General features: G+C 41.2%; 1 protein-coding gene across 1 annotated transcript; it reads left to right on the top strand.

Annotated features, from left to right (window-relative positions):
- The first annotated feature begins 60,925 nt into the window (after window positions 1–60,925).
- BCHE (butyrylcholinesterase) lies at window positions 60,926–106,473 on the top strand. Its single transcript, XM_066325695.1, has 4 exons — window positions 60,926–61,004; window positions 81,595–83,116; window positions 98,871–99,037; window positions 106,232–106,473. Exons 2-4 carry the CDS (start codon window positions 81,600–81,602, stop codon window positions 106,351–106,353), a joined length of 1,806 nt encoding a protein of 601 aa, XP_066181792.1. The 5' UTR covers window positions 60,926–61,004; window positions 81,595–81,599; the 3' UTR covers window positions 106,354–106,473.
- The last annotated feature ends 37,706 nt before the right edge of the window (window positions 106,474–144,179 follow it).

Genomic DNA, 144,179 nt, shown 5'->3' with positions numbered 1-144,179 from the left:
GAAACTCTTTTCCTTAGATAGAATAATTTCCTTGGGTGTGGAAATGCATTCCTACACTCTCCAGCCCGGCCTGGACCTTTGTTACAGAACCATCTACACTGGACATTCCTCTTTTGGAATATAAAGAGGCACTCAGAATAAAATAATTTGAACCAGACTTTATTTTGCCTGGCTGTGGAGATCTGGCTCTACCTCCTAATGATGTCACATGGCGCTGCAAAAGCAACAAATCACAAAGGAAACCTTGGTTTCTTCTGCCCCCAACGTGTGAATTCCATTTCCTGGCACCTTTTCCCTCACAGAGACACTGAGATTTTTCTGATGGCATTGAATTAATGCTCAAATAGATTTAATAATGGTGCTTTTCACTGATAAATTTAATTATCTCTTTACATATTAATCTTAATAATGGCCGCATGAAGAAAAGGAAGAGAGGGAAGAGGATGATGAGAGGCAGCTCAGGATGGTGCAGGAGCTTGGGATTAGACTGATAGAGCAGCATTTACATCTTTTATTTTTTCTTTTTAAGAAAAATGTGACTTAACTCTAGAAATCTGGACTCTTCTCATGTTTTTATGTTGGGAACAGCACCTTCCATTGGGTTAAGCAATAAAGGTAGAAGCAAAATTCCATGGAAACAAGTAAACTGGAGGGATCTAGTCCATGAGGAATTACAGATTCCCCGACACAATAAAAAACAAGACCATGAACAAATATGGAAAAAAACACAAGGTAAAAATCAAATGTGGAAAGAAAGAACCCCGTAGAAAATAAAAATGGAAGGGATTTAATTGTCTTAATTGGGAAAACTTGTGATAAACAGTGATAAATATAACACTCATCATGATTACTGTGAGTAATGCCTGAAAACCAGAAAAATTGCTAAAAACATCTGACAGGTGACATCAAATCCATTGGAGAGATACCATTTCCTTAATCAAATAGAGGAAAAATAAAGCAAAACAGTGAATTTATGTTCCAGGCCTGAGCCCTGAGACATTCTCATGCAGTTATAAATAGGCTCCCTAAATAGGATGGTTTGTGGGACTCGTAATTCCAGTTGACATGAAGGACCGTGGAAGAGCAGGAGGAAAAAGCTGTCTGTGTGCTGCTTGTTAGGGTAACAGCTTGTGACTGCTCTCAGGAACAATTCTCCTAAAGACCCCGTGTCCCTCATCATAGGGAGCACTCAGAGGGTCTGGGGCACTTTGGGCAGTGCCATCTCTCCTTACACACATTGGGGAGTAAATATCAATCCTCTGTCACCACAAACTTCAGGGGAAAGGGTCCAAGAGTGAGGATGGAATAACACTGCAGACAGTGTGAGGTGATTTTAAAAAGCAAGCAAATAAAAATAAATAAATAAAAAAGTCATTCAAACTTGTTTTATAAAGCTTGTTCTTCAAAATGGTAGAAATTAGGTGCTATAACTTGCTCTTGAGGGAAGATAAAGATTTTATTATGGGCTGTGCCGACACTGAACTGAGCAAATCCTCCCTGACTCCATTAGCACAACAACCCAAATTAATAATTAGCTTTGGCTAATACCAGATAGTTACACAGATTTGGGTTGTCTGGGTGCACGGGCCGAGCCCTGTGGGAGCACATCCCACACCTAAGTATGGCAGATAAACATTCCCAAAGAAATGGAGCACTCTGTACCTTTATTTAATAGATTAGTGAAGCTGTAACGTCCTTCAGCATCTACAATTTATATCTGTAGGTGGATGCGTTCCTTACACTGATTTATAGGAACAAAGCACTTGTCACTATGGATTTATAGAGCTCTTTCCTAATTTTAGTCTGTGTTTACATATTCCCCAGCCATGCAGCTTGCAGGGGCTGCTGTAGCTCACAAATTGAATAAATAGGAGAATTATGGTATTAAGAATCACGGAGTTTTACTTTTGATTCACGACATATTTTAATTGCAGTTGTTTTTCTGTGGAAATTCTGCTGCAGGGAAGAGAGTGATGGGGAAGCCCAGGAAAAATCCAGGCTGTTAATTTTAGCTCTACATACATTCATAACCATGAAAGCATTAAGTAAATCTACTTTATTAATAAACCAACAATTATATGTGTAGTTCTACATATTTAAAAAAAAAAAAAAACAACTTTCAGAAAAATTCAGAACTTACTATTATTTAAAAACATGGAAAGGAACATGTAGGAGCTTTAGCTCAAGAGGCCAGGAAAGCTGAGGAATTGATGCGCTGGCACTTGGTGCATCATCTCTGGGATCAGCTGTGCCTGGCCCTGGGGAAAAAGTGGGAAGTGGGATAGAGGTCAGGAGATAATGTGGGGCTGATTGAGAAGAAGAGAAGCCAGAAGAAAAGCAGATGTTGCTGAGGAGAGGTGCTGGAGGAGCAGAGGTGGAGGGATGGAGCATCCTCTGCTCTGAGGTTCTAACAGAAGGTTAATGGAGATAAAGCTTTGCACTGAGACAGGCCTGTGAGGGAAAACATGGATTTATTATGGTTCTGAAAAGCCACTAGAGGATGAAAACACAGCTCCACCTATTTCTTCAGAGCCCAGAGTTTTGTATCTTTCCATATTTCTTACAAACCCTCCCTCAAACCTCTGTTTTCTTTCTCTATCCCTTTATTTGCTGTGGGCATGGCCAAGCTGCTCCTTCTGATTCACTTGCTACTAATTTTCAGGGAGCTGAAAACCAAAAACTGATAAAGAAGTTCTTCATAATGACCAGCTTGACCATCTGAGGATTTTTTTTAAGATAAATTCAGTTGTGTTATTTGGATGAGCTTTGAGTGGGCAGTTACAAGTGGGTGTAGCTAATCAGAGTTTAACAAGCACTTGATGCATCCCATGGAAATTCACTGGAACATCTAACCCAAATTAGCACAGGGCTAACCTGGCTCCTAAAAACAGCCTAAATTGGGCACTGGAATTGGGCTGTGCTGGGAGATGTCCCAGGAGACTGGAGTTTAAACTTGGGGATTTCATGACTTGTCTAGGCAGTGGGAGTAAATGTCAGCTAGTCGAATTTCCAACTTGATATTAAAATAGAGAACTCCTGCCTCCAAAGCAGGGAATTAATGTGAGAGAGAGCCAGGGAGATCAGACACATGGATAGAAAACAAAATCACCTCTTCTGATAGAACCAATCTACAGGAATGGGTGGAAGGAATCTGAGACAGCAGTGCCACGAGTGGGGCTCAGAGAAACCAAATCCACAAAGTGGTTTGGAAAAATAATGTTCCAATAGTCCCCCAAAGTCCTTGTTTACCGCAGACACGAGAGAAGTGGAAAAAGTATTTTGTCTCTAGAGCATCAGCCTCAGCTGCATCCTGATTTTCTCCTTGTAACAAATTAAAAAAGGAGAGGTTTTGAGGGTGTCCAGAGAAGGCAGAGCTCAGGAAAAAAAGAAGATATGAAAAACCTGGAAAACCAAAAGGAGGAAAGTTTCTTCCTCTACATATTCTTTGTATAGAAGCCCACAGGTGAGGTTGAAATCTGGATTTCAGGTGCTGGCCATGCACAACCCTTGCTCAAGTATGTACCACATCCCCTGGCCATTGAAGAGAAGAAATAATTCACATTTTTGCCTCCCTTTGACTACACTGATTGCCGAGTACTCTTGGTTATGTATAGAAACCATTTGAGGGAGTAGGGAAACAGATTATGCATGTTTTTCTCTACTATACACTTTCTTCAACTGCTGAAATCAACTTTTGTTTTCCTTATCAGCAAGGATCCTCCTGCCTATAATGGCAGCAAGAGAAATAGAAGAAATGGAAAAAGATTAGAAATAGGAAAAGATTAGAAATAGAAAAATCTTATGAAAACACTTGGAAAGTTACTTGCTGATTCATGTGCCAACAACTGGTGTCTGAAATGGAGCTAATTAACATTCTCATTATGATAATCGCCTTCAACATTTCCCTTTATTTTCCCGGGCTCTTCCCTTAACTGTCTGTCTCTGAGATAAGAAAATTATTATCAGTGTATCAGCCCAGATACATTTCAGGGGATGAATGGCAAGAATTAATTCGGCTCTATCTGAGGAGAGCACAATTAGGAAGCCTTCATGATGAGACTAAATCTCCAGATTATTGGATCAGATATCCTCATTTCAGCCTGCTCTGAAAGCCCAACACTCCATTCACCTCCCCAAATGCACTTGGAAATTATCACCACTGTGAGCGAGGGAGAGGAGGAGAAGCACCTGGTCTGGCACAAAGCGATCACTGCATGGTCATAAAAGGGTTTTTTTGCAAAGTTGAAATGTGGGGGTTTTTTTTCCCTTTTGTGATTGTTAATTTTACTGGGTCCGTGAAGTAATTTTTAATGCTTTATTTTAGTATTGGTATCTTTTGGGACTTCTCTTTCACCCCTCTTTTTTTACCCTTATTTTCTCTGCTGTTTGGGCTTGTGATAACATCCTGATAACTCAGATTTCAGTGTTGCTTTGTACCCTGCTTGGACTTCATAGACCAGATCTCTTTTTATTCCTACTTAATGCAACTTGATAAAAAAACCTGCCCTTTCTGGCCTGTAAAATTTACCAATATTTGAAGTTTAGTAGATTATAATATAATAATGTTACATATAATATAATAATCTCTGAAAATGTTTCCTTGGGAATTGGTGGTGTGTTAATGATGTAACAGTTCTTCTAGACATGAGATTTTTTTTATTCTTTAATGTCATATGAGCTAAGAACCATTACAATTTAAGAAATAAGGCACCAGACAATTTCCAGTCTTCTGAACCTGCTCTTTCCAGAGATTAGTGGGAGCCAGAACATTCCAGAATTGGCACAGCCAGGCGTGCTGGTGCTCCATAAACCAACATTGGTTCCACCATCATTGATCTTCCACTTTCCATAAATTTCTTTTGATGCCCTAAACCCTGAGAAAGGATAAAAACCCCCTTTCCATGTGTCCTTTTCCTGTGGTGCTCTCCCCAAGCCAAGGATCTTCTGAATGCCCATGGCAGCAAAGATTTCTCCTGCTGCCTGCATGAACTTTATTCCCTCCCCTATTTTCTTGTGCAAACTCTACAGGATGCATGCTTTGATTTTCAAATTCCCAGATCTCTTTTTCTCCTGGGTTTGTTTTTTCTTTCTTTCTTTTTTTAGGGTGACAATCTTCATTTGTCCTCCCTTTCCTAAAAAAAAAAAATAAAATACAAAAATAAAATAAAATAAAATAAAAATTAAAACCAAAAGGGAATAAAGACTCCAGCTGGCTGCCCACAAGTTGGGAGGAAAGTCAGATGAAGCTGCTTTGAGAGGTGTGTTCTCCACCAGTGGAGCTGCTCCTGCTGTCACAGGGAAGATTACAGAGCACTGATTTGTGTAGGGGAAGAAATACCTTCCACAGCGCTGCTTAGGAGTGTCTTAAAACAAAAGCTCCACACTCGAGGGCAATGAATAGTTGTTTTCATCTCAATTTTGTTTTATGCTCTCCTTTGATCTAACATGAAAATCATTACAATTTATGAGATAAGGCAGCAGACAAGACCCCGAGGAGTTCTTTGTTATGTAACGCTCCATCCAATTCATTATTTCGTGCCTCTCTCCCTCAAACAGCTTTCTGAAAGATCAAGTTAGTCAAAGCTACCGTGGGTTTTTTAGCTTTGCTAAAATCCACCATATTACACGCTCAGTGAGTTTCCACAGCTTTTGTTCGAGTCACTGACAGCACCTGTCATTTGCCTTTTTTATGTCTTAAAAGCTGCTGGTGGCAGCATAATCAAAGATGTTGAGTTAAAAAAAATATATATCCTGGAGCAGTGGCCCAAAAAAAAAGTCTGCTTGTATTTTAGCAAAGACTCTGCGTGTCATAACCTGGAGTTTTATGTTTGGTTTTTTGGTGGTTTTATTGTTTTTCCTTCTGTGTGTCAACACTTTATAGCACAATCTGGTATCTGGGTGAGTTAGTAGAAGCGTTGTTTGAGTACAAAACAGAAATAAACTTTTATCTTTTGGGTTTTTTTTAAAAAAATGAGGAAAAATAATTGCTTTACCAATTGAGTATTGTAGCCAGAAAAAGAGGCAGCCATGTCTTTCCAGCCTTTGGCAAAATTCTGGTGTTCAAGGGCTGTTACTTGAATCTAAACTCTCAATAAAAGTTGTAAAAGTGCCATGGTTAAAGTCCCAGTGCTTCCTCTACAGTAGGAAATCACAGCTCCCATGTCCCTGCATTTTCATCTAGGAAAACAAATTTTTCACTTCTTTGACCTTCTATCCTGTACAGAAAAATGAGCGATTCTTTTTGATTTCTTTTTTTTTTTTAAGGAAAAAAAGCTCGATATTTCATTCCTAAACTTTTACTTTATGGCTCCCTTTGTACAAATGGGGGCACCTTACACTTCTGGGGGAGGACTGGGAAATTTTAACTTGGATTTTGGCCCTAACTGCTGGTTCCCTTCCAAAGGAAATGCTTTGGAGAGGGAATATTCTCTGAAGGAGCAGAGGCTGGAGTTAATGACTTGTCACATTCCGAGTGCTCCCGAGCAGGAAATGCTGGATTTGTTAGAGCCCCAAAAGCCTGTTCTTTCCTCTGGTAACACCATTAAGTCACCTGTCAGACATGCAGTGTACCATGGGAGACTCCAGGCTCCTTTTAGCTGGAATTGATGCACTTTTAAGAAATAAATCTTTGATAATATAATAGTTTCATGTACTGCAGCCAAGGCCATGCAGTTGGCTGTACATCTTCTGTGAGCAGCAGCCTCTGGTAATTAAATGTCAGGTATTCTGAAGCTATGAATGTTTTTTTCCCCCTCTCTCATTTGTCACTAGATCTTTGGACAGGAACGTTCTTTGTGTTTTTATAAGCAAAGTAGATTTTATGACGGGATTTTGCAGGGAGATTTATCGTTTTCACTCAAAGGATTACTTTAATTCTTCTGACTGGCCCAGGTGCAATTATGAGATGCCAAAATTAAAGCTCTGCAGGATTCTGTGGGACTGGTTTCCTCTTCTGGGACTTTCTCATCCGACCCCATCAAATGCTGTAATAGAGACAGAACTTTCTCCCTCAAGAATTGAGAGGTAATAATGGAATTTTTCAATTGCTGGAATGGTTTGGGTTGAAATGTGCCTTAAAGCTCATCCCATTCCACCCCCTTCCACTGTCCCAGGCTGCTCCAAGCCCAGCATGGCCTTGGACACTTCCAGGGATGGGGCAGCCACAATTTCTCCTCCAATTTACAGGGTTTTATTTTAAGTTCAGCTGTGTTGGAAGGTGTGAACAGAGCACAGCCCTGGTTCTCAGCACATCAGAAGATTCCCCCTCCCTGGGCAGTGAATAAACTCTGTGTATTCCAAACCCAGTCTGGACCTCCACCCATGGAGGTACTGAAGGTTTTATTTCTGGCCTTATTTACGTGGCTGGAGCCAGGAGAAAGCTCAAAACCCCAAACTCCATTCTTATCCAAAGAATTCCTCCACTCAGCCATTTGGGAAACACAGAAATTCAGGGATGCAGAGAATAATAAACCTAATGGGGTATATAAAACAGTATTTTTCAGTTTATTCCAACATGTTTTGATCTGCAGGGGAGCAGGTAACTTTGCAGCAAATTCATCACTGGCGTTATGTTTTTCCTGTAGGTTTGGAGAGGTTTAAAAATTCCTTTTTAAGCCAGTCTCATCAAAGTCGAGCCTACTGGGGCTGGGGGGAGATGTCTGCCCATCTCAATGACATTCTTGGAGATGTTAATTTTTGCCACTTTAAGCAGCACTCAGAATTTGTGAATCTTTTGCAACATTCATAAGGGACTATAGAACATTTCTAGGAAAAAAAAAAGAATTGAAAGTAGGTTAGACTTGAAAGTTGTACAATATTCACAAAGGCTCTGAAAAGATGCAAGCACCTGCACATTCCTAAACTGGCAGGAAATATGAGGGTTTTGTCCTGTTTAACAGAGTTGGTTTGAAAATAACTTGGGTCACGTTAAATGTGAGTAAAAATACGGGCAAGAATAAAAATGCTTTCGGTATCTCATTAAAAACAAAGCCAGAAATAGATTTTATTCATAATCTCCTTAGACTTTTATTATTTTTTTTTTGTAGCTGGTGTTAGGTTTCAATGATTTTCTGTAAAAGATTCATGTAGAAATCTCAATAGGATAAGTTGTGCTTATAAGGACAATTTCCAGGACTTTGTTGTTTCCAGGTTTGTTTTCCCTAGAATGGAGAGAAAAACAGAGAAATAGGAAAAAAACCTAAATTTATTTTAAATTAAGAACCGTAGTTCTACTTTTCTGAGCCTTACTCTTCTTATTTCATGGTAAATACTTTCAAAGACAAACAGTGGGATCTCAGCATTATTTAGGATTATCAGAAATGCTTAAATTTAGCCTAATCCCTTTGACGTAGTGAAAGGTTTATCAATGGCAATATTAAGAAAAAATTTAGTAGGAGGGTTGAGAGATTTTTGAAGATGGTAACTCATGGGATTTTAATAAATGCATTATTTTCTATGCCAAATTTAAATAATCTACCCAATTCCATAAAGAAATATTTGATGATAAAGCAACATCATATGAAAACCTTTGAAATGTCTTTGAGCAATTGCAACCAAGCTGATACTGGGAGTGAAAACCAAAGAGATGGAAATGCAAAGTGCTCATTAAAAAAAAAAAAAAAATAATAATAAAAAAAAAATAAAATCCAGTTCATTTCTATACCTGCATTTCTTCTCTTTAATTTCACAGGTAGGAACCCTCTAAGGAGAACCATTAAATATGAACAAGAATAAAGAAAGAAGAAGTTAATAAGAAACAATTCTGAACTTGAAAAATGTCAATCTTTTTCCACCATCCCTATTTATAAACCTGCTGAACTGCAGCTCCTCATTCCCACATGCAAGGAAGGTTTGCTGGAGGTGGATTTTTCCTTCCCTTGGATGAGAGTGGAGCTCTCGGAGCACAAGTTTCCCTACTCCTCCTCCTGAGGAGTGAGAAGAAGCACCACTTTGCCCTGAGATAAGTTCTTACATCTTCAGAACAGTGAATAATTGATGAAAAGCCCCATCCTCAACTCGCAGAGGGAGCACGATTGTGTGAAGGGAAGGAACTCCTGGGTTTAAGGCACCAAAGAGGAAGGGAAATAAATCAATATAAATCGTGGAAGTTCCCCTGTACAGACCAGGCTGTCCTGTAGGGAAAGGAGCCCCAGCCCAGGCTAAAGTACAGTCCTGGCGAGGCCTGAAGTTTTATCTTCCCTGTATTTCATATTCTGTGGTGCCCAGGGGTGCAGCTCTGAGCTCACAGTCACAGTCACAAACAAGGGTGGCTGAAGGACACAAAATGGTCACCAAATGGACAAACAGTCACGAGGTCTCACACTTTTGTAAGTTTTGGTCCATTTGCATCTCGGGGTTGAATTGTCCCATTCCAGCTCCAGGCTGTGAGGTCCCATCCTTCTTGTCCCTCCCTCCAGCCCACCCTTGTTTGTGCTTTGGGGCGGAAAGTTGTCCTTGGTGTGCAGCAGGAGAAGGATTTGTTTTGTGTCCCTGCTGTGTGCAGAGCTGAGTGACACTGACTGTGAGCTCAGAGCTGAGCCCTGGGCACCACAGAACATGGAATACAGGGAAGATAAAACTTCAGGCATCAAAGGTGAACCCTCGGACAGACCTTGAGACCCTGTCCTTGTCCCCCTGCTGCTGTTTGACTTGGAAACAGCAACACTCCACTCCAGTGGAGTTCATCTTATTCCCTTATTCCCCGAAGATAACTCCGTCCCGCTGGAGTAAAGGTGTAGTTCAGCTACAAGGAGTTGTAAACTCAGCCTGAGAGTGGGAGAACAAAATTCCACCCCTCCATGTGGCAGCACGAGGACCACGGCTCAGGGGAATGAGACATCACAGGTATTTCCAGTGTTCAGTGGAAGTTTCTCCCTGTAGACCAATGACTCCAAGCAGAGAAATTCTCACAGTGATCCTTCCCTGGCACCAGCCAGACCATTTGAATCGTGTTGCCTTCCACCATATGCTCCCTCAGTAGAAAAATAAAGGGAAATATTTAAAGCATTATGCTTAAAGCCCGAGATGTTCCCTCCTTAATTTGGCAGTTTGCAAAACATGGCATTTGTGAGAATCTGGCACCACAACTGTGGGAGCATCTCCATCAATACAAGAGTGGAAAACAAACTCCCTGGCAGCAGCAGGCACAGCTGTGGGTACCCACTCCCTCCCTCTGCTTCCTACCAGGGAGTGCTTTTTTTAGCCTAAACTGTTTGTGTGATTAGAGGGGGGGGAAAAATGTGAGATTAGCAATGTCTCATAAAAAGAAAAGACCTTTAAATGCAGTTCAGGCAAAATAATTCCTCACAAACTTGGCTGTCGCTCTTCAAAAAAAAAAATCAGCCATTTGCCATCTGGAAATAACTTACAGTAATGACAAAGGAGTTAAATGTATTAAAAAAAAAAATGTTTCTGCATGAAAAATTATTCTTTGTTCTTTGGCTTCTTCCACCTCCTGCTCAGAGTCTGGACCCTGCAGAGGAGTTTAGTGCCACTTGATTCTGGTTTTGGATGTTTTGGGTATTCACCTGAGCTTCCCAGACCATCACTCCAGGTCTTTAAGGGAGAGTAAATTAAAAGCAGCACAACTGAAATAAGATTAGGTTGCTTATGGCTGCACAAGCAGTTTCTGTGCATTGGGCTGCTAATTATAATGTTTCCTTTAATGCCATTTATTTGCATATCTTTGGGTGTATTATAGAGCTTTGCAAATTCTTAGCAGGCATTTGGAAACCATTATCCATTATTACTTCCTTAAAATCATAGCACTTAAATCGGGTCACCCAGCTGTTCAGCATCTGATAACAAGATTAGAGGGATTGATTGTGTTCTCTGCAAGGCTGCAAATACCTATTAATCTAGGAGCCTTTGGAAGTTCATCAAAATGATATTTTTCTTCTGAGAACGTTATAAACAGTTGAAAATACATCCATAATTTGCAATGGGTATTTTAGGCTCTAAGGTACATTATTCTTTTTGAATACTAATCTTTTTTAGCTCTCGCTGTAATTATTATAACTTCACGCAGTGGATAGTTAATGCTTCAAGTTTCTGCTATTTAGTATGGTGGAGCTGTCCCCGTTTTCATTAATTCCATCAATCAAACTTAACTCTCCTCCACCTCTAAGAAGTAATTATAATTATTTTTGTGACCATATATATGCTAATGAAAGAAGTATTTCATGACATTTTAATTAATTCTCAAAATGCTTATGGACTCAACGCTGACATTGTCTTGGAATGAGTGGTGCAGGGAAAAAAAAGTCAAATTATAAAGTTATGGCTAATTGGAATAAAGCAGGAAATTCTGGCAAACAGGATCAGAGCCATCCTGATAATTCATTTACTTTTTAATTCTCTTTTATGTAATTATAAATTAAATTTTTTTTGCTTTGAGTGTAAATCTACAATTTTGAAAATTTGACACATGGATTTTTAGGTTTTGGGCGTTTACTTTTTCACATCTTCTCTCTCCTTGATATTTTCTTTGTTTTTTAAATTTGTTGGTGCACTCTGGCACCCAACCTGTCTTCATTGTAAGAAAACAAGGAAACTCCGGAAATGACAAAATGGTTTTATACAAATAGAAACGAATTTACTAATTAGTTATAGAAATAATTCTGACTTTCAAAGGTGTCTTAAGGCACTTCAATGTCCAGAGCAGAACTTGCTTTAGTCACTTAAAAATGCGTTTGAAAACCAGCTGGATATTTTGAATAACAAAAAGAGTGGAAAGAATGTTTCCAGATTTTTTATTTAGGTTTGAATTCCTTTGCTTCACCTCTGAATCTCAGCCAGAAGCAAAGAATAAAATAAATGTGGTTTGATATTTTAGAATCATAAGTGACCCTCTGCTGGCACAGGAGTCATTTGTGATGGTGTTGGACAGGTATTTATTGAGAAATTGGGTTTTTGGAGGGCTGCAGAGAGGTGGAGGGGGAAGGCATGTTCTGAGGTTTGCTGCTCTGTGCTCAAGTGGAAATGCCCAAATAGAAAAAAAATCCCTGCCCATGGTGTGGATGTTGGAATTGCTGATCTCTGCATCCATTCAACCCAAAGCATTCTGAGATTTAGAAAATCAGACAAAAGCAAATCTGCACCTTCAATCCCCTTTTGATTGACCTCCCAAAGGAGCTGCCCCAGCCTGGGAAGTGCCTCCAGACCTCCCAGTCCCCCTTTGATGGCTCCAGGTGATGCCCACGGACCTGCTGATTGAGCCAGTCCTTGCCCCAGGTTAGATTTAAACCCTTCAGATCCTCCTCCTTTTTCCCTCCTAGGCCTGACCTCCCGTTTTCTGCTCTGAATTCCTGCAGCCTCCTCTGACACATCAGTGAGGCAGCCGAGAAAAATCTCAGCCCCGAGCCCAGGAGAAACTTCAGAGTCCGGGGGATTTGTCAAATATTTGCTTTGTAACAGCAAACAAGGGCGAGCATTAAAGACGTGAAATCCGCGCCAGCGGTTTTCCCCGGCGAGGGATCCTGCAGAACCAACAATGTCATTTCTTTTTGCACTCATCATTAGCAGCCCCTGTGTCAGCACACGTTGCTGAGTTCCCTTGGCTGCCAGGGCAGCGTCGAGGGCAAACACTGCGAGCTCAGCCATTTCTGGGACACTGCACTTCTTGTTCTTCTGCATGAAAAACCCGAAAATATAGTGTAAGTTGTAAGTTGTTAGAGTTTGGAGTGATGCCTGGGGAAGGCTGACTTGGAACAGAGACTGGATAGAGCCAGGGAATAAAGTAGGTCTTTATTGGATGGTCTTTAAGATACACCTTGGGCAGGACAAGAGCCTGGCCAGGGCTACACCCAAGGGGGACCCAAAATGGTCACAAAATAAACCCAAAATGGTCATTAAATGGTCACAAAATGAACCCAAAATGGACCCAAAATGGTCACAAAATTGTCACAAAATGGGCACAAAATGGACAAACCGTCATGAGGTCTCACACTTTTATAAGTTTTGGTCCATTTGCATTTTGGAGTTTAATTGTCCCATTCCAGCTCCAGGCTGTGAGGTCCCATCCTTCTTGTCCCTCCCTCCAGCCCACCCTTGTTTGTGCTTTGGGGCTGAAAGTTGTCCTTGGTGTGCAGCAGGAGAAGGATTTGTTTTGTGTCCCTGCTGTGTGCAGAGCTGAGTGACACTGACTGTGAGCTCAGAGCTGCACCCCTGGGCACCACAGAACCTGGAATACATGGAAGATAAAACTTCAGGCATCAGAGGAAGGCAGGAAAAAATCCAGATGTTTATTGTGGCAGGGCAGCTAAACGGGGTGGAATTCCTGCCTGGCAGCGGTGGCACATCTGATGGAACCCAGATTTTGTGTCTGTGCCAAGTCTTCTCCCTTCCTGTGCAGTTCCAGCTCCTTTTCCTCATCACCCCTCTCAGCACTGATGGCCCTGCCTGCAGAAATCAAAATTTTGCCATTCCAGCCTCTGGGATCCAGAGGCTGCCAGGCCTAAGGAGATTCAGCAGCTGCTGCATCAGATGAAACATCTTTATAATTCCCAGGAGGGGCAAATGTGATGGGCTGGTTTTTTGCTCAGGTGTGTGAGATGAGCTTTCCATGAGCTGTTTTTGGTGTCTAAGTGGAAATGCTGCAGATTGGACCTCACCTTGGTTGTTTATTTCCCTTCCATCCTGTTTAAATTAATTCCTAATCTCTCCCCCTTCACACGATTTTGAGCTGAAAGCAGCCCTGGACCCTTTTCCATGGGTGGTTTGCTGGGTCACTGGAATGATGAGAGCATCTCTTGGAAATTCTGCACACTTGCCTGGAGGCTGAGATGAGTTCCATCATCCTGGATCTTGATCTTGAGGGTGTTTTGTTGTCAATAATTATTTCTAACCTAATGAAATTCCTGTAGGGAGAGTTAATTTAAAAAGTTTCCAGTTAATGCCCAGACACAGACTGCTATATCCCATTCCAGCTCTTTCTCTGGGGTATTCAGGATATGTTGTTTCAGGAAAATTCTGGAGAAAAAGCAAAATAAATTGGTGGAAGTTTATAGATTCTATGCACCACAACTTACTTTTGAGTGGTTTTTTTTGGGGGGTGTTTTTTATTTGGTTGTATTGTGTTTTTTGGAGGCTTTTTTGTGTGTGGGTGGGGTTTTTTGTTTGTTTGGTTGGTTGGTTTTTTGTGGGTTTTTTATTTTTTTTGGGGGGGGGTTGTGGGGTTTTTTGTTGTTTGTTTTTTGTGGGCATTTTTTTTTTTAATTTGATTTCATCAAAGCATTGGGCAATCTTTGAGTTATATTTAATTTCTGTGCTTTTCACAAACCTCCCCAATTTTCTTAAATTCTCTGTAAAAGCCATTGGGAAACTCAGCTGGATTAAACAGCTCCAATGGCCACACAGAACAAATTTCCTTGAATTCAGCTGCTTAAACCACCCCAAACTCTGGGAATCCTGGATCAGCCAGGAATTTCCCTTGGTGGCACCACAAAGAGAAGCAGTGTCACCAGAGCTAATGTAATAATAATAAATATTATTATTAATAATAATATTATTGACAGTAATAAAAATAACAATAACAATAATAATATTGATAATTTCATCTAACTTTCTGTACTAAACCATTTTATTTTTTAAGGACAATTAATTTTGTGCGGCTGAATAGTTTATATATATATATTTTTAATCATAAACATTCGTATTCCTCTAGTTCTCAGGAGCTGCTCTTTTTATTAAAAGGACCAGAAAAAAAGCTTTTATTGAGTGAATCTTGGTAGGGGTTTTTATGAGGGTAGTAGAAAAAAAAATCAACAGCAGTTTTTCAGGTGAATATTTTGTGTGGGACTGCCCCTCGTGGCATGGTTTGTGTTTGAGCAGAGGACAAATTTCCAGTTTGATCCAGAATTGTGTCAAATCCTATGATTCTGACAATGCAGACACTGAAAAGTCACCTGAGTGAAGAAATAACTGGTCATATATCATATTTCTGTATAAATAACCTCATTAAAAAAACCCCCAAAACCCACAAAACACATGCTCCTTTTGTGACAACAGTGATCTAAAGCACGTTACATTTCAAGCTCTTTGATTTCTGCAAAATCCGTGGTATTAAAAATGTAAATGAAAGTTTTATGTGGAATGAAATCAATTCTAGGAGCTACCTGAAAATCAAATTGCACGTGGAAGTGATTGAGACTTTGGAAAATAAGAGGGTCTCGTGCAGGGAGATGATATTTAATGGCTCATGGAAGCTCAGTTCACACCTTGAGGAATGATGTGAAGGTCTAAATGGAAATCCAAATCTGAACCAACGGCACACAGAGCACACCAAGCAGTGCCTCAACACCACTTTGGAAACTTATTAGGAAATACAAAGGTTAAGCAGGTCCAATAAATAACATCGAAGTGATAGCAGAGGAATTGATGCCAAAGCTGCAGGGATATGTGCATGGGATTGTAATGACATTTCTGAGAATTTCAGCGCAGGTGGCAAATGCTGTTGTTGGACTCAGTGAGCTGCAGAAAACTGCTCAGACTCAGACAACAATTAGAAAAACCTAAAATTCTGTGTTCAAATGAGTTCAGCTGTCAATAAATTGAGATTTTTCTGTCACTTTTCGATTCCTCAGGCAGTCAAATGGTGAAAATTTTGCTTTGGAAGGTGTCTCAGAGCTGATTGCTTTGACCCAACCCTTGGGCTGTGTTCTGTTGGAGGTGAGGTTTTCAACTTGAGTTCAGAGCTCTGGTGGAAGAACTTTTATGTGTCTGTGTTTTTCTATCCCTTCCCCTTCTCCACCCACCCACCCCGTGGCTTTACAACACCAATCCCATGCCAGGAGAGGTAAATGTCAGGGCAAAACAGAGTTATTCTTAATTTCATCCCTGATCCTGCATTCCCAGTGCATGAAGCAAATTTATGCTTGAATTTGTGCCAGACCTCACTGCTAAAATGTGTTTTTCTTTCTGCTTGCTTTGCCCAGTTCCCCGTAATATTGTGGGTGAAAAAACCCCTTATTTTTCTTTGTGATATTTTCTAGATAATGTTTTGTAGATAAATATTTTCTATTTTCTCTCACATTGCTTTGTTCTTTTTAATAAAGAAAAAACTGTCGCTGAAACTATTTCCAGAGGAAGGGACTGTTGATATTCAGCAGAAGAGCTTTCTAAAAATAGCTTTTCTTGGCTGCTTATAAATCTTTATCATCACTAAACTCCAGTAATCAAATAACAACAGTTAAAACAGATCAAGAAAAAAAAATAAAAATAAAAGAATGGCTCTCCAGCAACCTTGGAAGCTTTAATGATCTGGTAAAAGACCAAACAAATAGACATAATTATCATAAAAAAGCTATTACATAGCTCATCTCATTGGAATTGTTTATGGGGTAAAAATTAAAGCATTTGAAGGCAGCAGAGGTTTCCTTTCAGACACTGTCCCTTCCTGCTGGGCTCAGTGAAGCCATCCAGCCTCTTTCCCTGAGAAGGCTTTGGGTAATGAAACCCATCCTGTTCTCTTACCAGAGGGGAAAAAAAAATAAAATCTCAGTTTAGTGATTTCTTGTCTCTGTTTCTGTACCAGCTGACAACAATCATCAGCTGGTGTCCATCTGGTTCCCCAGATATTCCTCCCTGGCACCCTTAAACCTCTTAAAGCTTTGGGTAAGAAAGTTGCTTAAAATTTATGTAGGAATAATGTAATCTCAGTTCCCTGTTTTCAGTGAAATAAAACAGTCCTGGGTGGAAAAAAACCCTAATTTATGAAGTAATTAGTTTTGATTTAACTTTCTGTGTCTTAGGGAAGACTTTGCTTTTGGAATCTCTGCTGCCTCTTGGAGTGGAGTTAAAGCTTTTCCTTTAAATTCACCCTTTAAGTATTCCTGTTCTTCCCATAAGGAGCAAAATATCTTTTTAAATATCGATTTTTACTCTAATACACTCCAAGATTAACTAATTTCCCTTTTCCCAATACTGAGATGCAAGAAGTTCCGTTCACAGGGCAGAGGTAACTTCTAATGAGTGAATATTTAAGGTTTTTTTTAATGGTTTTGCCAAATGTTTCAAGGTTTGTTCCTCTTGTTTGGGTTTCAAGTGGGTTTTGATTTTCTTTTTTTCTTTTTTTTTTTTTTCAATATAAACCTTTAAAGCTGAGAACTCTGTACTCAATATTTATCCCTGCTGTCTCAGAGACACTTTAAGGACAGATTTCTTTCTGCCCATGATTGATTTGCCCCATAAATCAGTCCCCACACAAAACTCACAAGGAACAAGTGACAGGCCAGGAAGAAATGAACTGAAGCTGAGAATTTCCTTCCTTGCTTGGATTTCTCCCTCTCTAATTCCAGTTTTAACCATTTTTATGCCTCCTTCTAGACTGAAACTTCATTTTAAGTCCTAACTGACCTTGGACAGGGGGTGAACAAACTTAAAAAATAAAGGGAAAACAAAATCCATGCAATCCTTGGGAGACCCTGGTGCTTTTTATTGCCTCTGGGTGGAACCCTGGCATAAATAAAAATATCCTGGCTGCAGCGTTTTATGCAGAATTTATTGTGAAGAAAACCCTAGGTGGATACACTAATGAAGTAACATTTGCTGCTACTAAATTTAGGTGGGGGGAAAAAATAAATCAATAATTGCTGCATTGCATCAGTGAATTAAAGAGTACTGAAGAAAAAAGAGCTCCTGTTGGAGGGTGAGTGGTGACAATACAAACAGACATTGCAGGAGAAATCAGCTGGAGGCTGAGAAAAACTGCTGGAGCCCGGGGCACTGAGAATTCCAGCCTTTCTGTGCTCACAGGCACTGACCCCTGAGCAAACACTGCATTGACCTGAGGCCATGGAAAAGGCTCCCAAAATTGAGTGACAGCCCTGGGATTGTGGGTGTGGGGTTTGGATAGAAGTGTGGGATACCACAGGGTGGGAAACTCAGAGTTTAAGGGTTTAGAATACAGTAATATAGATATAAAGCAAGATGGGGGTTTTAGGGCAGAGGCTGAGTCCTTTTTCACCTTCTTCTCCATGGCTCTGGATGGGATTTTGTAATTGGGTAGAAAAATCCTCATTGAGGACCATGGGTGGTTGGTTATTGGGTTAAAAGTAAAAATAATTTAGGTGTCATTTCTTAATTGGACAGTTTATCCTTGCAAGGCCTTATAGTGAGAGATTTGGCTCCATTTTTTAGTTTATTAGCTGGAAGTGCTGTAGAAGAACTCAGGGTTTGTGAGACTGTAACAGAGATAAGAATTAATAAACATCTGAGTCCGAACACAAACTACTGTCTCGAGCATTTAATCCTGACTCTGGCAAAAAAGAAGATAAACTGCAGCAAAATAAAATCTAAAAATTTCTTTCACACGTCGCAAGACTGTCACCAACTCTCAGGGAGGCACAGGTGGGTCTTCCTTTTCCCATTTGTGCCCAAAGACCCCTGGGGACCAGGTTTCCATTTGCACCACGGCACAGGTGGATGATTTCCCTGGTGGAGAATCCGCAATCTAAACAGACAAGATGAGGTCGGGTGGTTTCCAGACCACAAGTGGCAGCAGATCTCCCTGCCTGGGCTGTGGGATTGCAGCTTGTCAGGCTCTCCAGGGGAATGAGCAGGGCTTGGCTGGAGAGAAGCAGGAAAGGTGAGAAAGGGCCCAGGGAGAGTGGCAGGGGGAGAGGAGAGGGAGATGAGGCGTGGGATGAGGCGAGGATGTTCTTTCTCACTTCTGGTGGGGCGGCTTGAAAATGAGCATGAACAGAGATGGGGAAGGTGAGAGATTTCCTTGGAATCTCTTCCCATCCCAGTGATGACAAACGGGGTTGGCAGCAGCAGCCATGGCTGCCTGGAAGAGAAGGAGGTAGATTTTGGTGAAATGTGATGAAAGCAGAAGGGAACGAAACGGCCACATTGGGAAATCAACAATTTGCTCTGTTTAATCTTTGTGTCTCCCCACAGCCATACATTTTATCTTCATATCCTTGTCTCCTGGGCTAATTCACTGCCTTGGTGATGCCTCGGGGAAGGCAGACATGAAACAGAGACTGGGCAGAGCTGGAGAATAAAGTAGAGATTTATTGAAAGGCCTTTAAGATCCACCTTGGGCAGGACAAGAGCCTGGCCAGGGCTACACCCAAGGGGGACCCAAAATGGTCCCAAGATGAACCCAAAATGGATCCAAAATGGTCACAAAATGGATGCCAGGTCATGAGGCCTGACATTTTTATAAGTTTTGGTCCATTTGAATATTGGGGTTTTAATTGTCCAATTTCAGCTTCAGGTTGTGAGGTCCCATCCTTCTTGAGAGGTTTGAACTGGTCTAAACACTGAATCAAATTCCTTAAAAATGTGAACTGTGGAAGCTAAAAGTTCCAAAATTGTCTCTTGGGTGGGTAATCCTCATGTGCTCAGCTGAGCATCTGGTTAGTAACTTTTCTTATCAGTGAAAATATAATTTTCTTGAAGTTAAAGGAGTTTTGCAGTCATTTCCCAGGGACTGGTGTTCCATCATTTCACCCCGGAGATGTTCCTGGTTTGCATAAAATATGACAGCAACTCTCTTATCTTCAGGACGTGGCAAGAAGAGAGCTGGTGATTATGGAAGATAAATATGGGCAGTCCTGATTAGTGAAAATGATTGATAAACGGGGTGGGCAATGGGAACAAATGTGAGACATGAAACGGCAGAAACAAATGTTCAGGTTTGGAGTTCTGTCCTCAGAAAGTCCCTGCCTGTCAAATAGGCGGAAATAAACGATGAGAAATTTGGCATTTGATATTTCCAGTGACAGGGGTGACATTCGTGAGATGGATGTTGGAAAGTCACTGCCCACAGCGGGTTTGTCCAGCCTGTGCAGCTCTCCAGGGGCGGGAGCTGAACTCAGATGTGGTTTGGAGGCTGCAGAAAAGGAATTTTCTGCTCTCTGGGGCAGGCTGGAGCCTGGGCTGGTCACACCCTGGAGCACAGGGTTTGTCACACACACGGCCTGAGAGCCCCTGGTCTCCCTTGGGAACAGCCAGACAAAACAGGTCCAGGGAGCTGGATGTTTATCCCAGAACCTTAATGGTTTAAAGTCAGCAATTGATCTGGATCTATCTCTTTTGTCCAAATCAGTGACCAAGTTCCCACAGATTCTCACAGAGCTGCATTTCATCCACACACTCCTGGTACCTTTTCCTCCTGTGCTGGAGCTGAGCTTTGGAAAATGAATTGAATGTTTATCTCACATCTTTAATGGCTTATAGTTGACCTGGATCTGTTTCTCTTGACACCAGTGACCAAATTCCCACGGGTTCTCACAGAGCTGCATTTCATCCACACGCTCCCTGTGCCTTTTCCTCCTGTGCTTGAGCTCTGTTTTAGAAAATGAATCAATATTTCGTTTTTTTTTCCCCTTCAAGTTTTTCTTTTCTTAGTTGACATGGCACCAATATGAAGAGAAGCTGACTCTTGGTGGCCTCATGGCCCATCTCATCAGGTTAATAATTTTTATTCCTAATTTCTCGTGTTTTTTTAGTCTACACCTGGCTATTTTTTGTTGTGTGCAGAGTAAAAGCTTTGTTTATTTGAGTCAGAGAGTCCCTAAGGTTGGAGAAGACATCTGAGATCAACAAGTCCACCCATTAACCCAGCACTGCAGGTCCACCACTAAACCCTGTTCCTAAGCACCACATCTACATGGGGAGTTCATTTAGGCCTTTGAATTTGGAAACTAATGAGCCAAAATAATATAATCCCTTATTATAGGTGTTCTTTTTCTCTCATTATTTTATGGAAGAAAAATAACCAAAAGGTCAGAAAAATTCCCCGTGTCCTAAGCTGATGTTGGATGGTTTATTTTTTTTTTTGAGTTATAATATTTAAATGTCAAGCATCCACAGGAGAAATAAATTATTCATTATAATCAGAAAAATGTAATTTTAAAAAAATCATTTATTGGTGACTAAGCAGCATGTTCAGCGAGAATGTTTCTTCTTTTGTACAATAGCTGTGTACTTTGAGATAATGTTCTAATTAACCTAATTGCAGCTATTGTATTGAACTGTAGGTTGAGATCCAAAGTGTCATGGCAACATGGAGAAAAGCTCTGCAAGCCTCTGCTTTCTCAGTAAAGTCTCAAAAATAGCTCTTTATTTTAGGAAATAAGGAGGTAAATCTTCTTAACAAGATAAAGCTTGAACCAAGAAAGAATTTTCCCCTTTACACTTGATGGTAAAGCATAAATTAAGGATTTCTGCTTCAATTTAATTAGCATAAGCCATCGTAATAATGTATCCCATAAGTGTTTGCTTTTCCTGTCTGGAGCAAACCTCCAGTTCTCAAGAGATTTACTGTAAATCATTGAATATTAATTTCTTGGATTTTATTGAAGAACATTTTACACAGTCGGCTTAGGAGAGAGAACAATCATTTTCTCTCCTTTGCAGGAAAGATCTTATTTAATACAGTGATATTAACTAAAAGGGACTCCATGAAATGCTGCTCCAGTTTTACGATCTTGCTAAAAAACTCTGGAGACTTCTGGGAGTGGGAATTTCAGAAAATAGGAAGAGGATGTTTCAGCTGTGTCTGACTCAAATGCCTGACGATATTAAGTCTCTCTGTTCCCCGCAGCTCATGTGATCTTTCATTTCATTAACACTTGTAATGCTAATTAGCAAACTGCTCCTCGGTTTAATTCATAGAAATATACGATTCCATACAGGCTGAGTAATGATTGCACAAGTGCCATAAATTCAGAAGAGAGCTTGGTATGAATAAAGATCATAGTTCGGGGATAATAAATTTTATAAGTTTAAAACATAATGGATTAGAGTCTATTTGCACTCTGCTGCACTGGTAATATCATCAAAACAAAGGTTTTTACTGCATGTGCTATTTCCCATAAATTAAAAATCTTGCCTAATATCTACTGCTCGTTCTCCACATCTGGGGTTTTATTTGGGTTTTGAGGGGGGCTATTTTCTGTTTGTTTGAGGTTTTATTTGCTCATTTGCTCATTTGTTTGTTTTCTCCCAGGGGAGCAAAGTTCATCCTCACTGGTCTCCATTTCCACTGGCTCCTCGTGTCTGGGCTTTCTGGAGAGCTCAGAATAACGTCCCACCAAACTAAAACTTCACCAGCTTCTCTAGAGCCTGCCATTAACTGCTTTGGGAAACAAATATTTACGAGCTCCATTTGGTTCCCATGTGTTTTCCTGGGAAATTGGGCAGCTGGGAGAGACCTTTTGCCAAGACCACTTGTGCTCTCCAGAGCCCTGGTGGGACACTGGGGCCTGACCTGAACTGACCACTGGAATTTTCTGCTTCCAAACATCCCTTTCCCACGTATTCCACTTCCCAGTGCAGCTAGCATTCTTCTTTTCACAGAGAAAAGCCTCCAGGAAAATACCTCCTTAACCCAGTTTGCTTTGGGTGGTTGGAAAATAAATAGAAATGTGAAAATCTGGATTTTTTTCCTTTCCCTCTTCTAAAATCCAGCCCAAATAGCAACTTATGAGGGTATATAACATTTATTGGCTTCCAAGGAAACACAAAATTATAAAAATAAGAGGGATTTTCCCCTGGAATTCCAGAAATATCCTTAATTCCATATGCAGGAAGAGACGATTCCTCTTATTGTGGTAGATTTTGATAAAATAAAAGCCAAATATTTACCCTGACGTGTTACAACAATTATTCACGACACATTTGCCAAGCTTTCGGTGATGGCATTTCACATCCAGCTGTTTGGTTTGTGGACACAAGTGGCTGGAGACCCGAATTTCCATCTCTGCCATCGGCGAGCACAATCGCAACTTTTTCCTGAGGAATTTTGTGGCCATCAACTTTTCAATTTGCCAAGGAAAGCTGGTGAGGAGGCGAAGGCAGCTGAAATACGAGTGCAGAAGTGGTGACCAAAGCAGCACTGTCTGCTCCACTGCACTTAATTTCCTTTGTGAGACTTTAGGCACTTAAAGTAAATCCCAAACCGAAATTCGCCGCTTCTGCCCGGCTGCTGGAAAAGCTGGAACACTGGTTCTGCCTTTTATGAGCTCCAATATAAATCTCAACGAGTCCTCCATGAATAAAATGAATTGCAGTCTCCAAAGTTCTCTCTTTTTGCTTTAAATTGAACCGGTACCTATTTCTAAACTTTTTTTTATGATTATTATTATTTTTTTCCTCCCGTGCCTAAGTGAAAATGTTTTCTCTAAATAGTTTTAAGTGCTTTAAAGAATATGTAATTTTATACTTCCTAAGCCCCTTTTCTGTCAGAACATAAGAGTTCCACAGAGATTAAGGATTCAATTTAAAAGTAATCAAATACTCATTTTTCCTATGAATATTTAGACCAGTGACTTGCCAGAACTCACACCTGAATCTGTCAGATCCTGCGGGGGTTTTTCCATAATTTTCCCTCCATCTCTGCTCATTCACAGAGTGTTTTTTTTTTCAAGGTCTGAGTGCCCAGTATAATCCAGTATAATCCAGTATAAACACACAAGCAGAACCAAAGGTTTCAAGAGCAACAAGAAAACCAATCCCAGCCCTCTGCAGGCCTCGAAGGCAAACGTGAATTCCAAAAGTCAGGAATTTCAGCATTTTCTGTCTGGAAAAGGCTCCCGAGGCTTCAAACGAAGTTTTATTGATGAGCTGTTGCTGCAATTTGTCACCTATGGTGTCCCTGAGCCACCTTCAGCTTGTTCGGCTTTACAGCTGGAGACTTTTCTTTGTTTCTTGCTGGGACACGTTCAGCAAGTAACAAAAAACCCAAAATGTTAACTGGGCGAAATTTGAAATTTATTTATTTAATGCAATGAAAGATTTTTTTTCTTCCTTCCTTTCTTCCTTTCCTTTCTTTTCTTTCTTTCTTTCTTTCTTTCTTTCTTTCTTTCTTTCTTTCTTTCTTTCTTTCTTTCTTTCTTTCTTTCTTTCTTTCTTTCTTTCTTTCTTTCTTTCTTTCTTTCTTTCTTTCTTTCTTTCTTTCTTTCTTTCTTTCCTTTCTTTCTTCCTTTCTTCCTTTCTTCCTTTCTTCCTTCCTTTCTTTCCTTTTCTTTCTCTCTTTCTCTCTCTTTCTCTCTCTTTCTCTTTTTCTCTTTCTCTCTTTCTCTCTTTCTTTTCCTCACTTCTTTTTTACCTTTTCCTCAGTTCCTCTGCTGGTCTGAGGTGTTCATTGTCTGCAGCTGCTGGGGGCTCTTGTCTCCCTAACAAACGTCAAGAGCTATCCTGCTAATTCTCCTCCTGCGTGTCAGCCCTCCTCATTTCTTGACACCTTTTCCACGGACACTTCCCCCTGAGCTGTCACCTTATTTATTTCTTCCTCTCTCTTGCCTTGAGGAACATAATAAACATGAAGACAGTGCAGAAGGTTTCTCACTTTTGTTTCAATGTCCTTAACCTGCTTGGTAGAATTGTCTTGAATTTTGTCTGGCCAAAGCAGATATCAATCTATCGTTTTTTTTTTTTTTTTTTTTTTTTTTTTTTTTTTTTTTTTTTTTTTTTTTTTTTTTTTTTTTTTTTTAAGCTGTTTTTTAAAATATCCATGTAGTATTATAACAATTGGATAAAACTATTATTCTATTTTAGCGTAGTTTGGTTTATTTAATGTTATTTTCCAGGGTTATTTCAGACCATCCAATCTGCTCTCTAAATAGCACAACCAACATTTTTGGCTCAATGCTGGAGATCTAAACCTGATCTTTCCCCAAAATGCCTGGTGTTATCTTAGAGAATTCAAGGAACGAAATACCTTTAAGACCCCCAAACTAACCAGAAACCAACAAATGCTGCTGTTGAGATTGCAAACCTATAAATCCTTCTCTTCCTAAAATATTTTAAGTTTCTTCTGGAGTTCTGCAGAGATATTTTTGTTAGACTTTCCCGCCAGATTTATATTAAGATGAACACCATTTCTCTTTCTAGATCTCATCCTGTAATGATTCCTACTGCTCTGACAAATTCTGCTGCTGTTTTTAATCTTTTCCACAGCTCAGTTCTCTCTTGGAGGAAAAGTTCTCTGCCCTGTTGCTCTCTTGCTCACCCACCTTTCTTTAAATAAACGTTTGCTCTGCACTTCCTCCTGCTTTGTGACTGCGGTGGTTATTGTGAGAGTAATACTCTCAAAGCAAGAAAATAAAAATTAATTCATGCTCAAGTTTCTTCAAAGGTCAGGAAGGATCCAAGGAAAGCTGATGGGAGCTGGGGGTGTAATTTATCTGTCTTGAAAATCCTGGCCACAGGCAATATTATTATTATTGTCTATTAAGGTGCAGGAACATGAGTCAGATCCTTTCCACCACACAGGAAGATTTCTTTTGACCACAGTAAAAAAGGCAACCAGTAAACGAAAAAAAAAGTCCCCAGAAGTATCTCAAACCTTATCTTGGCATGTATGAGTCAGAGACAACAAAAGCTCTGAAAATAGAACACAATTTGTAGCAGATGAGAAATAATTCAGGTTAATGGAACATCAGGAAAACAAAAAGGAGTGAGGTATGGACTTCGTAATGCTGGAATAGATGTTACTTTGGAAAGAAATAAAATTTATATACTGCAAGGAAGAGTTGTGAGTACAATTAGGAGAGGAAGGCAGTGGGAAGAACAAAGAGAGAATGGTTTAAGGAAAATACAAAATACGAGGAAGCATGAAAAAAAATGTCCAGCTGTCTTCTATGCAGGTGTACAGTGATTTATTGTATGTCCTAACCTCCTCCTTTAGTACCAGAAGTGCTGCCAAATCTTCTGAAATATAATTAATTATTCACTTAAAATATCACCTTTTTAAAAGATGTTTCTTTGCACATACATTGATATCCATTTGTAGTATGTTTGCACACAGGTATTTTTGCTGTAAGTTTTTAATATTTAATGATTCTTTCAAGAAGTGCTTGTTGCTGTTTCCCTCAATCAAAGATCCCACCAGGATTTAATTCCTTGTCATATTTGTGTGGCTTTGCATGCCACACAATGAGGAAATGGCCTCAAGTTCCACCAGGGGAGGTTTAGATAAAATATTAGGAAAAATTTCTTCATGGAAAGCATTGGAACAGGTGTCCAAGGAAGCTTTGGAGTCCTAGGCCTGGAGATGTTTGAGTGGACTGAGGAATTGTTTTAGTGGTTGATCAATCCAATTACCAATAACAGAATGAGGCACCTGAGAGGCATTCCACGAGTTTTTTATTTTATTATCAGTCTCCGTGAAGGCAGAATCATTAAAGATGGTAAAACTCACCCAACATAACAACAAATGCCAAAATTCTCTTTGTTCCAAGGCCTTTCAAAAGTTTTTCCAGCCAATAGGCTGATGCTAAAAGCTTACAAACATCTATTTAAGCCAATCAATAAATACTACACACACACCTTACAGCCTACAATAGTTGCTTGGTCTGTATTTTTTCACAGATCAGAAACTTCCAATGCTCCAGATATTTCAAGGCCTAAAATTCAGCTCTGTTCCAAATCTCCATCCATGGAAGCTCATTGCAAGGCAGTGAAAGTGCTCTGCTTTTTCAGTTCCCACAAGTGCTGGACACCGTGGTGGTGGTTTGTGCTTGGACCTGATCTAAAAGGTTTTTCCAGCCCTGATTATTCTGTCGTTGGGTTTGAGGGTGCTGGTGAGGACACGGCAGCAGTGCCAGGGGCTTTCTCTGTGTTTTTGTGAATTTTTTGTGGATCCATGGGGTGAATGAGTGATTTGATCCCTTTGGTATCAGCTTTGCCGCCCCTCTGAATTTGTGCTGCAGCCTCCAGAACTCTCAGGGCGCCTTGAAGCTGCCCATTATCCAAACTCACCCCTGCAGCACTTCCCCTGCACCATTAATTCAGGTTTCTCACAAAGGTGCTGAGCAGGTGGGGTTTCCTTTTTTCCCCTCCCATAAAAGAAATAAATTGTCTCATGAAAATGTATTTTCACTCCTCGTGGAAAAACAGCTTGATGTTGTAAAATTCTACTGCAAGGGCTGGGGAGGCTCTGCAAAGTCTCTGTCCCTGGTGGAAGTATGGGAGAAATCAAACTGCTGAGCATTACAGCTCAGCTTCAGAGAGGGAATTCATGCTTCTGCTTACAGATGAAGTTGTCCTAAACTGAGATCCAAGATTCAAAGCCTATTCCCCAGTGAAGCATCTTGCCCACACCTGCTGTCTTAAGAATTAAATGGAATTCTGGCTTATAGAAAAAAAAAATAAATCAAAAAACAAATAGAATTTTTCCATTTGCTTGAAAAACTTCTCCATGGTGGCTGTAGAAAAATATACATTTATAATTATAATGGAATAACATTGCTTACGTACAGCTGGGTTTATATTTCATATTCAAGGAAGCACAACCTGTTTCAGTTCCAAGCAAGAGTCTTGCTGATTACATTTATCCAGCAAAAAAATTCAAAGGGAAAATCAGCATTTGCATCTTTCTCCCCAAAATAGTACCTGAGCGTGCCTGACCAGCCTAGAAAAAAGGTTTCAAAGTTAAAAAACCCTTCAAGGACATCCAGAAATGGACTTGGTGTCATTAAAGTGTTTGTGTGGTTTTTCCAGCTGATTCACAGTCACTGTAATTCAAAGGCAGTCGTTCTGTGAAAGTTCAGCAGTAAAAGATTTCCTCCTCCAAGACTCTGAAAGGTTTTTTGTTCTGGTGCATTCCCAAAAAAAAAAAAAAGACTCCGTGGAAATCTGAGGTTTTAGTTAAAGAAATGACAACAACAAAAATCCAACCACAAGACCAAACATAGACACAAAAAAAAACCCCAAACACAATTTAACAAAAAAAGAATAAAAACCTTTTCTTTGTATTTATATATTGCAAAAGGTCAGCTACCCCTATTCAGCCAGATAATTCAATCAGATTTTGGATTCTGCATCTGTTTTACTTACCTATCCATATATCAATATTTAGAATGGCTTCTGTTTGGGGGAAAAAGAAAATGAGCCCCAAAACTGAGGTGAACTTTAATTACTTCAGCAGAGCTGCCAAGGACAGTATTAAAACACTGTTAGAAATGTGCCCTTATCCATTTTAACTTGCCCAAAACAGAATTCTGTGGGGAAATTTCAAGGCATTTCTCTGATTTTCCAGCAGTGGGTGAATTACCCCATCCCCTCAGACTCACAAGGAAGCTTTGCCCTGCGAGTTTTAGGTGCAGCTCTGTCACATTTGCAAAATTAATTGGACACAATCTTCCACATACAGAGGATTTCCTGCCTTTTAAACCGCTGGGGAAGGTGAGAAGCAGCCTGTCTATAGGAATATGAAGGGCTGAAACACACAATTAGGAGAGGTGTCTAAAATTTTAATTGAACAATGGCACGCTGTCACCAGCAGCCCTGAGATGCCATTTGCTATAAACCATGTCAGGAGGGAAAACAGGTGTGAGCTGACGTGTGGAGTGCCTGAGATCTCCGTGCTGCTGATGGATGTTCCTTCAGGAGGAAAGCAGCTGACGGGAACATGAACTCCAGAGGTGATTACCCTGTAATTAAATGGAACTGCTGAAGGGTCAGGGTGACAAAAGGTGGGGCAGGACCTGTGGAAATAGGAGCAAATACAGGCTTGGTGACTCTGCTGAAGGAGTTTGGGTTTAATAACTGTGGTGGCTGCTGGTCTCTCGTCCAGATTTGTGTTTTCTTGGAGGCAAAGCCCATTCCTGTTTCCTCCACATTTTCCCCCTCATGGTGTCACATCCCTTGGGAATTCGGGAGGACTTTGGCAATGCTTCTCCTAAAAAACCCTCTCTATCCCCACACCTCCAGCAGGATTTTCTCTGGGAGCAGACACACCTTTTTTCCAGGCTATCAGAATTTCCAGCTGAATTTCCAGTTCAACAGACCCCACTTTATTTCAGAAGATCTCTCTCTGGTTTATTTTAGTGCAGCCAAGGCAGCCAACCAAGTGCTGACCTCCCAACCCAGGATCCCAGGATCAAGAGAATTTCTTCTCTCCCACACCCTTCAACTTGCATGAGTTTAATTTCAAACAAATCTGAACACTGTTACATTTATATACTTATTTTGTATCTATATTTATATATTTATATAAAATTTATATATTTAGATATAAATTATTTATTTATATATATATATTATATATGATTTTTTAACAAAAAACCTATTATACAAACAAAAAAAATCCATCCACTTGAAATTCTTCAAGGTTTGAACATGAGATATTGAATATTTCCTCCTGTTATATTAAGAGATAACAGCAAATGGAATTTGCTGAATAACTTTAAATAACATTCTTAGTTAAAAAAAAAATAGCATTTCTTCATCAAGCACATTTACTATTGTTTACCAGCTCACAGAGTTAATTTTAATAAGCTGAAAGCAAGTAATACTAATAGTAAATAGTTTCCCCCAAATTCTGGATTGAATGCAGCAGACCTTCACTAATTCACATTTTGCTAATCCTCACTCCTCCTAAGCACACAAGAACCTCTCCCTTCACCTCCTGCCTCTTTGCAAAGATTTAATGTCATAATGTTTCAGGGGCTTCTTAGACTGGTGCAATCTTATTCTTTACACAGCATAAATAATTAAACAAGACCCTCTTTTGAAAATTAAATGAGCCCTGGTTTCTGAACTGGGCACTTTCATTAGAAATTGTGCATGGAGCTGATCCTCTCTCCCAGGGAATTCGATGTTCACTGACCTCTGGCTCTGAGGCCTCAGAATTAAAAGCCAGCACACAAAATATGGACAGAAGGGTTCTTATTATTCCCATTATTCCCATTTTCTGGGAAGCCAAAGGTCCCCATTTTTGGGTGAAGGTGTGTCCAGTTTGGGTTCTGCTGCTCTCCAGTCAACCCTGGGGCTGTTCTCACCAAGAACCCCTTTTGGAAACCTCAGTTTATCAGAACCAGATTTATAAATACCGATTTATCACTTTTCCCTTTGCTCTTCCCATTGCCAGCCCATCACTCAGCAGAGCCCACAGCCAAGGCTGATGTGGGGAATATCTCCAATTGTGATTTCCTGCCCTTTTAGATAATTCGCTAAAATTTGGTATTTTTTCTTGTCTGACAAATTACTTTTCCAGGCATATTTAAAAAAAAATATTAAAAAATAAATCTACACTCTAACCAAGTCCTTTTCCCATGGCAGCACACGGGCAGGGAGGATGTTCAGTTATGAAGGGCAAGCTGGAAAATCTAAATGCACGGCTTGTTTTAAACCACACAGAGTAATATTTGTTTCCAGTTACCTGAATAAACCTCTGTGTAATCCCCTGGTGATGACAGTCAGAATTTCTCAGCTCTCAGCTTTCAGTGTTAACACACAGAAATCCTGATCAGCCACACAGACACCTGGAGGGGCAGATCCAAACAACAGGCCAGACTTGGGAAAGCTGTTTGTGGGGAAATAAATAAACTGTGCCGCCTTCTGCCCTCCCTGTGGCCACCTGGGATCCCTTGGGAAGGCTGAGCTGGAACAGAGACTGGGCAGAGCTGGAGAATAAAGTAGAGATTTATTAAAAGGCCTTTAAGGTACACCTGGGGCAGGACAAGAGCCTGACCAGGGCTACGCCCAAGGTGGACCCAAAATGGTCACAAAATGGTCATAAAATGGTCATAAAGTGGACATCCAGTCATCCAGATGTGAGGTCTCACACTTCTATAAGTTTTGGTCCATTTGCATTCTGGGGTTGAATTGTCCCATTCCAGCTCCAGGCTGTGAGGTCCCATCCTTCTTGTCCCTCCTCCAGCCCACCCTTGTTTGTGCTTTGGGGCTGAAAGTTGTCCTTGGTGTGCAGCAGGAGAAGGATTTGTTTTGTGTCCCTGCTGTGTGCAGAGCTGAGTGACACTGACTGTGAGCTCAGAGCTGCACCCCTGGGCACCACAGAACCTGAAATACAGGAGAGATAAAACTTAAGGCAACAATAAGTAATGTATATAAATATTACTGAATATTTTTAAAATATTAAGTACTGTATTTATTTTTAACATAATAATTAAAAAAATAAATACAGTATTTACACCTGTAAAATAAAAACATCTGTCCTAAAGGTGGGGAATATCTCACAGCCAATACTCACCAGTACCCAGGACTGGACATTACTGATTATTGAAGGTGTGAATCTACTTCTGCTGTGCAGACAAAACTCCAAATTAATTCAGTTTGGATTACATGCGTGTAATTACAGTGGCTTGGCCTCTCTGTGCATGTGTTAGCTGCAAACAAATGAGATATGTTTGATGTTTCACATTGCACCGCGGATAAAAGATCTGTAGCAAATAGCAAACCCATTGCTTTGATCCCACGTTGAAACACAGGGATGTAGATTAAGGTCTAAATCCAATTCTCAGGCTCGAGGAAACTTTTCTGATCATAGCACTGGCTGAGGGAAGGGTTCATATCTTGGGGTTTTTAATTAATTAAAAAAAGAGGAGGGAGAAGGATCTATTTTTTCTTGTCTTAAGTAATTACTTTCTAGCATGGTGGTCAGCAGTGCAGATTCAGAGACAAAAACAACCTCACAACACTCAAACACGGGGGCTGCTGCATTTGGAGAAGAAAAAAAAAAATCACCCTTCTCCTGTTCTTTATTACAGAGGGTGGATTGAATTTAATCAGTCAAACACTGACACATTTCAAATCTAACAGAACAAAAATCCAGACTGAGGCTTTATTAACCGTTTGGATGGAATTTTTGATCTTCACAGCAATTGCTGCACACCTCAGAGGGCAGAGAGTGTGAGGAAAATCAGTTTATAAAAAGTATAGACACTCCAGCAAATTGGAAGAGCACTGATAGGAAAAAAAAAAAAAATCCCAAACCAGCCCTGAAATCCTATTACTTCTCTCTTTTTTTTTTTCTTTTTTAATGAAAATGAGATTAGGCTTGAGAGGGCATAAATTTACACTTATTGAGAAGTGGGTAAACTTGATAAAGAGCCAAAAGGTATCAGAACAAGGTTGCTGGACCACCTTAGAGTTTCAGAAATATTATCTAAGTTAAATGTATAAAACAATTAGAGAATGAACATTTTTATTATCTCCAGTTCATTTCAGTACAAGCTACCAAAACACATCCAAAACAGAATAACATAATTACTCTGGGAGATCAATGGAAACTTTCTCCATTTGAGAGCTGATTGTTTTAGCCTTCTGGATAGCCAAATTAAACTCGAGAAACAGATCAGCAAAGTAGATGTTTTTAGATTTAAAGATACCCGGGGAAAGGGAGGAAGTGCTAAAGAAATTAGCAACAGATTTTGTTTCAAGACTAAAGGCTGGAAAGGTGACTCAGGTGAAGGTGTCTCATCACGTTTTTCCAAGGCTCCAATTTATTCTCTTGTAGATTCTCTTTTTCACTCTCCATTCCTAGAAATTACACTTCATCATTCATACTACCTGAAGAAGCAAGAAGTATCAATAGAGTGAAATAATAATGATTTTTCTTGTCTGGGCTCTTTATGTATGTGAAAATCTGACATTTCAGCTATTAAGATGAATTATCATCATCATAAAAGCATCATACACATGAAAATTAGATTTATTCAACAGTTTATGTCAAGACTAATGGCAGAGGAAAGTGTTTATGTGTGAACATCACAAAAAGCTGAACCAAAGGCTGAATTCTCTTCAGGGAGGTCTGGGGCTGTGGGGGCAAATTCCTGCAAAAATGAGAAAAATCCTTCAGTTCCCTCAGGGCTTGGGGAGCTCTTGGTAAAATCAGAGTGGTTTGGGTTGGAAGGGACATTAAAGGTCACCCAGTGTCACCCCTGCCATGGCAGGGACACCTTCTACTCAAAGTTCCAATGTCCAACCTGGCCTTGGGTACTGCCAGGGATCCAGGGGCAGCTCTGGGAATTCTGGCCCAGCCCCTCCCCAGGGAATAATTCCTTCCCAAAATCTGATCTTTCATCTTTCTTTCTCCTTTTTTTAGTCTTATACCCCATTCAGCCTTCTGGAAAGTTCTTCACCCTGTTCTTCCCTCACTCAACATTCCTCAAAAAGAAGCAAAAGGAGTGGGGGAACATTGGGCTAAAATTGCTCATTAAAGTGATTTTAATTATTGTTATTTCTGAGTTGTCTTCAGAGTCTCACATCCAGCTGTCCCAGAAGGTTAAGAAGTGAATTCCCATAAACAAAACCAGATCTGTAGGAATCAGAGTCACACTGTGAGGAATTCTGGCAAACAATATAAACAATAAAGACAAGACAATAAATATGTGCTTATATGAGCACATTGCAGCATTTTAGGATCTTCCCTACACCACATTTTCATTTCCTAGAGAACTCCTGTCACAGCAGGTCAATTCTCCAAAGGACCAAGTGGGAACAAGCACAATACCAATTTTTCTAAAATAAAAATCCAACATACAGCCGATGCAAACACGACTTTAGGACTGAGCATAAAGTACTTTTTATTTTATGGAACAGAATAAAAATTCTATTTTTATAGAATAAAAAGCAGGAATATTTGTTCAGTCTTCTCCAGGAATATTTTATGATAGCAAAGGATCTACTGCTTTTTTTTTTTTTTTTTTTTTTTTTTTTTTTTTTTTTTTTTTCCCTTACAAATTGCTCGGTTGTTCCCTCACTCATTTACAGCCACATTTAATTTTTTTTTTCAGTCGTTTGCTCACCAAAGCCACAAAAATATTTTCTCTTTGCAGGGCCATGTCAGCCCTTGTTTATCCCTCCTGATACTTAATTTTGGGGTAAACCTGCAAATCTCTAATTGAAAAAGTCAAAACGCATGATTAATTACAAACCAAGAGTATTTTGAAAGCAGGAAAGAAAATAAACAACTGTGTAAAGTGAACAGATGGGATTACAAACTGAATTGCCATAATTAGCATTGTGAGGCCGATAATGAGTTATTAGAATAACAATACATGTCTAATATTAATATGAGATAACACAAATGTGGTTACAGGGACAGAAGGATGAAGTAAACTTGGAAGGGTTTGGTGAGGATAACTGGAGATGGACTTCCTGCTAATATTTAGATCTGGCTTGTCAGATTCTTGTGCAGATAAATTCTGGGGTTTTTTGTGAACAGAATCCAGATTTCCCAGGTTCTAAAGCAGAAAACGCCTTACCAATGATTTATTGAAAACTTTCTGATGATCTGTACAATTTCTTAGAGGTCTAAACTCTTCTGTCTAACAATACATTAATTATTTGCTGAGTCTAAACCTGGCTTTAGGAGGAGGTTTGGAATCTAAAAACTGACTACAGATATGAAGCAGGAGATGTTGGAAATATGTGTATATTGAAAACTAGGTAACAGTCTTCTAAAAAAGACTGTTAGCAAGTGGAATGGCCTTTAAATGTTGAAAAGGGCATTGATCTCCTTAATTCCCAATAAGAACAGTGCAAATGAGGGTGTTTATATGATAAATAAATCTGTCTATGGGGTAAATCAGTGTTTTTCAGCAGTTCTAATAAATGACAATTTATGAGAGTTGGTTATGATGAGTTGCCAGGTTACACAAAGCAAAAACTAAGCCTAGACCATGACCATGGAGATATTTAATAGAAAACTGGAGTCAGTGTTATTTTATTCTGTTAACTTCACGCAGTTTTACTTGGATTGGAGAAAGAGGAAATCTTAATGAAACAATTGTACAGTTACTTCCATTTAATGGTTGTTTTACAGTCAAATATACATTAAGAAGAAAAATGTTAATTGCTGATGTGCTGAATATACTGTACAGGCAGCATTTAATTACAAAAAGATATCATTTTGAACGACTGCTATTTTCCCTCTCTTCCCCAAATGAACCCACCGACAGAATAATCCAGGGTGTAAGCAAAACTGAAGTTCAAAGATCTAATTTCTAATTCAGGGAAGCATTAAACATATGCTTAACTTTGACCAAATGTGTAAAGCCATTAACTCCAGGCCCATAAAGAAGTGCTTAAAGTTAAATGGGTACTTAGGTTATTATTCACACAGGGTTGCCTTCTTGAATCTTACTCCCCTACCAGTATTAGCACTCTCTTTAGCAGCTGGTCCCATTAATTACCAAAAAAACAAATCCCCAAAAAACCTGTTACTGACCATTAAAATGCAGCATGACCTGATTTGCATATCTACATATGGGTTTCATACTACATTCTATTTATACTCCTCTTATTTATTTTTTTTTTTGCCTGTATTGAACATGAGCACAGTAAAGCAAGGGTTGGTTGCCTTTTAAAATTGTGAGTTGTGTTTTTGGGGTCTCCAAGGAAGAAGTTGGGGCAGGAATCTGAAATAGTCTAATCCAGAGTAAAAATTCTCTTTTTTTTTTTTTTTTCTTTCCCCCATAGATTCAAAATAAGGGAAATCCAGCCTTAAAACAATAATTTTCAGTCCTAAAAACTTCTTGACTGCCGTGGATTGGGGAGAACAATGGTAAATCTAAATTTCACACAGAAAAGACATAGAATAACTCTTGTGGTTGTTAATAAATGGGCTTCTAACCTAAACCAGCCCTGAAAGAACAGAGCAGAAAATATTCTTGCTGCTTTCACTTTTTTCTTTACTAGGTGAAACAGATGATGGTTTATTTGAGTTAATTGTTTTCTCTCTAAACATCTCAAAATCAGACCTTGGATCTTATTTTTGCCGTATTTTGATTTCTCCTACACCACGCACCAAAATCTTCTCCTTGACTTTGCCTTGTTTCACACAAATCCAGAGTCAATTCCAGCTTATCAGCAGCAGACACACCAGGTCTTGTCGGGGGAAACTGAAAAATCAAGATAAAGTGTAACAATTTTAGCCAGTTTTGAGACATGCAGCTATTTTTATCAAGTCCACTCCAGTGGTATTAAATTATTCTTCGGCACTGAGGAATTTCAATTAAAAATTCCCCGCAGAGATATTAATTATGGGCTGCTCTTCAGGTTTTTTTAAATCCAAATGGCTCTACAGCCAAAGTATTTCCTGACACCAAATATTCATGTGCCCTCTCTCCTTGAGAAAACGAGGATATTGCCTGGAATTCCGTGGATTTCATGTTCTCTGTGGTGGCCACAGTTACTGCTTCAGTCTGTTCTAAGGGAATATGTAAGCAAAAGATGGACAGGAGGAGTTGAAATGTAAAATTTCCTGTTGAGTTCTGCATTCCAAACACTCCCCTCCTGGGGTTTATTAATGTAGAACCACAAATCCCCCAAACCCACGTTAAAAGCCCGTGGAGATGAGATTTCCCTGATTTTCCCAGCTTTGGTTTCCAGCTGGCCAGGGCCTCGCTCCCTCTTTTCCTCATTCTAGGGAGAGCAAATTCCCAGCAAGGACTGAGTTCTCAGTCACAGCCAGTGCACTGAGAGTTACCAAAACCAATTCTACATTCCATAGAATGAAATTCCTGTAAAACAAGTGGTTTTTTGAAGGAAAAAGTGCCCCCCCACCTCTCTACAAAGCTTCAGTAAATCTGGGCAAGTTCTCAAATCAAAACATCAGGTGATGGCACACAAATAAATTTCTGTCCTTTGCCTTTCTTATTCCTATGAAATCTGTGGTCAAGGCTGAAATCTGATGCAATACTCAATTATAATTTTTTTTGTACAAGAATAAATACTTGCTTGAAGTCCAGGAAAATCTGCATATTGAGCCCAGGATAATCCTCTTGGATGCCTGGCAAACCCGCTCAAATTCAAGTCTCTCCTTCATTTTGGAAAGGACTTTTGGAAAGATTAGGGGAAAAAAAATCACATTTTGCCTCAAACAGATCTTGGTATGGATTGTCTCATTATCTGGAAATACACCCAGCACTTCAACCCTCCCGTGAAGTGTTTGGTGCTATTCATTTCCACTGAAGTCTTTATTAGAGCCAACATTTAAGCTTCTAACAGAATTGGCTTTAACTGGAATTTATTGGCCATTCTTCCCCCGCACAAACACTTTTTAATTTAAAAGAACATGTTTCTTACAGCGAGGTTTCAGTCCAGCTGCTTTTTTGCGTTTTTTTTTACTCCATGAAAACCCTTTGAAATTATGTTGTACTTCTTATTTAGGAAGTTATTCATGTGAGGAATGGCAGCAAGTCTAAGTCCATAATCCTGAATAAAAGGTTAACTTTTGCAACAAATTGTCGAGTGGTTGTTTGTCTGGTTTTGCTTTCCCAAAGCAACACCCAGAGATATATTTACTTTGAATATTCTTTACCCCTGAGAGATTACTTCTCCCTTGGAAGTTTTATTTAAATGGGAGTGAGACGGGAATATTTGGGAGGCTTCACATATTCCTGAGACATTTCTCTTGCAGGTTGCAGATGATTCACAGCAAAGAAATCTTTTGATGCCTTGCCAGAATACAAAATGCCAGGTCCTTGCCAATGAAAGGAGCTCCACTTCCTTCAGCTCACATTTGGAGCAGCAGTTGGGCTGAAATTTTGCTTTTGTAGATATGGCTCACCCAACTGTCTTCGTTTGGAGCAGCCTTTGCTCAAAGAACACAAACAGCAGCTGAAAGACCTGACACTGGGCAGGGAAAACTCTGGAATTGCAGAAATATGTGTAGGGAAAGAGGCTGCTGATGTCTGAGTTCAGTGCATGAGTGAGGTGCATATTTATTTCTATAAATAGAGCGTAATGGGAATACTTTATACAGAGCCTTAGATCAAAAACTGCTTTTCTTCAGTGAAGTTTGCTTTTAAATGCTGCTTTTTGGGAGATGGAATATTTTCCTGGCATGCATTGTAACACTTCTGTGATACAGATTTTATGTGATCCAGATGCTAAAACCCTGATTTAAGTATTATTACATTTATTATTAATGTACACTCTCAGTTGCTGCCTGACAACGTAACATTAACTCATGAATAAAGTATCCTGCCAAGATACCACCAAAATTATAAATAATTCCTAGGTGATAAGAGCTGAACAATTACTACCAAATAATGCCATCATTAAGCATGGATTTTGGTCCTAACAGACAGCATCAAATTAAATATTTCCCAGCTAAAGCATAAGGCATGCAAATATTCCAATTACAGATGAAAGGCAAGCCATGAATCCCTTCAAATCTCAACAGCAAAGGGCTCCCAATGCTTTTAATAAACAAATGATTTTTACCTGGAGGAATTGAAGATTAAATCTGATCTAGAACTGTGAAATAAATAACACAAGCATCTCATGGCTGCTCAAAGGATAAGGACTTTGTTGCCTGGGAAGGATTAACAGCAGGGAGTCATTTTGATGATGAGAATTAAAGTTTATATATTCAAACTGGAAAAGTGTAAATTAACACTAAATTTCCTTTTTTTTTTTTTTTTTCCTCAGTGACAAAACTTTTTGTGGCCAGTACAATGGGATGTGTCTGTATTTTCCCTGCAGTCTGAAGGGAAGGTGTGTTCAAATCTGTCTGGGTGTGGATATATCTTCCATCCATCTCCTCAATGTCTTCTCCTCAGCAGAAAGAAGGATGAGGAATATTCAGCTTTAACAGCTTGGATTTCTTCAGAAATGATCCTGTTGAGACGAACTTCCTCCAGCTCAGTATTTATCTACATATTTTCCTATTGAGCTGCCTTTTTTTATCTTTTTTTTTTTTTTTTTTTTTTCCCTCCCTCTGTGACTTTTGGCTAAAAAGTAATTGCTGGATTTTCTCATCAGGAGGGTGGGTGTTCCTCAGAAAGGAGACAAGTGCCTCTCTGCAGGACACCAGCAGCACTGCCAGCTTTATCTGCAGCCTGGAATGTTTCCATTTCCTTCTCTGTCACTGCATATCTGCCTTTGCAGCCTGAAGTTTTCCCTCTCAAATCAATTCCCAGATATAAGAGACAAAATCCTTTTGCAGTACATGCCAACAAACACCTTGAATTTCTCTACTGTGAGGAGAAATAATCAAATTAGAGTTTTGCTAGGACATTAACTCAAGCTAGGAAGTGTAATATGTTCACCTCAGTGCTGCAAAAATCCAAATTTATTTCAGTTGTTTTGGTAGACATGGGTACAAGACTGGCAGGTTAATGCTCAAAGAATAGGACAATGCTCATTTCTCCAGAAAATTTTCAGAATTAGTTCCTGTGAGTGATGTGCAGGGAGAACTCCATTGTCAGGAATGCACCAGAGAATAACTTTTAGTCATTCCCAGTTATTTTTTTGATAAAATAATAATAAAAAAAGGATAAAAATTTGCTTTTCATGCATCAGTGTTTCTATATTTAGTGCTGGAAAGGGTAAAAGGGAGAGGAAAAAAAAAATCCTGGTAGGGAGCTGTGGGCAGTTTCCTGCCTGGTTAAATGGACATTGTTGTGGAGAGATTTATTTGGGAGATATTCCATCATTTTTGCCAAGTTGCTCTTTCCATTGGCTTGTCTGAAGCTCAGGACCTCACTCCAGGCTCTTCAGAGAACCAGAAGTGTTCAGAGCAAAACCCAACATCCCCTGAGCTGTTTCCCTGCCTAAATCCTGATACCAGAATTAGCTCATGCCAAGCTTTAATCATTTATGTTTCCAGGCATTTAAAATTAGCTCACGTGAACCTGGAGATAAATTTGGCCGCAAGAACTGCAAAAGGAGGAATAATTGAGGGTGAAATCCTCAGCAGTGGAGCACCTGATGGCTCTGTGGGCGAAATAAAGGTGAATTTACAGCGTGGGAAGCCAAAGGCCACGGGAATTTGGGGAATTTCGGCTGTGTCATAAATAATGGGGGATGGACAAAGTGCTGGGTGTGGTTTATGAATATGCAAATGAGCCTTTGGGATGCAGGGAGAGTCAGGGACAGGGCTGTGAACATGCAGCAGCTGAACTTTACCCCTGTACGGGAGCTGGTGGCTCAGCATTTTTATTTTGGTTTTTGTTTCTATTTTTATTTTTATTTTATTTTAAATCTTTCTTACACTTGTATCGATTTATATATTTTTAAAATATTTTTTAACTTTTATTTTCTTTAAAATCATATTTATATTTTTTATTTATTTTCTTTATTTCTTTATTTCTATTTTTTATTTTTATTTTAATTTTCTTTTAAATCTTACTTATATTTATATTTATTTATGTATTTAAAATTATTTTCCTTTTTCTTTTTAAAATTTTATTATCTTTTAAATAATATTTATATATTATTGTTATAGTTATATATATATTTTTTTTTTTAATTTATTTTTCTAAAATACACCAAAACACGAGGGACCTGAAAGACCTGATGGATCCATAAGGTCATGAAACCCAGAAAATCAGACAAGACCCTTCATTTTTAACCTTTAAACTTCAGTGAGTGAATCTTTGTTTAGTCATTTAAGCCAAATCTTCCCATCTCCAAGCCTGTTTCAAGGGAAATGAAACGTTCAGAGTTCCTAACAATTTTGCCAATCCCGAGACAGATATGGATTACTTAATATTTTTATATTGTAAAAACCTTCCACTTCGATATAAACCTGGCTCCAACTTCACTTTAGACATTGATTCAGTCAGCATGGATTTAAAAATTGAATAAATGAACTATTGTCTTTAATGAGTAACAGCTACTGTAAAAATAAGGTATAAAATATGTCATCTTACGCTTTGCACTAATTAATTAGTGTGTGATTATGTCTAGAATTTACCTAAAATAATCAGGATTTAGGAGATATTGATATTGGTTTTGATTTAGCCTTCATATTTGCTTATTTTTTACCAATATTTCCTTATTTTAAGGCAATGTTTAAAATTTCTGTGTTGAGGAAAGTGCCTCAACACAGAAAAAAAGTCTGTTGGCCATCAAACAGGAAAAAAAACCCTCAAAACCTGGGAACTTTGATTTCCTGGAATAAATTACAGTTATGTGTAACACTTATATATGTTTATTATGGAAATTACCTCCAAAAATACCTATTGCAGCACGAGCTAATGATGATGCAGTTTAAATTTCAGCATTTCTTTCTCCCCTTATCCTTTTTTTAATTTTTTTTTTTTTCTCAGTGAATCCTCATTGCCTAGATAAGCAGCCCGTCACTGTTGCTGAGACTTCTTTTCTGTAAGGTAATACAGGTGATGAGCCAGAATTATCAGCTCAAATTAATTCTATTAGGAATACACCGGTTTGCCTTGTTCTAAAGCAGCAATTTATCACATTTGAGTATAATGCATTGATAAATCTCCCAGCCCTGACAAAACAGCTTCCCGGGATTTATTCCTCCGTGTTCCAACAGACCAATTTATATTTCCCACACATCCTGGGGTTCAGAGAAATACGCTGGGGCTGATGTGGGATGGCAGACACTGAAGTCTGAGGGAGCTCGGAGCATAATTAAGAGATAATAGTGCTATCTGCCTGTTTTATGAGGCACTAACACAGCCCTGAGTGAATAAACCACAGAATAAACTCACTCCAGGCAGGGAAGTGGAGCCCTGCCAGGAGCCTGGCTACAACAGCACCATTACATCAGCCTGCTATCAGGGTTTAATTAAAGAAAATTGGGTGGGTGCTGCTGCCAAGGGTACGGAAAATAACGCCCATGGTTCAGGGATGGGGAGGTCTCGATGGGGTCACTCCATCCCAGGAGCTCCTTCTGGAGTGAGCTCCTGCTCCACACATCCCTGGGGATCTCAGGGGATGTCTGAGGCGCCAAAAGCCACTGAAAATGAGAAAATTCACCAATAGTGGCAGAGCAGAGGGATGCTGATGTTATCCCCAGAGCTGCTGTCGCTCCTCAGTCTTAGAACCGAGGGATTAAGGGGAAAAAAAAAACAACCCAACTAAATAAGTTATAAAGCAAGAAGCTGATATTGAGGTGCTTGGTCCAGCGTGATGGCTGTGATCATTATCACACTTTTCTCCACAAAGGACAGATGGAAAAAAATTGGGAAGATGTGCTGCCCACACCCTGGAAATGGTTGGGGAGTTCTCCGTGAAGGCAGGAGCCGGGTGAGCACCAGCCTGGTTCCTGAGACAAATCTCCCTGACATTCAGCCCTGACAGCTCTGCCCATGTTTCCAGAGAAAGGTGCTAATTTAATCTAAATATTTGGATGCAGGTGCCTACTTCCACCAGCAGCTGGATGGAGGCCACTAATTTTGTTTGCTTAGGTGACCAAAGAGGCATCAAACTGTCACAGCCTTGGTCCAAATCCAGCTTTTTGAGGGATGATCCAGAGAGGAAGGGCTGGGGGGTTTGGTGGTTGATCCCCTGCTCTACCTCACCTCCATGGGAAGTGCCCAGGAAGGCAGAATGGAGCAGGCAGAGTGCACCTATTCCTTTGGAAGGTTAAAGGAGCTGAGGAAAATGCTGCTCCTGCCACAGCCACCAGCTCAGATCTCCACTTGCAGCAAAAACTCACAAGGCAGAGGCACCAAAAGCCTTTGCATCACATCAACCAAAAAACGCTGCAGAAATTAAGATTGTGGCATCAAACAAAAAACCCAATAACGTTCAACGAGACAATGTGGGGAAATGAAATTTAAATAAAATAAGAATGGAACAAGAATAAACTTACATTTCTTTGTGACTACTTCAGAAGCCCAGGCTACACATTCTGCTTTGAAGCTCCAAAGCTGTGAAACATATTTGCAAGGGGAACACAGAATTAGCAATCAACACAACTGATTAACACAATCAGTTGAGGCGTTTTGGGACAAAACCCAGCATTTTTGGACTGAACACTTAATGTGAAACTCCTCTTTTGAGATGTTAATTAAAAACCGAACAATTTCCTAACTAGTCCTGTTAAATACTTTTCTCATTGGGCTCCAGCAAACTTAGTAGAGAAATGCACTCACCATCGTTTGAATTTCTGTGTGCTGCAGATACTTTTCAGTAAATCTGGCCTGATTTTGGTACTCAGGAAGGTCTAATTTTATCCAAGGTATAAAATTAGGAGGAAGATTTGTTCAAGGTAGAGTAAAAGTGAAAATCATGACAGGTTTCACCATAAAGAACATTTTGCTCAATGGGTGAAGAGTGCCAGGAAGGAGGTGGATGTTGCTGTTCTGGCAGTCTCTGATCTGCTCATAATTCTGATTTTCATGCCTGGGTTTTATTCACTGCCCACACTGTGACACAACAGCTCCGTGTGGCTCAGCACTATCCCATATTCCCAAAAACTCCACACTAACACACATGGCAAAAAAAACCCAGAGAGGGACCTGCATTGTCAATAGCTGTCTTCTTTCACATGAATTTTCAAGCAGAATATTTGCATTAAATGGAATTTATGTAGCACATGATAAGAATGTGATATTAATGGAGAAGGAACGTACTGAAACATCAAGCAACAATAGCCAATCCTTAACAAAATGTGTTTTTTTGAAGGTGTGCTGCAGATAGATGGATTGATCCAGCTGGGAATTCCCTCGTGTTTGTATTACAGAATAAACACTCTGGTGGCTGATGCCAGGCTGCCTTCAGCAGCGCACTCAAAGGAATTTGTAACACAGACCCATTTCCTAATTCCCACCACTTTTCCACTTGTGGTTCCATCACCCTCTTGGCACAGAGAATCAACTGATCTAATGAAAAGATGAAAGAACAGTTGCTCTGTTTTATAAAATGATTTTATGGCTTCTCAATAGGGAAAACGAGAGATCAAAGGCCACGATTATTTTATTTTTAAGTTTTTTGCTGGTGTTTTTTTTTTTTTTTTTTTCCCCCATATAGGAATTAAATCATCTACCAGTAAAATGGAACCTCTTGCTGGCAATCTTTCCTCTGCCTTGCCCTCCAAATATTTTAAGATAGAACTGTGAAAACCAAAGTAAATATAACCACCCTCTTCTTGCAGTCCAGAGTTCTTGTCATTTCCAAATATAGGTTCAGATTTCTCTTCTGCCCTTGAGGAGCTGGGCTGTTTCATCCTGGCCTTTTGAGCTGAGCTAATCAGTACTTTTTGTCAATGTTTTTATGTCCAATTTTCTGCATTTTCTTTTCTCTGCTTAATTGGAACCAAAATAGTTTGGGTGGCTGAACTGAATGGAAATGATTTTTGTCCATTCAGCACAATCCTGCTCAGTCCTTCCACACTAAATGAGAGATGTTAGAGTTCATCCTTCCACTTCTCTCTTTCTTGGCCAAGAAAATCTTCTTCATTTTATAGCTTCCCAAAAGATTTTTTCTTTTTTTTTTTTTTTTTTTTTTTTTTTTTTTTTTTTTGCTTAGCTGCTGCTTCGAGGTGATATTTGCAATCTAGGGGCTGCTAGAACAAGCAAGGATGTAAATATTGTCCTGCTGGTGAGCACTGATTCATTGAAATGGAAATGATTTGTGCAAGAGCATCGTGTCTTGGCCATTATTTGTGTCAGAAACAAGGAGCAAAAGTAATTTAAAAGCAAGTGCTCTGCATTGCTTTGTTTTACAATGTCTTTTTCTCATTAAACTTATTTATATTCTGTGTAACCTTTCCAATGAACAGAATGTAAGAGTGCAATACAAGAGACAACACACACACAGCTTTAACCTTATCAGCTTCACAGAACCAAAACAATTTCCTCCACGGAAGGGGATGGGGTGGGGTTTGATATTCCCTCTTTTTAGCCTTTTTAGGAAAAAAAAAACAAACCCAAACCAGAATTAAAATCACTTTGATATCTCAGATCTGAAACTTAAAACACTTAACAAGCTTTAAAATAATGCTCCAAAACTGTATTCCTCCCAGGCTGAGCTTTCACACCTGAGCAGCTACAGGATGTGAACAATTCCTCAGTGACTTGTCTCATTGAATCAATTCTGAATTGATTATTTCTCAATTAGTTGTATCATTGAGTTAGTTTTGACTGCATCATCCCTCAATGATTTGTGTCACTGAATCAATTCTGAATTGATTATTTCTTGATGATTTTTGTCACTGAATCAATTCTGAATGGACCATCCCTTGATGATTTGTGTCATTGAATCAATTCTGAATTGATTATTTCTCAATGGTTTGTGTCACTGGATCAATTCTGAATTGATTATTTCTTGATGGTTTGTGTCACTGAATCAATTCTGAATTGAATATTTCTCAATTATTTGTGTCACCTAATCAATTCTGAGTCGATAACCCCCCAGTGATTTGTGTCCTTGAATCAATTTTGTATCAATCTGATAAATAACTGGATTTCTCACTGGGATCTGTGGGATGTAGCTGCTGAATCCCAGCTGCACCAGGGCTCCTGTGCATCCTCACTTGCTGTTTCTCTTTAAGGCCTGGACATTTTGGAATTTACCAACTCCTCTGTGTGTTCCTGGCATTTCCCTGTGACCAAACCTGCCTGAACAAAACCCAGTGCAGAGTGTAGAACCAAGATTAATTGTCCCTCTATTGGACTGGTAACAAAAGCAGACAATACAATGCTGTGCTGACATGAAGGTGACAAACAGAAGCCAGGAGAGCGTGTGAACAAATTCAGCTTTCAGCTGCTAAGGCCCAGCAGAGAAATTTCTAGAGGTGGTTGAAGAAGAGCCCTTGAAGGGTGCTGCTGTGCTGGTGCTGGGCTCTGGCAGTCAGGAGAGCTCTGTGCTCTCCAGTCACCACAGAGCTGCTGCTCTTGGCTTTGCCCAGAGCCTCGGGTCCTCCTGCAGGGCTGGAGCTCCATCCTGGTGGGGAGGCACTCCCTGAACTCCTGAGGAACCCTCCCAGGGGCTTTCCCAGCCCAGCAGGGTGAGGAAGGGCTGGGCAAGGCAACCCCTGGCTCTAAAACAACAGCTCTGCTGGAGCCAGGCAGGTTTCTGTGGGTGTCAACTCAACTTCTGTTGGACTTTGGAGCAATGTGGGAAATGGATTTGTAGCCTGCACAAAGCCTGGCAGAAGGCTCACAGAGCATGCATTTGTGTGCGAAATTTGAGATAAAAAATGCTGACTTGGAAATGCCATGGAATAGGAGAGACGTTGTTGAGAGAGAGATGGAACTGGAAACAAGTTTCCAGTGATGGCTGCTCACAAGGATGTGCAGGGCAGGTGTCAGCTCCTCGAGTGGCAGGTGGCACTTTTGGTGTGTCAGCATCATCAGTGAGCAGAGGAGCTTCCAAAGTGAAAATGTGGGCAGGGGAGTCACTCTGCAAAATCAGCTCTGCCTCAAAAACACCCGTGCTGGGAAGAGGTTCTGTGTCTGAGGAGCCCACAGGGCAGGAGAGAGGGGAAAGTCAGGTTCTCCTGCAGCTGCTGCTGGGCACCATCCAATCTATCTGCAGCACACCTTCAAAAAAAGCACATTTCGTTAAGAATTGACTATTGTTGCTTGATGTTTCAATAGGTTCCTTATCCATTAATATCACATTTCTATTATCTGCTGCATGAATGCCACTTAATGCAATATTCTGCTTGAAAATTCGTGTGAGGGACCTAAAAGAAGACTAAAAGAAGTAATTGATAACACAGGTCCCTCTCTGCTTTTTCACCACGTATGTTAGTGTAAAATTTTTGGGAATATGAGATAGTTCCCAGCCACAGGAGCTGCTCTGCCAGGTCACCTTGGCCTGCCTCTTGGCTGAGGTTAATTGGGATGGAACTGGCAGCACCATACCATCCCCAGAGCATCTCTGAGAGCTCTGCCTCCCTCTGCCTCCTCCCCAGGGAGCAAACAGTCCGATGTGTTTAACTCCTGCCCTGGAACGAAGTTAAAAATGGCCTGGAAATGAATGTTATTAATGATCACTGCGGAAGCAGAAGCACAAACTTCAGCAGATTCAGAGAGACCTGTGAAGAGCAGCGGGGATAATCTTATTTCCCATTCCTTTTCTATTAGAGGTGGCTTGGCAAAAGCTCCGCTCCAGGTGCTGATTTGGTGCGAGTCTCTCAGGTCTCTTTGTTGTAAATGTGATCTCTTTAGAGCATGGAGGATAAGATTCAGCAGGAGATGAAAACACATGTTCCAGCAAGCTGCAGCTTCACCCTTTGGCCATTCTGCTCCTCTGCCCTTGGCCCCACACAACAAAGCCAAGAAAGATCTTAAAAACAGGGGAAGGAAACAAACAAGCAAATAAAAAAAAAAAAAAAAAAAGAGCTGGTTTTGTTTACATTAAAATTCATGAGCACATGGTTTGGCCTTTAATCTGCAAAAGTCACAGTATTTGCTCAAAAGGACAGTCCCTCACAGACGGACCAGGCCAGTTTAAAAAATTCAGCAGTTCCAAGACAAGCTTTGCCTTTTTTTTTGGTGTGAGGAAGAGGCAAAGGGGAGGTGTGTTTGTCCAACTCTCCCCTTTCTTTTCTCTCTTCCCATTTCCTCAGCCTGTTTTCTTTTCTCTCTCCAACACTATAAACCAGTTTTTCTGGGAAAAAAAAAAAAAAATTGTCAAGAAGGTGTGTGGCAATGATGCTGATGATATTTTCATGTTCATCTTTGTGCATTACTTCCATCACATAGAATATTCTCAGCTTTTTCTGCAGGCTCATTTAATTCCTAATTTGTCTTTCAGAAGGAAAAACCTACAAATATTAAAAATAAAAATAATAATAATAAAAAAAAAATAGAAAACTGTGCCTAAAATCGTTATATTTTTCTTGAGGCTGCCGGTAAGATAGACAAGATGAAATGTCAGATGAATAATTCCATACTTCAAAGGACAGTAAATCATTTGCAGGGGTTAGGAAGCGATGCCACGTTCTTTCTTGTACTTTGTGGGGAAAATATGAGATTTTTCTGGGAGCACAGGAAGCATTTTCCCGTGTTTGGGGAGCAAGGGAAAGTGGGGAATGACCTCCCAGGGATCCAGGACATGCCATGGCAGTTTTAAAGGCAGAAACCAGCCTCATTTCCAAATCCACACTTTTATAACCCCACGTTTTTGATGTCAGGAAAGGAAGGGCTCTGCTGCACCTAGGAGAGGGTGGTCACCACCTCCCAAAACAGCAGCACCCCAGTGTTGGGTTTCACATCCCAAACAATTGTCTGGATGGTGGGAAATGGCTGAACTGATGCGATCCCAGCCCTGCACCCCCAACGCTGTTTTACACCACAATGACACGGACTCCGAGATTCAGAAGTTTGAAAGTGACTCCTTTATTTTTGGGGTGTGTCTCCCTTTTATACTATTTCACACAGGTCAATCTGATTGGTGACACAAAGACAAACCTCTCCACTCCCATTGGTCAGAGCAGAGGGACATCAAGAAGAAATCCCTCCGAGGGAAAGGAATGAATAACAAAGCCACAGCTACAAAAACATTTCTCCTGTTTACAGAAAATTCCCTGGGTAAGGAATTTCAGAAAACCAGAACACCTCAGGCATGGAACCAGGGCTACACATCCTCAGGACACTCCCAGGGCAGGGCCAAGGCCTTTTATTTCCCTGGCATTTTGGCAGCCTTAATGATCAAACAATATTCCAAACTGAGCCCGTGCCTTGCAATAACTGAGCAGAGCTCCTGGGATAGCTCTGGGAATCTTCAGTGTGAACAAAAAAGAGTCCTGCAGTTTCCTCATTTAATTAAATTTAAATCTATGGGGGCTGGCAGTGCGTGGCTCAGGCTTATGATTTTTTTTGGGAATTTTTTTGAGTTGTTCTTTGCAGCTTAATATGATTGTGAAGTAGTTTTTAATCAACAGACAGTCTCAACTGGAAGCGGAGCTGACACCTCGTTACCTTTAGAGGGGGATTTTTATTAATTGCAGCACTAAGTACAGAGGAAATATCTGCGATGACATGTAGTAAAAACCACCCAAAGGTAGCACAGGGTTCGAAAACATTTCAGCATTTCCTCTTATGGGTTGTACTTGCGGTTGTCTGGAATTTTTTATGGGAAGGGCTCACTTTCATCTGGTTTTTATTGCTGCAACCCAAATTATTAAGGAGCATTTTCTCCACGAGGCTGAAACTTGGGAGTATTTTAGAAACATCTGCTTTCTAAAACACCTCAGATGCTTGTGAGTTGAAGGGAAACTGCTTTCAGTGATGTTTTATGGAGAAATACCATTTCTCTGGGGTGGAACGAGTTGTAAACATAGATAAAGATATAGATACGAATATAGAGATAAAGAAAAAAAAAAAACCTGCACCACACGAGTTGGTAAATTTCCTAAAACCAATTTCTGCCGAATTATTCCTGAACTGTTGTGCTGGGCTGTCCCTGACCAGGAGCTTGGCACAGGGAATGAGATTATTCACGTGGCATTAACACAACATCACTCAGGAATGGTGCTAATTGCTACATCCAGGACCTTTTAAATTCAGCTTTTCTGAGCATGACATGGGATCTTTTCACGTAATGAAACAGCTCCTTTTTGACCTAGGGAAACCCTCACAAAATATCTCCCGGATACAAATTTGCCTCTGTAAGAAGATTTTCAAAGTGTGTACAGAGGTGCTGGTTAGGAATCCAGACAAGGTGACAACACCTCTGGGAGCTCATTGTCACTTCTGTGCTGTCCGCTCTCTGTGCTGTCCCCTCTCTCATATCTTGTTCACTAATTTCTCCTGGCCACAGAGCCACGGAATGGTTTGGGATGGAAGGGAAATTAAAACCCCTTTCACTATCCCAAGTTGCTCCAAGCCCTGTCCACCTTGGCCTTGGACATTTCCAAGGGATGGAGCAGCCACAGCTTCTCTGGGAATTCTATTCCAGGGCCTCCCCACCTTCCCAGGGAACAATTTCTCCTTTATAACCCACCTAACCCTGACCTCCATTGAAGCTGTTCCCCCTTTTCGTGTCCCTCCTTGGACTCCCTTGTCCAAAGTCCCTCAATTTTTTGGGCAAAATAAAGATTTTGCCAACCCAAACCACTGCAGTGAGCGGCAAAAACCAAAGCAAGAGGCTCTTGCTGGCGCTCCTGCTCCTGTGAAAGGCACGGAAAGTTCCTGATGGTAACAAAAACTGGTGAAGGTGGGAGGGTGAAGAACCACCACAGGGAACAGGAGCAAAGGGTGGCAAAAACTGAGAGGAGCAGAAGGAAATGGAGAAGTGGAAAATTGTGGCTGCTGGCAGGAGAGGTGCTGGAGGAACAGGCAGAAAGGAGAGGGAGAAGAGAAGGAGCCGCGCTCTGCTCTAAAGAGAGACACCTACAAAAAGAAAAAAAATCATAATAAAAATATCTGTAGAGACAGCAGGCGTAACAAAGCTTCCCAAAACTACAGAAAAGGCTAATTAGAGGCAGCTGGAGAAGGAAACAGACTTTTACCCCCTGCAACACCTCTAAGAACCAGGTGACTCCTTGGTGAGTTTTGGTGCTTGTTTAACAAAGAGTCGTGAGCTGTCTCCTGATCCACATCACCCCTCACAGCAGCAGGGCACAGCCCCCCACTTCAGCTTCCTAAAATGTTAAATTATCGGAAAAAAACCAATGTCCTTCCCTCTCCCCGGCCTCCTGTCAGTTGTTTAGTTGTTCCTCTAAAAAAAAAAAAAAAAAATCAGATTAATTAAGTCAATAATTCCTCAAAATGGTTTATTATTTTAAAATATAGAAGATTTTTTTTCACTTTGTTCTTCCTGTTCCTCCTGGGAGCTGCAGCATTCAATGGGGAGCAGGGATCCGGTTATAAACCAGATAAAAAAAATATAAAAAAGATAAAATGAGGGATTACACTTTTTCTCCCATATCCTGGTTGTGCTCAGAGCCTTTTCAGTGGAGGCCTCGTGGCTGCTCATCAGGAGGTTTTGCTGAGAGACAGAAACATCCAATTTCTTGTTCCTTGTGTGTCCAACCTCCCTGGGCTGGCTGTGTTTGGGCAGCTCTGCTGAAGATCCCTGGGTCAGGAAATTGTTCTCTGCGTGTGGGAAGAAGAACATGGATTTTTATGTTGAAAAAACCCTCTCAAAGTTGTTTCTTTTTTTGCTGGAGGGACAATCCCAAACTTGTGCTGTGGATGCTTAAAGAGATGTGTCACAGCCAGGGTGCCTCAAGGGCAGCACCCAGAATTAGATTGTGGAATAAAAGCTGGTTTTTCCCCCCATCTGCTTAGGAATAACCACCTGGTTTTAAAAAATCTTCAATCAATGGCAATCAATACACTAAAAATCAAGGATCAGAGCATATTTATTCAATATTTAATGACTGTATTACGGAGCAATGAGAGCTGGATCAATTGAAGGTGGCAGGAAACAGTGGGAAAAAAGTAGAATCTTCTGTTGTAACGAGCAAAATCTTCCCTTCTAAGAGCAAAAACCCCCTGTGATGTGATTTAGAATCCTGTGAGTGACTTTCCAGGCTAAGGAATGCCTGAACTGAGTGGTTTTGTGTGGGATGCTGCTGCTCTTTCCATACACATTTTCTATTTCTGGCATAATACATAAATCAATGTCACAACAGAAAGGGAAAATGATGCGCACTTAAAGCAAAACATCAAATTACCTCTTTATGGGCTATCTGCCTCTCAGATATTATTTAGAAAGCACAAAATAAAATAGCAGAGCTGTTTTGGAGCTGCCTCCAGCACAGGAAGGGAGGAGACAGATTTCAGAGAGATGAAATCTCTGCACTCACAGGTGTTGAACAAACACGTCTGAGCATCACCTTTGTGCCTTCTGCTGTCAGAGAAATGCAGAATTCCTCTCCCTTGGACAACAGAGGACAAATCTGCTCCAGGATTTGCTTCCCACTCTGCAGAGAGAGCAGGAAATATTTTACCTCCAGCTGGAGTCTGGTGAGAGGGACAATTTGCTTTGCTTCCTGTTCCCTGACTTTGCTGTGGTTTCCTGGGACACCTCACAAGGAAGAACTTGGAAATCATCATTTGGTAGCTGGAATATGAGTTTTAATAAATTGCCTGAATGTCTGGGAATTCTTACTGTGATAGGGAAAAAGTGATAAGAACTGTTGTTTAATGAATAGAAATTCCTACATTTGTAATATTCACCTAATCTCTGGTGGACTTTTTTTTTTTTTTTTTTACACTTTAATAAAACATATAAATAAATAAAAGTCATGCACAACAAGCTTTGTATAAAACACCTGTCTTGTGCTGAGTGTGGCTTGATGGAAGGTTCCCTGGGGAGGATTTTTACTGCAAATGGAACCTTCTTTTCTTTCTGTCCATTTTACCCACCCAAAAGAGCCAAGAGGAGATGAGAGAACAGATTTGATACTTGATCAGCACAGAGATATGAGGACATTTATCCACAGGGAAAGCTCCACCAAAGAGAAAGGGTCACTCTACTATTACCTGTTATTATCTTATTTATTGTAAGATAAGAGTAGGAAATGCAGTTTGTTCTGTGGGAACATTTTTTTCTACAATGCACTCAATATCAAGTGGAAAGAGACCAAAAACCCAGCACCAAAAGCTGCTGCAGGACACCATTTCTGGGATATTTTTTACCAAAATTTTTAAGCCTAAGGTACCAATGTTTGCAGTTCTACCCTGACGCTTTTGGGAAAGATTAATAAACTGAGCATGCTGCCCATAATTCACTTTTTTTAAATTATTATTTTTAATGTCATTAGAAATAAATGGGCTTTGTAAAGAGTTTCAGTAAAATATAGCACTGTTAGCCTTAGGAAAGTTATTTTGGGAAAAAAAAAAACAAAACAAAACAAAACATAATAGGATATTTAAATATAGAAAAAAAATCGCTTGATGAGATCTGTCTCTTTCCTTACTGTAAGAAATACGATTTTTTGAAAGGTGGTGTATTTAGAGCCTGATGTGTGGGTATCTCACCTCCTCACCCTTTCTCCCCTGCGTGCCCTTATCTTTTGAGAGGATGATAAAAGCTTCACCTGCCACAGCTCCATCCTCTTTAAGCCCAGCCTTGAGGTTTAATCCATTGTAGGCCTAGTTCATAAAAAGGGTTTTACCTCTCTCTTTCCTAAAAGGGAGTCCAAGACATAATCCAATTATCAACAGTACATGGCTGTTATACCTGAAGACTTTCAGTTTTGTTGGGAATCATTTTTGAATGTTGTTAATATCAGGGACAACCAAGTTGCCTATGAAGGAAAATAGGATTTATTAAATAATAGGATTTTAAAACTGTCTCTCAAAAAAAAAAAAAAAAAAGCGATTTTTGCCGTCTCTTCTGATGTAGAAACATTGATAGAAATGTCTTTCAATTTCATTTCTTCAGCAGAAAACAGCAATAAAGAAAACTGCTGCTTTTCCTATTACAACAAATTCAAGGTCTCATGAATCAGTTTGAAATAAATAAATTAAAAAATCCTACACCCAGGCACTAAACCCAAATAAGAACATGCTGTGCTGTTATCAAAACTCGCTGTAATCCAGTGCCAATTAAACCTCAATATCTGTGTTCATTTCAGAAACAAGGAAAAGTTGTGTCCCTTTGCTTATTGGTGCTTGTCCAGGTTCCTTCTGCTGGAAGTGAATTTGCAATTACTGTGAGTTTTGGAGCAGTCTGGGGGAAGGTGCAGAGGCAGATCTGAACCTCTCTGTAAATTCTTTTTTTCCAGGTGCAGCGTCTGTTGCTAAGCTCTAAACACACAACAGAATTTTGAGGTTAAGGCTTTCTCATCCATGGCAAGGCTTAATTTGTTTTCATGTTCCAGAACCTCTCCTATTATTTCGAACACCAGGTGATTGCATTGCTAATCTTGCTGTTGACAAGTGGCCCTTCCTCCCCTTGGGGAAGGAAAAAAATTCTTCTTGCAAGGAGCCCACCCAAACTTCTCAAAGATGGGAGCAGCGCTGCTCCTTCTGCTTGTAAATAAATAAATGGATGAATAAATCAGAACAGCAGGGCCTTAAAATTAAATAAATAAACAATGGGACCTTAAAATGAATTGATAGATAGATAGATAGATCTATCTATAGATAGATAGATAGATAGATAGAGCACTAGAGCCTTAAATAATAAATAAATAAATAAATAAATAAATAAAGCAGGGCCTTAAATTAAATAAATAAATGTAGAAGTGGGACCTTAAAATAAATAAATCGATAAATAGATAGATAGCTAGATAAATTGATGGATAGATAGATAGATAGATAGATAGATAAAGCACTAGGGCCTTAAATAATAAATAAATGAATAAATAAATAAAGCAGCAGGGCCTTAAAATAAATAAATAAATATAGCAGTGGGACCTTAAAATTAATAAATAGATAAATAAATAGATAGATAGATAAAGCACTAGGGCCTCAAATAAGAAAGAAAGAAAGAAAGAAAAGAAAAGAAAGAAAGAAAGAAAGAAAGAAAGAAAGAAAGCAAGCAGTAAGATCTTAAAATAAAGAAATAATAAGTAAATAAATAAATAAAGCACAAGGACCTTGAGGTAAATAAATAAATAGAGAAAGTAAGTAATGGGACCTTAAAATAAATAAAGCAGTAGGGCTTAAAATAAATAAACAAAAACCAATTTGTCTTGCAGTTATTCTAAGCTGTTCTGAGAAGTGCTGGACACCCTCAGAAGTTGATACACCTTCATGAGCCTTATTACAGGCTGGCCTCATCTAAGATTGCATCACCTCCTCAGTCTCACAACCCCAAACCCACCAGGCAAATCCATCACCTGGTGTCACCTGGTGTCACCTGGTGTCACCTGTCCGTGGAGGATGAGGCAAAGCCACCCCCAGTCTCTCCTGGGTGGCACCTGGAGGGAGCAGCACCTGGGTGACACCACCCCTGACCCCCCATGAAAGTTTAATAAAAGTGTAATTTTCTCCCCATTATTGCCTGTGGAACATTGTGTCCTCGTAAAGGACTGCAGCCCCAGCAGGTCCAGCCCAGTCAACCAATTTATTTTATAAATTAAAAACAGCAAATTTATAAATTTGATTATAACGATGCAAAACTTTGGGATGGCTCTGAGAGTTTGGTGGCTGTTTCAAGGAAAATTCAGTGATTTCAAGACCTTTAACACATTAAAAACCATTTAAAAGGAGTGCAGGTTACCAGCACTGCAGGTAAAGCAAGGCAGGAAAACCTTCCCAACTCGCTGAGCAGGAGCACGTTTAGAGAAATCTGGGAGTCTCTGCGTGGTAATTTTTGCTCCAGCAGCCACTGCACAGAAACAGCTTTTGTATCCAATTTACAAACATGAATGTTCTGTCCTTACCCTAGAGCTTAAAGACAATTTACAGAAGTAGGGCACTATGAAGTATTGCCACAATAAACAGTTGTTTTACTTCCCTTTTACAGCAAAAATTAGGGGAACACTGCAACTGTTGTCAAGCCTTAAAATATGTTTGCAATAAAATAGAAGCCATTGGCTTTCTTTAATTTCAATGAGTTTCTTCATTATTCAAAAGCCCCTTTAAATCTTTCATAGATTCAAATCTGGTTTTTTTTTAAGAAGAAATACATAATGCTTCAGTAATTAATCTAAGTGTCTGCCTACTAAAAAATGGGGCATTGATGGCCCTCCTGTATTGTTCTCATGGAGGGAGAAAGCATTTTAATTTTTCAAAATTTGCTTATTGGTTCCTTTCTGTTGGCAGGAGTTCGAATATATTATAAAATGCTTTTCTGGTAATACTCTTCCAGAATTAATGAAGGAACACCTTATAACTGGTTACCATGAATTAATTAGAAATTCGTGCCCGTGGCTGGAGATTTACTTGGAGATGAAAGAAAGTTCATAGAAAATTGTTGTTTATTTAACCACGTAAAAGTTCCTTAGTAAAGACTGAGGATACAGTGAGTCAACAAATTAATAAATTATAAAAATATAACACAGAACAAATTATTTTTATAAAAAATAATGAATTATTTGTATATTTTCAATGAATGAAAGGAATTAACTTGATGTTAAATAATATTGAAATACTACATGGAGTAGCTCTAAAATAGTCAGGCTTGGCTATTTTAATTAATAAGAAGCAGCACTTCAGTGCATGATTTGCCCCTCTGAAAACAGCAGAAACAGAGGATTAATGTCCAACAATGAGGCTGTGTAAATTCAGATCTCTGGACCCTTTGAGGAAGATTTCCTGGATTTCAGGAGCCTGGGTTTGGTAGTTTGGGCACACCACAGACACCAGGGGATGGCTGCAGCAGCAGGAAGATTTCTCTCATTGGCATAAAAATCACTGAGAGGAATTACAACTTCATCTGCTGCTTCTGGTATGATAAAGGATGGACAGAAGGTGCTTTCTGGCTGTGTGAATTAAAATAATGGAGAGAACTGGGAATCTGGGAGAGGATTTAGGCAGAAAAGCCTGGTCCAGCTCACCCCAGAGTGAAGGAGAGAGAAGCATTTTCATGCTCTGCAGACCCTGAGCTGGGTGGACTTTGGGCAAACAGACACTTCCAGTCCCCCTTTGACAAGCACAATTCCAAAGTGATCCAGACATGGAAGAGTTGTTGATGTCTTTGTATGAGGAATTAGCTTTAAATAGAGGGAGGGAGGGAAAAAAATGCCAAGTAAGATCAAACCAGAAGAAATCTCAGTATGGGAGTTGATAGATATTTGGATTTTAGTAAAGCATTTGATGCTGTCTCATGAAATCTTAATTGAAAAATTAATTCAAGTCAGCTTGGCTGCAGACAATGGTGTGTGGGTTGAATATTGGCTAAAGCACAAGTGGGAAAAAATGCTGATAAACAGCTGGGAACAAGATGGGTGGAAATGTCCACTGGGGTAACATGCACTGATTGTTAGTCTGAGTTTACTTTATATCTTCATGGATGGCTTAGAAAAAAAGATATCATCAAGATCATAATTAAATGCACAGATTATGCTCATCCTAAAAGGTTTGAAATATCAAAAAGGAGAGTGAAATAAAAAAAAAGGATTGATAGGAAACATGGATAAAACCTGGCCATAACAGATTCATCAAGGGAACAAAATTATTTTTACTGTAAACACAAAACCAGCACGAACCAGAGTAACTCAAAAAGTGAGCAATAGTTTATGTTTTAGGAAATGGAACAGTGGCAATGGATAAGAGAGAGAGCAGGAGGATGCTACAGGAATTATAAAAAGCAAAATGCAAGTTCAGGATGCAGTGCCCTTTGCATCCGGTGGAAGTGCAGCCATAGACTTCAAAGGATTTTGGGCAAAGCCGTCCCAGAGCAGGGATTATCTGCAACCTTGTTCTGGCCACTCCATGCAGCAGCAACAAGAGATGCTCTCCCAGAAAGATGTTAAATTGGCAGCAAATCAGAGAAGAGACAGAATAAAAAATGAAAGGGTTTTGTGAGAGCTGAAGTGGGAAGAAAAATGAAGGGAATTAAGCAGTTATAATTTGGCCAAATAAGGAATAAGCAGGAACACAATAACAGCTTTCAAATGTCTGAGGACATAAGCTTGTATAAAGGATAATAATTATTCACTCTGTTACATGGCAGAAGGAGTTTAACAGGTGAAGGGAATGTATTATGAGGGAAGAAAGACATTTGATGTAAATATCAGGAAATGCTGCATATTAAACTGTTGAATAATAGAGGAGATGGAAGTCCTGTGGTCTGGGATTTCTGAAACTCCGGCTGAATGCCAGCCATTGAAATGCAGAGAGGAATCTTTTCAATTCCCCAGGACACCAGGAAATGCATCTGCCTTGAAAAGATCAGGATCTTCTCCCAGCCTCTTCCTGTGCAAGCTCCGTGTGCTTTAAAGCCCACACCAGGAGATGCAGAAATATCAGAGGAGAAATTGTTCTTAATAAGCAATAAACACTCCTCATATCTCCTGACTGTGCAATCTGCTCCCCTCCCTGTCTGGCTGAGATCACAGCCTTTTCTCAAATGGGGTACTCCAGTCAGGATCTTCAAACTGCTTTGGTCTGCTCAGGAAAAAAAATAATAATAAAAAAAGGCTTTTCTGGGGTGGGAAATGAGGATATTTGGAGCAAAGATAATAAATCCCAAAGATTTATTAGTAGAGGAGATTTTTTTACCTCAATTTGTCTCAGAATACTCTTTTTTTTCTGCTAGAAATACTGTCTAGAGGTGGTATCAAACTTCTTTTATGGAGTTTTTCTTCTCTGGCCTTGTTTTTTTCCTTGGGTCTTTAGATTGTAAAATTACTAACTCTAAAGATCATTAGTAAATTTGTTTGTTTGCATGTGCCCACTCATTCACATGGCAATAAGTTTGATTAAAAATATTGATCAAAGAGAAAAAGATAAAAATCTGACTTTTATTCCATCACACAGTCCATGATAGGGGAGGGAGTTATTTCCATCCAGCAATTCCTGCCTTTTTCCACCCCCAGCATTTTGGTTCCCAGCTCTCCATAGAACGTGGGAAGCAAAGAGAAATTTTCAGATGATAAATCAGGAAGGGTTTTGGGGTTTTTTTCCCTTTCAGTGTGAAAAAAGGCAATTTTGAAAACAGCTAAATATCTGTAAACATGGGAAGTGCCAGCTCTTACTTGGTGTAAATGATCCCAAGTTTATTCATTTTGATTTGAGCAGGACTGTTCAAATCTGTTTCCCAGATCTGATCTGGGGGAGGATCCACACCCTGGGATAGTTCAGTGTGTGATAAATTACAGGATTTCACTCACTTTAATGTGTTAATGATCAATAATGAGCTTAGGCAACATTAAATCAGTTTTCAGACCTCAGACACTGCTATAGTCTATGGTAGAACACATTAAAAAATTCTTCTTGGTGTCTTGATTTGATACTAATGCACAAGGAATTGTGGAGTAGGGAAATTCTAGGGAAGGTTTTCCATGTCTTAGTGCACATCAATATATTTTATTATAGCAAAACACGTTTTGTACATCTGCAATGCCATAAATCTACGCCTGGAAAATCAACACGTCCTGCAGTGCAGGAATCAGAGATGAGAAGCTGAATGTTCAGTGCTGCAGGAAAGGCAAGGACACGACACCTGAAGGCAAAAAAAAGCAGGACAGGAAGGGACAAAAGCCGGGAAGAGGTGGCATCTGTCCACAGAGCATTGCTGAGACCTTTGTTGGAGCAACCTGTTTAATTTCCAGGCTGATCCTGAAAACAGGAAATCTTCTGAGAAAAGAAGGCAGGATGCCTGTATTTATATTATTTTAAAGGTATTTTATGGAGAGACAGTTCTGAAGCTGAATGTATTTGGCTTATGTGAGTGTGGTTTAGGGGATGACTTCTTTGAAGTCAGGGAAGCACTGAGGTGAGAAATCATGTGATAATAATCATGTAATGATAAGTTATTAAAAGCAATAACTCTTCTGGTCCTTACACAAGCCCTGAGAGCAGCTCTGGCATCAACGGAGCCCCACAGTTTTGGGAGTCAGAGCTCATGGCAGGGCTCTGGGCTGATTTATCATCAATAAACTCAGCCACTGCCCTGAGCTGCACTTGCCCGAAAAGACACTCAAGATCAGTTCAGACTCAAATTAAATTCAGTCTTGGATATATGCACAAATTATAAATACCTGGAAATAAACAGATTAAGGATTAAGGCTGTTTAAATAAAGAATTATCTCAAAATTAAAAGGGAAAACAATCCATAAACCATGGACTGTAAAATGGCCTGACATTCTTGAAAACCAAGATTCTCTCTTTCTACACACTTGTATTGTGAACCTTTAAAAGCATGAATGTGTTTTATTCCTTGCCAGGTTTGTTCCTCTACTTGGAAAACATTTATTCTGCTTCTTGTTTACACTGAATTTAGAATTAATGTGGCTGTTCTGGTTGAGCAAAAACAACCTTGACTTGTATGAGGCATCATTTAATCATGCCAAGATATCTTGTGTAAAAACATAACACGAGCAGAGTTCTCAGAATTAAGCTGGTTAATAATTACTACATAAACAGGTCAAGGATCAAGAGAGACAGTAAATTCTTGTGAAGTGTGTGTAGATTGTGTTTCCAAATTGCAATACGGAAAGGCAGAGCTGTCTTAATGCGCACAGAAGAAGTCAGATATCCAGAGGTGAAATATCGTGGTCTCAGGGATCATTTTTCACACACTAATAATCAAAATAAAAATGCCAGTAGTTGCTCATATAAAATAATGCACTGTTGGCATTAGTGAAGTGTTCCTGAGGTGCAATAATATTTGCTGAAAAACGGCGTGGTCCAAGCCACATTTAGTTATATGCTGTAGAAATCAACAGAAATCACAACTGAGAGACTCCAGTCCAGTTTCCTGAGGAGTTTTCCAACCTCAAACTCATTTCCCTGGCCCAGCTTTCCCCCAGACCTGCTCCCATCACCTTCCTCCAGGATTTCCACAGGGGACACTTCTCTGGGGTGCTTTTAGCTCTTTTATCTCCTCCAGCCTGGCTTTGAAGGTTTCCTGAGGTTCATCCCTCTCTTCAACTTTGAGCCATGATCACCTTTGAACCTTTAAAGACCTTTAATGTTTCATTTCATGGGATCAAGGGCAGGATTACAGCAGCTCCTTAGGCTGGGGTTGGTTTTGTGAGCAGCTGGAGCCAGCCAAGGGTTGTGTCCTGCTGAACTTCCCTGGCTTATTCTGGATGAAGCCAAAATTCAGGACTGAAATAAACACCTCAGGCTCGAGGTTTTGCAATGCAGGTGGTGAATACACATGGATCTGGGAGTGCAGTCAGGTGGGAACGTGAGAGTGACAGCTGCAGATCTGATGAGAACTGAACAGAGGAGTTTCTTCAACTGGAATTGTTTTTGAGACATTTTCTTCCCGGAGGTTTTAAATTTAATTAATTTTCTCACAGAAAATAGTATTTAAAAAAAACAACAACCAAAAACAAACAAACAAATAAATAAAATAAATTTAAAAAAAACACCAAAAAACCAAAACCACCCAAAACAATTGTTTCCTTTCTCACCAGAAAACGGGAAGTGGAAAATAAAGTAGTTCAATGCTCCAGCAGCTCCCTGAGCAGAACCAGCCCTTTCTCCCTGAGCTGATGTCCCACACTTGAACAGCTCAGCAATGCCAGGCATGAAAACTGAAGAACTGAGTTATTCTAGGTGTTAAGGCTTCTTTATTTCTAATAAAAGCAATGTGGAATCTAAATTCCACTCAAATGACAAGCCACCCCATGAACTGAAACTTCATGTGGCTTTATTAAACAATTACATCGACGTGTGTGTACTTTTTTGGGACCTTGGAAAGGATTTCAAAACAAATACAAAACCCTGGTTCTATCAACAACTATTTAAAAAAAATATTTGATAACAGGGAAGGGTCTCAGCAAAGTGGGAAAAGCAGAGATGTGTAAACACAGCTGAGCAGGAACGTGTGTGTGTCTCACTGACTCGTTTGCCAAAGTGTCATTACCTCAGCACATTATCTACAGATAAAATATAGCACACCCTTGCAGTCATGTGGCGTCGCTGGCTGCTTAACCTCCTGCTGATCTGACAGGTTAGCCAGCAATTCTGGGCAGAAATAATTTGGCTACTTTGGTGATCAGCTCTTGACCCAGGAAAACTCTTTTATTCAAGGAAAGGAGCAGCCGGATGGGAAAACCAGCTCTCAAGGTTGGTGGGTTTTTTTGCTTCCTTTTCAGATCCAAGAGTGCTGATGTGATCAGACAGGCAGGTTGGGGTGAAGAAACAAAATAATCCTGCTGTTCTCCCTAAATTTCTGGGTGAATTTGGTGCCACCTGCACAGCTCTGGCGTTTCAGTGGGCAGAGAGGAGCAGCACAGCTGCAGGTGCTCCAGTGTCACTGTGGTGCCCTTTAGTCCTGAACTCTGCCCTGTCCTCTCGCTGGTGCCACGAGGATTGTGACTGGCACCAGACCAGAGCTGGGAACCCAGGGAACAAAGCTCCTTCTCCCAGGTCTGTGCAGGTGTGTTACAGACACCAGAAACAGAGCTCTCCCTTCTGAGCTCATCCCCTGCTCCCCCAGCACTGGTGGCCAGAGGGTTGGTGCTCCAGGAGTGTTTTCCTTTGTGGGAGCAGCAAACTCAGACTCTGAGATTTGCCATCACTTCCAAGCTGCTCCTCTGCTGCTGGGGAGGCTCTGAGATTTCAGGGCTGGGGAAGATCTTTGGGGTCCCTTGGTCACAGCTCAGCAAAACCCTGCTGATACTGATGGCTCAGGATTTGAGCTTTTGTATTTCCCACCCATTTGTGCTCCTGCAGCCCTTTAGTGTGTGCCCCCACACCCCACACACAGTGTCAGCTGCTGCTCCCCCACTTTGGGCAGACACAACAATTCCTCTCCAGGCCTGGCAATCACGGACCCCTCACTGCCTCAGGGCCCAGGGATGGGAACAAAAGGGAGTTTTGAGGGGGAAAACTTGGGCTCAGTGACTTCATTAGCTGGAGCTGTAATTGGGAGATGAACCCCCAATGTGCCAATGGCCCCAGCTGATCCAAGTGTGCAAACCCGTGACCCGGGGTCCATTTTGGGTGTATTCCCTGGGGGCTTTGTCTGCCCTAAATGTACCTGGAGGCCCTTCCATAAACAGAACTGCTTTTCATTCTCCTAAGTTTATCTAGCTTCTTTTTTTTAGGTAGCCCTGATAGAAGGTATCAACACCCCAGGGGTTTTGCAGCTACAAATTCCAATTATTAATGTAACCTCTCTGACTGCCCTGAGGAGTGGCTCTTTCTTCTTCTCCAGCTTCCTCAGGACACAGAAACTGTGCTCAGTTTTTCCCTTATCCCTTCCCCTTTCTCTCCCAGCTGACCCAAGGGCACCTGCAGCAGCCAGGGCTGGCACAATTAATTAAGTTAATCATTACCTGGGGCAGCAGCAGGGTCCATGCGGCAGGTAACCAGCTGATTAACACCTGGGATCCTGCAGTGCTGCTTGGTGAAATCTTTGCCTTCTTCCTCCTATGGCATTAATCCCATTTTACAGGTTTGTGCTCAGGTCTTTGGATCCTGGAGAAGCCAGGCTGCTCCAGAGCCCCTCACCGTCTCCATCTCTGCATAAACACTTTTCCATAGTGTTTCAATAGCAGCAAATCATTGCATTTCTAAGAATTCTGAAAAATAAAGTTCTCAGGCTTTCCCAGCTGTAAAACCCTCAGAAAACTTTCTGTTCCCTTTCCTGCAGTCGGGTTTCTCTGGCAGAAGTGCGGCTGTTAGACAGCAATTTTCTTTCCATGTTTTTAAAGTGGCTGATTTTAATTTGGATGTGTTTTCCCCTTCCAAATCCTCTCAGTCAATATGGAATTACATAAAGCAGCTTTTTGAAGAGAAATTGTATCTGGAGAGGTTTCCACTGTGTGTGTGTATTTTACACAAGTTATTTATTTTTTTGTGTGTTGGTGGCACTGTCATTTTTGCTGACCTGTGCTCCATCAGCCTGACCTCAAAGAAATAAAATGAAAATAATGATGTAATATTTTTGATCCTTCCACATCAAGAGTGATGTTCTCAAATAAGGACAGGGTGGACAAAGTTCACTTGGATGATGGGGGGAAAAGTAATTTTTTTTCTTATTCCCAAAAAGTTGAAAATACGTTGGAGTAGCTTAGAAATGTGTTTCCTTCATGTAAGTGTAACCTAAAGGAAGCGCATAAATTGTAAAATTCATAATAAAAAGAGATTTGTGTAGATTTATCTGGAAAGGGCAGTAAAGTTTCCGATCATGAGTGACTGTAAAATGCTCTTCCATAAGGGATCATCAAAACTTCCCAACTGTTGATCTTGAACAGAAGGTGAATTCTTTGCATGTGCTACACAAAACCTGAAATCAAATACAATTATTGACTTCAGTTCTCCATTATTCCCCAAAGGGCAAAAGTGCTGTGGAAGTTGGAAAGCTCTCAAACACATTTTTGGAAAAATGAGGTGTTTTAGGTGTCCTCCACCAGGCAGCATCATTTATAATGCAAATGAAAATATTCTAGAGTCCCACTTATCAGTGCAGGTTGGCTTAGGGCAGCTGATTTTCTGAGATCATTACTGCATCAAGCTGACAATGGAAATTAAATATTCAGCTTTGTTTTCTGCCAGTTCCTCCTGCTGTGGTGCCTATGGAATAACACCTCCAAGAGAACTTCTTGGCTGGACTGACCATCAATCAATTTATGTTCTGAATAGTGAGAATTCACTGTAGTTAGGATTTTTATCTTGCTTTATGTGCCCAGGATATTTGAGAGTCAGGTTTTTCTGACCACTGTGCCCATGGCAGAGCCTTTCAGCTTCTGGAACATTGCACGGCTCCAATGGTGAAATAAGAGCAGAGACTTGTGTAAAACTGCTTTTACACTTTGCAGAGCTCTTGCTGCTCTGAAGATATTCCTGTCTGCTCCTTCAGAATGTTTTCCATATTTTCTGTCTCGTGACTGAAACAATTCAAAACCAAGAGGATGTGCAATAACACCAGACATTTATTTGGGTTTTATCTTTTTTGCCATGAAACGCATTAACCATTTTGGGGTGGTTTTGAAGAATAGGCAGACACTTTTTACTGAGTTGTTTAATTTTTTTGAACAGTCAAACACCCACCTCTGAATCCATTAGTATCTCTACTGGTAGACTCATAAATCTTCATCTGGATGAAAGTTCTTCCACTGTTTTTTTTCCAGCTGGCTCCATTTGCTGGCTTATTTCCATGCTGAACATCTGCACACGTGCGTGGTATCACTTAAACCTTCAAGAGAAAGTTTACTTTGGCTTTAAAGAATCTTTTGGATGCCATTCATTCCCACATAACAGCAACATTTTCCACAGCACCAGCACGGTTCCCAATTTTCTTTTTTTTTTTTTCATACATACACAAAGGAGAGGAAAAAAAAAAAAAAAAGTTTTATCTACCTTGCAGAGCTTCAGACTGGCAGGAGGTTTAAAAGAGAAAAAAAAGTCTGTGTGCTGATTTATGAGAAATCACAAGTGATACAGATTCCCCCCTTGGGATATTTCTAATGAAGTGAGTGGAAGCAGGTTGAGATTGAGCTCCCTGCTCGTGTGCCCTGCCTGTCTTGTGGGTGCTGTTACAATTTGAGGCACAGCAGCTCGGGAGCCTGAGCTAAAGCAAGCACAAGGATTTATTGCAGCAGAGAAGTGCAGAATATTTGCCGAGTAAGCCAGGACTTCTTGCATTATGCCAGGGATTTAAAGGGACCAAAAAAAAAATCCGTCCCAGCAGCAAATCTCGGGGCACTCCACATTAACCTCTCTGTGTGTCAAGAATTAGATCTTTTTTTTCTTCTCCTTTGTTTTCCCTATCTCAGCAATGCCTTTTAATCCGTGGAAGAAATTTACCTTTTACCCTGCAGTTTTCAAATTTCCCTAATAAGCTTTGGGGATGGATTGGGTCAAAAGCCTTCTAAAACCACCACTGGATGATCTCCTTCAGATTGCTTTAATCCTGTGGACCTTCCTGATGGCACTCAACAGATCTGTGGGGCAAGACTTTAAATGAGTCCAAAGGGATTTCCCCATCTTTCCCCACTTTGTAGAAATTCTGGCAGGGTTTAATATTCACATTTGTCTGCTCATCTGAGATTCTGAACTGGACACAGCAGGAGCTGCTTGTCGGTAATTTGGACAGGAGGAAATTTGAGAATGTACAACATATAATTACCCTCTCTGTGAAAGGACAGATTCACACCTCGTGAAACAGGCATACAGGAGCGGGCTCTGAAGTGCTGCTGGGAATTTTTAGGAGCTAAAAATCTGGTTGTATCCTTCAGGAGGCTATTTTAGGAGAGAAAACCACTGTGCAGGATGTAATCTGCTACTGAAGTTGTGCTCTGCAAGGCAGGACAGCCCCAACTCCCACCTGGGAGCTGAATAACCTGAGTTGTGTTCCTTGTGTTCTAACAACTCCTGATCTGCTGTATTCCCACCGAGGTGCATGAAAGGAAAGGATCCATCCTCCTCCTTCTTTTCAAGCTGAGCTAAAAGCTTTTTTATCCTTGGAGTGCTTTAAGGGAAGGTGGGAGACTGTGGGTGTTGCACCAGTTGAGGAGTAAAGCACACCACGTGGAAAAGCTCCTCAGCACCAGGGAAAAAGTTCAAGGGTAGCTGGGTAAGAATCTTTAAATCTTTGGGAATATTAAGAGGAGAAGGAACAATCAGGTGCTTAGTGATGTGAATTCAACTAAATCATCTCCAAATGTGACTCACAGTTATTTGTTCCAAATCTAAAGGTTTGGGGTCCTGGTTTGGGTTTCTGTGGTGGGATGGTCCCATCTGTCACAAACCCACAAAACCCACTCTCTATAACCTCCTGAAAGGTGGTTGGAAAGTTGTAGACAGTTGGGGTTGGGCTCTTTCTCCAGGCAGCACTGACAGAACCAGAGGACACAGCCTCAGGCTGCACCGAGGGAAATGTAGGTTGGATATTAGGAAGAAGTTTTTTACGAAAAGAGTGATAAAGGACTGGAATGATCTGCATGAGGAGGTGGTGGAGTTACCATCCCTGGATTTGTTTAAGGAAAGACTGGATGTGGCACTGGGGCCATGGTTTAGTGAGGTGTTAAGGTTGGGCTGGACTCGATCTTGCAGGTCTCTTCCAACCTGATAATTCTGTCATTCTGTGAACTGGTTTTATCCAATGTACCTGCATTTCTGAGGGAAATAATCAGGATCCAGCCTTGAACCTTTGCCAGGTTTGCTTTTTTTTCCCCTTTATCACATGGGAGGCTGGCAGGTGGTGGGTTCAAAAGCAAACCAAAAGGAAGTTTTCTCACGGCTCATGGCATTTTTCACTAAGGCAATGGATCTGGCGCCAGATGTTCTGGACTCTGAATGTTTACAAGGTTGCAAAAAGTGCTCAGATGAGTTCAAGGAAGAAAACCCTCTGGGTGGCAATAGGAGACAAAAAACATCACCTCTTGCTGAGATGCAGGTTTTTGTTGGCCAGAAAGCTTTACTTGTGTAATTCTGTGCTTGGTCTGCTCTTCAACTTTACCTCTGCAAACTTCCCCAGCATTTGGAGAGAGTCCAAAGGAGGCATCGGGATGAGCAGAGATGGAGCAGCTCTGCTGGGAGGAAAGGCTGGAGAATTTGGAATGTTCAGCCTGGAAATGAGAAGGCTCTGAGGAGACTTTATGTGACCTTTCAGTCACAGAGGAGGGACTAAAATAAGGGCAGAGAGGGAATTTTCATAAGGATGTGGAGTGACAGGGCAAGGGGAATGGCTTCAAAGGCAAGGGGAATGGCTTCAAACTGAGAGAGAGGAGGCTTAGATGGGATATTGAGTAAGAATTGTTCCCTGTGAGGATGGTGAGGCCCTGGCACAGGGTGCCCAGAGAAGCTGTGGCTGCCCCTGGATCCCTGGCAGTGCCCAAGGCCAGGCTGGACATTGGGGCTTGGAGCACCTGGGACAGTGGGAGGTGTCCCTGCCCATGGCAGGGGTGGCACTGGATGATCTTTAAGGTCCCTCCCAACCCAAACCATCCTGGGATTTTATAATTTGATGATTTGCCTTTGTTCAGATTCTGCATGACCATTCTTGAATATTCTTTATTTGACAAAAGTTGTTACTACTCCTGTGCAGTTAACACATCTCTTTAGTCAGATGGAGTAGGAAAGTAACTCTGGGTTACTCTACTGTCTGAGGTGCTCAGTCCTGTAGAAACAAATCTGCCCAGTTTAGCTGTGGTTAACTTAGAAAACATGCAATGGAAAAACTGAAAAGATTGATTTTGTTTAGAAGTTTGCAAGAAAAATATAGAGGTTGAGTATAAACTATCAAAAAACCCTGCCAGTTTTTGGGTGAGGTATGCAGTGTTTACATCCTAAGGCTATGCTGATGGCTGATTTATTTTTAATTACCTTATTTTTATTGTTTCTTTTTCATTATTTTTATACTTTTAATTTTACTGTTTATTTTTGTTCTTTTTCCTACCTGAACTTCGTGGCCAGCAAACACTGCTGGTGGCTTTCAAAGCCAGCCAAAACCCGGGGAAAAAAAACACTGAGCTGTATAATCACGAGCGAAAATGAGTCTGAGAGAACTGGTTTTCCAGGATTTCAGGGTCTTCCCAGAGAAACTGCAGCCAGGAGCCGAGCACAGCTCTGTGGTGTGATGTGCATTGCTTAAGGGCAACAGCACAACCTGGTGGTTTGTGGTTATTCCACATTCCCAATGCACCGAGATCCGCACAGGAATTTCCCTTCCTCACAACTCGGCTCTCTGCCTGCACAGAACTGAAGCCTGTTCTCATTAATTCATTTGTAAGATTTCATTTTACCCGAGGTTTTCAGAATAAATAGAAAACAGCAGGCTGCAAGGGCATATGCAAAAAGGATGAAGTAACAGGTCCTTCCCAACATCCCTGATTCTGAAACCTCAAGGTGCTGGATATGTCTGAATTTTGCTTTCAAGATAATAACTAGAGGGATATAACTGAGAAAAAAAACCACCTCTTGCAACATGTACTATGCAAAATTTGGGGAAAAAAAAAACCCACAGAAAAGTACAAAAGGGAAGTGTGAGCAGAAAAAAATTGTAATTTTGCCTTGCTTTTTCTATTATGACAAAGTCAAGCAAAGTCTATAATGCATTTACATAGACTGAATATTCAGACAGCAATGATGATATTTATTCCCTTTCTTGTGTGTCTTCAGGGTAAGTGACGCTGGTCAGAGTGTAACTTCTGAGGTGGCAGTGAGATGAAACGGGTGGCAAAAGTGCTCAGAGAGGATCCTCAAATAAAATTAATTAAGTTTTCTGTTTTGCTGGGTTGTGAAGCACAGGCTGTGTGATTGCAAGCAATGCAGATGTGGGTGCTGAACAAAACATCCTACAAACTACATATTCAGTTGATTTTCTGATCATTTAGGATGGGACAAAAGCCACTGAGTGTGACAAGAGAGGGGGTTCCAGTCCAGTGTTGGTGCTGCTCCTGACACTGGGCAAGGCTTTTTCATGGAATAAAAGAATTATAGAATGGTCTGGCTTTGAAGGCACCTTCAATTTCAGCCAGTTCCACCTCTGCCATGGGCAGGGACACCTTCCACCATCCCAGGTTGCTCCAAACCCCATCCAGCCTGGCCTTGGACACTTCCAGGGACTGGGAGTCCACAACCTGTCTGGGTTTTTCATCTAAACGAGAGACTGCTCAGTCTTGCTTAACTCATACAAAAACCCTTTGATTTCAGCGGTGTGGCTTTGGAGCTGAGAGCAAAGGGATTTTCAAAGCCACTGGAGGACTTAAGTGCTTTGGGGCAAAAGGCTCATTATTTTTATGCAGTGACTATGCCTGTAGGATTTTCTCCCCAGGGGAATGCTGAGGTGTCTCATTGCTTCCTCTTTGTCCTTTAGCCCGGTGCATGGCTGAGGAATGACTCACAATCACTCTCAAGACAGCACTGGAGTCCAGTGGAGGGATGACTCATGCATTTAAACAGAATCTTAAGCTTTCTCTTAAGTTTCATTTATCTTACTGTAGCCCAATGTACACGAATTCCGCTGAAATCCTTAAAATACTTATTATTCTGCTTTGCTGTATTACAGAAGAAACACATTGTTACATAAATAGGACAAAATATTCTGAACACCTGAATAGAGGGAGGATATTTCTGAGCACTCTGAATACTCTGAGTGCAGCGAGGATATTTCTGAAAAATTGTACAAAGAGCTTTGGAGAAGCGCAGAATGGAGGGAAGAAGATGAAAGAAGGAAGGAAGGAGAGAAGGAAAAGAAAGAGGAAGAGGAAGAGGATAAGGAAGAGGAAGAGATTGTCTTCTCTTCCCTGAGTGCTGAGTTAGAGGACAAAATGATCAAAGACCAAAATGCTGCTGTTCACAGCCTTTCCCTGTATCCCACTGAGGCACAGGGAGGTGCTGCAGTCCCTGGATCCCTCTGGAGCAGCCCTGGGAAGGATGTTGAGCTGTGCCTCAGTTAACCATAACCATGGACAGAGACCAAACCCCTGAGATGGAAGCTGTCCCAGCTTCCCACACATCTCACTTCAGCCTGGAGAAACCAGAGTGTTTTTCAACTCTCTAAAAATCCTTGGCGAGCGCAGGGATGTCAGGTCTCCTTGCCTGACGTGCTTTGATCACTCTCCAATCATTACCCATCAGTTCAGACACTGATCTGTGCTTTGCTCAGGAGCAGGAGGCAGTGCTGATGCCTGGATGGAGAAGCTCAGATCAGGTGGGTTGAGCTGACATCTCCTCCTGGCGTGGGTGCTGGGGGATGCCTGGGGCAGCACTGACAGGGTTAATTCTCTCCTCTCCTTCCCCTGCTGTTTGACAAAGTTATTCCGTATTTTCATGTCAGCACAAAGGATTTGATAGCAATAATTCAATGGACTACCAGGGACATCTTCCCATCACGGAATTACTGAGGTTGGAAAATCCCTTCAAGATTCTCGAGTCCAACCATTCCCTCGGCACTGCCAAGGCCACCACTAAACCCTGTCCCCAAGTGCCACACCCACACATTTTTGGAACATTTCCAGGGCTGGTTCCATTGCCTTTCACCCTTTCAGTGAGGAAATCTTCCCTGCCATCCAGTCAAACCTCCCCTGGGGCCAAGAACCACCTGGGTGTGACCTCCTTTCAGGTACTTGTGGAGAGCAAAGTGTTGACAAATGAGTGCCAAACACCCACTCACAAAACCATCCCAGTTTCTGAAAGAAAATTCTCCTTTTTCCATGCTAAATTGAGGGATAATGGGGAGGGTCTGCGCTGTGTTTGCCCCCAAAGTGAAAGCTGCTGGCAGTACACACAGATGGTGAATCACGTTTTACCCAGAGGAGTAAAAATTCTGGAGTAAAAATTCGCTGTGTTCCCATATTTGTCCACCAAATTGTGTTCTCGCTGCTGTAAATTTTGTATTAAATTATTTAGGTCAGCTTAAATTTGGAAAGCAACAAAACGAGCACCATTTTTTTTTGCCTCATTTACATGTCTGCGGTTGTTGTAGCAGGGTTTGCTTCCTAAATTAAAGTGATGCAAGCAGTCTGCCATGGAAATGAGCGGCAATTTTTTTTTTTTTTTGGTTATATTTTTGAAAAGCTGGTTGTAACTCTCAGTCATTAACCCAAGAATAGGTGGAGAATAAAAATTCAGGTTTCTTCTGGTATGCACTGGGTTTGAAGTTTGATAATTTTCCTGTGAATGAGGAGAATTTTGAGTCTTCGTTTAATGGTTTAAGCGTATCAATATCAATGATCCTGTGATTAAGGCCTGCCTAATGGCAGATATTGTCAGGATCCAGAGGATCACGTTAAAGCCATTAATAGCTCCATGCTGTGTCCTGACGTGATGCAGACCAGCAGCTGCCCTGTGGAGAAACACTCCAGGCATGGTGTCAAAGGGACACAGCGCTAATAACTGGGGTGGGATGGGTTTGTTTCATCCTGATGGTGCCAGAGCCCTTCCTGTGCCTTTGGAAAGGCTCCTCCTCAAGGCCTGCCCTCATCCCAACCCTTGTTTTCGCTGCTGCTGAGATTTCAGCTCCTGCCAAAAACCCCAGACCCTATTTCTGCCCTAGGCAAACCTCTCTCTGTTCCTTGGTGCTTCCCAACGTTTCCAAAACATTTCCACACAGGTCCATCAGCTCCTCCTGCCTGGCATTCCTGTGGGAATATCCTTGGATGTGCTGGCAAAAGTTGCTTTGTGGGTTTCCCTCGGTGGGTCCCACCTTTCTGTTCCCACTTGTCATAAATGGAAAGGTTTTTATCTTTCTATCTTCCTTGCAGGAATCCAGCCACGGGGTGACCCAGCGCAGCTTTCCAAGCAAAAGGTTCTGGTGGTGTTAGCACTGCAGGCCTCCTGTTTTCTATTTATCTATTTATATAATTTTTTTTAAAATCTGTAAATTTTCTCCCACTCTGGAGAACCTCTGTGCTGATCCCAAAGACTGAATCCCCATTTTTCATGCACCAAATGCTCAGCACAAACTAAATTCCCCCTGCCCAGGAACCCATGGCAACACCAGTCCCAACACTTGCTGAAAATCATTTGCATGGTGGCACTCTGGGATCACCTAAGCCCAGGAGGACAATGATTTGGGAAGCATAAAAAGAGCTGGATCCATTCACTTACATTCCCTTTGGTCAAACATCTTGTTTCCTGTCTGTTCTGGTTTAATTATCCAAGCAATGTCTGATATATTTTACTCCTTTCCCATCTTCTCTGGAATAGCTTCCAGGTTTTTCTATAAAACACTCGGATTCAGGCCCTTTCCTATCTCATGCACCAATACCTAATTTTTGTACAGATTTTTATTGATTGCTTTTCTTGGTGTTATTTTATTTTGCTGTTTTACCGCTGCCGTTAACATTTACTAGAGGAATCATTTTACACTGTGCATGGAAAGACATCACTGCAGATATTTTGGCAACACGAACAGTGACTAAAATTTGGGGAGGGGGGTGTGGGATAAAAGGAGGAGGAGGACGAGAGGGAAGGCAGCATAGGAGGGTGAGCAAATTGCTTTTCCTTTTTCAGTGGTTAAATCCTAACCGCTGCTAAACGCCCTTTCAGTGGGGAGGGCAGCCCATTTGTGATACAGGTACAAATGGGCTCAATCAGAGAACCAACCCCACAGGCACTTCCAATTCTTCCCGTGACATTCAACACCTCTGATGTTTTCGGCAGCTGGTGATGGGATTTACTCTCTTATTTCTTTTTTTTTTTTCTTTTTCTTCATTTTGCCGCGAACACGAAAATTAAAATCACTTGAATGTTTTCACCGAGCAAGTCCTCGCCGTCGTGCTCTGTTCCTCCAGGGGCACTGGGAAATAGACTGAGAGTCTTTGCCAGCCTTAATGATGCTGTGATCCTGTTTTATGGAAGCTGTGTTCCCGCAGGAGAGGCGAGGGAAGGCAATCCGTGTTAAACTCACCCACCCGCCCACCTGTGGACTTTCTCCAGCTTTCTCCAAAGCTTTCTCCAGCTTTGGCAAAAACTGTGATGGCACAGGGGTTTGTGCCATGAGGTTCCATCTGTGCTTTCCCAATCCATTTCCAGACAGAATCCTCACTGCAGCCTTCACTGGGATTGATTATTGTGCACACGAGATTCACAGCTGTGCTGGTGGCTCCAGCAAGAAGCACGGGCTGCTCCTGGATGTGCTGATCCCAAGTGGTTTTCCTTCCCCAGGGGGTGGCTGCCAGCTAAGGAGCCCAGGAATATTCTGCATTACATCTGTAGTGATTTCTAGAAACTGCAGCCTTTGAATCCCAAGGGCTGATTCCTGTTTACAGTTAGAACAGATGGAAATGATGCTTTTATTTAAGATTGCCATCAAAAGGTCCTTATTTTTGGTGCTATATTGAGAGAAAAATCTAGAAAAGTGCAGCTATAAAAGTGGAGTATTTAAAACAAACCAAAAAGGATGGTGTTGTCCTGAAGTTCTGGGTGTCTGAGTGCAATCCAGTCTTTTCTCATGGTCTTGGGCACATCTTTCAATTTCCCAGGCTCCTTGGTCTGACAACTTAAACAGAAAGTCTTTCAGGCCCTGGGCTCTCTTCATGCATTTTGTACTGAACCTGCCTCCAGGCAAAAGGGAGGAAATGAGCAGAGAATCAGAGCATTCCTGTATCCACAAAAGCTCCTCTCCCCAGCCGAGGTCTGCGAGCTCTGCCGGGTTCTCCAGCTCTGCACTGAATTTTCCTTTCCTGCTTCGACCTCTTGCAACTCCTGCTAAGGGAAAGGTCACCTAAAGACCATTTCTGGAGTTAAAATGCTCTGACACCATAGAGGACAAGGGGTTGGAAACGTTGGTGTTTCAGTTTGTTTGCAGTTTCCATTGTGCAAATGAAAGTGGGAAGAACGAAAGAGAAGTTTATGGGGTGTGTGAACCATTGAGGATATCCATAGGGCAGGATGATCGTGACCAGAATATACTGTTATTAAATTGATGAGAGACAATTTTAACTCCTCCATAATAAAATATTTCTTAATAGCTCTACAGGGATAAGCTTTGGAATCAATGTGGCCTCAATATTTGGATTTTTACCCTCAAAATCCATAGGTTACTGGCAGAAATCTGTGCAACCTAACTTAGAATTTAATTGGTTTTTTTCTTGCAAGCTAAACACCAGGCTGCAATAATGATGTGCAAGTCATATTGAGTACACATTAATATTTTTTTATTTTCTTAATTGAACCTTATCCCTATATGAGACAATATACCAAATTATGTATACCACAAGGAGCTAAGGATATGTGAACATTCAAATTAATAATAATAATAATAATAATAATAATAATGTCTTTATCTTTTCATTTGCTGTATTTTCTCAGTGGTTCTGATTTCTCCAAGACACTTGTACAAGCACAGACCGTAATGGTGCTAATAAAGAAGAAATTATACTGATCTATAATTAGAGTAATAAGGAGAAAGGTACAGCAGATCATAATTGAGCCAATAAGGGGAAAATACAATCATGTTTAATGGCTTACATGACTGTTAGTGTCTTCTGTATACTTAATAAATTCGCACCCACTTTCGTGGTGTGTATCTGAAACACCTTTCCTGATATTATCAAATTACAATTCAGATCTATTGTTGGGCACTTCTGCTGGTCTTGGAAGTCCCTCTGGGGCAAAGCCTTTTGGAATAATCAGAATAACAGCAGAATTTCAGATGGGTTTGACCATCAGCTACCATCATCTCTAGCAGCATTTCATCGCTGTCCAGGTTTATTTAGGGTGTCCCTGCTTTAAATCCATGGATATACAGGTGGGCAGTCTCATAACAAGGGTGAGATTTGGAAAAAGAAACACAGAAATGGTCAAACCCTTCGGGGTCACTGTGTCTGGGCATGAAAAGATGCTCTGCAAGCAGGGTATGCTCTCAGGACAAGGCAATGATTTATTTCCTAATATTCACAGTAGAAGAACGTGGCTGCAAACCCCAGAGCTGAGCATCAGTAATTCCCTGCTGCTGCTGCTGGGCTCCCACCTTCTTTGGGCTTTTTTTTTTTTTACCTGAAAATTTCACAGCTCGCAGCTTTGATGTGTTTCCCTGCGAGTCCTTGAGCTGCTAAGTGTCCCCTTCTCAGCAATCTTCCCCCTGTCTGCAGCTTGACCTTTTGGAGCTTGCAGAGCTGGAGTTTACTTGTTTCTCTCACAGCTTTTTCTCACGACGTGGTGGTTTGCTCAGAGGTTCAAGCCGAGGTCACGCAGATGCTCAGCGTGGAAATCCAGCCAGGGATCACAGAGAGAGCTGAGCCCTCCCAGGGGAGTTGATCAAGGCTGAAGTTTAAAATACCCTCCTCACATCTTCACAGAAATGACATCAAATATAGTTTGGATAGAATTTGCCTATTGGTTTCCCTCTCTGCCATTAAAAATAAAATCAGGATGTTTCCTACTTTTACTGTGAGGTGTAAACATTTCCTCAGACGTGCCCCCTCTTGGGGGGTGACATCCTTTACTTTGAGGTGACACCTGCACAGGTTTTCAGCCCAGTTTTCCTGGCAGGAGCCCAGGTGCTGGATTTGAGCTGTGGGTGGCTTGGAAGGGCAGAACCAAAACTGGTGAATTGGACTCTTCATGTGCCAAAAGCCCCGTGCTAGAGCCAAGGGGAACCAGCTTGGCAGCAAGATGTCAACAGCCTCTTGTTGTCTTTTATCTTCTTTTTGCCAGAGTCAGGATTAAATGCTTGAGACAGTATTTCTTGTTTGGACTAGGATGTTTATTAATTCTTATCTATTTTACAGACTTATAAGCTGTGAATTCTACAGCACTTCTAGCTAATAAACTAAAAATGGAGCTGTCTCTATGTCTCTACAAGGCCTTCTAAGGATAAACTGTCCAATTAACTAATGACACCTCAATTATTTTTACTTTTAACCCAATAACCAACCACCTGTGGCCCAAAATGCAGATTTTTCTATCTAATTACAAAATCTCACTCAGACTCATGGAGAAGAAGGTGAACAAGAAGGACTAAGACTCTGCCCTAAAACCCCCATCTTGCTTTATATCTATATTACTATATTCTAAACCCTTAAACTCTGAGTTTCCCACCCTGTGATATCCCACACTTCTATCCAAACCCCACACCCACAATCCCAGGGCTGTCACTCAATTTTGGGAGCCTTTTCCACGGCCTCAGGTCAGTACAGTGTTTGCTCAGGGGTCAGAGCCTGTGAGCACAGAAAGGCTGAAATTCTCAGGCTTCCAACAGTCATCCCCCGATTTTTTACCAGGGCAAAACCTGGGGACACACCAAGGGCCAGCACTGATTGGTTTTGTCAAGGAGACCCTTAGCAGCTCCTCTTCAAAAAATCATTTCCATTGGTGTCTTCTTCCCTCCTCACTAAATGTCAATCGACACAAAACCAATGTCCCTATGCCAATGTGACACTGATTGATTTCACTTGTACACATGAAATAACAAAAAGACACTTTTATATATTGTGAAAATATTTTTAAAGATTTTTAAGAGCCTTGCCCTAAATAAAAAAAAAATTACATAACCTTATAAAACCTCATTAGATAGATGGATAGAGATATTTAAAAAGAGAAAGGCAAATCCCATAAAATAAGAGCATAAATACGTATATGTACGTAGGTGTATAGCATATATATATATATATATACATAAATATATATATATATATATATGTAAAAAGTATTTCACCCACTGGTTTGCACCTCCTTTTCTTCCCCTCTCCTATAGGGCCACTGAGAAAACGATGACTCTCCACACAATTACAGAGGGCATAAAATGTATTTAATCTCTAATTTTCGCACAGGTATTTTTAGCAAGCTAAGTAATAACTAAAAGAAGTGTTTCCTCTCACGGCACACAGTTGTGAAACTTTAATTTATATGTTAATTTTTTTAATTAAAGGGGGAAAAATGTAGAATTTGGCTTAGTTTTCTTTAAAAGTACAGCATAATAGTCTAACATTAGGCTGAAGGACAATAGTGGAGAGGTCTGACAGTTACCTGAAGACATCCAGGTAACCCCAAGGCTGAACTTGGAGTTTCCTGGCGCCTTGGAAACAGCCTGAGACAGTGGATTCACTTATGCCAGGGTCACCTTGTCAAAAAACTCCACATTTTGCATTAAGAAAAGCAGTGCCTGGGAGCAGGAGCTGCTCTGGGTGCCTCGGGCTCTCTGAAGAGGAGCAGGGAGGGGAAGGCACAGCCCTGACAGCAAATGAAGGAGAAAACGGACAACGTTTGAAAATAGATGAAGCAGCTTTTTTACTTCTTTGAGTCTCCTGCTGCTTCTCTGCTGCTTAAGGCAAAGAGGTTGAGAGCACAAGCATGGTCATAAGCGTCTGAAATTCGCTCTAAAGTGGCCTCTAACAAGATTTGGGGTGATGATTCATCCCTCTGATGTCACAGAAATGAAGGGAGTGTGTGTCACCTGGACGCGTCCCCAAATGGGCTGAGGAGGCAGCAGAGAAAGGCAGCAAATGCTGAAACACTGAGAACTGCCTCAGTTTGTGTAGCACCATTTAGTGTTTCCTGCACTTGAAAGGTTTTGATCAGCAAGAGCTGTCACCAGAAATAATTCTGAATGAATCCTATTTTATTATGAAATATTTCTGTTACACTGCTGCGTGAACAATCTCAGTTAAGAATTCTGAAATCCCACTGTATTGGACATTTCTGTGCTGAAATTTTTGGGATTTTTCGTAGAATTATGGAATCCTCAAAAGGCCTGGGTTGAAGGGATCCTAAAAATCAGCCAGTTCCAACCCCTGTCATGGTGGTTTAGGTTTAGAGTGGGACATATTTTCTCCAGTGAACATATCCAAACAAAGTACTCGTGGAAGGTCTGATCTTAAAGGATGTGGTAAAATTATCAGGAGAAATAAAATAATCCTGCTTTCTTGAACTTTATTCTGTTAAAACACTAATTCCCATGCTGGCTTTAAAAACCCCACTTGTAATCTCCATATTAAGGTCTATAAACTTCATCCTTAACTTTTTATTTCTGCTTTATTCCTGTTCTATGCATTGCCAAATATTGCTTTTGTGTAATTGAAAAAGAGCTGTACTTTGATTATTAAACAGGGAAGGTAATTGTGTTCGGCTCTAAAGGGGGAAGTAAATGTGGACAGCAGGAAAAAAAAAAAAAAAAGCTTAAATTGTGAGAAAATTGCCTTTTTTTTTTTTTTTTCAGAGCAGAGCTAGAGAGCAGATGCTGCTGGGGGACAGCAGTTCCAGCTCCAAGGGGTGCCTTTCTGATTCCATGGGGTGGGTCAGGGAAGGGGGTTTGACAAGAGAGTTTGTAGGAGTGGAATATGGGATTTTTTTTTTTTCTCCATCCCTCTGTTTTCATCAGTACCCTGCAGAATTTTTTCGCTTTAATGCTGTGTTGTAGGACATGTCCCTCAGCTGTGGTTCAGCTTTGCACCTGCACTGTGGAATTCTGGTGGGAGCAATGCTCAGGAGTCCCAGGAAAAAGGAGGATATCAGGTGTGCTCAGCACCACGGGTGATTTCCAGTTTGAAACTTCAGAAAAGAGAGCAAGCAGCATGTGACACCACACTGGTCCCATTTTTAACCCTAAAATCAGAAGGGGACAATGCAGATCTGTGCCATGGCCTGGATGGGCAGGAGCCAAGGGATGCAGCTGGTGCTTTGCCAGTTGTTGACATGTCCAGGCAGGGCACATTCCTGTTTTATCTGCCACAGCTGCTAAAAACAAAAATAAATACTTATTTACAATGAAAAATCTGAGGTTTTGGCACAGAAAAAAAAAAATTGCAGGTGAGAGAGTGCTTTAAGCAAGAAGAAAGAGAGGCTTGAATTATTACATTCGTATTTCTACTGCTATAAAATGGATGGCCCACGCACGGAACAAACCCCCGTGTTCCCTGTGGCTGGTTTTGCCCAGCTTGGGGCTGTCCCTGGAGCATTTCCACGGCTGCTCTGGGAGCAGATGTGGGATGGGAGCCTGCAGATCAAGCGGCTGCTGCCAACTCTCGCGAGCTCCATGTCAGAAAGAGTTGATTATAATGTCAGCGCCGGCCAATTTACGGGCTTAAAGCAGCAGCTGCACCGCTGCATTTCCCCCAAGGGATCCCGAGATCCCCCACTCTTCAAAAAAAAAAAACCAAAACCAACCCAAACTTTGTAGTTCCTTATAACAGAAGCAGGGTAAGTGATTCTCTCTTTGTACGTCTCTTTGCCTGCCAGGATAATTTACCGTTGGGCTTGATTTACGCGGGGATTGGGATCTCTGGGATTTCTCTGCTCTGCCCATTTGTTGCTCTCCGGGGGAAGCTGCCTCTTGCTCTGCAAATGGAACGAGTGAGCAGCGTGTGTAGCAGACCTTGGCATTATTCAAGGGATCCTGGGCTAAGTAAATTAAGCTGGAGCTAGAAATCACTTATTAATTCAACCATCTTTCTTATTTAAATGGCGATCATGTAGTCCGGTGTATAGATTTCTTTTTTGGGTTATGTAGTCTGGTATATATAGGTTTTTTTCCTTTTTTTTTTTTTTTTTTTTTTTTTGGCTGGGTAAAGATTTGCAAAGGGGGGAGGAAACAGGCATTGAAATGAATAGTGTTCCCTCGCTGAATAAGAATGCAAAAGTAGAGTCTGTTCAACTTTTTTTTTTTTTTTTTTTTTTTTTTTCTGGGGGAAACTCCAACAGCAGCAGCAGCTTTTTAAGATGTGCAAACACGCTGCGTGATATAACTCTGCTGGGTGGGTGTTGATGAGCTAAAGCAATCTTCTGACCCTTTTTACTCCCATTGTAATAATCAAGTGATGTTTGTTTTGCTCGGTGTGATTTACGTTGCTGGGTTCGGTTTAAAACAGCATTAAAATCCTTATTAAATGTAATATTTGCCAGGCATTCAAGGTGTAATAATAATCCTCTGCCACTTGCTACTTTTGTTAATATTAGCAGAGTGACCTGAGAGTAGATGAGTCCTCTCATTCAGTAGCACAAAACTCCTGTGTTTTTCAGGCTTGATCCAACTTTTTCTTTGAAATGCCAGACCTAATTTAAAAAGTACAGAACTGAATTTTTTGGTTTTTTTTTTTTCACTAATATTATGTTCTAATACTATTGCCTCTATATTTTTAAATGCTACATTGTTTAGCTCCCCTCTCTTTTTAATTAACAGGAAAGTTCAGGAGGGGAATACATTTTAATTACTATTTAGATGGATTAATCTTGAGGAACTTTAAAGCCTCCTGCTTTTTTTAGCATCATTTTCTCTTCGTAATGACAATATTTTTAATATCCTGTTATTTCCGGCTTGTGGTTTGGTCATGATCAAATTCAGTGAAGTAACAGTATCACAACAACAGACTTAGAGAAATAACTTCTCCCATCTCATAAAGTTACTGGGTGCCTCAAAACCCTCTTCCATCCCTTCTCTATCATTATTCTTCCCCCAGCTCTGGTGTCTTTTCAGGATTTTGGGTTTGGTTTTGCAGAGGGGCAGAGAGAAGCCCTGGGATGCTCAGCACTAATGAATTTTTAAGCGCAGATTTACAGAGCAAACCAAATCATTCTTCTCACCTCTCCTTCCATGGTCCCTCTTAAATCTTCTTGAGAAAGTTTTAAAATGAAACGTGATGTGTTAAAAAATAATCCCAAGTCTTTGTTGGTTTAGCAGGCTGGAAATATTCAGCAAACTGGGTGAGTTATGCCCAGTTCTCCCAAAGACAGTGGGATTTATGATTTGAATGTTTCAGCAAACAGGCTCTTGTTTTGGTCTCTGTGGAGGTTTAGGTTGGATATCAGAAAAGGTTCTTCCCCCAGAGGATGCTCACACTGCCCAGGCTCCCCAGGGAATAGGCACAACCCTGAGGCTGCCAGAGCTCCAGGAGGGTTTGGACAGCACTCCAGGGATGCCCAGGGTGGGATTGTTGGGGAGTCTGCAGAGACAGGAGCTGGGCTGGATGATCCTGGAGGGGCCTTTCCAACCCAGAATATTCCCTGATTCCATGCCTGGCACAGAGAGAGGGGTGCCAAGAGCCAGTGAATGTGTGACCGAGCCTCCTGCTCGTGCCAGGGTGAGCTGTGCTGACCCAAACTCCTCAGGAGCTGCTGGACCCTGCAAGATGACAAATCACACTTCTAATATTTAACAAAAAAACAGGACAATTGCAGATTTCTCACAGTGAAGCTGAAGACTTGGTGGAGTGTACGACCAACTCTGAAGTCTATTGCCTGCCTTCCCCACCTCATCTATTTTATTTTAACAGAACAACCAGAGCATAAATGTTTATGTTTTCTAAAGTTTATCTATTTTCTGTCTGTTTAGATGAATGCTAAAAATATTGTCCCTGAAGATTCCTCCCTGCTCCTTTGATGCTGTCTCAAAGTTAGGAACCCCTTTGCACAAAATCTTCCCATCCTCCCCTTTGCTGCATTTTCTTTCCAAGAACAGGCAAACAAGCAAGAGGAGCTCAAATTAGGCCACAGCTGTATTTTCCAGAGAAATTATCCTCATTCCTTTTAAGGACATGAGAGTGCTCCTCATTAACAAAGAATGGCCTGTTTAAAGGCACAGGACAGAGCACAGAATGTGTGACAGGGAAACAGGCAAAAAAAATGAAAAAAAAAAAAAAAGAGAGAGCTTTGTTGAGCATTTTCAGATACGTAAACCATAGAAATGGATTTATGCAAACAGGCTTTTTTGTGAATTTTCAGTTTCAAGGGGATGGTGCTGAGGTTTTATTGTAAAAGGTTGGGGTTAATGAGATTATTAGGGTGCTTAAGTGTGATACATAATCAACATTTATATACTTAGCTTTAAGGTAATACTGATTATCACTTGGAAAATTCTCAGGAAGGAAAGAGCAGACTATACCCAAATTATTAGGCAGTATCCTCATATATTCAAAAATCCTTGACGTTTTAGCATTTTAACATAAATTCTAAATAGTAGTGCTTCATATGACTCTGCTGGTTGTAATCTTGGTTAAGATGCTCTAGAAAAACAAGATCTTAGAAGGAATTATTCATATAGGGTGAGTGGGTAAATTATCTGCGGTGGTCAGAGCTTGCTTGTATGATTTCATCCCTCCTGGTTTGTCTTCCTCAGTACTACAGTTCCTGGCCAGAGAATATTTCTGAAGTCCTGACCAAATACTAAATACTGAACACAATCTTTGCAACACAAATAACCAACAAGTTAAAAACTTCTGCGCTTTGTGTAACAGCACCTGGGATGACCTACACCCTTATTTAACAGACCGTTTTAGTACTAATACATTGCAACACTAATTCTGAATTTATTTTTCACCCTCTGCTCCAGGCATCATGATTTGGACAAATGGTCTAAGTCTCTCTGCCAGATTCCTGATGGGGTTTCTTCTCCTCTCCATGTTCACCAGGAAGGTGGTACCTGAAGAGAACATCATTGCAACCAAGAATGGCAAAGTCAGAGGGACCAGCCTGCAGGTGCTGGGGGGGACAGTCACAGCCTTCCTGGGAATCCCTTACGGGCAGCCCCCTGTCGGGAGGCTGCGGTTCCAAAAGCCAGAACCTCGGGAGAAATGGGCAGATGTTTGGGATGCCACCAAACACGCCAACTCCTGCTACCAGCCCATAGACACAACTTACCCAGGGTTTGCTGGGTCAGAGATGTGGAACCCAAAAACCAACCTAAGTGAGGACTGCTTGTACCTGAACGTGTGGATTCCTTCTCCCAAGCCCAAGAATGCCACTGTCATGGTGTGGATTTATGGTGGTGGTTTCGAGTCTGGATCCACTGCCCTGCCTGTCTACGATGGGAAGTTTCTGGCCAGGGTGGAAAGAGTGGTCGTTGTTTCCATGAACTACAGAACTGGTGCACTGGGATTTCTGTCTTTGCCAGGAAACCAGAAAGCTCCTGGAAATGCAGGTTTGTTTGATCAAAGATTGGCACTTCAGTGGGTCCAGGAGAACATAGCAGCCTTTGGAGGCAATCCCAAAAGCGTGACTCTGTTTGGAGAGAGTGCTGGCTCGGCCTCTGTCACCTATCACCTCCTTTCTCCTGAGAGCCACCCTTTATTCACCAGGGCCATCCTGCAGAGTGGGTCTGCAAATGCCCCCTGGGCTGCAATTCCATCTTCCGAGGCCAGGAACAGAGCAGTGGCTTTGGCCAGACAGCTCCAGTGTCCCACCAGCAACGAGTCAGAGCTCATTCTCTGCCTCCAAGACAAGGACCCAAAGGAAATACTAGAAAACGAAAATGTTGTTGTTCCATATGGTTCTCTTTTACAAGTATTTTTCTGTCCGAGTGTGGATGGCGATTTTCTGGCGGACATGCCAGAAGTGTTGATGGAGAATGGTCACTTCAAACAGACCCAGATCCTGGCGGGTGTTAACAAAGATGAAGGGCTCTCATTCCTGGCATACGGAGTCCCTGGCCTCGACAAGGACAGCGATGGCTTGATCAATAAAACCCAGTTTGAGGCAGCTTTAACCCTGGCCTTCCCAGGAGTGAGCAAACTTGCATTGGAATCTATCATCTTCCAGTACACAGACTGGGAAAACTTGGGAAAGCCGGAGCACTACCGGGACGCCATCGATGACGTTATTGGGGACTACAACATCATCTGTCCTGCTCTGGAATTCACCACCAGCTTCGCCCAGCTGGGGCACCAGGTGTTCTTTTATTTCTTTGAGCATCGCTCCTCCAAGCTGCCCTGGCCGGAGTGGATGGGGGTCCTGCATGGCTACGAGATCGAGTTTGTGTTCGGGCTGCCCCTGGAGAGGAGAGTGAATTACACCAAAGCTGAGGAGCTCCTGAGCCGCTCCATGATGAGATACTGGGCGACTTTTGCCAAAACTGGGTAAGTTTACTCTGGAGGGTTGGTTGGTTGGCTGGTTGGTTGGCTGGTTGGTTGGTTAGTTCATTGGTTGGTTGATTGGTTGGTTGGTTGGTTTGTTGGTCACTTGGTTGGTTGGTTGGTTGATTGGTTGGTTGGTTAGTTGGTTGGTTGGTTGGTTGGTTAGTTCATTGGTTGGTTGATTGGTTGGTTGGTTGGTTTGTTGGTCACTTGGTTGGTTGGTTGGTTGATTGGTTGGTTGGTTAGTTGGTTGGTTGGTTGGTTGGTTGATTGGTTGGTTGGTTGGTTGGTTGGTTGGTTGGTTGGTTGCGTGGTTGGTTGGTTGGTTGATTGGTTGGTTTGTTGGTTGATCGGTTAGTTAGTTGGTTGGTTGGTTGGATGTTGTTTCACCAGGGGATAAAGCTTGGCTGTTTCAACTCTGCTTTGGAGCTTGACTGGAATTATGGAAACAGATTAATTGCTCAGTTACCCAGAATTCCTATTTTAGTTCTGACAAAAACACCATTTAATAAAATAAAGTGTTGATGTGTTGCTCCCTGTATTGGACAAGCTTAAGGGAACAAAGTTTATCCACCCATAAAAACAAATACAACACATTTTTTATTGTTCCAAAGGCAGGTAATGGTTCCAAGTGTTAGAAATAAAATATTTCAAACACTAGAAAAGACTTCCAGCGGTAGAAATAGGAGGAAAAAAAGCCCAATTTCCTTGAGGATGTAATTTGCTGCAAACATTCAGGTGTATAACAGGCAGCTGTGTTGTGTTCACATGATGGAGAGACTGGGATTTCACAGAGGCTCTCCTCCCAGTGTGCTGTGAGTGCAAGCCCACGACAAATCACACTCCAATTCCAGTCCACTCGTCTGGAAGTGAAATATGGCCCAGCCTGCACCAGGAGCAGATAAGAATATTTCATTTGGGTGTTTAAATAGATTAAATCCAACCCCTCTGCAGCTGTAGTCAGGAGAAGTGAGGCAGCCCCTTCTCCTCTCAGCAGGGCTGGAGGCTCTCCATGAGATGCTCAGTTTGAAATGAAAACATCTCAGAGCAGTAGCAAAAACACCCCACACCACAACAGTCATGTAGGATTAGTCCCAGGCCTGGTGGGAAGTTTGGTTTGTGCTCTCTCCTGAGAAGATTATATATACAAAATTCTGTGCCTCGGAGAGCACACCACCAGTCAATTCACACTCTAAAAACATTTGTTTAATTTCAATGTTAAAATCCTGCATTAATTCTGTTTCTAAGGTGGACCTTTTGTTTGATTTTTCAAGGATATATAGATTTGTAAAGGCTGAAGTCAACATTGGAACAGGATCTAATTATTTTTTTTAATAGATTAGAAACCAGAGGGGACCACTGTGCTCATTTAGTCCACCCAATCTTGTACATAACACAAAACACAGGTAGGAATGAAATGTTCCCACTGATTAAAAATGTTTCCACTGATTAAAAATCCAGAACAAACATTGTTAGGTTGTTTTAACACTAAATTCCGCTTAAAAAATGTTACATTATAAAAGGTTTTCAAGACTGAATTTGCCTATTCTAACTCTACATTTTCCAGGTTTCACATTTGGTTTGACAATTTGTATGATTCATTTTATGATTTTTGCTCCGTATAGAGGTTGATTATTTAGGATCTGTTAAAATAATCCTTGTTTTTTAAATTGTTTGTTAAACAAACACCTTGAGACTTGCACAAATGTGCCTTTTTCTCAAATAATAACTCTTCGCCTTTAAACCTGTGATTCACCCACACTTTGTTAGAACTTTCTCTGCCAGAATTAAACATAGAGCTGTAATTCCAGGTGTCACCTCTCCCAGTTCAACCTGATATTCCCTTTTTATCCATTCAAGGCTGGCTTTGTTTGTGCTTTGTGGTGTTATCCTGGGGCTGCCATTTGCCAAAAGCTCCACCATCCATCCCAAATCCATGTTTTCCCCCCGTTACCTGGGCTCTCTCCAACTCCAGGACACCCCAAACCTGGTGGCTGCCAACTCCCAGCCCTGTGCTGTCCCTTCACCTCATCCTCCATGGTGAACTCACTGCTTATTTTTATGTGCATCCCTTTTTTTTTAACAGATTTACTTATCAATGGGTGCAATTGATTGATTGATTGATTGATTGCCTTGATCTGTAGGAAGATTAATTACCTTAACAACTCCCATCCACTTTATATGCTGGAGCTTGTAATATTTCTCTTACCAGATGAGGATGAGCATACTAAAACTCAGAAAATAACTGTACCAATAGCTGTACTCATCACTGCATAATGCCTTCATACAGGTTTAATTATTGTGAGGCAGAACAAAGCTTTCAGTGGGGTTCACAGTCTGGAATTGAGCTGTGAGGCTGGTTTATCAATGCCCAAAAATGCACCTGATAGATTCCCAGGATGAATTCTGACACTGGGAAAGGCTTGGGAACACTTCCTGCACCATGAAGATGTGCTGTGACCATTCCTTTGGGGCTGGTGTGTCATCAGGCCCTGGGTGGAGGGAAAACCGAGTGAAAGTTCCTAATTCCACCCTGCATCTTCCCATCCTGCCCTAAAGGAGCTGGCAGCCAGGATCTTCCACCAGAGACAGCACATCCTGCCATTAGACAGGACCATTGCTGGGTGGAAAAAGAGAAATTCAGGTCTATATTTGATTTTGCCGAGCGATATTTACATTTCTTTGAACTATCAGGTTCCACTGGATTACGTGTATATTTAATTTTCATGTATATAACTTTTGTGTGTATATATAAAAATATAAATCTCAATAACCTGCTTTGCAAAGCACTGTTCCTGTCACTGCAGCTCCTAAATTTAGACAACGTAAGGTACATTCAGGTTTAAGTTGGTGGAAGACAGTCCTGTCACCTACTCTGATCATCATTCACACTATAATTAGATTACCCCACAGATTGAATTTCAAGTGGTTTCCACAGCAAACAGCAAATAATCCCTCCCTCTGCTCCCACCACGAGGATCCAAACCATCACTGCTGGGAAAAAACAATACAACCCAGCAATTTTCTGTGTTGGTAAAAGATCAGATCAGGATTAACCCTCTGTGTGACCTTTTACCCATTATCCAGAGCAGAGACACCTAAAGCTCCCATTATCCAGAGTGTGCAAGGAGTGGGGAAGTAATAAAAAATCCCTAATAATTCCAAGATTATTAAGCAATCCCCTTTTTTTTTTTTTTTTTTTTTTTTTTTTTTTTTTTTTTTTTTTTTTTTTTTTTTTTTTTTTCCCAGCACATTTGAGCACAGCAAACATTTATAAGGAGCTGGGGAAGCCCTGTTTTGACATAATGTTTATAGGAAACTCTGGCATGATCAAAGGGCAAACCTCTGAGGGGAAAATTACCAGCGATGTCTCCAGCAGATGAAGGGAAATATCAAGCAAAAAACCGGGAAATATTGTACAGCACATTTTTTAGTGAGGGTGTTTGACCTAATATTCTAATGTGCTGAAGCACAAAAGCACAAGGGAGGGGAGAGCAGCCTGCAGAGGAAAGGAGATGGAGTAGAGTCAACAAAACTGGAAGAAATCTTGTTTTTTCCTGATGTTTTCTGGCTGAGAGGTGCCAGAGCTGCTTCTCATGAGGGGCCTTCAAGCCCAAACTTTGACCTTAGTGATCTCTGGGTTTTATCATCATGTGAGGAATAAAAATACTGATAGGAAAATTAAACATATGAATCGAAGAGTATTTTCTGTTTCTGTCATGGCTTAACCCCAGCCAGCAGCTAAACCCCAAAAAAACTGCTGTCCTCTTCCCTCACAGAGGGATGGGAGAGACAACTGGAGGGATAAAAGAAAAGAAAACTTGTGAGAAGTCCTTAATGTCATGTAAGGACAAAAGAAAAGATGTTTAGGGACAGAAAGTGGCTCCTTCAAAGCATCCCAAGAGTGTGAAATCCTGGATTTCTGCATTTCTCAGTAACTAAAAGGACACCATCAGCCAGCCCAAGGCTTTCCCAGTCCACCACCATCCCCAGCAGGAGTGGGTGCAGTTTTCCAAACCTCTGGGAACTTCCCATTTCACACCCTGGCAAAAAATAGACATCAGTAATTACTGACTGTTTTTCCTGAAAAATTACATATGTTTGTATTTTTTAATAGCAACAGGGAATGGAGATGTAGAGGATTCAGTAGGAGACAGGAGCAGAGATTTCTCCTGTGAGCCTTGGATGCTGTTGGACTCCAAAATTTCTCTTCTGGATCCCACAGAACAGTGTCATTTTTAGGAATCTGCCAAGATATTCCAGAAAATACTTTTATTTTTCATACATTTAAGCTTTGAAAGAGCAAACCCTTTTTCATCAAACCCTGAAAAACCCTTGTTCTACCAGCAAGGGAAGAAAGAGACTTATTACTCCTGCTCTCTGAATAAATCAAGCCTAATAAAATATTTGGGTTATAAGGAAGAACAGATTCCAAAATCGAAGTTCTTGATTTACACTTTGAGGTTGAATTCCTCCCTTCACCTTTGCCTGGGGTCTCCTCAGATTATTCTTGCATTTAGGAGTATTGGCAGTTGAATATCAATTCATAGCCTCAAAATCATTAAATAAAATACCAGATATTATCTCAGACAAAGAGAGAAGGGCAGATTGGATTCAGCAGGAAACTGAAGTGTGATGACATGAAAAGGGCTGGATCAGGCCTGGTATGATTGTTTGTGTGGAAATAACATTTATTTTAACAATATTGTTGATTTTCAGTGGCCTTTTCCTGAATTCTTCTCAGCACGCTTGATCTTAAGCCGCATTCATGAAAAAATATAAATACAAATTTTACATTTAAATAAAAAAAAAAATAAGTTCCTTTTTCTGCCACACTTTTGCAATTCTTCAGAAAGCTTTTGAAAGCAGGCAGGTGACACTAACAGGTCCCACAAATCCCAAGCCTCAGGATGCTCTGCCAGCTCTGGGAAGGAGAAATTTTATTTATCCTTAAAAACTAGATGGGATCCCAAATCCGTGGGCGCCTTTTCCATTCCTTCATCCATTAGATTTGGGAAATGTGTTCTTCAGTGATGAGAGATGCAAAGTGACAAGAGCCAGACAAATCAGATGAGCTGAAAACTCAAGCAAGAATATAATGGAGCACACAAAGATAATATTTTTTTAAGGCTTTGTGAAAAATGTTTCGGATAAAAGGAAACGGGCAAAACTTGTCTCCCTGCCAGTTTTACAACTGCTGAAACAAATCTTTGCAGCTTTTTCTATAAAGTGAAGCCTTTGAAATATTTCCTCCTGTGTTTTAGGGGGAATTTGTGAGGCTTTGATTGTCCCACTAAAGCTGTGAAGCACTTTGTCTGGTTATTATTGCCTTTCCATGATGTTCCACTGGTAGACACATAATAAATTTCAGTGCTTTTGTTACCAACCTCTCACAACCTGTTTATGGAGAGTCGTTTTCAGAGCAGTGAGAACAAAACCAACAGCCTCATATAGAGTCCAGGCAGCACTTGAACTTGGGGACCTATATACTCTGGGTATGGGAAGGACTGAATATACTGGGGAAAAAAAAATAAAAATAAAAAACTCCAGCCGCTTTTAATTCCCTTGTACTTCAGGAAGTTGGAAATTTTATGTCCCTCTGAGCCATTTCAAGGGAAGAAATTTACTGTGGGCTGTATTTCTGCCAGAGATTCGCTCGTGTTCACAGGGATAGAGGAAAGTTTTTGGGTTGGAGTCACTTTGATCCTCACGGGGTCTTCAAATGCTCCAGAGCTCAGGGTGACAAGAGGAGTTTTTCCCTAAGGCTGCTGCTCCTGGGATCTCACAACCTTCCAGAAAAATTAATTTTACATCTTAACATGTGATTTTTTTCTGATCGAGTCAAGAATCCAGAAGAAAAGATTTCTTGATTAAAGAAAAAAGAAAAAATAGGAGTATGAACAAAGCAGGAGAGAGGTTCCCAAAAATACAAAAATGTATATGGAAAGACTTTTTTCCCATGTTAGGGAAAATCAAAGCTTTCATTACGACTAAAAGGACACATTTACTATCTTATTCACTGTCTTTCATGTGAATTACTTCTGAGCCATGCAAAGAAATTGCAGAAATTATAATCTTGAGAAAAAAGGGGGGAAAAAAAGTTTAATTTTTAAGAAAATTTACTCCTATTTTTCCATCTTCAGTTCTGAGCTCTTAGAAGTGACTCATCATCTTTACCAGAGTTTACATCCGTTGTTATATTCAGAAACAGTAATGGAAACACCTTTAAAGCAAATTAATAGGGAACAGTGGATCATGGAAAATATCAGCAACCAGAGACTCACCTTGGCAGGCATTTCTCTCTTCTCTCTCCAGCTTGCAAGCTGTCATTGAATTTCAAACCTGAAAACAGGAGTATTTGATTCAGATGTCTTTTGAAAATAAGTCTGGAATATACAAATTGTTGAGATTGGTTTAATTGTATCACAAATATTGAAAATTATTGCAAGAAGATGTCTCGTTCCTTTCCATATGTGGAGCAAACACAATTCTGTCCACATGGATTTTACTCCCTCCAACAGAATGAGTCAAACCATTATTTTCAAACAGGAGATGAGAACATCTCTGAAGGAAATGTCCAAATATTGTAGGAGTCTTTGAGTGAGAATGAAAGTAAAACCTAAAGCTGAAACGCAGAGGATTGCCTGGGAGGGAACACTGGCAGGGCTTTGTGGAGCAGGGAAAGCTCATATTCAGTTGTCAAAGGCTGTGGGATCAAAACTATCCGTGGTGATTCACGGGGCTGAGCAGGGTGAACTCCTGAGCCCTGGAAAAGAGGGAGATCTGAGGGGCTGGAGAGTGTCTGGAGGAAGAAATGGAGCTGGGGAAGGGTCTGGAGCCCCAGGAGGGGCTGAAGGAGCTGGGAAAGGGGCTGAGCCTGGAGAAAAGGGGGATCAGGGGGGACCCTGTGGTTCTGCACAACTCCCTGGCAGGCAGCTGGAGTTTAGGTTGGATATTAGGAAAAAATTTTCATGGAAAGGGATGTCCTGCCCTGGTGAAATCTGCCCAGAGCTGTGGTGCAGTCCCTGTTCCCTGAGGGATTTAAAATCCACGTGGATGTGGCACCTGGGGACAAAGAGGTGGCCTTGGCTGTGCTGGGTCAGCAGCTGGACTCAAAGATTCAGGAGGTCTTTTCCAACCTAATTTAGACATTCCATGGATCCAATCTTGGATGTGGCTGTGGCTCATCCACATGTGTTTCCTCATAACTGAGAGAGGTTGAAGAGCCTGAACTGGACAGGGTTCCCTGGTTCCCAAGAGCCTGGAAAAGAGTCCACAGACACATTCTGGGGAAAGGAGAGGCATGAAGAGAAAAAAACGTTTCAAGAGTGAAATAAAACCATGATGTGATTGTCACCTCAAATTTGGGAGTGGGTGTGAGAAGCCCGGATGGAAATAATTTAATATTTGTTGGGAAGTAAGGAAAATGGAAAAGCAAAAGAGGGAAATGTAAGTGCTACAAGATATCAGGTGAGACCAAGAAATGTCCAAAGAGGAAAGAAAAAAAGAGAGATTGAAATATGGCAGAAGGAAATGTCTGAGAGACTTGCAGGGGAAGAACAAATCTGTGAACAGAGAAGTGAAGGAAGGGCACACACGGACTCATCCTGAGTTGTGTCTGAGGCAGGCTCATATGTAAAGCCAGGCACTTCACAGAGGAGGTATTTTACAGGCATGCAACACATGGTTTCAAATGGCACTGAGAAATTCTAATTAATGTTCACTCACATTAATTAACCCCCTTTATTAAGGGCCGCTCTTCTTCCATGCTGCTTTTCCACAGCTTAGTCCTTGTTTCATCCTCAGGAGGCAGGAATGGGAGTTGGGAAGGTCTGCAAACCCCATTTTTCCAGGTGGTTCTGGAACACTAATCTGAAGTGATGCTGAGAAGTTTTGCAGAAGGAATGGAAACCTTTCAAAACACATTTTAATTTTCTCCCCAACGCCAGAGGTTGGCTGCTCCAGGGAGGAGGCAAAGGCAAGAGGAAATGTGGAGCAGCAGAGGTTAGCTAACACCACGTTTTTGAAGGGAGCTCAATATGGTGTTGAATTCTGTTTTCAATCAGCTGCAGGGGAAGGCAGTGGTGGGGAAATGCAGTTAGAAATTCAGTGTTGGGATTTGGGAGATCCTGTCCCCAAGAATATGAAGTGTTGGTAGAAATTGGGCATTATGTGATCACAGTTGCTGATGTGATACAATTCTATAAGAATATAAAATTGAATGTAAAATTATTTTATATAAGAATATAAAATTGAAAGCTGCAGTTCTCTGCTTTCCCAGACACCTCTGGCCACCACCTGTGTCCTCGACCTTTCCTTGCAGGAACAGAAGAGAATTTCTTAATTTCATAAAATACAAACCCTAAAGAGCATTAGCTCAAATTTACACCTGAGAAACAGCTGTTTTCCCACAGAAACAGCTGTTTAAATACCATTATTTTTTAAAATTCTGATGAAGTTTTTCATTTTAATGAACTTCTAAATATCTTATTCGTGGTGCAACCTCCAAGTGAATTTTCTGTATAACTGGAAACGCTCAGATGTTTAACCATTGTTTTTTTCCTAGTGATAAAGTAGTCTGCATACAATATTTTCCACAAAACCCTTTCAATTTAGAAAGGGAAGAACTTTAAACAGGTTCCTCTTCCTCTCTTTTCATATTGATTCTTCTTAAGAGCAGCCCTTCCATGGCTCCCAGTCCACCCACTGGTATTTGGAGATCTCCTTCTTGCTGCAGTTCAAAAGAGAGGCTCAAGAACTAATAAGAATGGGATGTAATTCAATATTTTTTATCAAAAGAAGTCATATGTAAATTCCCCTTGTAAATGTCAAACCTACAATGAATTTATACCACAAGAAATTATTATTATTATTATTATTATTATTATTATTTTGAAATTTGGGGAGGGGGTTGAGAGCACTCTATATTCTTGTTTACATTTCCCAGCCTGGAGCTGCAGTGTTTCTGTTCCTGATGAAGCAGTAGCACAAATTCCCCCTCCTGAAAGCTGCCCAATAGTTTCATTTTTAGGAGTGCTCAATTTGGCCTAGATTACATGGTCGTGAAAGTTTGTGACTCATGCACTTCCTCCCACTCACAGAAATAAAACAGTAGTAGAAAATATAAAGAAAAATGCCACCGTGATGAAATCCATCAGGACACGACGAATCCAGAGGATTTTGGTTGGCACAGGGCTCTGTGGAGCATCCATCCTGAAAATAAATCATGATTAGGGCAATTTCCATTGAAAACAAATCTCAGATATCATATCCTGGCGTCGTATCAACTACGCAGTCTCAATTGCAAATTTAGTCTCTAGAGATAAGAAAAGCATTGAGCACATTTATCCAACAATTTCTGAGTGCCTGGGATGAACTTTATTAATGGCAGGGAAAGGGAGGAAGGGAACCAGCAATAATATCCATGAGCACAGTATTTACTCTCTCTCAGAACCAGCTGGGCTGACAAATTTTACCAAAGACACTGGGAATTTAAAACACAATATTAATAGTTTTATGGCTATAAAAACATTTTTCTCTCCCTTCACGCCCTCTTATTTTTTGTGTTTCTGATGAAGCCCTGGTTTGTTGCAGGGAGTATTCCTGGTTAAGATACTGTGTAAGTTCGTGTTTTTCCAGGTCATGAGGAGGAAGAAGGGTTGCAGAGGAGATAAAACAGCCTCAGAGGATGACTAAAAGGCCAAGTGCCATGTGCCTTCCTGCCTCCTTTTTCTTTTACTTACCTGTTGTGGAAGGTACTTCCACCTTCAAGGTCTCAGTGGGGTTCAGGAACTTCTTCCATTTCCAAATATCCCTCTTCAACCTCTACATGCTAAGACTAAAAGTTATAGTTCCATTTGAGCTCTTCCTTGCAGCCAAGACTGTTAAGAAATAATAGCTTTGAAAAGTGGCCCTTGAAAGCTGAAATTGATACTACGCAAAAGGGCAGGAAGGATCTTACAAAATACTTTACAGGAACATCAGAACAAAAAAAAAAAGGTAAAATTGTTCCTTCAGCATAAAGAAGGGCTAAGCTGCAGTGCTGCCTCTCTCCTGTCTGTCCAAAAGTGATGTAAATATGAAATGTGAATGTTCACAGCAGAACCTGAGTGCTGGAGAAGGGGTGAAATCATCACTGTGACCCTGACACAGGACAGTGGGACATTTCCAGACCCCGTGATGAGATAAAATCCCATCTCATCCATGCTCTGTGTGGAGTTTGGGGTTCCTGAAGCAGCCCCAAACTTGGCTGGAATGTTTCAGAGTGAAGGAGCCCCATATCCAGCAGGCTCAGAGGGTCAGAAACGCAGGCAGGGGTTGAAGGGCTCTTCAACTCTGGCTCAAACTCATTATTTCTCCTGTCCAGGAGCCAGGGGTTGGAAGAACCCAGCTCCTAAATGCTCAGCAAAGAGCTGAGGCAGAACATCCTGCAGCTAAATGTCTCGAATGCTCCATTATTTATGACCAATACCTGGAGGCCTGACTTGTACTCAGCAGGAATTTCTGACATGCAGGAGCAAGAATTGTTTCAACTCAAGGGGTGCTCCATGAGGCCCTTTGGAGCAGAACATGAGACAAAAAACATGATAACAAATAGCACGAATAACACCCAAATAACACCCAAATAAAAAGGACTAACAGCTTGTTGCCTCATTTCCTGAAACTGATATTGGTCATAGTAGCACATCCCATGATAATTTATAGTTAAAGGCATTTAAACAGGCAGCTGCTGTGTCCAGGCTGGAATCTGGAAGGAATATCCTGAGCTTTATTTAGCCTGTGAAGGTGTAAGCAAACCTGGCTGCAAAGGTTCTTCTCCAGTTTCTCTCAGTTAAGGACTTTGCCAGCTGGATCCTGCTGCTTTCTTCAGGGATCAGCAGAAGGAATAATATTTACCCAGGCTAGGACTTGCAAAGCAGTTTCCCTTCGCTCTGGCTCAGGGACACTTTGCAGTCACTGGATTATGGACTCGTGTGTGTGATCTGGGAGTGAGAACTGAGCACAGCAGGCCGTAATGAACTTCCCAGAACCAGCTGATTAAAAAGGGACTTTGAAGGATTCGAGCCTGCACATCTCTCAGACTCGTAGTGCTCATCAGAGGAGCCCTTTCCTTCCTTACTGTGGGAATCCCAGCAAGGCTCAAATGCCACAAAATCAGGAGTTTCGAGCCTTATTAAGGAACAACTACATGAGAAGTTTTTTCCTATTATATGGTAATTAAAATCAATTATATGAGCAATGCTTAATTACTTATATTTTCAGAAACCGGTCACTATTTTCTCACATCTGTGGTGCCATCCATGCAGAACCTTCTGCTGGATCATTCCATCATCCCCCCAGGGACCACACCAGCACCCCAAATTGAGATTAACCTGGCAGCCAGTGTGCTGGAAAATGAGCTTAGGTATAAATGTCACCCGTCCTGGCCGTCAGGAATCATGTGAGACCTCTGGCTGTGCTGGCCTGACTAATGCCACAAACAATTCCCATCCCTCTGGAGCAGGGGCAGCACAGCAGGGCCTGGAGCTCCTCACCAGCATTCCTGCTAATTAGGAGCATCCTCCTGTCCAAGTGGGAAAAAGGAAAAACAACAAAATGTTTTTATTCCAAAATGTGAGGGGGGAAAAAGAAGAAAAGGTTCATCTGTTTGTATGATCATCCAACCATCAGACACCTGCAAAGGCAGCCCTTACTCCCAGAGCTACACTTAGGGTGAAACTTTTAGGTTGTTCTTTCTATTTGATGCTGGCCTGTCTGTTCCCATAAAACTCAGGGGTTTTGTAATGCAGATGCAGGAAACCTGCAAGAGTTGGGGTAGTTTTTGCAGTTTCATTCCTTCCAAGGCCAATCCCCTCCTGCTTTTCTTGTGCCCAAGGTAACACTCCATAAAATGCCATCCCATGGAAACCAGCTGATGGCCACTGCTGCCCAACAGCCACCAGGGATCACCAAAGCCAATAAAAGGGGTTCACATCCCCTCTCTCCTGCCTTGAAATCAGCTTTTAAAAGAGAAGGGGGCAAATTGGAAATGAGCATCAGCAGCTCCAAGCAGAGTGAAGCCAATGCACTCACACAGGGAGGGACAGGTGTCCCCTGGATTTCAATTCCTCCAGCACAGGGGAACCAGAAGGTGCAGCAGAATTATCATTAACTTTCATTCATCCTAGTGGGCACTGAAATTTGGGATTGTTTTTCCTGTCCTCTGGAGAAACACACAGCATAAGTGGCAAACAGAGCAGCTAAACAGGAACATGGTGAAAGCTTGGGGCAGCCTAAGCTGGGCTGTAGGACACTTGTTTTACAAAGGTAAATCCTAAAGCACCCTAAACATGTTTTCAGGAGGGTTAGCAGAGAATATTTTCCATTCTGGACTTCTTGAAAATACAGCTTAACGCTACAAAAGAATAACCTCTGTGGTAATGCTGGAATTCACTCTATGAGTTTTCAGTCTGCTAGTCAGAACTTGCTCACAAAAATAAAGGGAGTTTTTTTTTCCAGGTGCTTTGTATCCTGAATGTTTACCAAAACCAGTCAGATGATGAATTACATTTTTTTGTCTATCTGTGTGATAAACCATTTGTAAAGGTAATGCTGTGTGAATATTAATAAAAATGCAGTGAGCTGGTATTGTTTCTCAAGCTATATTGATCATATTAATGAGAATGGTAATGTGTGTATGTTTATTATGATTAACAGAGCTCTGTTCATGTTGCATTTTCCATTTGAATGAAATTAACTTTCTCTTTCTAAAGTTGCTGAAGATAAATATTAAATACAGAGAAACGATTGGTTAATAAGCTCTTCTAAAACCCTCTTCACGCCTATATCAAATTTTGTACACAAATTAATCTTGAAAACTAAAAGTTATTGGCAACTGTGGATGGAAAAAACCAAAGGGGAAGAACCTGATCTAAGTAACAAGTACAACCAAGAAACTTCCACTTAAAGACATCTGTTAACAAAACAATTTACTATAAGTGAGCTGCTGTGCCACTACCAGAGTAGAGAGAAGCCAGGCCATAATTTCAGGGCACATGCAAAGAGAAAATATAGCTGCAGGAATGAGACAAATTCTGTTTACACCAGAGTTCAAACACAGGTGGTTTGAGCCTGTGTTTTGGTTTGGTTTGGTTTTTTTTGTTTTGGTTTGGTTTTTTGTTATGCTTTGTTTTGCTTTTTCTGTCTTGCATTTCTTTTCTGGCAGCAATTCAAAGAATTGTATTTCTTCATTGCCTCACGACTTGCTCTTGCAAATGGTAAAAAGGGTAGAAAAGGAAAAAGATTTTTTCTAAGATGTTCAGTGGAGCTCATATTCCTGGTCTAGTTGAAGATGTCCCTGCTCATTTCAGGAGGTTGGATCTTCCGAGGTCCTTCCCAAGCCATACTGTTTGATGATTTTCTCCAAACAAAACTCAGGCCTTCTCTGAATGAATCTTGTTTGAGAAAGGTGATTTGACAAGATAAAGTCACAAAATAAAAGCCTGTCCTGAAGATGCACAGCCCAAACCCTTTTCAGGACACACCATCAGGCCCCAAAGCCGGCACTGAAGTGGCAAAACTGGAATTACTGAAGCACAGAGGATTAAGCAGCACCAGATGATGAAAGAGCAGAGGTTTAAGGAATTGATAAAAGATGATAGAATGGAGGTTTCCATGCAAAGGGAACTTTCTTTTTCAGTACAAACAAGTTTCTATAATCGATCACCAAAGATTGTCCATCCAAACCTAAATGGGCAGCGACTGGTTTGTGCAGGGTATTGGATTCCTGTCTGCCCACTGGAGGCTTTCCCACCATATTTCACTGTTCTGTATGAATTTTATTAGACTTTGAATGTGGTGCAAAGAACAGGGAATTTTTCAGCTTGTTCTGGGCACTGCAATTCTCATCATGAAGTTATTAGTAAGAAGGAATGAACAGTAATTGTGAGGGAACAACGAGGTTATAATCATAACTCGTTCCAAATTATACTCCTGTGATCTCCCTTTTGCTCCAGCTGGGAGCTGCTTTTAAACTTGGGAAATTTTCAATAATAAAGTTAAGAAGGAAATTACTGGGCATTTCTTTGAACAGTAAACTTCCTAGAAATGCAGAGATTGTCATAATCAGCAGGTTCATGGGCTTCAAAGTGCTGTGTTCACCTGACAGTTCTTTCAATCCTTTTTCAGTAAAATACATCTGTAGCCATCGAGGCATTGTGTAATCCCCCCACACACCTGTAAATTATAATGTGGGATGTCATGATTTATTTCATAGCATAAAAGCTGTTAAATGAATACTGACAGCACCATTAGCGTCCTGATCTTGAACTGAAGTGCAAGTCAGCTCTGCTTAAGTCATCATTCTCAGGAGCCACAAGTAAATGTGCACTTGAAAAAGGTGCCGTAGGTTAATCAGAGCTGAATTAGTCAAGGAAAAAAAATCGGTGGAGAAGGGAGCAGTTCAGGAAATGACAGCCTGAAGCTCTTATTCCAACACTGGTTCTTGAAGCAGAACAAAGCCAAAGACCACAGAACACAAAAAAAATGGGCTTAAAACTTGATTAATTTGGAATTAACTGAGAGAGATCAGCATCGCTTCAGCATCTTGTGCTCTGAATGTTCCCACCCACACCTCCTGCCTTCTTCCCTCTCTTGGGAAGCAGAACCCAAATGGGCTCCAGACTCCTCTTTGCCTTCTGCCTTCCAGGAAGAGTCCTGGTGAAAACCAAAGTAGAGAGAACCAAACGAACTCAGCTCAGAGTTAATTTATCCCACCAAGAATCATCAGTTTCTGTTGCTCTGCCCTAAATCCCAGATTCCTTGATATCAGGAAAGAAAATGGCTCCTTGTGCTTGCACTGAAATAAAATGTTTACTTTCTACTCTTTACTTCTTCTGAGTTAATGATGATCTTTGACTCTTTGAAATGCAAATACTTATTTTCCTAAAATTCATGTTCTGTTTTGTTTGTTCCCTGATGTAATGCTCCCCATTTTGTTGTTCTCCTACACATTTATACCACTTTTTTCCCCTCATACAGATACTGTCATTTCTGGAGGTGAAATCTGGCTGCCTGTCCTTAGAGCCTGACGAATTCTCTTGTATTATAAATATTTATCACAACTCTTTTAATACCAACAGCTGTGCTCCTTTCACATGCAGAGCTGGTTTTATAAAGGGTCAAGGCCTCTGTACCTCTTCCCAGTTTCCACAAGATTTCAGAGTGTTCCCATTTGGCCCTCCACAAACAGGACTCAACACGCCTCCAGGATGACTGTTCCTTCGTAATGAGGAATAATTGTTCTCTCTTCCAACACAGATCTTATCCCAGTTTGGACATTATTTCTACTTTTACTTGCATGTTTATCCCAGTCATTTATTCCAATCTGCTTGTCCATCTAAAGGGATCAAAGGCATTCAAACTAAAACACAAACCACACAACCTCTCAGACTGGCAGGCTGGTTAGTTCTAGAGTCATCCCTAATAATTCACAGCGTCTGTGAGACTTTCCAGATTCAAAAAGTTGCTTGAATATTATAATTTATTAAGTTTTTCCCTTTGATGAACCCAGAACACCTCAAAAGGGATTTTTTTTTTCTTCAAATGATGGTAAATGAAATTTATCTGGCTTTTTTCCCCTGTTACTTCCAAAAGGACACATCTATCATTCCAAACTAACACACTTAAGCTGAACACCTATTAAACAAACCCAAATCATGCTTTATTGAGTGCTGAGGTGTTTTCTCATTCTAAATGAAGTGTTTCTTTTCTCATTTAGAGCTCCAAATGGGACCCTGACTAATGGAACAAGATGGCCAGTCTTCACTAGTACTGACCAAAAATATCTGACACTGAGCACCAACACTTCTGAGGTTCTGACAAAACTCCGAGCTCAGCAGTGTCGATTCTGGAAACACTTTTTCCCCAAAGTCATGGAAATGACAGGTAACAGTCTTTTCCTAGATGTTTTAATATAAACTTTTAATGCAAAGGTCATTTTCTGGATGTTAATGTGATAATTGAGTTCGTATCTTTATATTCCTGTTTGTAACTGGGATGTTCATTTGGGTAAATCTGAATTGCTGTTGGATAAAACTGTCTATCCTGTGTTGAGGGTGGAACCCAGAATGTGCCCTGTGCCTCTGGCTTTTGGGTCACCTCTTCTTTTTTTATCTTCTTTTTGCCAGAGTCAGGATTAAATGCTCCAGAGAGTATTTCTTGTCCAGACTCAGATGTTTATTAATTCTTTTCTACATTACAGTCTCACAAGCTGTGAGTTCTATGGTACTTCTAGATAATAAACTAAAAATGGAGCTGCATCTCTCTCTCTACAAGGTTTTTTAAGGGTAAATTGTCCAATTATGAAATGTCACTCTGATTATTTTTAATTTTAACCCAGTAACCAACCACCCCTGGCCCGCAATGAGGATTTTTCTACCCAGTTACAAAATCCCACCCAGAGCCATGAAGAAGAAGGTGAAAAAGAAGGACTCAGCCTCTGCCCTAAAACCCCCATCTTGCTTTATATATATTACTGTATTCTAAACCCTTAAACTCTGAGTTTCCCACCCTGTGATATCCCACACTTCTATCCAAACCCCACACCCACAATCCCAGGGCTGTCACTCAATTTTGGGAGCCTTTTCCATGGCCTCAGGTCACTGCAGTGTTTGCTCAGGGGTCAGTGCCTGTGAGCACAGAAAGGCTGAAATTTTTAGTGCCCAGGGTTCCAACAGTCACCACCCGATTTTTTACCAGGACAAATCCTGGGGACACACCAAGGGCCAGCACTTTGTGATATGGATGTTTTCTGTCTCAAAATTAAAGTGCAGCCACAATGTGAGACACTGAGTGCTGAAACCTCTGTCCTTTGGTACCCCCTTGGAGCCACCAGGGTTCCTGGCTGCTGGAGGGAGTAGGAAAATCAATGCTGAAGGAAAGTTTGCACCAGGAACTCTGGAGGCTTTAGATGCTCTGTATAAACTGTGGGGCGTTACAGGATGTTACATTTGGCTTATAATATCTATTATTTATGAGATTCTATTTTATGTAACTGATCCCCCGAGGACAGGAAGTGCACTGCCAAGAGGGATTCTGGTTTCCAGCTCACGTGAGAGCCCTGGGTTTTATTTCTGGAGTGTCACTGCTGACAACCCCAGAGGCTGCAGGATTTGCCTAGAGAAAACAGAACTGATTTGTGCCTGCCCATGTACACAATGGATTTATGAGATTTCACTGCCAAGAAAAGTATAATTGTTAGAAACTTTAAGGTCAGGTGAACACAGAAGACCCAAATGCTTTGAAGACCGATGGCACTGTTTTACCAAAGCCCAGCAACAGATGAAGCCTCTGTGCTCTGGATTTCAAAAGGAATTGATTTTACAAAGTGATTTTGCAGCTCTGGAATCACATTCTGCGGCTTGACTGAGGGAAAGTCTTGTTTCAAAAATGAGATACACTTTTAAGATGTTAATTAGTAATTTAAAATCTTTCTTTAAGACTCCGTTTGAATAGTTGTCTTAAAAAAACACGTAAGCCTTAAAAATATGTAAACTGTCATGGTGCACAGATGATTCCTTCTGAAATAATTTATTCCTTCCTCATTTGAGTCTGTGACTGTATTATGGCTCAACTTTTATCCCCTCTCAATTCAACAGATGTTTTTCAATTAAATCAAGAGACGCGAAATCAGTAGGTAAAATGAATAATTTATGAAGCCTACTGTGTGATTTTTAAAATCACAGCATTCCCAATTACGGGTGGATTTCAGGGAGGTTTCAGAGATCCTGACAACTCTGTGCTGAGCCAGGAGAACTGAACCCCTTTACAAATTCCTTTAACCTGTCTGGGAAACCCTAGGGGAAAAAAATGTGGATCCTACAAATGGGCTGAGCTTTGCTTTGAGTCGGAGCAGGAGGGAGCAGATCAGCAGAGACCAGCACATCCTGGAGGGGAGGAGAGCTCCTCTGCCTGGTCCTGGGGGGTTGAGGGATGATGAAGCAACACTCAGGATCTGCCAGCAGACAGAAAAGCATCTCCGTGCCGCGTTCGGTAATTCGCAACATAAATTTACATAATTTAATTAAAAGAAATTCACGAGCGTATTCTTAGCAAAAAGAGAAGAATCGTCGTGTCTGGATCCAAATATAGAACTGAGGGAGGAATGTTGTCAACAAGTGGCACTGCCTGGTCTTGTATCATCTGTCAGTCCTTGAAAGATTGCAATAATAAAAACAGAGTGTTTCCATTATGTTCCCCGCACAATATTATCCCATTCTGACAGAAAACCCTTTAGAAGCCTGTGTACAAACGTGATAGAAGAGCTTACATTGCAATAATTCTCCTCACTGAAATATTATTTTGCATTTTCTCTCTCCTTTTATGCCCAAAGGACAGGACACACCATTAATGCAGAGATTTTCTCTTGTTCTGAGGGTGTCTCATTTCTATTACTCCTTTCATTGAAATATTCTTAGGAAAAAAAGGTTTCTTTAACATGAGGTGACGTAAGATGACAGAGAACAAGTAAGGAATTTTTATATTCTCATTGTTACAAGTTCAAGTAGGGCTCAGACAGGCAAAGTAGAATTCTGTCAGGTAGCACCCAAAGAGGATAATCAAAACAACTTATTTTGCAGAAATTGCAGTTTTTCAGCATCAAGTGATCAGGATTTGCCCCCGATGTTCTTGGTAACCCATTGCTTAATTCCTGACCCACTCCTAGCCCAAGCCTTGCCACCCACTGAAGGATTGTAAAGCCTTTAAAGGCCAGCTCCAAATGTGTCCTGGATCTGAACCAGCCTGTTCCCATCACAGGCTGGGTAAGACTAGTTCCCTGAGGCAGTTCAATATATGAGAAATACATATCTTTACTGTGAGGTAATTCACATTTTCCTCAAGCAATCATAGCAGATATCTTTTTTAAAAAAATTATTATGGTTGTGGGGTAGGAAAATAATAAGGAAAAAAATGCGGCTTGCACAGTAAGACAAGAGTAACAGCCACATATAAAACATGGCCTTGATACCTCTGGAGTAATTTTGAGTTGTTCTGACTTCTACAAGTCAGAATGTGTAGTTTTGTGTCCAGACCTGGACTCAGACACAATTCCTACATGGATTTCCTCCCTGTTTCCTGCCCCCTGCCCAGCCCAGGACAGGCTGGGAGCACTCAGCATTTCCCACTGCGTTTGGAAAGCAGAAGGTTTCTGCTGGCTGCTGCTGAGAGAATCACACTGGAGGGGCAGTAAGCAGTAAGTGACTTTTAAGTAGCTTTTAGAGCAATCATATGTTAATTATAAAAGCATCTGTGTCAGGGTTTACCTCCTCAACACAACCTTTAATGCATCTAAAGCCTTTCCTATTTACATGAGCCCGTTTCCTCTTGATTGTAGAACACTGCAGGCAGCCAAATTTTCCATTTACCCTTCCATTACTCTTTTAGTGTGCCTAATACATATTTTTCTATTTTATTTGATATTGCTGCATCATGTATCATCTGTGAAGGAATCGAGCTTGGTCATTTAAATACATTACTTTTTAAAACAACCCTAAGAAGATGGGTTATTTTAATGTGGAGGCAGAGAAATGTCCAACCTCTTGACCAATGAGCAAAGAAAAATTATTTGTTATTTAATAATTATAAATTTATAATTATATAATTATAATTATAAAATTATAAAAATTATAAAAAATTATTGTATTTGTTGTGATACTCCAATCAGTATCTGGATTCTGCAGAGATAAATACTCAGGGTGATAAGAATAATAAATAATTTGACTAAATAGAAAATTTACTATCAGAATTAAATTAAATTTCCAGAGAGTTGGATATGTGAAGAAATGTGAATTAATCACGAGAAACCTCACCAACATTACCACATCTCCCAACAAAGACTTTACTCATTGCACCTGTGAGCAATAAGTTTCTGTACCTAAACCATTTGATTTCTTTTCAGCATTTCATTCCATCTCATTGGGAAGATAACAGCTCTTAGAATAATTCATCTCCCAGAGAGCTCTGCTGACTTTGAGAAGAACTAAAAAAAAAAAAAAAAAAAGCAAAGAAAGGATTTTGTAGTCCTTAGAAACATGTGTGAAAATGAAAATACTGCAGTGGCTAACAAAACTTTGATATACAGAGAGTGTGATTAAAGAATATTCAATCAATACAGATATTTGTTTCCCCCTTTCTGGACATTTGTGAAGGAATTCTCACCATGAGAATCTACAGCATAAACCTGTGACATTTATCATATATCATCCATTAAACCCAGAAACTTGCAGGTACCTGCAATCATGAGCTGATGAGGATGGAAAAATTAATTCTAACTTCTCATCCCTTATTAATTAACAGCTATATGGCCTTTATCCCAATCCTAAATGTTTTTTTTTGTGTGTGTTAACATTAAGATTAGCACTTTATTGGCACATCCAGCAGTACAAAGGATGGGATGGTGATAAATTTAACTTTGCTGTAATACCATTAAAGCAAGGGATAGATGGAATGAGAGGAAATTCCAGCTGAAGGAAGAATCAAAAAAATAAAAATCCCTTTTTATAATTTTGATCTGCTAAACTGGAACCTCTCAGAGCACTGATTCATTGCCTACAGAATCTGCCCTTTTCTCCTTGTCAGCCTCACTGGGCTTTGCAGGGGGCTAACGTAAAAAAAAAAAAAAAAAAAGGTAAAGTTTGGGAATTGCCCCAGTGGCTTATAGATAATTCCCTGTTCTCACTGTTCCGTGGCTCTGCAGGCACCCAGTGCTCTGAGCTGTAATTATTGGTCAGCCTGGACTCTCTGATCCTCCTCTGCCTCCCAGCTGTCAGCTCAGTTCTAGGTCATGGGTGGTTGCCTCCCAGAGATTGATGATGTTGGTGATAATGGGATGCATTGACTTGTGACTTCAATTTGGATCTTATCACTGGGGGGGTAAAGCAAACAAATGGGAATCCAAGTTCTTATTTCAGTGTTTTCCGTCCCCCTTTTGTCTTTTAGATTCATAATGGTGGCTCCTCTGAGTTTTTTTGATGTCTACTCTCTCTAGCTGACTCACTTGTTCACCATAATCTTTAAAAACGCCCATAATTTATGTCCAAAACAGTGACTTTTAATTCAGGATGTGTCTAAGGTAGAGATATTCCAGTGTCTTTGGGCAGACTTTAAACACCTCTACACCTGAATAATTAAAGAAGAGAGGCTTTTGAGTTTCCTTTTTAATTCATAAGTGGAGGTTCTGACTGAATAAATAAAAGTGGACATCCAAAATCAAGAACGAAATGAGAAACACAGTTCAAGCAGTTTTCTCCAAATAATACTGCTATTGCTTCATACACTAAATTACCAATCCATTTGACTTAATGTGAAACATTTGGCTTTGCCTGAGACCCTGACTACATCTTTAAATTAAATATGTGCAAAGGAGAGTTCTTAGAGTCAGGAGAGCAGAATGTTGTGCATGTTTTGTCCCCATGTTTCTGAGTTCTCTCTGCATAGCTTAGCAATGAAAATGAGATTTTATTGTTACCAGCACTTCCAAATCATCTCTGAGTTAATGGCAGTTGTGGCCTGCAGAAAAATAATTTAAAAGTATCTGAACTTCCCCTTGGTCTCTGTTGTAACCAAGCTTATTTACAGCTTTGAGCAGAGGGCGAAGGATGTGGTTAATTTATTGACGTTTTTCCCCATATTTGTTCTTCACACTTTTCTGTTTGACTGCATGTAAAAGTACAAGACTTCCCGGAGAAAAAGCATCTTGGTTTTATTTCTGGTCTCACTGGAACCAAGAAGTAAATCTCATTTCAAAGTCTCATTAAATTGCCATCTGGATTTCCAGACCAAAAAGGTTTGGAAACGTCGAGCTAAACTGCAGATAAGCGACCAAATTACTGGATGCTTCTCCAAGCTAAATCTTGGAATCAGCGAGCTCTCTCTGCCGAAATATTTTCTCTAGCCATGTGTAAAACACAGAAGTATTTCATTTTCACTTCACCAGTTACACTTGGAGCTCTGGCAGGTCGTAAAAAAGGGGGAAGGGGTGTATTTATGGAGGGACAGGGCCGAGGCTCTGCTGCAGCAGAAGAACATAAAAGCCAAAGGAGCAGAAAGAAACCACGGAGCTGTTACCTCAGGAACACCATCACCAAGCTTTTCTGGAAGGGAAAAACCCAGCACCACAGCTGGGGCCAGAATGAATAAAGCATTCACGGGCCATCAATGGCTTCTGAACTTTATCCTGAAGTCTGCAGCAGATACAAAATGATGAGCATCAGTGACTGTTATTCACCTTTTTTTGGTGGTGCCTGGGATGTTCCTGCAAGGCCACTGCCTTTCTCCACGGTGTTAATCACCTTTTGGGACTGCAGAAAGGGCTCCCTGTCCATAAAATACTCTGGGAACCCTATGAAATGCTGTGTTTTTATGACTCTTCTCATCCTCGCTCTCTGCTCCCTTGCTTCTAACAAATTTGGTACTAAATACTTCCTTGGGACTCAGGATTACTGGGAAAATGCTTTAAAGGTGGGGATGAAACAGAAAAGAGAAGATGGTTTCATGTTGACATAGTGCACATTTGGCAATATCCTTCTCCAAACCTGTGCCCTTTGTGATTTAAATTTGGGTATTTATTCCATGGGAGGTCGAGATCCTGGACATCCATTGAAATCCATTAAAACAATGGAAATCCTGTTGTTGCCTTGAACAAAGCTGTGATTTCACCTTATCTTTACAAGCATCTGTGTCATTTTGCATCATTTAGTCTTCACAGTGTGTGGGTTTCAATGCAGAGTAAATTGAATCAAAGGAATATTTTGAGGATTTAAAAAAGAAAAAAAGTAGCTTTAAAATTATTATTTTGATGGACAGAAGAATTATAAAAAATGCATATTAAATATATATATTTAAAAAATCCAAAGTATATTTATTACCCTGCCAGAATGATATCTTTGGACTCTTTCCTTTCTGATGTAAAGACAAAATGCTAATCACTGAATTTTCAGTCATTCCAGGTTTTAAGAAAAGAAGAAAAGACCATTCCATAATGTATTTGGAGCAGATGACATTGATAATCAAAATTATTTTCCAATTAGCATACAAAGAGATTCAAATTTAGATTAATGTAACCCATCTCATGTTTTACAGGAAATATTGATGAAGCAGAACGAGAGTGGAAAGCAGGATTCCATCGCTGGAACAATTACATGTCAGACTGGAAAAATCAATTTAATGATTACACCAGCAAGAAGGAGCTGTGCAGTCTCTAATTAATATGTTTACTCTTTCCAGTTTGTCCCTAGAACTGTTCATCAGGCAAATATCCAGGTAGCTCCCCAACGTGTCCAGCATTAAATATCTTATGCAGATTAAAAGGAAAATGTTACAGATCCAGTTTGGATTTCAGATCTTTCATTTATATCTTACCTCCTCTCTCAATAAAAAAATAATATCAGGCACCCTCACCCTTTGAAGCTTCCCTGGGTTAAGTAGGACTGTAGAGATTAAAGGCTGGAGATTAATGATGTACATATTATTATAAATAACCACTGCTTAAATTCACCCTTCAAAGACACAATGCAATCTGTTAGAGGGAAATGGACTTTTTTTTTTTTCCCTAAACTGAAATAGCAGTTTTACAGCATTGCCATGCAGAACACAATCAGATTTAATCTCTAACTGCAACGCCACCTTGCTCAAGCCTTGTTTCAGACATAATTTCATCGGCATAAACATAAAGATACAATAACTTTGCATTATTGTCTTGTTAGACCGAAAAGTTTTAAGGCTGCCATAAAAGTGTGAATCAGAGCTTCTCTCTGGCCAGATCTGTAGGACAAAGCCACGGTAGGAGAGTCTAAACCAAGTGCTACAGTGAAATAAGATGGAAAACCCAACGCCTTTCCCACAACCCTCCTTCTTCAAAGAGTAAAGAATTATCAAACAATGAATTCACACCTTTCCAGCTCCCTGGAAAAATGGAGGCAAGTTCCATCCCTATGGAGGCAAGCTCCAATTATGATTTTTTTTTGTCCACTCAGTTGCCTCCTGGTTGAGGGACACCCCACGTTTCCTGGAACACCAGGGGCAGGTTTTTACACCTGCAGAGGAGGTGCAGTCTCTGTTTCCAGCAGATCCCCAGCCCCCAAAACTCCCAGGAGAGAGGGGCCTGGCCAGAAATGTGCAGGACAGAAGGCTGGGAAGGGGATCCTTGCAGAGGGACATTGTGACCTCGGTGGGAAGGACCCAAAGGGCTCTTTGCCCTGGCAGCTGGCATCTCCCACACTCCTTTCCACCTGCTCGAGCTGAGCCTATTAAAACTTCTAAAGAAACCTACTTCCTACTTCCCTGCTTCTGGATGGAGCTGGAATTTTTTCTGCCTGAACACCACCTTAATTGGTTGCTTTTCACTGGCCCAACTGGGAAGAATAAATGCCAAGGATTTGATGAATGTAAGTAGTATGTAAGAGCAACAAGCCATCTCGTAAATGAATTATCCTGAAGCTTTCTGTAAATGCAATAGCATCTCAGTGCATCTATTTTCTGTGCTGGTGATTGCAAAATGCCTCCTTGGATTGAGCTGAAGAACTCCAGATAATGAACTGAGAGTGTTCTCTTCCTGGCAATCAGTTTGACCACACAGGATCCCTGCACTGAAAGGATTTATTTATACAGGAAGGCCGAATTCTGCAAGAGAAGATGGCTTATCATCTTTCCAGTTATTTCTAAGAGAACACAATTATTATTTTCCCTGACTACATTAAGGAAAAACACCTTTTAACACAGGATTTCCAGAGGCTGCAAACCCACACAGAGAAAAAAAAATTCTGATCAGTTTGGAAGATGCTGATGAAAACTTAAAATTACCTGGGATCCAAAAGCCCTCTTTATGTGGCACTACATCTTTATACCACAGGCAATTAGCCCATCACATAGATTAGCATAGTATTTATCAAATATTCCTCAGGCTAACCATGGGACTGAAAATAAACACAGAATTTTTGTCCATCCCTGAGCAGTTCTGGCACTCCTCATTTGATTTTTGTGCTGTTCTTCAGAAGTGCGTTGGGTGTTGCTCTGCACTGTGAGCCTTGACAGCACCATCAAAGCAGCTTTTATTTCTTTAGCCGTCCTCTTCACAGCAATATTTCCTTATCCATCTGTCTGATCAGCCTAATCAATGGGGGGAAAATATCTGAGCCAATTAAAAGGTAAAATAACCTATGGAAAAGTGGTGAAGGTGTTGATAAAATACTTGGTTGCAGAGGTGGTTTTTGTTCGAGTAAAACAAAGGTTAAACCACTTTTTGAAGGTTTTACTGATTTTCTTGGTGTGACTTGCTAGCTTTGTATTTATTCACCTTCTGGGAAATAATATCTCCATTTATCATTCAAATGAAATCAATACATCACGTAGTCATTCATTGCTCATATCTGCAAAAAAAAAAACAACAAGGAAAGCCTGAAGAACTTAGATGTAAATGGTTAGGGTAATGAAAAGTGAAAAAAAAAAGACTGTGATTGCTGAAAATGATTATATATTAGAAGGATATCCCACCCAGACCTCCCTGAAGATGGAATGTTGTTAATTGATGTTTTATTTTTGCTCCTGAGAGCCAAGAAACACAGGTTTCTCTGCGAAACCTGAGAAAATGTGTTGATTCTTTCTTACCATCCTTGATACTCAACGCAAGAATTCTGAATTTAGTCACAGAGCCGATGAAAGATCAGAACAAAATCAACTGCAGTGCCAACAAAAACGTTGGCATTAAACCAATTGTCATTGGGTTTGTAATCTCTCAGGTTTAATGACAGATATTTCACACTTATTTTAGATGCTGGCATTGGAGGACTGAAGTCAGACATTTCCCAGCAATTAAATCCACTTTTCTTTTTTTTTTTTTTATTTTTTTTTTTTTCACATTTTAAATGTTTTGTCTGAAGAAATTTTTGTTCGATAAGTAAAGTGAAGGATTATTTGTGTGAAATCCAATCTGTTCTCCTGCTGGAGCATCAAACTCAGAAAGAGTTGAGATGTTTCATGGTACCTCACCCAAGCCTGGACCAACCAATGCTAAATATTTCTGGCTTTCAACAGAGCCCAAAATTGTCTCTAACACAATTTAGACCCTCACAAAATTTCCAGGTTTCCTCCCAACTGCAGATGTCACCCTCATAACTTGTACCCCCTCAGAGATTGGATTTTTTGTACTGAAAGTTCAGGCCTCACCATCCCAAACCTTGGCCCTCACTGCAGTGTTACCTCACTAAAAAAGGGAAATTTCTCTTGGAGTGGAAGCTGGGCTTTGGCCTTCTTTGGTCAGTGGAGGCTCAGTCTATTTATACAGCAGGGATTTCTGCTCTATAAACACATGGATTTATGCACCCAGTTAAATCTTCCTGAAGAGACAGCTCATCCCCCCTCACGGCTGGAAAGGTGTCTTTTCAACAGAAGGAATTTAAGTTGTTATTTTGGGTTTTTTAGGTGTTTTTAACAGAAAAATTATTATTTGAATTAGAGTTCTGGAGAGAAAATTAGTTTATAAAACTGATTTCCAGCAGATCATTTCCAGGTGGTTTGGCTTCTACAACACACAAATACCAAATGGATCGACCTGAACGTAACACGGACAGAGGAGGGATATAAATTTGTCTCTATCAACATCACAGCCTCGTTCTTCTGGGGCTTGATTATGTTTTATCATTTCTCCTGGCTCAGCACCAGCTCTGCACCATCAGCAGAGCTATTTAGAGGGACACGACAAACGTCACCCTGCTTGAGTTACACCTGCAGCGTGTCCAGGGAGCAGAAAGCAGCCTGGGCTGTCCCTGCCCCTGACACTGTCACTGTCCTCCTCAGCTAGAGGGGGAAATTGTGCAAGGGAGAAAATAAACACGCTCCCAAGGAAGAAAAGAAAAAAAAAAAAAAGAAAAATAAAAAGAAAAAAAACAGAAAAGGAGAGGAAAATAAATAAGGAGAGGAAAAAAAAATGAAGAAGGAAGGAAAAATAAAAATTAGAAAACGGAACAAAACCCACACCAAATCAACCAAATAAAAAGCTACGCCCCCCCCAAAAAACCCCAGCAAAATTAACAGAAACATCCCCTCTCCCCCCAAAAAAACTACCAAGGAGGGGTAAGAAAACCAAGAAAAGAAGGAAAACAAACAAAAAAAAAACACTAGAAACAAATAAGGAGGAAAGGGAAGGAAAGAAGGAAGGAAAGAAGGAAGGAAAGAAGGAAGGAAAGAAGGAAGGAAAGAAGGAAGGAAAGAAGGAAGGAAAGAAGGAAGGAAAGAAGGAAGGAAAGAAGGAAGGAAAGAAGGAAGGAAAGAAGGAAGGAAAGAAGGAAGGAAAGAAGGAAGGAAGGGAGAAACATCCATGAGGAGAAATGGAAAAACCCCAAGCAAGGTGTGGTAGCAAGTGTGGGAGAAAATGAGAGTGATAAAAAATAAGGTGCGAAAAGAGCTCAAAGGAATAAGGGGGAAAGAATTAAAAGAGGACATCACACAAGAGCATCTGCCCCAGAATGACCAACCATGGAAGGGTTTAACACCATCCACTGAGGCACTGAGTATCCCAGTGCCTCTGTTCCAACAGCTCCAGCCAAAAATCCCTCCCCCTGAAGTGCCAAATAAGTTTAGGAATCTGACAGCGATTCAGAGCACGGGGTGAGGAATGGATTGGGCAGGTTTGGCTCAGGCTTGGGGGCTGCTCTGGAAGATGCTGCTGCCAGCTGACTCCTTTCTCCCTGTCTTTTCTCCTCCAGCCCCTGGAATTCTGGGCATTTGCCAAAGCCCCAGTACCCTTGGCCAGGCAGAGCCTGAACCCAGCACCTGTGTAACAAACAGATCTGTGCAGCTGGAGGTGCTTGCCATGACTGCTCCATCTGTTCCACGTGCTACAGGTGTGCTCATTTACTCTGGGGGAACTGGGAGCAAGAATCCTTTAGGAAAAAAGAAAAAATAAAAACAACCAAAAGAAAAACAAAACAAAACAAACCCCACAAAACAAACAAACCAACAACAAAACCCAAAAAAAAAACAAAAAAAATACCAAAAAAAAAAAAACAAAAACAAAAATTAAAAAAAAACAAAAAAAAAAAAAAAAAAACACCAAAAAAACCCAAAAAAACCCCCCACCAAAACAAAAAAGCCAAAGAAAACCTCAACCAAAAAACAAGTTCCTGGCTGAATTACAGATATTTCTCTCTTTCTCCACGCTCTGTTTTTATTTATTGTCACCTACAGCTCTAAGTGGGTGAGCATAAAGAAACTTCTTAAACAAAAAAAATCTTGTAAAATATAGAATTTTAGACTGTTTGGATGCTGCAGCTTTGGGAACTACAGCAGGAATTTGGCAACCTTGGCTCTGGGAGGTGGGAGGACCACATGGTATGTTCCTTAGGGAATATAAATCCATGCACTCAGATATCCAGAGAATTACAGGTCCAGCACAGATATCCAGAGAAATATAAATCCAGCACAGATATCTAGAGAATTACAGGTCCAGCAGCAGCTGCCTCCCAGCCTTTATCAGCAGCATGGAGATGTAATTTCATCTGCTGCTCTTTGAAAACACAACCCCTGTATCCTGGTTTTTGCCGAAGAATAAAACCCTCACACGAACCTCCTGATATAAATCAACACCTCAGCCAAACGAGTTACTCGCAGTGAAAAGTTCCAAAGCTTTTCCCTCGGATTTGGGTTGTTTTTAGGTCCAACTTTCGTGAACAAACATAATTAGCCGTTTTTGAAATGCTTGGCGAGACAAGATAATTCCTGCCTGACCCCTGCTGATTATCCTGGTTTAGCACGGGAACCTCGCAGCACTTTGTTGATAAACCAGATTAGCTGCACTCATCAAAACTTTAACTCGTGGACTTAATGACTGCAAAGCAGTGATGTGAATCTGCAATTAGTGCAGGTGCAAAGTTTTAAGAGGCTTTTAATTGGATTGCAGGTGAGATTAACTAAGGCTTCCAGGCATGTGCAGCGCTGGGGAGGGTTTAGACACGTGCTGGTTTGGGGAGAAACAGGAGAAAAAATGAACTTTGATTCCTGCACAGGCTCTTCTACACAAAGTGAACAATGATAAAAGTTCCCTCCCTTGAGGACACTTCCAGAGGCTGTGGATGCTGGGGTTTTTTTGGGATTTCCTGAATTTGGTTATTACATGTATCACTTTTTGAAAACCCTGGCTTTTTTTTTTTTACAGGGCTCTGGATCTAGCCAGAAAATTATTATTGTACTAAATCATCGTTGTATTGCGAATTATCCATCTACTCCTTCCACATCCATGTATTTGCCTGGAGAAGAACACCAGCCCCTGATCTTTCCAACTCTGTTCCATTTCAATAAATGCCCTGGTTGCAGGAGTTAATGTTTTATCCACCATGTGTGCAAGGTGTAAGTCTGGGAGTGCTGGGGTTAATTTTTTATATATATATATATATATATTTTAATTTATAAACTCTTTATAAGCCCTCAGTTAGGGTGAGAAGCAATAAAAGTATGTAGGCAAAGAGGAGTTCTCGTCACAGCTCTCAATCTTCCAGATGAAATTCCTGCTTGCAGGATGTTTAATCACCTCATCAGCCTCTCTCCAGCACAGCCTGTGCAGCACCTTTTTCTTACAAAATAGTTACATTTCAGCTGCATTTTAATACTGATCTGATTTTATCATCTCACATGTGAGAAAATTAGGGTGTTAACCCAGAAAAAGCAACAAAAGATGGGACTGATCATTTATCCAGAATTGTTTAGAAAGTAATTCAAAGGACCTGATTCAGGGCTGTGAGAACCAGCTTAAATTACACATCCAAAGGGATACTTCTGAAATATTAAACTTGTCTCACTCACTAATTACAGGGATATAAATTTTATAGGTACTGTTAGCAGAAGTTACATCAGTCATTAAATAACCCAAACCATGCCTCATTTTTCATGACCTAAAGGAAATAGATTTAAATTCTTTTATTTTTAATTAAGAGTTATGACTGCAGAAAAAAAAAGAAATAGCTCCTATTTTATTTTTCAGCATATTTTTACCTAGACCTTCAACCCATTTCATGTCTCATTTTCAGTGCTACAGTGAGGAGCACAATTAGAATTTTCCCCATCACTGCTCTTAAAAAGATCTTGACCCTGGAGCTCTCACTGCAAGTAGAATTCTGAGTTGCAAAAATGATTATTACAAACCAAAAATCACAATTTTACCCACAAACACTCACTGCTGCCTCCATTCCACAAAACTTCTGTATCCATCTGTCTCTGGGAATGAGACAGGACTCCCACTTCTTGATCATTGGGTGACTTTAATTAAAGTTTTGTCATTGCCTTCAGCAGAAGCACAAGAGCTCCTTTGAGTGACATTTTCAATCTTCCCTATCACTTCATGATCTGGGAGGTATTTACTATTTAACAAGGAAAATTCCACCCCTCAGACCGTGCATTTTCCCCACAGATTTCTCTTAAGGATGAGCCAAATGGGAGACAAAAGATGTGAACAAAATTGTGTTTTATCTGCTCTTCTTTGCAGAGGAAAATCCATCAGGTGCTAACTACAAATGCCATTTCCTTTACATATCCCGTGCTGTTGTGATTTGTGAGTAAATGGGCTCTGAAAAACAGAAGCAGAACCCAATTTTTTCCTCTGCCCATCCTTGGAAAAACTGGCAGGGTCTGCAGCCCACCTGAGGATCCTCTGCTCACTGAGGCTCTCGACAGATTTTTGTCCTTGTCCCATAAATCTGATCCACTGTGGCAGTTCCCATCCTTACCCAGACTCAAAGTAAGAATTATTTCAAATATTAAGACCAACACCTCCAAAAATTCCTTTCCAGAGAGGGGTCTTGACAACAAGCCTCTCCAGGAGCTCCCAAGCCTGGGATTTGTCAGTCCAGAGTGCAAAGAGGGATCTCAGACAAAACTCAGCCTGCAGGGAAAGGAATAAGACTTAGAGCAGTGGAGGCTTTAACCCAACATTTCCCTCGCTGCAGAATAAACTCTGAAATTGCTTTTGATTCAAGAAAAATGCCCAAATCCCTGAAAATCCCACTCTGTGTTATTTCTCCATTTAAAGGAAGATCCCTCGGCCACTTGTCCAACCCCTGCAGCCTGAATTCCTTTCCTTTCCCACTGGCATTGGTTACAAACTCCCAAAAACCAGGTTACAGTCAGAGCTCTGCAGTGAATTCATGGCATTTGACACTCATAACTCCACTTTTATAAAAACAGATTAGTGCATTAAAAGCCTCCTTAATAACAGCTCTATCAAACAGACGTTGCCCAAAGCAATACAATTATTGGTCAATAATTCCTCTTTAGCTGTTTCTATTACCACCACTTTATTTCAGCACTTGCCTCCTTCCCCTTTGATCTGCTAATTATCTTTTTACCCTCTGATCCTCTCTACAATTCCCTGGCAATTTGATCCATTAATTACAGTGCCCACATTCCCCATTTTCCACAGAATGTGCAATTTTTGTGACCTCCTTCACCTTCCTTCATACAAACACTTGCCATCTTTCTCTAGGGTATAGCTGCTTCTGTAAATATATAGATAATGGTACAAAAGGCTGTAATTAAAAGTGTTTTTTACATTTTCCTTGCAATCCTTTGGGCTTCATGAGAACATCTTAATAATTTGTCATTGAGTTAAACTTCAATGGAAATGAGAAGTCTGGTAAATTCTTTTGACTTCATCTTTAATACCATAAACATTTGGATATTTTTTTTCCCAATATTAAACATTGATTGTATTTCCATGCTGGAGGGACTATTAAAAACACAGTTTCTGCTGTATTTTGTAAAAATGTTATAAATAAGTATTTTCTGATATAAAGCTTTTCTCATTTTATGAACACATGACCCACAAGTTACTGAATATTCTGAATTGCCAATTTCCCACTCCTTTCTAAGCCAGATTCAGACTTTCAGTGCAACCCAAATAAATTCTAGAGTGGAAGAATTTTAGGGAGATAAACTCGAGCTCTTTACTTGTACAAAAACCAGAAATGTTGCTGCTATGGAAGGGACATTTTTGGGACTGGGGAGCCAAAGTTTGGCAGCTGGAACAGAACCTCAGTGTTTAAAAGCTGGATTTAATGAATTTATTGTGACCAGGATATCCCATAAGAATTCCAGTCATTTTTTCTACCAGGACCACTCTGACACTGTTGGGTTTCTCCAGAGTTTGTGCAGAAGGACACTCTCATTTAAACCTCCAGTGCCTCAGTTGGTGATGTGGGAATTCTTCTGTTAATATTTACATTTTTGACCACAGATTCAGTTCAGAACTGAGGACTTGGTAAATCCCCATCAATAAAATGCAGCCAACCACAGACATTGCAGTTAATTTTATTCAGCTTTTTCTGTGCAAATGCTCACTTAGTCCTTTGGCCAAAGTTACCAGCTGCTTAAAGTAATGGCTTTGAGCTGTGTCCACTCAAATGAACTCAACAACTTCTCATTCCAGAGAAACCTGTGCAGAGCTGCCAAAGAACGATCATTAATGCAGGATTTGTCTTTTTGACAGCTTTTCTGCTTGGAAAATGATTGATTGGGCACTTCTTGTATAAATAATCTGTGCAGATATTAAAATAGAGAATCCATTTTAATATCCGCATCGTCAAAAACCCAAGAAGTTCTCATTTCTGTGCATCCAGTTCTTTTCAATCTGATTATTCTTATAAACGTGAGGAGAGGAAAAGCAAAAACGTTGTCTTGCAGAGCAGAGGTATGTTCTATAATCCAAAGGAAAAACTGCAAAAGAGTAAAATCCTTCTTGCTCAATTTCCAACCAAAATTGTGCTTATTGAATATAGTCCTGTCTAATCATATTGACTTATTCCTCCTTTTTTTCCCCTTTCAGACCTCGCCCGGTAGCACATAATTTGCCATTTTTCACATTAGTTCTTAAACAGCTCACACTTGCTCGCATCACGAGGCACTTAACAGCTCCCGGGTAATCTGATTGTTCAATTGTCAGTACAGGATCAGCCTGGAAACACTTGGTGGAATACACGAGGCCGTTTGGGCGCAGCCGAGGCAGGTAATGGAGGATTTGTAAAATAAAACACAAAGGAATGAGTTGTGGTGGGCAATGAAGGTGTGAGATTTTTTTTTTTTTTCCCCTGCATCAGAATCCAGAGCTCAGCTGATTGTTTTCTGTTTGAGTTATGGGAATTTCTCAGGTGCTGTTTGGGGGATTGGGGCTGCTCCGCCTGGCTTCACTTTATGTTCCCCCAGTCAGGGATTTTGGCTGCTGCTGAGGCGTGGAGTGATCCAGAGCCTCAGGAGGAGCTCAGTCCTGATGGATGGCACCTCCCAGACACTGCCACAGAGGTGCTGACACCGCAGTTCTCCTTCTCCTCCACCTCCTTGAGGCAGTGTTACAAGTGTATTTTATGAAGTTGGCTCTTCCAAAATGTGCCCTGTATGATTAATAACGCTGTAGTAAAGATACAAGTTTGTGTTTCTGCTGTTAGTAAAGACAATCAGGCATAGTGGTAGTAGTTGATATAGTAATTGCTTAAACTGTCTGTTTAGTCAAGATAACACCCAGTGAAGATGTAAAGAAGACCCTGCTATTGATTTACCAACTATCAGCATCTGAAGAAAGTATGGACCAAGGCCCAAGCTGGAGGTGATAATGGAGACACAGCCAAGAAACACACATGGTCTAAAAAGGTGGATCCAAGGAAGAGCCATGCTAAACAGTTCCTGGAATGTAAAAACTAGTTTGTAAAAAAAAAACCAAAACTGCTGCAATAGAAAGAGTATTTACAGAAGGCCTCTGAAATAGCAAGTTGGATGCCAAGTCACCCAGCTGGCCATACTTTGGTTTTTTGTCTCCTAATTGCCTTAGTTTTTATTAAACCGATTTCTTAAAATCTACCGAAAAAGTGAACCTTGTTTTACACATGAAAGAAAACTTTTTACTGCTTCCTCCGCTGGTCCTGGCCAATATTCCAGCCTGGGATGCACCATCCCCAACACCCACAGCAGAGAACTCCACACCTGCGTTTGTCACTAACATGAAATGGGCTAAAGGAAAAATGAAAACCTGTTTATCAAGAAAATCTTTGGAGAGAAGAACCATTTCCTTGAATCAGCCTTTCATTTCTTTCTCTGTGTGTATAACAAATATCCTGGTCAATATTTAGATTATTGAAACCCACCATATGAACACATAAAAATTTTTTCTACATCAGAATCCAGAGTCCAGCTGATTGTGGCATTTTTAATCTCCAGTTTCAATCCAAATTCACATAAGAAGAACACTGAGGTAATTTTCTTTTGCCATTCATTAATATCTCTCACTAACCACTAAGTAATCTCTCTATTTTTCTTTTGAATCCCTTTAGCAAACTGCATCAGGTCAGCTTCAGTTACTCATGTATTTTTTACCCTTTCCTTTCTGTTTCTTGATTTTCCTCTCTGTGTTGCTTGGATTGTTATTCAGTGTTATGGAATTTTGAGAAAACAATTCTTCTCTATCCTTTTGCTTTATGATAAAAAAAAAAAAAAAAAAAAAAAAAAAAAAAAAAAAAAAAAAAAAAAAAAAAAAGACAAGGTGATTTTCCATAGAGGTTGCCAAGCAGGGTGTTCCCATACACAGAATTCAGCTGCAATAATTTCTTCATTCTTTCTTCATTCCACCTTCCCCACCACTCCAAATAGTTTATAACTCTTAAAGCTTCAGCCTAGAAGAGCTTTGCCTTTCCCTAGCTCTTCTGTCTGTGCTTTGAGCTCTCAATAGCAATGAAACCCCAAGATTAAGAAAACTTTATGGTTTTATTTTCAGTCACCTCCTGATTTCATTCTCTAAGATTCTTTTGCTGCTAACTGCTTCAATATTTTGCACTAAAATCCTCATCTAAAGGTGACTGAAGACTGCAAACCTTGCAGGGTTTGTGGGCTTTAAAGTGAACCCCAATTTACCAGCTGAGCCAGCCCCAGCCCTTTCAGCAGCAGATCCACGGGTTGTGCTTGGACTCAGGCACACACAAACTCCAGAACAATTAAACATTTATTTATAGCTCAAGTTGAATGTGTGAGTAAAACAGCCACGCTCAGGAATTGCAATGCTTTGTTGACCACAACATTCCCCAGGAAGATTTAGAAAGGGGTGAGGTGCCAAGTTCACTTTTGCAATAGTTGTCTCTCCTATTTCTGCTGGAAGAGCCTTTAAACCTGCTTCACCACTGAAATATTTACCTAGCTTTCCTCTCCTCTTTCCTCCCTGTGATATTTAAGCAAGAGGCTTTATTTGAACAAGAGCGCTTTAACCTCACCACAGGGATGTTTGGTGGTTTTTTTTCCCCTCATTTCAAAGTTGTGATTAATTAATACAAACCCCAGCGATCCTGCTGGCCCTGCCCGCAGAGGAGCTGACAGTTTTCCTTTTGATGAGGAGGAAGCAGTCTCCAAACAGAGTTGGGCTGCTCAGCCCGGAGGAGGGAAAGGCTGAGGTGTGACCAGTTTGTAAATCACTGAAGGGAGGGTGCAAAGGTGACACAGCCAGGCTGGTTCCAGTGGTGCTCCAGGACAGGAGCCAGTGGGCAAACCTGAAACCCGGGAACATCAGGAAACACAAATTCACTGTGAGGCTGGGTGACTAAACACACATTTACATTTACTGTGAGCGTGACCAAATTCACAAATTCACTGTGAGGGTGACCAAACACACATTCACTGTGAGGATGGCCAAATCAGGGAGGTTCTGGAGTTTCCATTCTTGAAATTATTCAAAAGGTGTTTGGACCCTTATTCTGTCCTGTATTCTAGCCATAGAATTATGGAATATTTTGGGTTGGAAGGCACCTTAAAGGTGATCTCCTTCCAACCCCACTGCCCTGGGCAGGGGTGTCACTCCACTAGACCTGGTTTTCTAAAGTCCCCACCCAAGCTGGCCTTGGCAACTGGCTCCGGGTGGTCCTGCTGGAGCAGAAGGGTTGGACCAAGTGATTCCTTCCAACCTGAACCATCCTGAGCTTCTGGGAATGTGCCCATGAAGCCAGAGCCTCAACGTGAAGCACATCAGACATGAAATGTGAGGATGTCAAGTGCCTCTGAGGCTGCCCCGGAATGAAAATGTGCTGCCAAGAGCAATAAAAAAAAAAATTAAAATAAGTCAGATTAGGTTCTTCACATCCAATGAGGTTCTTAGACTGCATATCACCCCAAATATTGCAATATTTAGATCAGTTTTTTGGATGTCTTTGCTCACTTATGAAGCCTCATGGCTCATTCCTCTTTGCTCTTCTATTTCTGTAATAAGAAATAAATGTTTCTTCGCCTGGCCAATTTTTTTGAGCTGAAAAATAAACCTGTAACTTGGGGCATGCTTGGAAGTGTTTACAGATGCTCAGTAACCCCGTGAAGACTCTCCTGTCCCTTTGAATTTAATGGAAGCTGACACTGAATTCAATGAAGTGCAAATTTCCCTCTCGATTTCGGGAGCTCTTTCCCTGGATTTATTATGCCTGTGATTCCACACAGTGTCTGCAAATGGTGTTATAATACAGCCACCAGCTCAGCCAGGGTATTCCAGAGAACTTAGAGACCAAAAAATCTTTTGCCATCAGCTGCCTCCAGTCCTCATCTGGGGTGGATAATTTGGATTTAACACCCTTGAGATCTGCCTTTTTATTTCTAATTGGTTTCATTTATTTTGGAGCAGTTTCTTATTAGAAAGAGTGAGTCCTCTGCTTTTAGGGGCACCCCAAATTCTTCATGCCCCATCCCTGGAGGTGTCCAAGGCCAGGCTGGAAGGGGCTTGGTGAAACCTTATCTAGTGGAAGGTGCCCATGGCAGGGGAGGGATGAGATGAACTTTAAAGCCCCTTCCAAACCAAATCATGCTGTGATATCAATAATAGGTTATAAGATGCTGCAGAAGGGTCTCACAAACCAGAGAGTCCTCAGCAATTCCATCCTCCTCCTGAGGATTCACATCAGGAGTGGTGGAGGGTAACAAACCCCACGGTGGGACAACCCAAACTTCTCCCCATCTCACAAACAGGGATGTGTGACACTGCCAAGCCCAGTGTGCCACGAGCCTGTGGAGATCACCTGCTGGGCTGTGACTTCAAAACAGGGGTTTTGTTTAATCATTAATTAAATTTTTCATTTTGTGAGTGTGAGTAAATTGACACGGGCAGGATCTCTGCAATCCTTGGACCCTGTGTGGGACAGGATATTTGTCCTGCAAGTTCCTCTTGCAGACCTGGCAGGGGAAAGCTTAGCTTGTTATCCTTCTAATCCTGCTTCCAGCAGGTGCCTGGAAGGAAGAGGAGTCAGAGATCTGATTTCTGTCCCCACTGTGCTCCGAGGAGTGATGACAGAGTTATCCTGGGACAGAGCTGAGCGGGAAATGGGAGGCGATGGCAGAAGTGCCAGGCTCGGGTCACGTTCCACAGAATTTCCCTGGCAGAATCATCTCCTCCCCAGGCTGGCACAGTGACAGGCCTGTCCCCTGGCCAGCAAACGAGCTGAGGGCTCAGAGAGAGAGGCAGAGGTGCTGTGCTGGCAGGGAGCAGGATCCCATCTCTGCCCCAGGGGTGGAGAGACGGCAGGGAATGTGAGAGTTGATACCTCTGCCAGGAGAGCTGGGTGGCCTCTGCTAAACTCTTCTCCTGGTTTGAGTTTCAACAAATATCTCAGCAGCAAAGCCCTCTTAAAATCAGCTGAGAGCTCCCCACAGGAATGAGTGCTTTGCTGGGAAAGGTTGGGCTGGAGCTGGAGCCCTTTTGCTGCACAAAATTCTGAGTCAGGATTTTAATCGGGCTGTGCAATTTGCCACGGATTAATTGGAGGCATCTCCTCGTGCCTTTGGTTCCAAGCAGTTCCTGCACACATCAGGAATGCTGGGCTCATCCTATGCCTTGTAATGAAATTATAATGCCACTCTCTAACCTTGCTGGAGGGAGAGTTCCGAGCTGAGGCAGGAGAGCTGGTCTCCCATACTGATGAACAGAGATTTTAAAGGAGATCTCCCTGAATCTCCACCTCGGTGCACACAGCTGCAGTGGATTTCTCTCGGTTATCTTAAGAGAGCTGGAGTTCATAGCTTTCAATATCACCAGCCCTGAAGTCTGCTCAGAGTATTAGGAACTCAGTTCTTGGGGGTTTTATCTTATATGGCATTTCTTACAGTGCCTAATCACATTGTTTGCACATTTCAGCCCCAAAATGATATAAAATTATGGAGGTTAACAGAAGTCTCTGGGAGATACTTTGCCTATTTTGTTTGCTTCTGATAAAAATCTGCCCAAAAAAACCCCTTCACACCCACCAGTCAAAAAGCATTAAAATAAAAAATTCAAGAATCAGGGCTTTTGAAAATCCTGATCTGGCCTGAGCTGTTGGAGGCAGAACTTCCCCAGTGCAATAAACAGTGGGAACATTCCCTGTGAGCCTGATAAAACCTGCTGATGTCTGCAGGGAGCTGTGCTGCTGGAGGAATATTGTAACTGCTCCATCACTGCTCCTGTTGCATATACAGAGCTGGAGCCAGCTTGGAAATGTTCAGGCGAGTTATTCCCAGCCTCGTTGACAATAACCACTTGTCTCATGCAAAATATCCACTCCTGTAGGCACAGCAGTTGCTTTTCCTAGGCTGGGATATTCAGGGTGTCGTGTTGCCTGAGTGATTTCCAAACATGTGCAAGTGGAAGGAGAAGGAAAATCTATGGAAAGCTGTAAAAATGTTGCGTGCAGTCCCTGAAGTCGCTGAAATAATTCTGTGAAAATTATTCCCCTTCTCTTCATGCAGCCCCAACCTTTTCTATTTCAGTACCCCCCCAAAAAAATAAAGTATATTTGGAAAGCAGACTGGCATAATTACAGCACAGAGAAACTTGTGAGAAATGGCAAAATAGCACTAAAAAAAGCCACTGGGAATAACGAGCAAAGGCAAAAGAAAACCCAAACAAAGATGAAAATAATGTTATTTGTACAAAGTCGGTGTGTAACAAATGCAGAAAGGAGAAAACTCTGCTGAGTAAATTCAGAATTGTCCTGCTGGCCTGTGCTGTGCATTAGGCAGAGTTTAGTGAGACTCTCACAATGTGACCCGTGGTGTTGGCTCTGGAACTGCTCTCTGGGTGTGCAAAATGGATGGAAGGGTTTCGATTTTGCCCAGAAGTGGGTTAAAATAATCTGATAAATATAATATTTTAAAATAATCTGGGGGTCTATTTTAACAGATTATATTTATCAGATTATTTGCAGGGACGAGCACGATGACAGTGTCAGGTTTGGACATTGCAGAGGTGTTGGAAAGGTGCTCCCCAGAGCAGAGCAGCCAAATGGGCTTTAAAATCCTTGGAGTTTGTACAGCTCCAGCTCCCATTCCATGCTTCCCCTTGCTTAAGCAGTGGGAAACATCAGAGAAGAGGAGAAGAAATATTTTCCAGCGCTGGTAACGTGTGTACCTGGGTAATTCCCATCCTGTTTTCCAAGGGTTTTCCTTGGCATGGAGCAGAGGAGCCTCTCTCCTCTCCGTCACCACTGACCCAGTAACTCGAGCAGTCGTCAGGTTTCTCTAAGTCCTTTCAAGTGGGGCTCGTTTCTCCTCACTCCTCATTTCTGGAGTGGTTCCTGCTTCCTCCCTGTGCCCCTGGGGAGCAGCTGCAGCATTCCTGCCCCTCTCCCAGGGACTCCCTCGGTGCCCTCCCTCTGTCCCAGGCTGTTCCACAGGGGACACAGAGGCACAGGAATGGCACGTCCAAGCTGCAGCAGGAAATCTGGCTGTGCTCAGGCTCCTGGTTTTGATCTGTCACATCATCCCCACTGATATCCCTGACCCAGAGGGAGGAGTGGAAGGAATAAAAATCCCATTTATTCCTGCGGGGAGGAATGCTGTGCACACAGCTGGAACACAGCAGGCTCAGCCCCAGCCTCCTGAATTTCAGCATCAGAGAGAACAGGGAGCTGAGTTCATTATTGGAGATGTTGTAAGCTGGGCTTTGCAATTAATTTTCCCTTTCTCTCACACAGACCCTGGCTTACATGACCCGTGTTGCGCTGCACTTTCTCTGACAGGAACACCACAGATAAGCCTCTCATCAGCAGTGGCCTTGCTTATCTGGGGCTGTTTGGGAGCAGAAATGTGCTATCAGGATCTAAAAAAAAAGGTCTGCTTAATGTCAGGGTCTAGGCCAAATTATGGCATGAAAAAAAAAGAGGACATTTCTGATATGAATTTCCTTTTCTTGAATAAACTAAAGGAGGAGAGATAAAAAGCTGTTTCATGAAGATAAATGCAGAAATAAAATATTGCTGGCCATGAAGATCACAGAATAACAGAATCAATAAGGGTGGAAACGCCCTCCAAGATCATGGAGTCCAAGCTGTGCCCAAACTCCACCCTGTCCCCAGCCCAGGGGAGAGAGAGACACATCCAGGAATCCCTTGGACACCTCCAGGGATGGGCACTCCAAACCTCCCTGGACAATCTGTTCCAGGTTTTACAACTTTTTCATTGAGAAATTCCTGCTGATGTCCACCCTGAGCCTCCCCTGAGGCCGTTCCCTCTCCTCCTGTCCCTGTTCCCTGGGATAAGATCCCAAATCCCCCCGGCTGTCGCCTCCTGTCAGGGAGTTGTGCAGAGCCACAAGGTCCCCCCTGATCCCCCTTTTCTCCAGGCTCAGCCCCTTTCCCAGCTCCCTCAGCCCCTCCTGGGGCTCCAGACCCTTTCCCAGCTCCCTCAGCCCCTCCTGGGGCTCCAGACCCTTTCCCAGCTCCCTCAGCCACCACAGGACCAGGAATGGTCTGAGCCCTGACGTCTGTTTTGGCCTCATGCTCTGTGCAGGGTTGTTTTGAGAGGGTCAGTACTGACCAAGCTGCAGGGAGGGGAGCAGGACCAGGAGGGCTTTGCCTTTCAGATGTGCATCAAACTGAACCCTCTGTAACATTTTCCAGGCAGAGTCTTCGTCGTCCACAAATTATCCCTGTGTTTTCTGGGCCCAGTTCCCCTGACAAATCCCTGTTTCCCTGCACCCTGAGAGATCTGTTCCTGTCTCCCCTTCACGCATTTCAATTTCTATAAGGTTTTTACATTACACATGAGATAACTGTAATCTGTGAAGGGATAGCGAGATCAAGAGGAGAACGAGATTATTCTCTTTGCTTATCAAAACAAACAGAAACAGCATTTCTTCTTCTACTGCAATGGCTGATAGAAACAGAAACACAGCAAATATATTCATTTTTCTGCCTCTTGAAGCTGGATATGGTTCTTATGAAAAGTTCTCGGTGGCTTCTAGCTGGTAGAAGAGTTTGGCCTGAAATATATTAGACTCACTTGTAACCATTAAAGGGAGAGAAAGAAAAAGCAGTGGCAGCAATAAAAATGCTGACAATAACATAGTGTCTTGGTCCACAGAGATTTGGCAATAATCAATACATGATGCCCTCTCTAAAAATACTTTGGCTCTTGGCAGCTTTAAAAGTTTTCCTCCCCACAGGCAGAGATCAGACAAGTTGCAAAAACTCAGGGAAACTTTGAGAAATTACTGAAAGAGCAATAAATATTTAAATCTTGGAAATTCACCCAGCACCTCCAGCTGGGCAGGAGCAGACAATATTCCTGATCTGCAGCAGCATGGAAAATCAATAGGATAGAGGCTGTTGCTGGTCCTCTTGCAGATGTAATACTGGCTGCTTTATCTGCAGGCAAAAAGCAAAGTTTATTGCAAACACTTTGGTGCCTTCCTTTGTCTCAATTTCATGCATAAGGAGTGTGCCCACTGAACCTGAGGAAATGTTGGAGCCTTGGAGGCTGAAAATTACAGGTTTTCTGAGCTGAGGGGTGCTGACCTCAGGCAAACACTGCATTTGACTTGAGGCCTTGGAACAAGCTCCCAACATTGAGTGACAGCACGAGGGGTTGTGGGTGTGTAGTTGGAATAATGGTGTGTGATCTCACAGGGTGAAAACTTAGGTTTGGGGTTTTGGTAAATAGTGATGTGTACAGGCCAAGATGGAGGATCCAGGGTGTTGTCTGAGTTCTTCTTCTTCACCTTCATCTTCCACCTTTTTCACGGGTCTGGGTGGCTTTCTCTAATTGGGTGAAAGATTGGGTGAACCTCGAATGGTCACTATTGGATCAAAAACATAAATAATGTAGGTGTCACTCTGGTATTGGGCAATTATCTCTTAAATAGCCTTGGTAAAAGTTAGAAGCTCTCCATTTTGCCTTGTTTCTCCAGCTGGCATTCTGGAGCTCACGCTGTAAATACTGTAAATAGATTAGATATAATAAATAACCAAGACCAAACTCAACTCTGCGTTTGCCGTGTCTTTCATCCTGACCTCGGCCAAGATAAAACAGGCAGGACTGTAACAAGGAAATGATCCCAGTTAGTGGGAAATCAGCTCCTGTTTGTGCAGGAGTGAGGTGTCTCCAACGTCTGGAGGTGTCTCCAATTTGTGTGCTCAGCTCCAGCAGCTCCATTAAGGAGAACTCAACATCGATTTTGTCCTTTCCATTGGGTACAAAGGGTCAGAGAGAACCACCAGGGATGTCTGAAGTCCTCCAGCAAGAGAAACTACCCTGAGAAATCAAATATTTGATTTCTGTCCTTACTGTAATTTAATCAGTGTCCACAAAGCAGGGTTGTTTGAGGCATTTAGAATAATTTGTTAAAAAACATTTCTCTTCATCTTGCGAAACCTCAGTGTAATCCTCACTTTTGGAGCACCAGAATATTTACCTCACAGTATATTTTACTGTGGCTCTTCACTCAAGACTTTAACTATCATGACAAGAATCATCATAAAACTCTCAGTCCATCGAAAACCAAATCCTGTGCCAGAGGTTGAAGTCCAAATCCAAATTTTTGACAACTTGGAGTTAATTTTCTTCAGAATTATTGTCCCCAAAACACCATGGTCATTCATGCCTGTGTTTGATTAGCTGTAGTTAATTTTGTCATGTTAACCAGCTCATAAAAACCATTATTTTTTAGCTCATGGAGCATCCAGCCTTTGGGATCTCTCTTCCTTTAAAGAACACAGTATCTTTAGGAATTCCCTTTCACCCTACAAGAGCTCCTGTGAAGACAAAAATTACTTTGCAGAGCAAATTGTTTATGAGAATGTTCTGCTGCACAGCCTCAACAGGGCTTCAGGAATTGCCCAAAAATAGAGCTTGGTGTAGGGATCACAAATGAAGAAATGGCTCTGTGTCTCCCTGTGTTTAAAAAACAAATTTAATGTTTAAGTAAATAATTAAGATGAAAAAGAGGAAAGTAAGGAAATTAATTAGGAAATTTAGACAAATATGTCTTAGTGTGATACTGGATTTTGCATTCCAAAACAATGACTGTAGGAAAGACGGGACTATTTGTTCTTATTAAATTTTTCAACCTTTTTCATGGTAAGGTGGAACAGGAAAATTTTTTTAATTTTCAGCAAATCTCCTGGTGGCTGTAGAGCATTCATGACTAATCAAAAGTTCCTTAATGAAGCATTTGTGTGAGGCTCTTTGGTGCGTGGTTAGTCACAGAAATACAAAATCTGAGGGGAAAGCAGGGTGTGTTGGCAATAACTGCAATCTGTGTGGGGGAAATGGTTCCACTGTGGGCCAGGCACCAGCCCTTCTGCTTCAGGTCCTGTTGTTTCACATTTACAGCCAGTGTTTGCTTTCATCAGGTAAATGTAAGTAACACAATCAGTGTAGGCAGCAGCTTGGAATTTTCCCCTTCTTTTTTTTTTTTTTTTTTTTTTTGTATTGCAACAGTTTCCCCCCCCCCCCTTTTTTTTTTTCTGTCTCAAAAAATCAGCTTGGGAATTCTGACTGTGAGGAATTTTCTCCCTGACTAATGGCACTAGTGGTTAATAAAGATCTGAAAAGCTTTTATTAATGAAATATCCTTTATTGCACAGCTCTTATTCATTTTTCATGTACACATAAAAGACAGCAAAGAGGAAAAAAGCCACCAAAACCTACAAGCTCACAGAAATAACCAGCAAAGCCTTTTAAAAAAAAAAGAAAAAAAAGATTGTTGAGGTAATAGAGATAACATTTTTAGACTGCAGGGATGGAAGGTGAAGAAACATAGATCCTCTGGGAGAGCAAAGATCCCTTTAAACCTTTTCCCACACTTCCTGTAGCACAATGAACTTTGGGTTGTAACATTATTTAGCTGTAACATAACTTACCCTGGCAGAAACACCAGCTCTGCTGTCTCAGGGGCCATATAATTCCTGGGATACTACATCCCATAAATGTTTTGGGCCAGGTGTAGTTGTACCAAGCACAGAAGAGGAACCATATGGATGCTCTGCAATCATCCTCCTCGTGGCCGAGGTGCAGGAAAACAGCTCCTTGTTCATATCTTGATATGTCCCCTATTTATAAAGGTGATCTGACAACACTTGGAATTAACACAAATCCTGGAGGATTCGGGTAAAGAATACAGCAAAATAATGTTGCTGTTAGGGACACGAAAGAGCAAGCAGGCAGCAGAAAGGTCAGCAGGAAAAGCTCTGATCTTTATTTTTCTGACTCCGTCTCATACACACTTTTACAGAAGGCCAGAGGTTGGCTACACAGGTTGCCACGTCTTCCACCTCGTTGGTGAACATCACCATCGATCATCTCTCTCCTCCCAGAGGAGAAATATGAAAACAAAATAGATAAGTTTTAAAAATATCCATAGTTTTCTTGAAGCTGCGTGAGAATAAAGTACAAACAATGAAAAGCAGGTGAACTTGGGGCGACAAAAACCCATGGAGTGGCTTGGGTTGGATTTCAAAATCATCTTGTTCCAACCTCCTGACACAGGCAGGGAACGTGGTTGAGCTTCCCTTTTTCAAACACAAGTTCATGAGGATTGTCCCTCATGGCTCAATCCCAGTGCATAGAGGAGGGATTTTTGGATTGCATCCTGCCTGCAGCCCACCCCTGCTGAACAGCCTGGGAGATTTACAGCTGCACTGGGTACCTCAGGTGCCCGCAGCTCATTTGGGGAAGCAAATGAGGAGGGCAAGGACTGCACTACTCCTTTGGGAATTGTGTGTTCCTGCTCAAGGCAAGTTAATGTGAAGGAAAATTAATTGGCCTGCAGTAAGGCAAAGCAGAGTGAACAGTAACAGGGTTTATGAGGCCAAAACCACCAAGTGGCAACGGCTATGCGTAGACATTTCCCAAAAACTTCCACAATCAGGTATTTTATTGCAGGCTGAAGTGCAGGAGATCCCATAATTGCTACTTTTAAAAGAGATATGGGAAGCACTTTGCCACCACTTTGTCAGAGATGTGGGCTGTGAAACTCTGCAGCTCCATGGTTCCCACGGGCACCACCTCTGCAGGGACCTTCTTGGGCTTTGGGGTGTCTGTGGGATCAATTCCCCGTCCCCAAACACCGGTGACAGAGCAGGGACACCATCTGTGGGGTGCAGGGGGTGGGGAGAGGAACAAAGGGATGTTCTCAGTGGGCCACGGTGCCCATGGGCATTGGAGGAGCTGAAATTTGGGATCTGTGTGGGGCCTGGGGGTTGACCATCTCCTGCAGGTCCCTTGGAGTGCACCCTCAGCCTGGAAAAACTCCATCCAAGCCTCTTTTGATGTATTCATCTATAAAATCAGTGAGTTTTTTATGTTTCATTGCATTCAACTCAGTGTTTTGGTCGTTTCTTGCATCTTTATTGGGCAAAAAACAACCCCTGCCCTTGAGATGCTGTAAAGTCTCACAGTTGCCCACTTGCCAAACTCCTTTTCCTTCTCCTGCTCCTCAATTTGCCTGCAGGTGTGCACCTATGGATCCGATCCAGTATTCCACATGTTTAAAAAAATAGATGTAATAAATCACAAAGGATTCCATAAATAGTAAAAATTCTTTACCCCTTTCATCCCGCCTCCTTCTGAAAAAGTGATGGGAATGAAGAGTAGGGGAAATGAGGTTCTGCAACCCAGAGCAAGAGGGAATAAATGAGGGCATAATCTCCTCCTGAATTTGAAAGTTCAACAAGAGGAACTGGTGCAAGAAATAGAAAAGAAATAGAAGGAGTAGAAGTAGGTCTCATTTAAAAGCACATTCCAGTCAAAAATACCTCCCAAGTTTCATGTCAGCCTTGTAGTTTTCCTCTAAAAAAAGAAATCAAGCAAGCAATAGTTATTTAATAACAAAGAGTGACCTATTTTGGAAGGAAAATTAATATGGAAGGATTCTTCTGAGAATAAGAGCAGCTTTTGTGAAGTTTTCTCCACTATTTCATGGACCAATTCTGTGATGAGTGTTTAATAATTCTTATTTTGAATCTTTTTGTGTATCTCAAAATCCAAACTACATTTGGGCTGAGACCCACTTGGTTATGTACTAGGCATTAAATTCCTATGAAAAAATCATTTCCATATAATATATATTATTTTTGGAAGGAATTTCTGCACACTCTTCCCTCTAAGAACTTCAGAGCTCAAGAAATGTTTGGTTTTAATAAAAAAATGGTGCAGCTCCAATGGATTGAATCAGGCACGCTGAGGAGAGCTCCAGATTTTGAGTGGTGACATCAGAGAGTCCATCCAGTGAAAAACAGCAAAAAAAAAAAAAAAATTAAATGATTGACTTCTATAAAAGGTTGGAATCTCCTAAGAGATTAATGACTGATTGGCTTTGTCAGGTAATTAGCTGCTCTACCAAATTATTTGTAAGCTTTGCAGGAGAGACGCCAGCACCAAATGTTATTCCAATCCATTGCTGGAGGTTTCCAAAATAGAAGTGCAATTAATCATGATTAACATAAAGAAGCTGCTGATATTGTTCATTAATAATTTGATTTTTAATGTTAATAAAACGATCACTGCAGTGTTGATCTGCTGAGTGCAATGTGGGGGATATATTGTGCCTGGCATAAGCAATGGGTGTGATTCACCAGTCTCTGTGTACAGAAAAGTGTTTGGGGATAAAACTTGCATGGTTAGAGAATGGAAAATGTTTTCCTGAGGTGAAATTTCCAGCATTTCCTTTACCTGCTTTCAGAAAACAAAGAACAGACAAAGATTCAGCTTTTTTGGCACTAAAGGATGGTTAGCAACAAGAAAAAGTGCAGCTGTGTTGTGTCTTTGCTGTCCAGTAATGCAGCGTTTCTCATACTAACTTTAAAAATGTACCTAGGACTGTTTATAAGGAAGATCCTGAATAAAACGACTTTTTGGGTTTGTTTGCCTTTATCTCTGCCTTTTTCTAGCAGTTGTATCCTTTTTCCTGAGTAGACTGAGTACACAAATGCACCTCGTCCCTGGACAATCCCTCTTTTATATCTCCAAAAAATCCTCAGGTTTCCTGAACACCGGCAATTTAAAAAAAAAAAAAAAAAAAACATTGTCTCTGTGACCATTTGTCTCAATAAAACACCTGGTCGCTGAAACATCTCCAGCCCTGCTCCTAAAAAAAATTTAAAAAATTTTAAAAAATAAAATAAAAACAAGGAGGGCTGAGGCAAAGCAAGGCTGTGTGACTCCAACACTTCACAGAATATTTGCCACCCATTTCTCAGTGTTTGTGGGGCCGTGGTGCCACGACTCATCCTGAGATTCTGCGGTGTTTAATGAGAGCAAATGGTGCTGAAGCTTCTCTTTGAACACGGGCCCTTCATCAAATGGTCAGAGCCAAGGGGAGGCACAGATGGGGCTGGAGATGTGGGAGAAGGAAGGAAAGAACAGACACTGGATGTTCATTGAGGTTTTGTTTCGTTCAGTCACTTCGGTTTTGTTAAGTAGTTTAAGTCTCATGTTTAAAATTGCTCGTCTTTAAATCTCACATTTAAAATTGCTCCTTTCCTTTCTTCCTCCCCAGTCATGCTTAGTTCAGGTGATCATGGAATGGTTTGGGTTGGAAGGGACCTTAAATCACCTCCAGTGCCATCCCCTGCCATGGGCAGGGACACCTCCCACTATCCCAGGTGGATCCAAGCCCTGTCCAGCCTGGCCTTGGACATTTCCAGGATCCAGGGGCAGCCACAGCTTCTCTGGGAATTCCATCCCAGCTTCTCCCCACCCTCACAGGGAAAAACTCCTTCCCAATATCCCATCTAAACCTCTTCTCTCTCCCAGTTCGAAGCCATTCCCCCTTGTCCTGTCACTCCACACTCTCATAAATTGTCTTTCTTAATGTCTGCATAATAAAGATAATATAGAAAAACTGCATATCCTAAAACCCCAGAGCAAACACAAACAAACAAACAAAAAAGTGAGTGGGCTTTGTTCTAGCAGTTCAGCCTTTGCTGATAAGGGAGAAATAGGATTTGCCAGGTAAGCTGTTGGAGGCTCACATCTGATTGCTGTGCTGTACGTGATGAGGAAAGATTTGATCATTTTTTTATTAATCAGGTTTGTCAGAGTCATGTGGAGGGATCTTCAGCCTCCAGCCCAGAGCTGGTGAGTGCCAGAGATGCCAAAGGGCTCTGGCTTTGCATCTATTACACCCAGAGACAACATTTGGGCTCAAAACTATTTCTGTGCTTCGTGCATAATCTCCTGCCATGGAGAGGACTGGAAGTTGAAAATCCTCCATTCTCTTTCATTATTTAGCCAGAAGATTCCTTAAAGCATAGTGGAGTCAGTGGATAAAAACACCATGACAAATCCATCAATATCCTCCAAAGTTTTATAACACTCTCCTAAAATAGAAAATAAATAAGAAAAAAAAAGAAAAAAAAGAAAATTAATTAGCTGATGGGCCAGATGAGGAACACCACATAAAGATGTCTGTTTAAATCTCAGTGCTTGGACAGCAGTGGTTTCTGCTGCAAAATGCAATCATATGTCACCCCATGACATTTTGAGGAGTGTGGGATGGAAAGCAGCCCCTGTCCTTGTGCCAGACTTCACTTCACGTGGGCCCATTTCTGAGGGTGCTGACTATGGATTGAGCAGTGTTGACAGATAAATACTGATGTTTTATTTTTGTGGAGATTGGAGAGCGGCATGCTCCAGAGTCTGGTGGAGTAGATTACTTAATACACTATTACTTCTCCTGGATTTTGATTTTTATTTGGATTTTCCAGAGTCATCATCTTGCGGTGCTGTTCTCATCCTTCTGTCAGCTCTGGCAAAAACTGATAGCCAGGTGATTTGTCTGAATAAAATAATTTTTTTTTTTACTTCCTAGGGTATCATTTCACTCCAGCCTCATGCTTATGAAAAGCTGAGGAGTTTGTGTCGTGGTTTTGGGCCATAGAAGATGTTCTGGACTTTTTCAAGAATGTGTAGTGAAGAGGCACAATTTGCAAGAGCATATTGTAGTTTTTTAGTAGAATAGTTTAGGTTGGAAGGGGCCTTTCCATCCCTCAAGTCCAAAACCCCTGGAATGAGCACCTTCAACTACAGCAGGTTCTCAGTAGCATCATCATTGACTTTTGGTTGGGTTTTCCCTTCCTGACCTCACCTGAAAAGAGAAAAAAAAAAAGCCAAAATACTGTGATAAAAGTATTTCCTGTGTTCACTTTGATGTAAATGTTCACATTCTGAAGAAACCCTCCTGCTGAGATCCAGCTTTCAACCAAATGGATAAACATGGGTAATATTTTTATCTATTTTTATCTTTTATTGGTTTATTTTTACCAAATTAAGCATTGATATAAATTTACATAAGGAAAAAAAGATGAAGCTCTGAATCTGTGCTTGTGTCTTTGTTGTCATCACAAAAACAATTTTCCTCCCAAGTCTGGGGGAACCAAGACTGTGCAGCCCCCTCTGTGTGTAACAGGCCCAGGATCTCACAGGTGGCTGTGGAGGTGTTTTTGCCATTTTACTTTCCCTGAGCTCAGTTAAATTGATGGTTTGTGACCGTCTTGTCCCTTCCATCCAAGACTTAACATTCAAGGGCTGTGCTGAAGGACTTGCCTCCAAACCAAAGACTTGTAGAGAGCCAGAAAAAAAAAAAAACAAAAAAAAAAAAAAAAAAAACAAAAAAAAAAAAAAAAAAAAAACAAAACCAAAACGTAAATACAATAGCAGATGGTTTATATCAGCTTGACAGCATCGTTCTTGGCCAGCACCCAAAGCTACAAACTTCTGAGCTGGAAGTTTGAGCTTTTGTTTGAAGTTGGGAGCGGAGGCTCAGGAATGCTCCAAAGATGATCCACACGTACGTGGCTCTCCATGAGGTCAGAACAGTGCTCCAGGCAGGTCAGGGCCAGGAAAAGGTGAAGAACGACCCAACAAAGCAAAATCTAGTCACACCAAGTGATGGGAGGGATTCTGAAAATGAAACAATGCTGTGCAGAATAAAAGAAGTGGGCTGATGATGCAGAAATGCCACGAGAACCTTCATTTACACAGATCTCCCGAGGCTGGGTGGTGAGAGACTCCAGCTCTAATCACACTTTTGCAGAGATGATTTTCCCTTGCTCCCAAAGGATTAAAATACTTTAGGCAGGCAACAAGTGTGAGTTGTTGGGGTTAGAAGTTTGTACAAGCACGGCCGCCAGCGAGTTGGATCCTAATGATTTATTGATGACCTGTCTGATGGAGACCTGAAATTCTGACATTTCAGCTTGCCACAAATGTAAAAGCTAAACCCAGAATGCTCCAAAAGAACACAGGTCAAGGGAAAACAACCCTCTCTTCCAGCTGTCTGCACGGGCAGGTCTCGTAAAGGCATTAAAAGGTTCTGAATCAGGCCCATGCCAGCAATTCAGATTTACTGGGAGTTGTTAGTGCAGCGGCCACAAACACAGCCTGGCTTTACTGGCTTGCAGCATGTCATGCCCAGACTGAAAAATGTCCCTGAAATTCCTCAGCTGCCACAGGAGCACCATCTATCCCTTCCCTTCAGAAAGACAAGGCCATTAGAAACTAACGGGTCCTTCAGGAATTGGAGATTCCCCATTCTCTGATGTGTTCCTTCATCCCCCCCAAAGGGGTTTTTCTCTGCTCTGCAAATTCATAATGTTCTTGTAAATGACATTTTGCTGCGCACTTGAAGGAGGTTACCTCAAGGAAAAGCAAAGACAGAAAACAGGATTTGATTTTCTTTTCCTTGTGCAAGTCCATCGGAGCAGTCAGTCACAGCTGGATGGCCCAGCAGAAATCCTGGGAAATGAGGATCCATCAGGTTCCCCACACAGGAGGAACTTTGGAGGTACCTTTTAATTGTCCTTCTGTGAGCTCCACGTTGCAGCCATGGGTTGGACAAATTCTTCACTGGATTTAAATTATGTGGGATTAGGAATCCTGTGGGTGATGTGGTCAAAAGACAAAAAAATTTTTTGCTACACACAGAAAATTTTAGTATTTAACTGAGGAAATGATGGGCTTTAATCACAGAGTGCTGGTCATCTCTAAGGGGACCTTTGGCCTTTTTTTTGACTGTTAGATTAAAAAATACTGAATTTGGAATATTGGGCAATCTCCTTGATATCTTGGTGTCCAAAGGAAGATTCAGTTTTCAAATCCTTTTGTGGGATACAGATACTCACACCCCGTGGACAGATGGGAATTTCCCTTCCTGCCAGGTTTGATCTTTGTCCTTGGACACTTCATGGTACCAGAGGGGGATTGTCTTTCAGTTAAACTCTCCTCCAGAACTGTTTTATCATGGCGGATGGTAAAAATATAGAGAAGAAATCCAGGTTCAAGGGTTTATATACAGAAAGGCAATGGTTAATCTCAAATATATCAGCAAAGTGGTTTCCCAGTGGAAAATTAGGAATTTGTCTTCAATTCTGAGAGCCTCAGTTGCTGTTGCCTCATAAAATCCTCATCAAAACTGAGGTTTATAATGAAGCTTTACTGAAGATTGAGGGGCCAAAAAAGGCCTGAACTATAATTCTGAAGAAATATTTCTGCTTAATCCTTAAATCTCAGTGTTTATGTCTGATTAGAAAAATTCAGTCTTCTGAATTGCTGTGAAAATTCCAAATTTCAAAATCCTCTATCCAAAAAAAAAATCTTTTCTGCTGCTCTTTAGGTTTCATCTACTATTTCACCTAATTTCACCTAGCTTTAAATTTTTTGGAAGTGCCTTTGGGTATAAATAAATAACAAGGCACTTGAGATTTTAAAACTTTCATATCTTTCATTCCAGGTATTGTTTTGCTCCCATTTCCTCCCCTGCAGCATTTGAGGACTTGTGTAAAACACAGCCAACATGATTCTATTATTTTTAATTTTTTTTTTAAGAGATTAGTAAGTCAGGGAGTTTCTAACAAACATCTGCTTATATTTATCATGTACACAACTCACCAGGAACTGAGCAGCATTTCTTCCTGTCAGGTTTGGAGCAGCACGTGCTGCAGTGAAATCCATTGTTTTCCCAGAGAAGCAAAATGGTATTAAAGTTCCTAAGTGGGCCCAATATCAGCTTTGAGCAAGATAATCTCCAAACCTTTCTCTGAAGTCCACTCTGGAGCTTGGTTTGTACTTCACTCCTCTCTGGTGAGTAGTGAGGTTCTGAACTCTGAGCTAATACCAATTAAGAGGCATGGTCACCAGGGGAGCAAAGAATTAAAAACAAATTGAGCTTTCCCGAGCAGCAAATTTTTCTTGGGTGAACCAGAATGATCCAAATTTGTCTTCCACTGCTCAGTGAGAGACCCGCTAAAATTCAGAGACACAAACCAGTAAAATTAACATTTACAAGTCCACAACGTAAATGTAACATTATTGTATTCAATTTCAAATGTAAATAAAGAACAAATTAGCTCTGACTGTTTGAAATAGGAATGTGTTTGGAATTGTTGCCATTGCCAGGGTTTATTGACCCGTGCTCTGGAGCTGGAGTGGGAAATGACTCTTCAGGCTGTTAGAATTAAGTTCTACACTGCGGGATTTGGTGTTTCAATTAATTCCAGCTCTGTAAAAAAACTCTCTTTTCTTGTTTGCTTTATCCTTTTCTTCCTATTTTTATTTTTATAGTGAGCCAGCAATTAATTTTTTAATCAAGATTCAGATAGAGTGTCATTACTGCTTCAGGTGTAATAATGAGCATTCTGGGATTCTCGGGGAAGGTGGGTGTTTGCTTGGCTTTTTGTTCTTTCCCATTCACACTTGCCAGGTTAATATTGTGTTTGCAGATTTGCATTTGGACCATATTAGTGTGCAATCTTGAAGTTAAAGAGCCAGAATATTTTGAATTGCAGTAATCCTCGACAGCCCCAAAAACACAATAGGCTTTCTCCTTCCACTTCAACTAATTACCTCTGTGCAGCACTCCAGGTGAATTTCAACACAAGCACTCTAATAATGTAATTAAAAATGTATAAAGGAATTAAAAATGAATTAAAAGGATAAAACTTTCAAACCTGGACTAAATTAAATGAGGGGACTTAAGTCCCTCTGTTTTGAAGGGCCTGCAGTTAGTAGATTAAGAACTCTGGGCTACCACCAGGACCTTGTGCACAACAACATAAACTTCAAACTGAGCAGGAATAAAGGAATCTTCCAATCTCCTGGGTCTCATTCCCTTAAAGGCCAACTTGTACTTTGCAAATAGAAAAGTTGTGCCACAAAATCTTGCCACCACCAACAACATTCCCTAATTAACAAGAATTCGAAGGTGCTAAGAGAGAAGCTGAGTTCCTGGTCTATGGAAGGTGTCCCTGCCCATGGCAGGGGCTGGAAGAAGATGAGTTGAAAGGTCTCTTCCACCTCAAACCATACCATGGTTCCATTATTCTCTGATTCCTGAAGCTCTGTGTGAGTCCTAAGGCAGGACAGGGTTCAGTTTAGCCCCAGTTTTGGGGGGTTTTGGGTACATTCAGCCAGGACCTGCTGACTCTGGCTCTGTCTCATGCAGCCAGCAGGATGCAGAGCTCCATAAGGGCAGCACCAGCAAATCCAGCCCTGTCCATCCATCCCATCATTTCCAGCCCTCCTCCACACATGCTCCAGCCCAGGCATGCCCCAAGCTGGAGCAAAAGCATCAACCATAAAATCATTAAGGCTGAAAAAGGCCTCCAAGATTCACTAAGTCCAACCTTTGCCTTAATCCCACCCCGTCCACAAAACCATATCACCAAAATACTCAACGAGCCATTCACTTAAAAGATGGATTTGATGATCCTGATGGGTCCTTCTCCACTCAGAATCTTCTGTGACCTGTGTCTGACTCTTTTTTTACCACTCCCAGGGGTGGTGACCCCACCTCTGCCCTGAGGAGACTCACCCAAAGCTTAACCAGTCCTCCAGCGAAGGAATGAAGCTGTAGCTCATCCTGCCATCTGCACAGACTTTCAGGCAGTTTCCAGGAGCTGAGGCAACCCTGGCTCATCCTGTGTCCTTGGGGAAGAGCAGGCAGAGCATCCCAGGCCCTGCACATCCATGGATGGAGGAGGCACAGAGGTCACTCAGGCCTGGAGGCACGTTTGGTGCCAGGGGAGGCCATCAGGAACCTGGCACCTGACACTGATTGCTGAGGACACCTGGCTGCCCAGCAAAGGCTCTGCATGGTGAAAATAATTAAATCAGGCCAGGTCAACTAAGCTGAAGTGTCTGTTCCTATAATCACAGCATTGTCAAATGTATTCCTCAAGTAAACACAGCAACCAGCCCCCATTAAGGCTCCTTTAATCTGCAATAAGTCAGACGAGGCTGTTTTGGACAGAACCCTAACAAGCTGTCTCTGAGCTGTGCCAGATTTCTGTCTCGGGGCTGTGCACTTCCCATCAGTGCTGCGAGGGGCTGGTTTCTGAGCTGGGGACAGTGAATGACCTAATGCAGCACCATCACAGGGAAAACAAGTGTGCAGGCTCTGCAGTGTGCTCAGAGACTGGCAATGATCACCAGCAAACATCTGTAATGCAACATCACCGTCAAAATCCACTTGGAGTGATGTGGAGAATAACATGGCTAATGCTGAATGATGTTTATCACACTGGACATCTTCATTTTTCTGGTATTTCTCCCTTCCTTCAGGTATCTCCATGGATCCAGCTGTAAATGTCTAATTTTTTTTTATAGTTTTATTTTTTTGCTTTTCTTGTTGATTTTTTGTTTTGTTTTGGTTTGTTTTTGTTTTGTTTTGGTTTGTTTTGGTTTGGTTTGGTTTGGTTTGGTTTGATTTGGTTTGGTTTTGGTTTTTTTTGTTTTTGGTTTTTTTTTTTTTTCAGCAGTAAGTTATGTACTCCTCCTTTTGAGAATTTTAATACATGAAAAAATTTTTATTAAAATAATATTCTTGAAAGTCTGGCAGAAGAAATAACCCAAGCATCATGTAAGCAGGAGTGACTTAAAAATATCCCAAGTCCAGAAATTCTTTCTGAAGCCACTCAAGCTGTTTAAAAATGATGATAGAAATTATAACACCTATATGGAGACATACATACATATAATTTGAAAGCCTCTTTAAGCTGTTTGTTTCAATTTGCTTATCTGAGTTTATGAATTAGTGGTTATGAGGATTTTGGTTTTGGAGCTCAGGGTGATAGCCAAGGAAGGTTTTCCTACCTAAAGTCACTGCAAAATAAAAGCTTTCTCCAGGCTCCTGTAGGCCAGTCCCTATCTCACCTCTGAAAGGTGGGAGCAGAAACCCTGCTAAATTCAGGGCAAGTCCTCTCAAAACAAAAGGGAGGTTTGCCACCAAGTCTTTCTTTTTGTCTCCTGGGGGTTTGATTCAATGCAGGGTTCCCTACACAAACTGAACGCCAGGATTTTCCAAAAGAAAAAGAAAGCATTAAAAAGCCATGCCAAAACAGGCGCTGGACAAGAATTTTTGGAGGCAAGTGCCTAAAGCCAGCAGAAACTAATGGAGCTGTAGAAGGCAATTAATTACCCTGGTCTGTGTCTGGATCCCAAATTATTCAGGACATGGACAGAGGCAGATCCTGATTTGTCTCCTTTTGTTTCTCCTCTCACCTCGGTGTGCCTGCTGCAGGGTCAGAGAGTCTTGCTCCAGAGTCTTCCTCTGGTTTTGGGGTTGGGACCTGGTGGGATTTGGAACACAGAGATACATTTAATCATAATCTCCTTTGCAGAAAGAGGATTAAGGAATATACAGAGATACCAGCTTTAAAATTCTGCAAATTATTGCTCTGTAGTGGGTCTGTGATGTGGAATGATCCCAGTGTGGACTCACAACTCTGAGAGCATCCCTGGCCTGGATGGATGGATAATTGGCCTTTCCCACACAGCTTTTCTTGGCTGTCCCTTTGGAGTCTCCATCTCTTCTTCTATACTTCCAATCTGGATCTGTGTGTAAACAAAATAAAATTTAATAATTTAATAAACTGCAGGTTCTTCACCTGAGAGAGACCACCCCAGCCACACAAGAGGAGCCATTCCTCAGGTTAAATCCTTCCTGAGGAGAAAAATCCCCCAAGTGCTCCTAGAAGTCTCCTTAATCTGACAAAATGATCCTGTCTCAGACTCTAGTTTGCATTTGAGCTGGGGAGGAGAGCTCCAGATGGGAAAGCATCGCTAAATTGCCTTTCTTAGATTAATGAGAGGGATAATGAGGGCTGGCCTCACCTGGAGGAGAATGCCCCACTGCAGAGATGTCAGACAAGCAGCAGGGAGATCTTGGAGCAGGTTTAGGTTATCTACACACAGACAGTGACCTCTGAAGGTTTTGAAGGGAGAGGTTATGGAGCTAAGGGAGAGCGCGTGAACCTGGAGAATGATTTCCTCTGGAAACAGCTCATCCATTACTGGCAAAACAGACCCACCACGCCCCAGAACAGAATTCTGAGCGTGTTCACAGTTGCTGGGGAGGTTAGAAGTCAGCCTGCCACACGTTAAAACAAAGTGTGGCACAGATCTCCACCAGGAAAAGGATGTGATTGTGCAGGCAGAACTGAACCTGCTTTGAAGATGAGGCACAGGGTGGTTGGACAAGGTTTTACATAACCAGGTGTAAGACCTGGGATAAACCCTGGGAGATTAAAAAGGGGTTGTGCACTGAGAGTTTTCCTGCAAATTCTGTGAGGGTTCCATCTCTCGTCTGATTTGGTGCAGAAATAGCATTTTTTTACATCTTGGTATAGATTTTTACCATCAAGCCAAGGACAAATGTTTATTAGGGATGAGCTGAAAAGAGGGAAAATCTCCTAGAAGGGAAATCCCACCAAGGCTCTGTCTCACCCAATTTCCCCCAGTGACAGTGCAGACATCTGCATTTGAGCTGATCACTGAAATTAATGACTGCTAAGTGCTGCAACTTAACAATTCCTCGACCTATTTTAAGCGTCTGGTTTAGGCTGACTGAACTGATCCTGCAAAAATATGTTTCTTCCTGTCATCTCCAAAGGTGCTGATAGCAGAACATGCTGTGATACAGCACATGCTGGAGCTTTACAGCCTTGTTACAACACTCACCAGCCACAGACAGTTCAAGGTCAGGATTTTCCCAGAATATCTGTAATTTTCTCTAATTTGCTTGGTTTTAATGTAGATATTCCTTGCTGATGTGCATTTACAGCCTGCATCTGGGTGCTACAGATCATTTCGCTCCCATAAAAATCTAATCTGCCCAAATATTGAAAAAAAAAAAAAAGTTTTGAGTAAGATGTGCAGAATATCTCTGCAGTTAAAAAATAATTAGACCTGCAAAAGGATGTAAGGGATGTAAGAACTGGAATTATTAGTGTAAAAGAAGATATCTGGATGTTCTAGAGAGGATGAGGGAAGAATTCTCATCACATTATGAGAAAGCAAAATAATTCCAAGCATGGAATAGCAGAGAGACACGTGAATTTATCAGAAATATCTCCACAGATACACAGACTGTGGAGATGTGAAAAGCTGAGGTAGAGGGAGACCTGAGAGTGATCAGAAGCAGAAATGTGAGTGGGATCTCTGTTCTTAGCTGTGATCAAATCTGGGCAAGGTGTCTGGGCAAAGGAGCAGCAGGCAAAGAGCTGAGGCTGCAGGAGGTGATAATCACAAAAAATAATCAAATAGGGAAGAAATCAGACTAAAGTAGAATTTCTAAGACAAAAAAAGATTAGAAAATTGTGAATACCTGTGGGGTTTTGTGTTTGTTTTTTTTTTTTTTTTTTTTAATGTGCAGGTTGAATTTGAGGGTGTAATTTTTGGATAGTTCAGATCTCTGAGGAGTTGGTGGCAGACATGATCCCAGCACAGAGAACTTCTTCCTTTCCCAGAGGGAACTTCTTCCTTTCTCTCCTGAAGCAGCATTTCATAGTTTCCCCTCCCTGCTCACAGAGGACTCAGATGAGTCACGATTATGCAAAGATACAGCACTTGCTGATTGCAACTTTTATTTGTACACCAGGCATCATTTGAACTTTATTGCTGCCATTTCCTTTCTATCTCTAATACCAGGCCTGCCCTCAAACCCCCCAGAATCCTTTAAAACACACAGTTCATTAGTTCTGTTTTGAAAAGCATTGTAAACACCGAAAATACATCTCAGACGGGGATGTCTGGAATTGATAATGAAATTATGGCTCGTTCTGGGGCAGAGGGAACCATAAAACAGATATTAATGTGGAACTTGAGACCTTGGATCCTGCAAGATGAAGAAAGCTCTTGGATATAGTGCCATTAAGGGCATTAATGTGTGGTTTCCATTTTAATTTCTCTGCAGAAGATCCTCAGAGCCATTCTGTTTATCCCCCATCAGGATGTTTTGAGATATTGTTTAACCCACATTAGAATGATTTTTTTCCCCCCCTTTTCAGCTTTGGAAGCCCTGCAGTTTGGATTGGATTACAACCCCAGAAGAGTGGTACCACCCTGGTGAAACATCAGGAATTAATTCCATAATTTTCTGAGGGTTTCTACACGCTGCCCTGTGTTTGGTGCATATGCTCCTGGCTTGGGGTACAAGGGAGATACAGAATTAATTTAGGCTGTGCTGGGCGAACAAACCAGAAGGGAATTTCACTCATTACCTGAACACGTCATTCCAAAACTGCTGGTGCTTCATCTGTACAAAAAGCACAAAAAGCTTTGTGCTTTGTCATTTGGAGAATGAGGCTGAGACAAAATTAGCTTTAATTGCATTTGCTTCTAGTGAGGATTTTACTTTCTAATGCTCCTGGAGAAGTAGGAAAAGACTGGTAATGTGGCCAAGGTGAAATTTATTTTTAGAGATGTATGAGCTACGGATATAAACTTTATATATAGATATATGTATATATGGGATTGCACACTTGTGTTTGTTTACCTCCCCAAGTATCTGTACTAATGGGTTTTTAGGCCATGAAGTATTTGTAATGAAATTTAACAAAGGAGAGATTAAATTCCTGCCATTTCTGTAAAAGCCAGAAGCTGGAGAAGAGGGAGGATTTTAGTGCTGGCACTGATGATAAATAAAAAGTCCACCCTTTATTGGACACCTGAGAATTCAGGTGGGTACCCCTGGGGTACTGCTGCAGGCCTTGGACTGTGCTCCAGGAGAATTCCCAGTCAGGAATGGTGGGATGGAGAATGTGACCCAGAGTGGCCTTGGTTGACTTGAGTAATTTCCTTAAATTCAAGTATTAAAGCAAGTTTAAAAATCTACACACCTTATTGTGTTTGGCTTTTTTCTGCCTTGAAATAACCTCAAGTAAAGTGGTTAAATTAATATAATCTCAGCACTAAAACGGTGTCAAAAATCTGGCTGGAGCACTTTGGAGGCTGCTGGTTACAGTGGAGTGTGTCTGTATTTCAGTGAGAAGTGTTTCATGCCCCTTTTCACATCAGCACATTCGCATCTACTCACCACAGAGCTGCCACAGAAAGAAGTGGTTGGTCTCTATCCATGTTATTCAGTGCTGTATTCCCAAATATTTTTTCCCTGTTAATCAATGTGTCTTAGGACAGTGTCAGACCAGCCCAACTGCACGTGTCTGGCCTTGTGGGATGACAATTCCTCCCATTAACCTCCCAGGAATACCCAAATTTCCCTGCAGAGCCTTGCCAAATGGGAGAAACAATTACCCTTGCTCGATCCATTGGTTATCATCTCGCTCTCTGCACGGAGTAATTAACTCTAAGGTATCGTCCAAATAAATAAATTTCCACGAGGTTTTCTGGAAAATCTCTCATTAGAAAAATGAGTTTGGTTGTCTCAGCTCATCTGGCATCGATCAATGCTCTGCTTAGCAAAATAAATACAACTTGGGGAAAGTTGGGATCAATCTCTGCCCAGAGAAGATAAATGAGGCAGCAGCAGGGAGAACCACTGCGAGCACATTTAAGTAATAAGACCCAGCAGGACCTGCCATTGTTAGGGCAGATGCCCTGAAGTGCCTTAATGTGATTATAATGTGGCCTCCTGAAAGCAACCAATTATAACTATCTTAGATAAAACATTATTATCAATATTCTGTGGGGTGAACCCGCGAGCCAAACAATTAAAATTTGATTTTTCAACTTCCACGCGCAGTTTTGAAAAGCCTTTCCAAAGACACTTTGCCAAAAGCAGCTTTTTTCTGGGTGGGACCAGTGAAAAGTGGAGCTGGTCCCTGGGCTGAGCACAGGCACAGAGGTCAACACAACTCAGATTTAATTTCCAGACGCATTGTTAAAATTTTTTGTGTGTGAATTCTTTTTTTTGCTCGGTTAGTTGGCCAACAAATTGAATGTTCCTTCCTGATAGCTTAAAAAGAGATTGAATGAATTTTAAAGGATGTTTAGAGCTTGTTTTCAAGAGGCAAAACCCTCATTTGAATATATTAATTTTGTTTCTGAAGGTGAACTTGTGTCCTATTCTGTAGTGCCAGTGAGGGGGAAAATGGAGAAAGGTTGTGCATCACTTTCATTTAATGAACACTTATCTCCTGTAGAAATCTAATTTATTATATCTGAGGGTACAGCGGGTCCTTCCCCTGGTACAGGCACTGTTTAACCTCCTCGTTAGCGACTTTGGAGGGGGAAAAATGCAACCTCAGCAGGTCTGCAGGTGACACAGGGCTGGGAGGAGTGGCTGCCATCCAGCAGGGCCTGGAAATGCTGGAGAAACCAACTGGAACCTCACAAAGTCCATCAGAGGTCCAGCGCTGCTCTGTCCAGCATGAGAAAGGCAAGGACACACTGGGGCAGCTCCAGCCAAGGGACATCAAGGTGTTCAGGGACAGGAGCAGGAGGCTGAGGGAGCTGGGATGGTCCAAAGGTTCTTCTCAGGGATGGCCAAGAGCCCCCAAGTGCTGCAGTAGGACACGAAATAAAGATGCTTGGCTCTAGTCAGAAGGCAGTA

The sequence above is a fragment of the Sylvia atricapilla genome, chromosome 10, assembly GCF_009819655.1.
Source record: "Sylvia atricapilla isolate bSylAtr1 chromosome 10, bSylAtr1.pri, whole genome shotgun sequence".
Taxonomy (NCBI): Eukaryota; Metazoa; Chordata; class Aves; order Passeriformes; family Sylviidae; genus Sylvia; species Sylvia atricapilla.
Note: the sequence above shows the minus strand (reverse complement) of the source record. Positions and strands in the feature narration are given on the sequence as shown.

Bases quoted from the DNA above. Each gene is read 5' to 3' on its own strand.
- BCHE (XM_066325695.1), top strand. From the start codon at position 81,600: ATGATTTGGACAAATGGTCTAAGTCTCTCTGCCAGATTCCTGATGGGG. The intron at 83,117-98,870 runs GTAAGTTTACTC...TTTCTCATTTAG, and splicing joins GCGACTTTTGCCAAAACTGG to AGCTCCAAATGGGACCCTGA. The intron at 99,038-106,231 runs GTAACAGTCTTT...CATGTTTTACAG, and splicing joins CAAAGTCATGGAAATGACAG to GAAATATTGATGAAGCAGAA.